A 144,179-nucleotide genomic window follows, 5' to 3' on the forward strand; every position below is an offset into this window, starting at 1 on the left:
ATACTGTCACTCCCTTGCAACCCAGGGCTTTGAACTTCAGTTCTGCGGTTTACACTGAGGATAACTAGGGAAATATTGTGCCTAGCCGTCCCCAGAATCACACTCCTAAGATACCTTCTTCAGTTAGAGTGTCAACTGAGAGAAGCTCAGGATATGTTTCAGGATATGGACAAAATCCTCAGAACGGAAGTATATCTAATAATAATAATACACTTGCTACTAACAGTATTGGATCTTTGCAGGATGCAGGTGTGACATCAGCATTGTCTAGGGAACTTCAGAAGCTAAAGGATATGATATCCAGTGTAACTGGGGTGGTTCAGCCAATTCCTGAAGTGTCCCAGGATAGCCACAGGATATCTCGGTTTGTACATCCTATTTGTGATGCTGAAATCCCAAAAAGATTCCAAACTCCCAACATGAAGCTTTATGATGGAACCACGGATCCTGAGGAGCATATTGCCCAGTATAGGGAAAGAATGGAAATCAATCCTATACCTCCAGATCTTAAAGAAGCATGCTTGTGCAAGGGCTTTGGTTCTACCTTAACAGGATCAGCCTTGAAATGGCTCTTGAATGTTCCTTCACACTCGATTACATCATTTGCTCATTTAGTGAATTTATTTAATAGTCAATTTTCTTGCAGCAGAAGTTTTGAAAAATTAACAAGTGATCTCTATAGGATAACTCAAGGACCTCAAGAATCCCTAAGGGATTATATGAACAAATTCAGCAGGGAATCCTTGGATATCCCACACCTTGATGTTGCTACAGCAGTCCAAGCATTCAAGATAGGACTTCAAAAGGATTCCCAATTTTATTTAGATCTTGTGATGAACCCTTGAAGGAACTTGGATGAAGCTCGGAACAGGGCTTTGAGATATATCAGGCTGGAAGATGATAAGAAAATGCAAGAAAGGTGATGCGTGTTAGTGTGTATATGTTTTAGGTATATATTTTAAGCCCTTTTTACACTTTTAGCCAAGTTTTAAATTTATAAAACACAATATTTACTAACACTAAACACACATATGGGCAAGTGCACCCATCGTGGACGTAATATAGTGTTGGTAAGATACCGAGGTCGTCCATGGACACAAGAGCTTTTAGTACCGGTTTATCCACAACGTCTAATCAAATCAAAATGTGAGCAAAAGATTTCAAACTAAGAAAATAAAGCTAACTAAAATGCTGAAAAATAAAATAAAAATAAAACAGATAGACAAGATAAATCACTTGGATCCGACTCGTGTGTAGTGTAACCTTTGATTATTTTCGCACTTTTGCACTTGTTTAAGATATTATCTTAGTTATTGTAGTAGGCCCCTCTTTTGAAGGTGACGTTACCCTCAACCCAGTAGTTTGAGTCAGCAAGGATACAATCCTAAAGGGTCGGATTATTGAAAGATAATTAATTAAGTTATTAATGCATAATGTGGTAGGCCCCTCTTTTGAAGGCGACGTTACCCTCGGCTAAGTAGTCTGAGTCAGCAGGGATACAGTCCTAAGTAGCCGGGGTTAAATTTTTAATAGTAGTTTAACTTATGAGGGGATCAAAGAGTTTGGATCCCCGCCATCCAATACCTTTGGTTATTCAAGGAGGTCCGACTAAATTTGACCCAGGTCCTTTGCAGGATCTATACACTGAACAATGTCAAGATTCTTACCAAACCGTTCCCTTAACCCCCGACCAGGTAGCCAACATACCTCCATATAGACCGTGGAGATATGAATGGTGAAAATCTTTTATTTTATATAGACAGTAAAATAATGCCAAGACACCACGGACAAACGATAAGGAAGAATCACCTTCAACATAAGAAACTAGTAATTAAAGTCATTAATACAAAACCAATTAAAAAGTTCAAAAGATTAAAAATAAAAAGTATTACACTAAACACTTGTCTTCACCAAGTGATGTAAGAGACTTAGGCAAACATGGCCTTTGATTGTCAAGAACTCTTACGATCAATCTTGGATACCGAGACGACTCACACACTCTATAATGGACAATGGATGATGGTGGTGGATGATGGTGTTGTGATGGTGGTGGGTGAAGTGTGAGAGAAGTGGTGTGCTAAGGGATGAGTTGCAAGAGCTCCAAACACTCATATTTATAGGCTGAATAGAAGCTCGGGCATGGTCCCGTGCCCACTGGGCACGGCCCCGTGTCCATCTGACACTCTCTCTCTTCATTAATTGTAATTCACAATTACAATAAATGCGCCTGCAACAACTTGACCACGCCCCCGTGTCCGCTGGGCACGGCCCCGTGGTGGGCAGTAGAAGCTTCTATAGGTTTGTCTTTTCTGTTGCTTCTTGGGCACGGCCCCGTGCTGGTTGAGCACGGGGCGTGTTCAGTCTTCTGTCTTCTTTGTTTTGCTTGGGAGGATGCTTTCGGGGGGGGTCGGGCATATCACTTTTGTTCCTTTTCTTATATGTATGTTAGATTTTGCTGTCTTTTTGCTTCTTTTGTTATTTTGAGCTAATTTAATCTTGAAAATACAAAAGGAAGACAAAAGCATACTTTTTCCAACATTAGTACTAAAAAAGGTTTAGTTTTAAGCCACAATTGATGTAATTTATATGTTGCATTTTGTGCACATCAAATACCCCCACACTTGAATCTTTGCTTGTCCTCAAGAAAAACTCTTTATAATGTGGCTTTATTCACTCCCAAATGGAATTGGAATGGGTATAAGAGAAGGTTTTTGGGCTTGTCATAGAGTGTCGGGAATTCCAAGATTGTTTAGGTTTTATTTTTATTTATTTACAATCCTATTCGTCATAATTTATTAAAAACGTCTCATAAGATAAATTATTTATTAGGGCATAACATACCTCTTTAAAATTCCATTTATATACAAGTTCGCATACCTCACGGGGGAATCACTCAACACTCGGCCGAAGGTGTATTTTTAGTGAATCACTCGAGAACGGCATGGAACTTACTCCTACCATAAGCTTGCCAAACAATCAATCCTCCTCCTTTTTAACTATATACCCTTGTAAATATCAAGAGGAGTTTTTGGGTGAAGGGTTAGGCTTGGGCTAAAGGTGGGTGGTTGGGTTAGTGGTTAGTAAAAAGGGCAAAAGGCGTAACAAACGTCGGTTTTTGAAAGACTTTTTATTTTTTCACATTTTTATTTTATTTTGATGAACCACTTGTTTCAAACAAAGTTATTTTTGATGAAATTGTTTGTTTGTTTGGTTTCATCAATATATATATATATATATATATATATATATATATATATATATATATATATATATATATATATATATATATATATATATATATATATATATATATATATATATATATATATATTGGATAAGGAAGAGTCATTAGAAAACCGAACGTTGTTACTAAAATAAAGGGTTAAAAATAAAAAAGGTTTAGGTGGGTAAAAAGGGTGATGGTTTTGGGTTAAGAAATGAAAAGGTTTAGGCTCAAAGTGGTTAACTAGGGGGATTTTGGGTAGGTGGTAAAAAATAAAAAATAATGGTGTAGAAAGAAAAAGGGTTAGTCCTAATGCCTCCATCATTTACTTATTCGGGTTTAAGTTGGTAAAGACCGGGAATGTATTGTTGTGGCAAGTTCTAGAGTCGTACGAACCAAGCGGCTATTCACACAAGAAATGAAAAAAATGAACATTTAGTGGAAAGATATATATTTGTGTGCTCATTAAAGGCTCAAAAACTCACTTTTGTGGGAAAGGGTTTTTTTATGTGATCAAGTATATATAATCAAATTTTAACTAAGTTTGTCATGCCTTTTCGTAATTTTCTTATGTTGGTTCTTTTTATCATGGCGCTATCGGTTGTAAACTTGTAAAAATATAACCTTATTAGAACTTGAATTCCCAACTTAAACTTAGACAAGTAAAAAAATGAAAATTTTTTTGTAAAAAATTTTGGGTGATTAGCGGTTCCAATAGAGTTTTGTGTAAGGCTTGTTATTAGGATTTGCAAAATTCAAGGTTTTAGCATCCCCCCCCCCACACTTAAATTACACATTGTCCTCAATGTATCCCAAAAATAAGTTCTTAGGTTGATTGAATGTGTAAAATGGTGTTAAAAGCAAAATTTTATGTTACTGGCATCCTGGACACGGCCCCGTGGGAACCGGGCACGGCCCCGTGTTCAGGTGCTAGCGACAAAAATTAAAGAAAAGAAACAGAAGCCTGGACACGGGGGCGTGTTCAGCGAACACGGCCCGTGTCCAGTTACCTGAACTGGGCAATTTTCTGCTGTAGGATCGTTTTCTGACCCGAACGAATCTATCAGAGGAGTTTTTGTCAGTTATAGGTGCGGAAAACAAGTAACTAATGTAGAAACAGCTAGCAATTCACTTAAATCACCGATTTGATTGATATTACAGCTTGTACAGTCAAATCTCACACCGGCAACACTTCGGTATGGAATATAAGGAACTGTTATCTGATTTCGCTCCTGAACTCCTATTTATAGTACTTGTGATTTCGCTCGAAACGTCCAATAGTCAGTTGGAGCAGAATCAGAACATAGTGATTCCGCTCGAAAATGCAACTTCACCATTTGGAGCGAAGTCAACCCTAGAAGCGAAATCAGCTAGTTAAACTCACAAACTTTCCTATTTTCTCGATCTACAAGCCCTAAACTATACAAACTAATCTAAGACTCGATACAAGACGAAGTCGACAGATGCATGCACTAACAGACTCCCCCTCAGATGTTGACGAGTCTTAAGTGTCGAGTCTTCGCATCTTCAGTCTTGATCTGTCTCTGGGCTTCACTCTCTCAATCTTTTCTTGCAGGTCTTCAGACTTCCCCTTGCGATACACTGGCATTTCTTCAGATCGGTCAGCATCATCAGCTTTATGATCGTTGTCTGACTTTCACAATCTGAGTTCTCAGGTATTGTAATCTTGCTTTCTAAACTATAAGCTTGTCAGGATTGAATGACCTGTCTCTTCAGACTTTCTTTCTGCTCAGGATCATCCCCTAGCTCAAATTTAAACCTGCATAAACTCTACCTCATAGTAAATTTCTCTCACTTACACATTTCAAAAATAAAAACATGCACTAATTCAGACTCTCCTTCAAAATCAAACAAAAATGATTTTTCATATCAAACAGGTGAACCACTTGAAGATTTGATAAAAAATAATCAGTTTTAAAAACAAACTACCCCTCAAATTATACTCATCATGTTTAGCACTCAGAATTTTGAAAATCAGCTTTTCAATACTAGTTGTCAAAAATCTTTTTGAATTTTTGAAACTTTATGCTAAAACATACTGAAAATCTTTTTGGATTTTGAAATAAAGAAAAAAAATAACACAGTAAAGAAATATTTTCAGACAATATTTTTGTGAGTTCATGTAAGCGGATCATATCAGTTTTTGAGACAAATCACCAACACCGTTAAGCTTTATCTCATTTTAAGTTTTAAACAATTCACTTAGATTGTCAGTATACTGGTCCACTTAAATTTTCACACAAATTTCAACTGATCCGAGATATGATATTAATGTCTTAACTTCTTAAACTTATTCGTGTGTCCCACCACTTGAATATACTCTCGTATCCAGATCCCAATATTCACTCTTACAGGTGAATATACCACAGATGATATCTGTAATGGGGTTAAATTGCGAGGGCCGTGAGAGCTCAGGTCGATACTTCCGTATACGCAAAGAGATGATGGCTTTGACTTTTGGTGTGTCCCCTTTAGAGAATCTTTTGTTACTACAGCAGTGACTATCAATTTTATTGTTTCATCAACTTGTTGAGGGCTATGCTTTTACAAGCTTTGCGGAAAGTATTATACGGGGACTAGGTCAGTATTTCCATACAGCAGAAGTCCCGGGATAATACCCCAGATATCACTGAGCATAAAGACCTAGTATCTCAGAATAAGGGACCTTTCAAACAAGATTTCAGGGGTTACCTATATATCCAAGAAGTTGTTACCCACGAAATAAGCAAGTTTGAATTTTTAGGTTTATATCTCGTCACAATCTACTAAATGTGTAAAAACCTACTGGCATATCCTCAGTGAGATTGTTTGTCACATTTAACTTTTCATTTCTTTAGCATGTTGTGACAGTCCACTGATGTACTATCATTTCCTCTTTTTGTCAACAAAACTCATTTTTGTTTTATCATGTTTTTTGGCTTTTTCAAATTTTCTAATGTTTTTGTATTTTCTGAAATTTTCTACTCCCCCTAAAATGCAAACACATTAAAGAAAAATGGAAAACAAACTATATAGAAACATGACAACCGATATCAAATCGCCTCAATTCACCATCCACTTGGCATAAACAATCAGAACTCCCCCTTTCAACAAACTATTTTCTCATTATGATCTCAAAACACTTAAGTTTGTTTTAATCAAAATGATTTTTTTCGAAAAATAAGTTTGTTTTTATCACTTGTAGGTTTACCATTAGGTTCGGGGATATGGTTCATCATTTTATCTTTCAAACCCAAATATGAGGATTACATCAAGTTCAAATTAATGACCATGACGAATTACTTGTACCATTTGTAAAAATAACACTAAACCAATTGTGGGAATATATCGTCTACACAAACCATTTTACCAACTCGGATGCCGATTCCTGCTACGCAATTACCCACCTGGAAGCTCCGGCATAGTCCTTTAACCTGTAAAATTTTGACAATTTCAAACACTTTCAAATCATCCTAATTAAACATGAAAGATGCCGATTCCTGATCCGTGATTACAAACTTGGGATCTCCGGCAGGTCAGATTTTTCAATCAAAGAAAATGTCCACCCAAGCCTGACCAGCCTTGTGTGATTTCAATTCAGATTTAGTTGGGGCATAAGTTGCTTTCTTTTTAGCATAAAAGTCTATAACCCCTTTAACCTTTCCGTCGACCATCTTTCCAAAAATTTTCTTCACATTTCCATTAAAAGTTTTTTCAACATCAAAATTTTCAGTTCTCAATGGTGAAAAGTTGTCACACCCCGATTTCCACACGTTTCATCGGTGGGCCCGGTGCGGGATTACCGTGACGTAGTTGGCAACAATATAGTCAAACCACACAATATTTAAATGCACAGCGGAAGCATAAAGATAGATATATTTCAACCAACAAATGTAATATCCAAGTATCACAAGTAGTCGAAATAATCCACAGGGGATCAAAAATAAAATAGGAAATAATGTTCAACAGATAGTGGCATCCAAACTTGCGAGACTCTAAGGATGCTAAGGAGTAGCCAGCCTATTTCGTGTAGAACCTGCATTTAATCTTTTTGGGGAAAATACATCAGTTTACACTGGTAAATACATTCAACCGACACTTTTAAAAGTTTAATAAAGTTGATTTGAATGCACGAGGCACAAACTTTTATAACTTGGGATAATTAATCAAATCTAATCTTGTAAAAGAATTACATATTCGTTATGCGTTCATTCGCCCGGTTCGTGCCGGGTTTAAGGTTAATTGACACACCACATAGTACAAAACCGCGACGGGAAAACCAACGGTTATACCTTTATAAGTATGGACACATTGTCGTGTGTACGCCTACACCCGCGTGTCAAGGTCGTGGCCATTTCGTAAAATGATGCCAAGGATATCCGGGACCTGGTCATTAAACTCCCAAAGGCATAAATAAAACAAAACCAATTTTCAAGCGGGTCACATTGATAATACCCAACTACTAATGAGTTAGGGTCAATTGCCCGACCAAGCGGTATTTTACATACCGTACCCCAAGCCCGCATAAGGGAAATAAGTTAAAACTATTTACCTGAGCAAGTAATAACCACAACAAGCAAATCCAAGTATCTTTTACTGGTCTCCTATTCTGGAACTAAGGTTTATAACAACCTATTAGAATCCTAACGGGTCTTTAATTTAGCCTAAGCTTAGACCGGTTAGTTTCAAAGGATAAATACGGTTTAATCGCATGAAAGGCGAAAACCAGGAATGGAATGTGGTTTGGACCCAACAAGTTTGGAGACTTGTATATTATGGGTAAACTAAACACATTCTGGATTTGGAGGTAAAAACGACAAGGTTTGACCCGTTTCGGCTAATTTATGTAAACTAGTTACATAAACCGGACCGAACGCGTAAATGGCGTAACGGGTAACAGTAAGAGTCTTACGCAGGTTTCCTAAGTCAATATGCTCTAAAGAGGATGTGGTATCAGTAGGATACCTTCCATTATGCCCATAACGAGTTTAATCCCAATATACGCCCCATAGGGGTAATTTGGTCATTTTAAAGATTAAAAAAGAGATTTCCGGGTTCTACAGAAAATCTGAGTTTTTTGAACAGGTTATAAAGTTCAAAATACTTTATTTATTATATGAAATCAGTAGCAATTGGATTCGGGTCAAAATACCATGTAGAACTCATTTTATGTTCGAAAAGGGTATATTCGGTATTTACCGAATCAATATCATAACCGTAGGTTATGAGCAGGTTAAAAATAATTAAAAATCTTTAAAAATCCCAAAATATTATTTTATATCAGGGTGTAAAAGGTTTGGTGTCGAAATTTGGGTTTAGATAGGCTTTATGCTAATTGCGCCGTTTAATCATTAAAGTTTTCTTAATTGCGCTATTTAGCATAACTCCTATTCTAGACCTCGGATTGACATGAAATTTTAGGGACATGTTTAGAAATCAGTAACTAAGGTTATTGTTCGTTTATATATCCAAAATTCTCGTTTTAAAGTCAAAAGGGCATTATGGTCAACTTTTAAGCATATAACGGAAATGCGCAAACGACTCGGACAAACAACGAACCAGCCACAGAGGGTTATACCATCATGTAACCTGGTCCTAAGAGAGTCCTAAGGCATCTCTAAAACATACCAAATCGGGTCAGAACTGAAGTCAAAGCAAAAGTCAAAGTTTTGCGACTTTCGGCTCCGAACCGGGTCAAAATAGTAAATGGTCGGATCAAACAAGCTTAGACGAGTTATAATACTTATTATCAAGTTATATGAGTGATAAAACAGATTACATGCCATCTACATTATTAATTATGCATTAAATCGAAAATTAGCATTCTGTTGACTTTTTCTAAGCAACTTTGACCCGACATTTGGACTAGTTAGAGTGGGAATCAGAGGGTGCCCTTTTAAGGGTTTAATGCCCACATAATTACCAACATATAACTACCTTTGATTCGACTAATCACTGGACCATTTGTGATTAATCGTTAACTCAATCGTTAATTACGACGGATTGTCTTTTAAGCAATAACTAAGCAAAAACTTAACTAAGAAGAGTGGAGCACACTTACTGAAGTCCTATGCATGACTAGAGATGCTTTTAGAGAACACTTGAACTCCAAAAATGATCAGAAGTGTTGAAATGAGGTGTGGTTACAATGTGTGCACAAGAGGCCTTTATATAGTAAACCAAACACCTTAGATCTTTGACAACTATGTCTATAAGTGCAACTAGATCATCAACAAGTGTCCCTGAGTGCTAGGGGTCGTTTAGGGGGCGCCCATGCCCTTACAATCATGTCTAGAGTCGGTTAAAACACCAAACAATGCTTCTGTCCGCATTTTCTATATCTGGGAGGCTGACGCGGCCCGTGTCAATGATCTTTCAACTCTTACGCGGCCCGCCTGAATCTTCCTATCAGAGCCCATATCTTTTACTGTTAGTGCGGCCAACGTAATGCCCTTGCTAACCTTTACGCGGCCCGCCTGAGACCTGCTGTAAGATTTTTCAAATCTTTTACCATTATTGCAGTTGGCTCTTGGATTTACGGAGGGGTAACTTTGCATTTTGGGCCTTTCTTATTTATGTATAAGGGCCTCGGGACTTTTACCCAACATATTAATCCTCGGTTGGTTTATTACTTCCCGAAAAGTCATAACTTTCAATGTTTGACGCTTTTAACCCTTTATAAACGAATTTGGTCATAACCTTCTCATATTATAACGGAACGTGATGGAATTTATATTGTGCATTCTAGTGAGCATATTTTACCATTACAAAGCCTTGGGTTTGTTAAAGGGTCACTCAAAGGTATAACTTAAACATGTTGACACATTTAACCCCTGTAGCTCGTAATCTCTCACTTTCTTCCACATTTCGTTCCGTATGATCCATGATTCATTCGTTTGAAGGTACGAGCATCATGTAGGGTTACTGTGAAGTATATTTGTCCCTTGTTGATGTTTTGAACTCTTGACTTCACATACTTTCTATGTTTGTCAACTTTAATCCCTTTTTAGTATTCTTTAACACGTCCAAGCTTATGACACGTGTCAATACATTAAAGGACGTAAATTTTCGAGGTGTTACATCCTCACCCCCTTAAAAGAAATCTCGACCTCGAGATTTATTGAAACAAATGAGGGTACTTTTCTTTCATCGTGGACTCTACCTCCCACGTGTACTCGGGACCTCTACGGGCATCCCATTTTACCTTCACAATGGGTATATACTTCCTTCGAAGCTTCTTAACCTGTCGATCCTCGATCGACACCGGTTTTTCAACAAACTTTAAGCTCTCATCGATGTGTACATCTGTATGCGGTATAACTAGCGATTCATCAGCGAAACACTTCTTTAGATTGCAGATGTGGAACACATTGTGGATACCTCTGAGCTCTTCCGGTAAGTTTAACTTATAGGCAACTGATCCGACACGTTCGTTACCTCGAAGGGTCCAATGTATCTCGGGCTTAACTTGCCTTTCTTTCCAAATTGCATCACTCCCTTCCAGGCTGATACTTTAAGCAATACCTTGTCACCTACTTCGAAGTTAAAAGGTTTACGCTTCAAATCTGCGTAGCTTTTCTGCCTATCTCGGGCAGCTTTCAAACGGTCACGAATCTGGACAATCTTGTCCGTCGTTTCAAAAATTATTTCAGGTCCTGTCATCTGGACATCTCCAACTTCCGCCCAACAAACGGGCGTCCTACACTTTCTACCATACAAGGCTTCGAAAGGAGCAGCCTTAATGCTCGTATGGTAGCTATTGTTATATGAGAACTCGACTAATGGTAGGTGGTTATCCCAATTACCACGTAAATCGATCACACATGCACGAAGCATGTCTTCCAACATTTGGATTATACGCTCACTCTGTCCGTCCGTCTGAGGGTGGTAAGCCGTACTGAAGTTTAAGCGCGTGCCCAAAGATTGTTGGAAACTCTTCCAAAAGTGTGACGTGTACCTGGTATCTCTGTCAGAGATAATAGACACATGCACGCCATGAAGGGATACAATCTTATCTACGAACAACTAGGCTAACACATCGGAGCTATAAGTCTCCTTAATGGGTAGGAAATGTGCTAACTTAGTCAGTCAATCAACTATTACCCATATCGTATCGTTTCCCTTCCTTGTCTTTGGCAACTTGATGGTGAAATCCATCGTCACCATTTCCCACTTCCACTCGGGAAGTTCAGGCTGTTGCAGCAAGCCTGACGGCTTTTGATGTTCAGCTTTTACTTGCGCACAAGTCAAACACTTTGCCACATAGGTGGCTATAGACTTCTTCAAGCCTATCCACCAGAAGTTTGCCTTCAAATCCTGGTACATCTTGTCCGCTCCAGGATGAACGGAATATCTGGAACTGTGGGCTTCCTGAAGGATAACGTCCCGAAGACCTCCATAAACAGGAACCCATATCCTTCCATTTAATCTCAGAATTCCGTCTTTGCCATAGGATAACTGTTCTTCAGTTACTCCTAGCTTTTCATTAGGATAGTTAGCTTCTGACACAGCTTCCTTCTGTGCAGCTAACAATCTTTCATTCAGGCTGTTCTTGATTTCAATGCTCTTGGCATTGATCCTTATTGGTTTCACTCTTTCTTTTCTGCTCAAGGCATCTGCGACTACGTTGGCTTTGCCTGGATGGTATCTTATTTCACAGTCATAATCGTTCAGAGTTTCCGTCCAACGTCGCTGCCTCATATTCAAATCTTTCTGATTGAACAGGTGCTGGAGGCTCTTGTGATCAGAATTGTCACACCCCAACCAATGGCGGAAACATCGGGATAAGACGAAGTGTGAAGATTGCTAGAGTCATCATAACGCTATTTGTGACAATATTTAATAAACCAATTTCATTTCATAATTCTTTTGTCAACATTACAAAGAAATCAAATAACATCAAGTTCAAAGGAAATACAATACAACATAATCAACATTGATACAATGATTAAACCTAAAGGTCTATATGTGTATCTAGGCATCAACGCTACTTCATTTCATAGCATCATCATCCTCAACCTGTAACATGTTTAAAATAAAGTTCAATGCAAAAGCAAAGGCGAGTATACAAGTTTGATACGTACATAGCAAAAGATAAGTTTGAACAATTCCTCATAGCAAGCATGTGATTCAAGATAAACATTTAAACATGGCATGTGTCTAACATATCAAACCAAGAAAACGCAATATGCTCATGACATAACCGATGATAAAGGGCGGGTCGTTAATCCTATAGCGCTACATATGTCACGGTTTGGCTCGTACGAAGTTAATGATAAGTTCAACACATAAGAATCACCCAAGTTTAAAGTATCAAGCCATCACGTATACAAGCATGTTATAGGAATGTCCATGTGTTTAAGAAAAATGTTCATGTGTAAGTTTGTTGATAGATAAAACATGTTACACCCCAAAACTAATAAAAGTAAAAGGGAATATAAGTATACTCACAAAGTTTGCATATGTTTTCTGATTATCCAATGTGACAAAGTTGCCGAGGTTGGAAGGTTGAATGCGTAAGAGTTTAAGTTCAAGCATGTTTAGAGTCGAGATTTGGAATGAAAGTGACATGAAAATATTATATCAAAATATTCATCTTCACACATAACACTTGTATGACACTTGGTAACCTCATGGGTTATAATGATTTTATGAGTTGAACACCCATAAGAATCATAACAAGGTTTAGGTCCTTAGATGATAACCTACTACTTTGACAAATGAATATGATTTCAACATCAAAGATTCGAGTGTACATAGATAGTATGTAGGTCGTATATTATACACATATTATTAAGTCCAAATGTTCAAGTATTCAAGTAAGAGGTAGAAGATTACATCTTCATTTAGGTACCTCAAGTTGAGTCATGGGTGTCATGGATGGGGTAGGAAGACAAGGCTTCCATTTAGCTACCCCTTTGATGTTCACCACTACACTTGATGTAAAAACAACCAAGGAGGGTCATGAACTAAGGTCTTTACATGTATGTAAAGTAAACTAACTAATAGAAATCATCAAATCATGTGAGGATTGTATGTTTAGACAACCCAAGTTGTTCCATAATCACTCATGTATCAAAGACTATGTTTGACATGATTTGTGGGTTGAAACCCTAGACAAAACACCAAGTTTATGAGGTTTAATCCTCTGATTTCAAATATCTCAACCTTGTTTTTAAGCTTAACCAACCATGGGATAAGTTGTAAGCATTAGGACATAGGCATGAGATGTGTTAGACACAAGTTGCATAGGTTTAAACAAGTTTTGAAGAACATAAAAATCAAACAGAAAGTTTATGGACTATTTTGGGGCATTTCCAGGTCTGATTTCTCCAAGGAGAAGTCTAGGAATCGAACCCCATGATTATCCAAGCAAGTAGGAAAAAGAATCAAGTGAATCAGAAAAGAATTGAGTGAGTTATGCTCATTTTCGTGAAGGGGTGTCAATCTGCTCGAACCTTTGCTTTCAGCTACGGTTTGGAGGATGTTTTGAGAGTTTTTAGTGTTGCAAAAGTGGTAGGGAGGCTGGTTATAAGTGGTATTTATAGGGGGAAGGATTAGGGTTTCAATGGGTTGGGCTTTGGAAGTGTTTAGAAGGGGTTACACCTTGAAACTAGCCCACAAAACCCAACTATATGGGGCTGAATTTTGCTGAATTGGGGCTGCCATATTTCTTTATTTTTTTTATTTTTTTAATACATTATAATGAGTAATTTTGTTAATTAAGTTGTGTAATAATATGCAAAAATGTTTCCCCTAACTTGTAACAAGGTGAAATATGAAATAAAACATGATTTAACTAGGTAAAAAGTGTAATGTACAAGTATGTAACATGTTTGTAAGTGACAAGTATATGTCACATATTAGATGATTAACCGTTGTATAAATAAGCATATTATTAGGGGTTTTTAGGTATCAACAATATAAGGACAAGCATGGACATGCATCGTGAATAATATAAGTATGAATTACAAATAAGGATTCGATGTACAATGAATTCGAACGTATGAACATGTATGAATATGTAGATGGTGAATTTAAAGAAATACGAATTTAATTTATGATCCAAGTCTCGGATTTTACAACGAAAAGACGACTACAATAATACAAGATTTCCAAAAATAGCATTACAAGGCGAGCTTTCTAATTATGGAAAGTATGGAAAAGCAGGGCGTTACAGTCTCCCCTCCTTTAGGAAATTTCGTCCCGAAATTTATTCAAGAGGAAGACCTTGGAGAAAAAGCATTTTGGCTAAAAGAATCGAGACTTGGGAGTTTTGAAACGTTTAGAAAAGTATGAAATTTTGAAGAACAATAGGATAGGAATTTGTTTGACTAAAATGGGTTGAGGCGTTTAAGCATAGGTAAAACGGGTATGCGTGCGCATATGCAAAGGAGTTTAAATAAGCTTGAATGTGAACGGGGTTCATATGAAAGAAAGGATAATGGAGAATAATAGGAGCATGGGGTGAACAATTGACACTAAATGAATGCAAGTATATGAATGATATAAGTATTAGATAGACGAATGTAGCGTGTTAAAGATGAAGTCTCGGCATAGATAATCAGATATGATGCGTTTGTGAGTTGTTTAAAGCTTGTATTAGGTCCAAAAGGTCTGTAAAACACTGAATTTCTCATGGCACGATTTACGGAAGTTTGGTAACATGGTGAAAACACTTATATATAGGAAGTACCAGCGGCGTATCCACCATGTTTTGACCATGTTATGTCCGTTTCGTCTTCGGTGTCATCTTACGCTCCGTGTATTACCATACGCAGTAGCACACTCTATGGTTCTCATACGCCTATGACTATAATCCCGTGTGCACCCGTGATTATTTTGATCGTCGCATGATCCGCATAGCTTGTACTAGTTGTGTATGAATCGGTGTATACATAAAAAAAATTTAGAATGTGTACGTACAAGAATGTAGTATATAAGCAAGTCCATGTTTAAGTATGTGTGGGACCCACGCAAGCGAATCCCTCGGGTTGAGCTCGCGTATAGGTACGAATGTATGAATCATGAGTAAGGATGAAAGTATGAGCATAAGTTTAAGTATGAATACGCATGTATGTATGAGCATAAACATAAAACGTGTAAGTAGTATGTGTACAAGTAGAAGCGTAAAACGTATAAGTAGTATGCGTATAAGTACAAGCATAAGACGTATGAACATAGGTGTAGGTATGAAAAATAAATATTGCCGTACATAGTGTTTGTTGGTACACCACGGATCTAAGTGTATAAAACATTCAAAAGGTCGAGTATGTAAATACGAATGATATAAATGATGTTATCGCGAGGTATCGACCAAAATGTGTACGATAATATGCATGTATAGTTGTTTAAATGAAACCTTGAGTTTATCGAATCAAAATTAGGTTGACCTTGGTTGAAAGGGTAGAATATAGTTGTGTATGTAAGAGGATATAAAGTACTAATTGGTTAAGCATAATGTATTTTTGTAATGATTGAAATGCTACTTTTGTAAAAAAAAAAAAATTTCATGTAAGTCAAAGATTGTCGGTTCCCACGAAGACTTCTTGCCCGCGTGTTTTGTAAATTGGTGTAGGAAAAAGGTTTTCGTTAAAAAGTAAGTTCGTTTCATCAAATAAGAAATTATGAATTTAGGAGGTCCTTGTGAAAACTAGGATCTTTAGAAGGGAAATTTAGCAAAAGGACTTAGAAATAAAAATAAAATAACAATTGATTTGTTGGTGTTGGAAAGGGTATTTGGTAAAACAATCATATAACTTCTATAAGATCTTATAAGTATACGGGAAAGGTTGGTTGGATTTTGATTAAAAGTAGAAGGTGGGCGTGTTTTAGTGATTAAGTCGAATATGAAGTTCATGGGCAAGAGTTTCATTGAACCGATTAAATTGATAGGTAGCATTTCGTAAGGTTTTGAAGTTCGAGCAATAAAACGTTTTAAGACATGATTATGAATTTCGCGTATATGAGTTGAGTGAAAATAGATTGTAGAATAAAAAGTACGTTTGATAAAACAATGTATTTCGAAATCTGTATGAGTGGGTATTTTTAAATAACATTAAACAATTTGGGTATAAAGTATGATCGAGTTTGCATAATAAGATATTTCGAAAGAGAAGTTTTGGTAACGGTTACCTAAGTAAGGGAATCACCCCTAACTCGTTGGTGAGGTCGTTTTAAGGAAAAGGGAGTGAAGCTAATCGTCAAGGTAAGGAAGTCACTCCCATCTCGATGATAATCCACTTGTCGTTACAAGGAAAACGAATTTAAATTATATGAAATCATGCATACGTATAAATGTATGGAAAAGGTTCAATATGTTGTGTGTGTGAAAAGAGAAATCGGAAGTAAACTCGAGTTTGAAAGATTGCATCGTATAAATAAATAATAGAAACACATGTTTGACCAAAGTTTGGAGTGGTCCAAACGGAACTTTGACTAACCAAAGTGGTCGAAAAGTCTTTTGAATTTGAGGAGCATGCTTTGGCCTAATAGGTAAAATACTCTCGCCGACAAGTCGGTTAACGGTATTTACCCTTCCGGTTACTACATGTCCCAAATCAATCGAAATTTCGAGACTTGGCGGGATTTATGAAAAAAATCAAGGAGTGGAACTAGTCGGCAAGGTGTGGGTTTCACCCCTATCTTGACGATTTCATATCCTAAGTGTGGTTGATACTCATCGGGTCAAAATTTAATTTCAACACTATGACGAGGGTCCACTAGAATTTGAAATTCGAATTTCTCCATCAAGGTGAGGATTTCACTCCTAACTTGGTGGTGAATTCCGTGTAAAAAGAAAGGTAGAAGGATTGAGAGTCATTCACCAAATTGCGGGTTTCACGCCTATTTTGGTGGACTCGTCTCGTTTGTGCAACATGTGTGTTGTCGGATTTAGAATAGTCGAGTAAAACGCGTGAGGAAAAGTGTATATTAAAGATTAAACAAACAAGTATAACATGTCAAGAATATCACAATAAAAGTGAAATGATGAAACGAATATTAATGCATAAAAAGTATGTCAAGAACACACATAAAGGATAACACGATGAAACAGGTATTAACACATAATAAAAATAAGTATAGCATGTTATGTGTTAACGCATAAGTGACACATATGCTTACAAGATCAAGAGAATAAATAAAAGCAAATAAGATAGCATGCAAGTAGTTTTTAGTAAAACGTACGAATAAGGCTCTAGAACTATAGACCAGGTTAAAGCATTCCTACTTTTCCTAATTCCCTATAGTTATGGCTCTGATACCAATCTGTCACACCCCAACCAATGGCGGAAACATCGGGATGAGACGAAGTGTGAAGATTGCTAGAGTCATCATAACGCTATTTGTGACAATATTTAATAAACCGATTTCATTTCATAATTCTTTTGTCAACATTACAAAGAAATCAAATAACATCAAGTTCAAAGGAAATACAATACAACATAATCAACATTGATACAACGATTAAACCTAAACGTCTATATGTGTATCTAGGCATCAACGCTACTTCATTTCATAGCATCATCATCCTCAACCTGTAACATGTTTAAAATAAAGTTCAATGCAAAAGCAAAGGCGAGTATACAAGTTTGATACGTACATAGCAAAAGATAAGTTTGAACAATTCCTCATAGCAAGCATGTGATTCAAGATAAACATTTAAACATGGCATGTGTCTAACATATCAAACCAAGAAAACGCAATATGCTCATGACATAACCGATGATAAAGGGCGGGTCGTTAATCCTATAGCGCTACATATGTCACGGTTTGGCTCGTACGAAGTTAATGATAAGTTCAACACATAAGAATCACCCAAGTTTAAAGTATCAAGTCATCACGTATACAAGCATGTTATAGGAATGTCCATGTGTTTAAGAAAAATGTTCATGTGTAAGTTTGTTGATAGATAAAACATGTTACACCCCAAAAGTAATAAAAGTAAAAGGGGAATATGAGTATACTCACAAAGTTTGCATATGTTTTCTGATTATCCAATGTGACAAAGTTGCCGAGGTTGGAAGGTTGAATGCGTAAGGGTTTAAGTTCAAGCATGTTTAGAGTCGAAATTTGGAATGAAAGTGACATGAAAATATTATATCAAAATATTCATCTTCACACATAACACTTGTATGACACTTGGTAACCTCATGGGTTATAATGATTTTATGAGTTGAACACCCATAAGAATCATAAGAAGGTTTAGGTCCTTAGATGATAACCTACTACTTTGACAAATGAATATGATTTCAACATCAAAGATTCGAGTGTACATAGATAGTATGTAGGTCGTATATTATACACATATTATTAAGTCCAAATGTTCAAGTATTCAAGTAAGAGGTAGAAGATTACATCTTCATTTAGGTACCTCAAGTTGAGTCATGGGTGTCATGGATGGGGTAGGAAGACAAGGCTTCCATTTAGCTACCCCTTTGATGTTCACCACTACACTTGATGTAAAAACAACCAAGGAGGGTCATGAACTAAGGTCTTTACATGTATGTAAAGTAAACTAACTAATAGAAATCATCAAATCATGTGAGGATTGTATGTTTAGACAACCCAAGTTGTTCCATAATCACTCATGTATCAAAGACTATGTTTGACAGGATTTGTGGGTTGAAACCCTAGACAAAACACCAAGTTTATGAGGTTTAATCCTCTGATTTCAAATATCTCAACCTTGTTTTTAAGCTTAACCAACCATAGGATAAGTTGTAAGCATTAGGACATAGGCATGAGATGTGTGAGACACAAGTTGCATAGGTTTAAACAAGTTTTGAAGAACATCAAAATCAAACAGAAAGTTTATGGACTATTTCGGGGCATTTCCAAGTCTAATTTCTCCAAGGAGAAGTCTAGGAATCGAACCCCATGATTATCCAAGCAAGTAGGAAAAAGAATCAAGTGAATCGGATAAGAATTGAGTGAGTTATGCTCATTTTCGTGAAGGGGTGTCAATCTGCTCGAACCTTTGCTTTCAGCTACGGTTTGGAGGATGTTTTGAGAGTTTTTAGTGTTGCAAAAGTGGTAGGGAGGCTGGTTATAAGTGGTATTTATAGGGGGAAGGATTAGGGTTTCAATGGGTTGGGCTTTGGAAGTGTTTAGAAGGGGTTACACCTTGAAACTAGCCCACAAAACCCAACTATATGGGGCAAAATTTTGCTGAATTGGGGCTGCCATATTTCTTTATTTTTTTTTATTTTTTTAATACATTATAATGAGTAATTTTGTTAATTAAGTTGTGTAATAATATGCAAAAATGTTTCCCCTAACTTGTAACAAGGTGAAATATGAAATAAAACATGATTTAACTAGGTAAAAACTGTAATGTACAAGTATGTAACATGTTTGTAAGTGACAAGTATATGTCACATATTAGATGATTAACCGTTGTATAAATAAGCATATTATTAGGGGTTTTTAGGTATCAACAATATAAGGACAAGCATGGACATGCATCGTGAATAAGTATAAGTATGAATTACAAATGAGGATTCGATGTACAATGAATTTGAACGCATGAACATGTATGAATATGTAGATGGTGAATTTAAAGAAATACGAATTTTATTTATGATCCAAGTCTCGGATTTTACAACGAAAAGACGACTACAATAATACAAGATTTCCAAAAATAGCATTACAAGGCGAGCTTTCTAATTATGGAAAGTATGAAAAAGCAGGGCGTTACAAGAATAGATCACGAATTTAATGCCATACAAATAGTGCCTCCATAGCTTTAGTGCAAATACAACGGCACCCAACTCCAAGTCATGGGTGGTGTAGTTCTTTTCATGCTCTTTTTAACTGACGTGAAGCATAGGCAATGACCTTGCCTTTCTGCATAAGCATACATCCCATCCCGGTGTGCGATGCATCACAGTATACTACAAATTCTTCCATTCCGTCTGGCAATGTCAACACAGGAGCATTGCTCAGCTTTTGCATAAGGATATCAAAAGCTTCTTGCTACTTAGGGCCCCAATGAAACTTTATATTCTTTCTAGTTAAAGAAGTTAGGGGTGCAGCAATCCTTGAGAAATTTTCGATGAAGCGCCTGTAGTATCCTGCTAGCCCTAAGAAGCTGCGAATCTCCGTAGGCGTCTTCGGCTCCTGCCAATTCATGACGGATTCAACCTTGGCGGGATCCACTTGGATACCACGCTCACTGACTACATGTCCAAGGAATTGGATTTCTCGTAGCCAAAATTCACATTTGGAGAATTTGGCGTAAAGCTTTTCTTGATGAAGCAATTTAAGAATACATCGAAGATGCTTCTTGTGGTCAGCTTGACTTTTTGAGTATATGAGGATGTCATCGATGAAGACAATGACAAATTTATCCAAATACGGCTTACAAACACGATTCATGAGATCCATGAATGCGGCAGGTGCATTAGTGAGCCCAAAAGGCATCACTAGGAACTCGAAATGACCATAACGAGTCCTAAATGCAGCCTTGTGCACATCTTCGTCCTTGACCTTCAATTGATGGTAGCCTGACCTTAGATCAATCTTGGAAAAGTAGCTTGCTCCTTGCAACTGATCGAACAGATCGTCGATCCTGGGCAAAGGACACCTATTCTTGATAATAACCTTATTAAGCTCACGGTAATCGATGCATAGACGCATCGAACCATCTTTCTTTTTAACGAACAAGATTGGTGCTCCCCATGGAGACGAACTAGGTCTGACAAAACCTTTGGCTAGCAGATCATCTAGCTGCGTTCTCAATTCTTTCATTTCTGTTGGTGCCAATCTATAAGGTGCTCTTGCAATAGGCGCTGCTCCTGGAATGATGTCGATACTGAATTCCACTTGCCAATCCGGTGGCAACCCATGCAGTTCTTCCGGGAAAACTTCAGGGTAGTCAGAGATGACTGGGATGTCTTTAATCTTGGGTTTCTCCTCACCAATGGTCACCTGTGCCATATAAATGACACATCCCTTCTTCAAATATCTGGATGCCTTCAGCATAGACACTTGCGTAGGCAATCCATGCCGAGTATCTCCTTGAATGGTAAGTGGTTCTCCAGACGGAGTCTTGATCACCACTTGTTTCTTGTTGCACACAATCTGAGCTTGGTTATGCGATAACCAATCCATACCCAACACTATGTCGAAACCAACTAGCTTAAAGGGTAACAGGGATAAAAGAAATGAGTGGTTCCTAATGGATATGACACATCCATCTAACACAGTTGAGACTATTTCCATAGTCCCATCAGCTAACTCTACCACATAATTCACACTCAAGGCTTTAACAGGCAATTTTAACAACTCATAAAACTTACTATCCACAAAGGATTTATCTGCTCCAGAATCAAATAATACTCTTGCGAATACATCATTAATGAGAAACGTACCGTTTATGACGTTGTCGTTCTGGATAGCCTCTTGAACATTCATCTGAAAGACCCTGGCATTGGTCTTTTTCCCTTCTTCAGCCTTCTTCACCAGCTTTGGGCAGTTAGTCTTGATGTGCCCTTTTTCATTGCAACTATAACAAGTTGCATCCTTTAGTTTCTTACATTCAAGGGTCCTATGCTCAGAGGACTTGCAAATCCCACATGCCCTCGGCTGGGATTTCTGTTCATACCTGCACCTCCCGAAGTGGTGCTTCTTCCAAACCTTGCACTTGGGCCTATTGCCCGACTGTTGGTCACCCTTCTTGGTCTCAGATCCCTTTTTGTGGTCACGGTTCCCCCTATGCTTCTTGCTTGACCTACGTGAATTGTCATCTTCACGTTTCCTTTTCTCAGTGTCAGCATTTCTTAATGATCTCTGTCTCACTGCATCCAATGTGAGAGACAGGGATACATCTGCTACGGATCTAAATGTAGCGGGCCGAGAGGCCTACACGCTAGCTTTGATTTATGGGGCCAGACCCCCAATGAAGCGCGCGATCCTTTTGGGTTCCGGAGTCACAAGGTACGGAACCAGTCTGGACAGGGTGTTGAAAGTTGTAAGATATGCCTGGCAATCCAAGTTCTTCATGACCAGTGATAGGAAATCAGATTCTATCTTCTCGACCTCGTGTTGAGGGTAGTAGTTTTCTTTGATGAGAGCAACAAATTGCTCCCATGACATGCTGTACAAAGCAACCTTTCCTGAGGCTTGAACCAGTGACCTCCACCACGCTAGGGCTTCACCCTTAAATGACTGGGATACAAACTTTCTCACATCCCTCTCAGCACAACCACTAATGTCCACAACAGTGTCCATTTCGTCCAGCCAGGTCATGCAATCCACAGCGCCTTTTTCCCCAGTAAAATATCGGGGTTTGCAGGAAACAAAATACTTATATGTGCAACCCTTGGCGCGAGGTGCATCATCGAACACTATCTTCTTAGGACGGGCACTATTCTCATTTGCTGAATGCCGGTCATCATCTTTCTTAGGTTTAGACTGGGTAGAGGGTGGTTTGCTATGAGATTCAGAATGGGTTCTTGGTTTAGAGTGTGGTGCAGATCGGGTCCTACTTCGAGACTCGCTATAATCTTCATACTACCGTTCTAAGGCTGTTTTAACAGCGTCGTCTACTAACGCTTTTAATTCAGCACCCGTTATATTAATTTGGGCGTTATCATTCTCATTCCCCTTTGGATAACTGTTCATTTCGTCCGAGTCAGCCATTGAAATCTTGATCTGCTACAAAAGATAATAATAGAAGTCTTATTCGGGAGTTTGTTATGGAATTACCCTTATTGGGTAATTCATCAACCATGGTAAACATAGACCATATCTGGTTAATTTGTTACTCACATTTAGGATTTTAATATAACTTATCCTAATTACAAGAAATATTGTTAGTGGCACAGAAGCCTAGTCACAAGGACATTTTTATATTATAAGCCAGGATTTCAAAGAATCAAGGCATGCAGGTTTGAACATAGTTCCATGCCTTTCTGACAGGGAGTTATAGACTACAGGTGTCCTTTGTCTTATATGACAATGAGTATAGCCCGTAGGCACTACATCATTAATGGATGTTTGATAAGTGATCATCTACTTGATGATTTACACCCAAGATTTATAAATCATTAATTTAGGTTTTGGAATCCTTATTAGGATCCTTGTGTAAAATGACACATGTGATTTTAACGAATCATGTCTGCCAGGAGGGTTAACATGTTTACAGAGGTTAACCAGAGTCTGAATCTTTTAATCAGGTCTTACCATCTTGGTCGGGTCTTATAATGACACCAGGCTAGGTTTCACGATTAAGATTCTTTATTTAACAACTGGTAGGCAGATTAATTTAAAAGATTGATTTTTGATTTATTTATTTCATATAATTATGCATATAATGACAGAGATGAAATTTATAAATTTAACATTCCAATACATATAAAAAGTTACACACTTCCCTAAATGGGATTTTTAAAAGACAAAATACCTACGCAGAGGTTATACAGAAAACAAGTCCTCGCAGGGACCAAATACTAGGATAGATGTCCACGCAGGGACTGAAAGACAAGTCCACGCAGGGACTGAAACAAATAAATGTCCACACAGGGACTTGATTACAATAGGAAATACAATAGTACATATAGAGACTAATGATCTTGCTTCTTCTTCCCTTTTAACAGGTTTGCTAGGCCTTTGAGGAATCCATGATTGTTCTTACGCTCTTGCTCAAAGTCTCGTTCCACTCTGTTTAAACAGTGGAGGATTTCTTCCTGCTCTGGTAGGGAAAAACGCAGCTGTTGCGACAAGTGCTGAGCCAGAGGTCTAACGGGTATTGGGTACCCATGAGTTAAGTATCCCATTCCCCAAGGTGTTTCATAAGGTACTTCAGGATGAAGGGCATGGTAATTTGCCGCCGCTTCTATGTATGGGTCACCACCCATATTGTTGTAGTGAGTGTGAGCAGGCTGCGCAAATGGGTTGTACGCTGTGGAACCGGCGTACGCAGGTATCGGGTTATCATAGCCGAATGGTGGCGGAGGTGGTGCAACTGGTGAAGAATTCACCTCTGCAGGGTGACTCGAAGGTACACCCATTTGGGGTCTTCTAGCAGTGGCGAAAAATGACTGCCACCGGAGTGTCGAGGGGTGCTGAAATGAAAATCCCCTTTTCATGCGGATATCCACGCACCTGATCTCCTACGCCTTGGCGGATCCGGAGGTGCTTGTTGAACTGGTGGCGGTGGAGGCGGTGGCGTAACTGCCACGAAATGCGAATCCTCGAAGGGATCCTGCTGCTGCTGTTGTTGCTACTCATGAGGCGATGAATGGTGAGAGGGTGTAAAGTACCATTCGCACTGGTTGAACCTCGCATGGTAACTGTCTGGACCTGACAGGGTGTTCCATGGAAGGATGACCCATCAGAGATCTCGATAGGATGGTTGGGGGTACCTCTTGCAGGTTCGATGGGATCCGTGTCCTCGTCCATGTCTACCGCACTGTCTTCGGAGAAGTGGTCCTCTGGTCCTAGAGAGTTAAAACCTATTGGTTCTTGGACATAGTCTGTCGGGTTGAATTGACCTTGGAAGAAAGGAGTGGGGTCGCCATAGGAACGGTGCAAAACAGAACGCTGGAGGGGTATGAACGAAGGTTGAGGGTTACCGGGCTCGTTTTTCGAGTTCGGCCCAAAAGAGTGACGGTATGAAGGCGTCGAACTGTGTGAGGTAGACCGTCTAGCGGGCTCAAAGAGGTTCCTCCTACGCCTCTAAGGTTCTTCACTCCTTGTGCTGGAAGGAGCTCGCATGTGTGAAGGTCCGGCCTCGTGATCATTGTGGGTAGCGATCGCCCCTTTGCCTCTTCCTCCTCTTCTGATTGCTGGTGGCATATTTCATGCTTAAAAATTTTAAATCAACAACAAACAATAAAAGACAAACTAGAACAACAATTCGAATTCGTCCTATGTTCTTGTCTAGACTCGAGTAAGTGCAATTGTGTCATTGAGATTAAACACATAGGGATAGTGTTTAATTCCCTCAACGTTGGCTCTGATACCAATCTATTTCCACACGTTTCACCGGTGGGCCCGGTGGGGGATTACTGTGACGTAGTTGGCAACAATATAGTCAGACCACACAATATTTAAATGCACAGTAGAAGCATAAAGATAGATATATTTCAACCAACAAATGTAATATCCAAGTATCACAAGTAGTCGAAATAATCCACAGGGGTAATGTTCAACAGATAGTGGCATCCAAGCTTGCAAGACTCTAAGGATGCTAAGGAGTGGCCAACCTATTTCGTGTAGAACCTGCATTTAATCTTTTTGGGGAAAATACGTCAGTTTACACTGGTAAATACATTCAACCGACACTTTTAAAAGTTCAATAAAGTTGATTTGAATGCACGAGGCACAAACTTTTATAACTTGGGATAATTAATCAAATCTAATCTTGTAAAAGAATTACATGTTCATTATGCCTTCAGTCGCCCAGTTCGTGTCGGGTTTAAGGTTAATTGACACACCACATAGCACAAAACTGCGGCGGGAAAACCAACGGTTATACCTTTATAAGTATGGACACATTGTCGGGTGTACACCTACACCCGCGTGTTAGGGTCGTGGCCATTTCGTAAAATGATGCCAAGGATATCCGGGACATGGTCATTAAACCCCCAAAGGAGTTAAACAAACAAAACCAATTTTCAAGCGGGTCACATTGATAATACCCAACTACTAATGAGTTAGGGTCAATTGCCCGACCAAGCGGTATTTTACATACCGTACCCCAAGCCCGCATAAGGGAAATAAGTTAAAACTATTTACCTGAGCAAGTAATAACCACAACAAGCAAATGCAAGTATCTTATACTGGTCTCCTATTCTAGAACGAAGGTTTATAACAACCTATTAGAATCCTAACGGGTCTTTAATTTAGCCTAAGCTTAGACCGGTTAGTTTCAAATGATAAATACGGTTTAATCGCATGAAAGGTGAAAACCGGGAATGGAATGTGGTTTGGACCCAACATGTTTGGATACTTGTATATTATGGGTAAACTGAACACATTCTGGATTTGGAGGTAAAAACGACAAGGTTTGACCCGTTTCGGCTAATTTATGTAAACTAGTTACATAAACCGGACCGAACGCGTAAATGGCGTAACGGGTAACCGTAAGAGTCTTACGCAGGTTTTGTTAGGCCCTGAAGTGTGAGACTGACGCATCAAATTAATCCAACGGGCTATGGTTACGAACTGGGCTTTACCGGGTTAGTTAGTATTAGGTTTTGGACCTTTACAGGTCACTTGGGCTAAGCTTTAGGCCATGTGGGCCAAGCAAGCCCAAGGGGAGCCCATGTAGGGAAGTGGGCTTGCCTAGGTATATAAACAAGTTTACAACTTGTTTTAGGGTTTGAACTTCATTGTTACAGAATTCCTAGAGAGGCAGAGGATTCGATTGTTGGTGTGTCAACTTGTACCAGACGTTTTGCTTTCATAGTAATAGAACGTGTGCAAGTTGAAAGTGATTCGGTATTGTGTTCTTCGTATTTTCTGTTTCTCGTGTTTAATCTTGAATCATCTTGTGATTGGATTCCGCACTCTCACAAGATTAGGTTTGATATCATTGAAAGATCCGTTTTACGGGACTTACAAGTGGTATCAGAGCCTTTAGAACCTATTTCTAGGCTCGGTGTGATATCAAAGATTCAAGATTTTCGTTAATTTTTGTTCGGTGTTCTTCGTGTTCTTCGTGTTCTTCGCAGTGTTCATCGAAATTTTATAAAAAATCACTACATTTTGGTGTTTTGATTTTGAAAAGGGGCTGTTAAAAGGATTAAAAGTAATCTTTAAAGATTTTGGAAATATCTTAATTTTAAAAAATCTTTACAAAATTTTTGGTAATTCGTTATTTTGATAAATTCTTCCGAAAATCTGGTTACTTTCCAATTCAATTTTTGAAAAAAAAAAGGGGGGGTCTCAATTTGCACACATTCTAGAAGATTGTCAGAAGTTGTCTGTTTCACGGTCTCGAGTCCTACATCTTCACATATCTCGATCTGTTTCAAGGTCTCGACTCAAATCATTATTAGTCGCAATCACGGTTCCGAATTACGGTTTCGAGTTTCACTTCATCTGAGTCGCAACAACGAGAAACACCTCCACTCGCAACCTCCACTCGCAACCAGGTTTCAAGTTCACTACAGATCTCGACTCAATCACAATCTTGGTCTCGAGTTGTTTTGAGTCGCAACCGGGTTACATCACCACCAGAGCTCGCAACCACGGGTTACACCATCACCGTTCCAAGTCATTCATTCAGACTCGCAACCGTTCAGACTCGCAACTACGGTTCCGAGTCGCAACCGACATCTCGACTCATCGTGTTTTGCTTTCGAGTCGCAATCATCAGAGTTCTCGAGTCAGCCGGCCTTGACTCGCAACCTCGATTACGAGTCGCAACCCTCACACGGTCTCTGATCACGTTTCTGGTTGCAAGTCGACACCTTCGTTCACCTTCACCGAACATCACCTGCAACCTCCATTAATAACCTCCACCATCCACCGATCATCATTAACACCGTTCAACCTACAATCAACATCGTCGGCCACCATCTTCGTTCACCATCATCATTAGCTCATCACGTCCGTTCATCTTTTTCTTCTTCTCCGGTTCAAGTTCGACATCAAATTCGGGTTTTCGACACCGCAACACTCATCATATCGTCATCTCCTCTGTCAATCATCATCGTCTGATCCTTCGACCATCGTTCATCTTCGTTTTGGTATCAAGTTCGAGGTCGAATTCATCATCGTCACCAACCACCGGTATCTCCGATCTTCGCCGGTCATTCTTCTCTCCGATTTTCCGGTCCTCCATTCACCGCTTCTCCGCCACCTGCACATTTGATAACCGTTAATTCATCCCCATCTCCGCCGCGATCACCGTTTTATTCACGTCGAACCGTCTATCATCATCATCGTAACCATTGTCATCCACAGCATACTTTCGCAACCACCAGTTAACCACCTCTCGTCAATTGTAAACTACACCACATCGTTCCACGACCACCGTGTTTCACACACACCCACAACCATAGTTTTGTTTATTATTTAATTAAGTAATTAAAAAAAATAAAAAAGGTTTATTTTATAAATTTAAAAAAAAAAAAAAAAAAAAAAAGGAGTTTGTTTGTCGGTGAATTCGGTTTGACAGGTTTCGAGGTGCGTTTAGAAAGCGGGTTCATTCGCGTGCAAAGGGTTTGAGTTAGCGAGTACACGGGTGTTCGTTTGGTTTGTGTTTTGTATCAACCAACCTTTGAAATTATGACATTACGTGAAGAGATGCTTTCTGTCTTTTGCACTCCTGAGTGTAGAGAAAGAGTTGAGGCATATCGGTTACACAACGCTGAACTTATTCAAGATTACCAAGATCTTAAAAATAAAAACTTTACTTTGGCCAAAAATGAAAAGCTTTACAAAGAAAAAATTGAGGCCCAAAGAAAAGATATAGTTCAGCTAAAAGAAGACCTCAGTGCTAAAAACTGTAATTTCTTGGATGCTCTAGCCACAATTAATGACCTGACCAAAGAATTAGAGGACTTGAAAGTCAAATATCAGATAAATGAAATCAATATTAAAAAATTTGACACCTCTAGTAATTTGGTCAAGAACATTTGTGACATACAACTAGAGTATAAAGAAAAGAAAGGGGCTGGTTTGGGATACACAAAAACTCCTCCTCCATACAATCATAACTACACTTATATGCCTTTCACGGAAGAGGAGTTACTCAATGAGGGCAAGATGACTTACGGTCCAAAAACCGATAAGTCATCAATCAACAACAAATCTGTTGATAAACAACCAGGTCATTCAATGAATTTTGTCTCAAAAGGAAATGTTGATCCTAACCAGTCGTTTGCATGTGCAGAAAAAGTTGATGTGAAATGTGAAGAGACACTTGGGGGAGAACAAGTTTTAAATTCTGATTCACAAAAACCTTGTTTTGATGAAAATAATCCTGATCTTATTTTGGGACAAAGTATTTTTAGCATGTTGCTTTCTTTAGCTGGTAATGGGCCTGATGTTTTGGGCAAGACTGATGATGTTTGTGTTGAAACTGTGAACATTAATTCTGGTGATGAATTTTCTTCGGCTAATAATTGTGAATGTGATGGTTCTAATATGTCAGATGATAGTGTTGCAGGTGAGGTCCCTCAGGATACATTCAGTGAAACCACTGAAACTTCTTCTCAAGAAAATCAAGAATATCTTGATTCTTCTTCTGAATCGGTCTCAGTGGGAGTCCCTAATGTTGAATCTAGCGGGACCCCATTGGAAACCGTTGATGCATGTGATGAAGAAACACGTGTTGATGAAACTTCTACATCTTCTGAAATTAAAACTGAACCAGATTTGGAAAAAGAAGAGGTACAGAAGAAATCTGAAAAGGCACATGGAACACAAGCAAAGCAACCTAAGCATGCTAAGCAAGCTCGCTCATCTAGACCCATCAGATCAGCTACTATTGCTGGCTCTCCGAATCTCCATACATTGAAGCAACAGACATGTTTCAACTGTGGAATTCCAGGGCACATTGCTAGAAATTGTGTTCATCGCCCAAACATGCAACAAAATGCAAATATTCACTCTTGTGCCGATGTTTGTGAGCCGGTTCACAACAAGCGGAATGAGCCAAAACGGGCAGATCAAAGTCGGGAGTATACAAAGTCTGCTCATCAAGGACAATCACGATCTCATAAGGCTCATGACAAGGTGATTGAAAGCTCCAATAAGGGAGAAAAGACGAAGAATGGTGCTCAGAGCAACAAGACTTCTGCAAACAACAAATACAAGCACCCAAATTCGTCTTCGTCTAAGAGAAATATGCAGGCGCATCAAGCACAAAAAGGACCGGTTTGTCCTTCAGGACCTGCAAGAGCAAATCCAGCTGATCAGAATGCCTTCTACGTAAAGAGAAAAACATGCTTCAATTGCGGCATTGCTGGTCACATTGCTCGAAATTGCACACATCGTCCCTATGTGCCCTATTATATGCAAAATCAGAGGGTTACATCAAAGGATAACAATCATTCCAAGCCAATGAAGGTATCTTCACCTAAGGCAATGAAGAATGTGAATCCCAAGGTTAAACCTTCTGATGGGGATTGGAATGCTGCTAAAAACAAACGCAAGGCTGTTCAGGAACAAAAACGTGTTTCTAAAACTAACAAACCTGAAACAACTAAAGTTGCTCAACCGAAGGCAACAAACGCGTTTGCTAGACCGAAACAGTTTTGGAAACCCAAATCCAAAGCAGCAACGTCTCCAATCCTTGAAATTAAAGGGGACTTGTGTTTGAAAGAAGTGTCTTACTTTGATGCTTCAGGAAATCCCAGGACCACGATGGCCTGGGTACCCATGTCTTACTAATCTCCTCACTTTTCAGGAACAACTAAGGAGGAGCTGTTGACAATCTCTGGAATGTTGATAGCGGTTGTTCCAGAGATAAAAACGGGTAACATTTCACTGTTGCAAAAAGTTCAAATTTTTTTACAGATGATATGTTTCCTTTGGAGGAGCTTAGAGAAGTAAGAAATGATCAGCAAAAGGTACCGTTTAAATTCAGTACTTTGATTTGAATTTGATTAGTCTTCAATCTGATGATAGAACGGTTAAACAAAAATATTTTCTCTCTTTCTTAGTTTTTATTTGTTTTTGTACATAAAGTGTCCAAGATTTATAGAGTTTAGGGGGAGAAAACTCAGAAAAGAAAAATACAAAAAGAGTTTGCTGTATATATGTATTGCTTTAGGGGGAGAAAATGAGAAAAACACAAAAACATTAGAAAAACGGAAAAAGCCAAAAAGAAAATTGCATGATATGGGAAGTGAAATAAATGTTCGTGTTAAAGGGTTTGACTAACACATGTAAGGTGCCATAGCTGAAAAGACTAGGATCTACTGCGATATGTCGATAGGCTTGACGCTCAACATGATAAAAGATACTAAGTGATATAAACATAACGAACTATGTACCACGTGGGTAACATACCAACGGCGTATGATTTTATGGTCTTAAATCTTGCGTTGATTGATAGCCAACATCTGAGGTTTCGGGTCTTTATATTGTTGAATCATCCGGGGATATCTTGGTTGTTCTTCTGCTTAGAACTAAAATTATACATGACCCCAGGAAAGAAAGTCACTTGGAATTAGCACATTTCTATTTGAATGTCTGTATGTTGTCCCGATACACACAATTTTGATCTGATTCTGAAATCTTCTCTGAAAAAGTCGTGTACCTCCTCTGCTGCATCCAGATACATGCTGACCTGGAGGTGCTAGGCAACGACAGCTTCTGCTGCATCCAGATACATGCTGACCTAGCTGTACGTTGTCGCGCTGTAGATCTAAACACCCGAAAGAGGCCCTCTAGTGCCCAAAAGAAACCCCAAGAAACCTATATCAAATTGAGAAAAACTCATTTGATCTGTATATTATATCATCTCTGCAAAAGATCTATTCTGTTCTCTTCTCAACCTATTCCCAGTTAAGATTTCAGAAATCTGGATTGGACTTGTGAAATATGTGGTAGGGAAGATACTTGCATGATAGAGTGTGCTGTTTATATTTCCGGGATTTGATTAGTATTTATTTGGGTGTTCATTGTTATGAAATCAAAAACATGATAAAACAGATTATATGCAGACCTAGACACAGTCAGGATATCTTAAAGGATGACATCAGTATACTCACCTGCTACGATGAATCGTTGTGCTTACCTTGATCGCGGGGGTATGCCTTGGAATGGGACACACATGTATAATAGCATAATATTACCTTAATCATATCACGAAGTTGAAAATTGAAAGTTAAGCGTTAAAGTTTAAGTGGACAAACATATTGGCAATCGCATAGACCAGTTTGATTAGGCTCGTACTGAAAAGTGTTCCTTAGTCTGCCTGAGAACGAATTTTGATCCCATTTGCAATTGTAATTGTATATTATGGTAGTTGTTTATATTTTGAGTTTTTATTTGTTTTAGTTCTTAAATTTTAAAAATTAAAAAAAAAAATAGAAAAATTCAAAAAATCCAAAAAAATAGAGTGTTTTTTGTTTTCCTTAAAAATAAAAAAATATAACCGTTCTTGAAGATTTGACTGATCATCAAAAGTTAAGAGAATTTAAATTGTGAAATTTGATGTACCTATTGTTCATATGGTACTCTCCCTGTTGCATAAGAAATGTTTGCTTATGAGTTTGTGAGCATGTGCAGAACTTGATTTCATTCAAGAACAGGGATTGATGAAGACTGAGATGCTGTTAGCTGCTGAAGAAGCCAAAAGCATCACAACAACAAGATGTACCTGAGTCAGAAGAACCGGATACGAACGCCGTCTGACAGTGAAAGTACATTCGAAGAAGTACCGTGAACCTGCTTGAAAGACAAAGACTGAAGAAGAAAAGAGCTGTTGAGAATCCTCCTCTCACATTCTTTTTGACAAAGATTTTCAAGCAAAGCTGATCGAGATCCTGATATGAAGCTAACCACAGAATCTGAAGAAAAAGACCCAGTGCTAAGAGTTCAGAAGTCAAGAACTTCCACAACATCTGCAGCATAGTGTCAACCATAGATTTCGTTGAAGACATTGCTGAATTCAAGTTATGAAGACAATTTGATGGCATCAGTCTAGGGGGAGATTGTTAGGCCCTGAAGTGTGAGACTGACGCATCAAATTAATCCAACGGGCTATGGTTACGAACTGGGCTTTACCGGGTTAGTTAGTATTAGGTTTTGGACCTTTACAGGTCACTTGGGCTAAGCTTTAGGCCATGTGGGCCAAGCAAGCCCAAGGGGAGCCCATGTAGGGAAGTGGGCTTGCCTAGGTATATAAACAAGTTTACAACTTGTTTTAGGGTTTGGACTTCATTGTTAAAGAATTCCTAGAGAGGCAGAGGATTCGATTGTTGGTGTGTCAACTTGTACCAGACGTTTTGCTTTCATAGTAATAGAACGTGTGCAAGTTGAAAGTGATTCGGTATTGTGTTCTTCGTATTTTCTGTTTCTCGTGTTTAATCTTGAATCATCTTGTGATTGGATTCCGCACTCTCACAAGATTAGGTTTGATATCATTGAAAGATCCGTTTTACGGGACTTACAGGTTTCCTAAGTCAATATGCTCTAAAGAGGTTGTGGTATCAGTAGAATACCTTCCATTATGCCCATAATGAGTTTAATCCCAATATACGCCCCGTAGGGGTAATTTGGTCATTTTAAAGATTATAAAAGAGATTTCCGGGTTCTACAAGAAATCTGAGTTTTCTGAACAGGTTATAAAGTTCAAAAAACTTTATTTATTATATGAAATCAGTAGCAATTGGATTCGGGTCAAAATACCATGTAGAACTCATTTTATGTTCGACAAGGGTATATTCAGTATTTACCGAATCAACGTCATAACCGTAGGTTATGAGCATGTTAAAAATAATTAAAAATATTTAAAAATCCCAAAATATTATTTTACATCAGGGTGTAAAAGGTTTGGTGTCAAAATTTGGGTTTAGATAGGCTTTATGCTAATTGCGCCGTTTAATCATTAAAGTTTTCTTAATTGCGCTATTTAGCATAACTCCTATTCTAGACCTCGGATTGACATGAATATTTAGGGACATGTTTAGAAATCAGTAACTAAGGTTATTGTCCTTTTATATATCCAAAATTCTCATTTTAAAGTCAAAGGGCATTATGGTCAACTTTTAAGCATATAACGGAAATGAGCAAACGACTTGGACAAACAACGAACCAGCCACAGAGGGTTATACCATCATGTAACCTGGTCTTAAGAGAGTCCTAAGGCATCTCTAAAACATACCAAATCGGGTCAGAACTGAAGTCAAAGCAAAAGTCAAAGTTTTGCGACTTTCGGCTCCGTACCAGGTCAAAACAGTAAATGGTCGGATCAAACAAGCTTAGACCAGTTATAATAATACTTATTATCAAGTTACATGAGTGATAAAACAGATTACATGCCATCTTCATTATTAATTATGCATTAAATCGAAAATTAGCATTCTGTTGACTCTTTCTAAGCAACTTTCACCCGACATTTGGACTAGTTAGAGTGGGAATCAGAGGGTGCCATTTTAAGGGTTTAATGCCCACATAATTACCAACATATAAATACCTTTGATTCGACTAATCACTGGACCATTTGTGATTAATCGTTAAGTCAATCGTTAATTACGACGGATTGACTTTTAAGCAATAACTAAGCAAAAACTTAACTAAGAAGGGTGGAGCACACTTACTGAAGTCCTATGCACGACTAGAGATGCTTAGAGAGAACACTTGAGCTCCAGAAATGATCAGAAGGGTTGAAATGAGGTGTGGTTACAATGTGTGCACAAGAGGCCTTCATATAGTAAACCAAACACCTTAGATCTTTGACAACTATGTCTATAAGTGCAACTAGATCATCAACAAGTGTCCCTGAGTGCTAGGGGTCGTTTAGGGGGCGCCCATGCCCTTACAATCATGTCTAGAGTCGGTTAAAACACCAAACAGTGCTTCTGTCCGCATTTTCTATATCTGGGAGGCTGACGCGGCCCGCGTCAATGATCCTTCAACTCTTACGCGGCCCGCCTGAATCTTCCTGTCAGAGCCCATATCTTTTACTGTCAGCGCGGCCCGCGTAAAGCCCTTGCTAACCTTTACGCGGCCCGCCTGAGACCTGCTGTAAGATTTTTCAAATCTTTTACCATTATTGCAGTTGGCTCTTGGATTTATGGAGGGGTAACTTTGCATTTTTGGCCTTTCTTATTTACGTATAAGGGCCTCGGGACTTTTACCCAACATATTAATCCTCGGTTGGTTTATTACTACCCGAAAAGTCATAACTTTCAATGTTTGACGTTATTAACCCTTTATAAACGAATTTGGTCATAACCTTCTCATATTATAACGGAACATGATGAAATTTATATCGTGCATTCTAATGAGCATATTTTACCGTTACAAAGCCTCGGGTTTGTTAAAGGGTCACTCAGAGGTATAAGTTAAACATGTTGACACATTTAACCCCTGTAGCTCATAATCTCTCACTTTCTTCCACATTTCGTTCCGTATGATCCATGATTCATTCGTTTGAAGGTACGAGCATCATGTATGGTTACTGTGAAGTATATTTATCCCTTGTTGACGTTTTGAACTCTTGAATTCACATACTTTCTATGTTTCTCAACTTTAGTCCCTTTTTAGTATTCTTTAACACGTCTAAGCTTATGACACGTGTCAATACATTATAGGACGTAAATTTTCGAGGTGTTACAAAAGTTCTCATAATCCATTGAAAAAACTGAGTTTTCATCACTCTCATCAAATTGTGGTTCCTCTGATTTTGTGGAATCAGAATCATCACCAGATTTTACTTCAGATTTCTTAACAACCCATTTTTTGATTGTCAAGGTTCACACTTCGCCTGTAAAATCTTTTTGAACATTCACCAACTTCATATTTAGAATTTTTAAACACTTTAAACTTCTATGTTGGTGGTTCTGTTTTTTCAACAACAACTTCTTTCAATTTTCCAGAAACTCGCTGTTTTGTGTTGGTTGTTTTAGGACAATTCCATGCAATGTGACCAACTTCATTGCACCTAAAACAGGTTCTGGTTTCTTTTCTCTGATCTTCATTCTTCCTTTTCTCAGCAAGAAATTCTTGACTTGATTGCTTCCAGAATGAGCTCTTCTTCTCTTCTTCAGCAGACGGACCTGAAACAAATTTTGTATTTTTAGAAATTTTCTCATTTTTATAGTTTTCTGGTGGAATAAAACCTAATCCTTTCTTTTTGAAATTATACTTATGATTTGGTTTCTTTTGAAAATCTAAATCATAACTGTAATTCTTTTTCTTGTTTAGCCGCTGTTGAACTCTTGAAGTGTATTTTTTTAGGTTTTTCTTTAAGATTTATATCTTTTATTTCAGAAATATTAATTTCTGTCATTTTGAAAATCTTTTTGATCATTTCAAATCGAACACTTCTTATTGGAAGCTCTTTATCAAAATATAATTTGTCAGAATAGTTCAAAGTATACACAACTTCAAATGCTTCGTCATTGAAATTAGATTTTGACATCAAAACCTCTTTACTATACACCCGTTTTCCCGACGATTTAGAACTTTTCCCGGACGAACTCGAACTCCCGACTGACAAACATGATCTTTCAGACTCGGACTTAGACTCTGGCTCCTTATCCTTATCCAACACCTGATCAACCATTTTTTTAAATTAATTCGGACTCATGATCTGTGTCGGACGCTGTGAATGTAATATCAATGTTGTCGGGTAATACATCGGTTATCTCGAACTCTAACTTTATATTGACTGCCTTTTTAGTTGTTCCTCGTTCGGTTTTCTAGGCGAGTACCCTTCCCAAATCGGAGGCGGACACTCGTTATAGCTAACACACGGTTTCTTACCAGTATCCTTCTTCTTCTTTGGCTGTTCATCTTTAAATGCCTCAAAACCTGCAACAGTAGGGTACATTCTGTCAATTAAGTAATCAGAACATGTATAGCTTTTCAGTAACCGTCTAATTCTTTCATTTTCAGTCTTTTCAGTATCCAGCTCTTGCTTCCATTTCGCACATTCTTCAATGTAGAAATTTATCTCCTTCTGCTTTGACATCATTGTTGCATTCAACATTTTCTACGCTTTTTCTCTTTCAATGTTTGTCGTTTGCAGACTATTCACTGTTCTGTTTAAAACATCATATGATTCTTTTAAATTTTCACATCAAACAACAACTTTTCTTTCATCTTTTCTGATTCACTAAACCTCTCGTCTTTTACCCCACTCTGTTTGCACGATTCCAAACATGTGAGACATGGTTTTCTAACTTCAACAATCTTCTCGACCTCCACAATCTTTTCAACTTCAACTATCTTTTCCACTTCCACAATCTTCTCAATCACTTTGACTTCTTTCAATTCTTTTGCAGCTTTCCTCTCTTTCAGTTTCTTCAATTTTTCTGCAAAATAAAATTCAAAACTGTCAGAAGATAAATGAGTTTTTCCAAGATTTATCTGTTCAATTTCCTCATCATCATCACTACTTTCCGAAGACACAGATTTTCCATCTTGACTCTCCTCATCATCCGACATCACAGCCATCCATTCCTTCATCAATTCTGGCTTTTGCACAATCTGAGCAATAAAAGCTCGAACATTTGAATCAGCTGGAATATATTTATCCCAGCTAAACCCTTCAGCCATTTTCTCATCTTCTTGATTAATGATGCCATAGTAAGCCTTCTTGTTTGCATCTTCGATCATTTTTCCATGAGCAGTTTGTGACTCCTTTTACTGATGCGGTTGGTAAGTGATTTGTTGATATATGGACTTCTTATAATAATCATCTTTTCCAAACGAATCCTTTGCTCCTCTCGGCTCCTGATTCTTGCACTCTCTTTTAAAATGGCCTTTCTCCATACAACGAAAACAGACAACTTTAGATTTATCAAAACCTAAGTTAGAAAGATTTGCATCCAAGAAATCACTTCTTCCTGTAATCATTCTAAATTTTTCTGCTCTCCTCAAAACACTAGCTAAGGCCCATTTAATGTCCATTAGTTCCAACTCCTATGCATCAATCTGATCATAATCTTCCTTTGTGAGCATTGGATAACCAATTTTTCCGGCAATCAACCCCTCATAAGATTCTAATGCAGTAACCAGTAATCCCATGTGACCTTTCACAACTTCTTCAGAATAATTTTGTCCATTTTGAAGATGTAAAGCCACATTGCACTAAATCAGATGCCTATTTCCAACAGATGCATTTTGAACACTTGAAGGATTCACATTTGAAAATCCACAAGTATTGATTGAGTTTTGACTGCTTGTTCCGGATGAATTTCCTGCACTAAATGTTGTTTGGATTTTTGGACTTGCTTCAACTGTCTGAACATTTCCTTTATAGTACAGTTTGATATCTTGCTGATTGCTTGAATTATTCATTCTTGCAATTTTCTGCTGTTCAAGATCCTGTGCCTCCAGCTTCTCAATAAACTGAGCAATTGATAATCTGCTAAACTGTCTAGAATTTTTCAGAATCATCACATATGTTCCCCATTCCTTTTGTGGTAATGCACCAGTAAGCTTTTCTGCCCATTCTACTAGAGTTTTTGTTATCTTCAACTGTGACATGGTGCGCACAAGATGACAATATCTCTCAATGAGAGTCTTTGTTGTCTCACCAGGCATACAAGTAAACAATTCAAACTCCTTTTTCAACAAAGCTGCTTTACTCTATAGCATTTCTGTACTTCCTTCAAATTTCTTTTTAAGAGCTTCCCAAATAGAATAAGCACTGTCATCATGTTAAAGCAACACAAATATATCCTCTTTAACAGCTTGTTGTAATAGATTGATCATCAATTTCTCTCCTTTATAACTCTCGCTCTCTCTTGCTCTGTGAATTCTGAAATGATTTTACCAACTCCCACTGAGTTTTGTGGCCTCTCATATTCAGTTTCAATGCTTTCCCAAGCTTTTAAATGATTCGCCTGAACCCAATTCTCGAAACGTTTCTTCCATCCATGATAATCTTCAATTCCCATAAGTTTCGAGGGTTTTTGCATTGTTCCAGTTTCATTCTCCATGTTCATGTTCTTAGCAATGTCAGCCGGAGTAGTCGGTGTTGTTGCAAAAGCATTGTAAAATTCAGAATCCATGCTTTGGTAACACTTTTTCTTCAAAGTCTATCACTTTGGAGTGAAATCTGAGAATTCAAGTGAAATCACACTTTTCACTTTTGGAGCGGAATCACCAAGCAGCAACTTGGAGCGGAATTAGAATGTATTTTGGAGCGGAATTAACAATCAGCAACATGGAGAGGAATTAGAATGTATCCTGGAGCGAAATCAGAAGTATAGTTGGAGCGAAATTAACAGTTATGCACCCTGGAGTGGAATCAGTTGATACTTTGGAGCGAAATCACTGATATAACACTTCTGGAGCGAAATCAGATGAATCTTTGGAGCGAAATTAACATGTCTTTTGGAGCGGAATCAACAGTTTGGAGCGAAATCAGATTTAGTCTGTTCGAGCGGAATCAACTCGGGGGTCTATTTTGTCCATTTTTAGTCCGAATTTTAACCTCAAATTTTCAGGGATTTGTTAATAGTCAACTATACACAGTCTGTGAAAGTTTGAATAGGTTTTGACCGCTAAATCTCGTTCTGATGAATAAAGAAGGTGTAGAATTAAGAAATCTCAATAAAATTCAGCTAATCTCTGCAGAACTCCTCCTCCTGTGCTCTGATACAACTTTTAGGATCGTTTTCTGACCCGAACGAATCTATCAGAGGAGTTTTTGTCAGTTCGGAAAACAAGTAACTAATGAAGAAACAACTAGCAATTCACTTAAATCACCGATTTGATTGATATTACAGCTTGTACAGTCAAATCTCACACCGGCAGCACTTCGGTATGGAATACAAGGAACTGTTATCTGATTTTGCTCCTGAACTCCTATTTATAGTACTAGTAATTTCGTTTGAAACGTCCAATAGTCAGTTGGAGCGGAATCAGAACATAGTGATTCCGCTCGAAAATGCAACTTCACCATTTAGAGCGAAATCAACCCTAGGAGCGAAATCAGCTAGTTAAACTCACAAAATTTCCAATTTTCTCGATCTATGAGCTCTGAACTATACAAACTAATCTAAGACTTGATACAAGACGAAGTCGACAGATGCATGCACTAACATCTGCAGAGTGTTCAGCACGGGGCCGTGCTGGGCGGACACGGCCCGTGCTGAGCTTACTGTAATGAAGAAATTGTTGTCGGATGGCCCTGTTTTCGTGCATGGGGCTATGTTTCTCGTTTCCCTTGTTATCCTTCACCATCACGAGTGTGTTTTATTCCTGCAAATTAAAATTAAACTAAAAGATTAAACTAAACTAAGGATAGTTCCGCGGAATGCCTCCGTGGTGCGCCACGTTAATAAGGGTCCTTGGCTAGACCCAAGGTGAGGTTATATGTTTTCCGAGCGGGATGTCTTGCATCCCATGTTGCACCGTCGGAGAGCATCATCCAAACTCGAATCAATAACCTTCATGTAATTGACCGGGTCATCGTCCTCTATTCGCTTCCCAACCCCGAACTTCACTTCCTTATCCCCATATTTTGAAGTGAGTGTTCTGTCATTCATGTCTACCACTGCTTGCGTGGTGGCTAGAAATGGCCTCCCTAGTATGAGGGGGACTTCGGTGTCTTCCTCCATATCTAGTATGACAAAGTCGGCCGGGTAGACGAAATTGTCGACTTTGACCAATAGATTTTCAGCGACACCTTGCGGGTATTTGACGGATCTATCAACAAGTTGTATACTCATCTTGGTAGGGCTCATTTTTCCTAGGCCGAGTCGTTTAAACATTGATGTGGGCATGAGGTTAATGCTAGCCCCAAGGTCGGCTAGTGCATTACGAATGGGGGAATCCCCGATCGAGCAAGGAATTGTGAAGCTTCCGGGATCAATCTTCGTTTGGGGAAGTTTGTTGAGTACGAGGGCGGAGCATTCTTCGCCTAGGTTAACTAATTGCAATGATTCAATTTTCCTTTTATGAGTGAGGAACTCCCTCATGAATTTTGAGTATTTAGGCATTTGAGTTAAGACTTCTATGAAAGGAATATTAACATGCAATTGTTTTAGTAGACTTTCGAATTTTGCGAATTGCTCATTGGTCTTTTGACGAATTAACCTACCGAGGTATGGAACCGGAGGAGCCTTGGTTGGCTATTGAAATAGAGGAGAAGCCTTATCTTGTTGGGGCGGGGTTGTGCTTTCCTCGGTTGGTGGCGGTGGAGCTTCCACGGGACTCACGATACGGTTTCTTAGTGTTATGAGATGAACTTGAGCTTTTGGGTTTGTTTCAGTATTACTCGGTAACGCGCCTTGTGGTCTCTCAGTGAAATTTTGGGATAGTTGATTTAATTGTTTTTCAATGTTTTGTATACTAGCTTGTTGATTTCTAAAATTCGATTCCAATTGTTGAAATCGATCCGAGTTTTTCTTTTCAGTGTCGGAGATGAGGCGAGATACGGTATCTTCAAGCCTCTCTCGTCTACTTTGTTGTTGAAGGAAATTTTGTGACTCGTTTCTTGGTTGTTGAAAGTTTGTTCGTTGGTTTGGGTTTTGGTGGTTACTACTATTGCCGGGTTTTCTCCAACCAAGGTTAGGGTTGTTACGCCATCCTTGGTTGTAGGTACCCGTTGGAGGACCCGACGGCCTAGGTCTATTATCAACGTAGTTTACCGATTCTGGTTGATCGTCTGTTTCTTTCATACAACTCCAATTTTCATGTGGCCCACCACACCCTTCACAGGCCATAATCGAGACCGTTTTTGCCATTTCTAACTTTTTAATTTTTGAATAAAGGGCCTCGATTTGGGCTTGTAAAGAAATGCTTTCATCAACCTTATGGGCGCCCGGGGCAATAGATTTATTACCTCGGGGAGTGTGCCACTGAAAATTGTTTTGAGCAATTTCCTCAATTTGATTGTATATTTCATGTGGGCGGCGGTTACCTAAAAGTCCCCCGGAGCTAGAGTCAAGTGTTTGCCTTTTGTGTGGCAACAACCCATTATAGAAAGTGGATACTTGTTGCCATATCGCAAGACCATGATGAGGAAACTTTCGCAATAGCTCCTTGAACCTTTCCCAAGTTTCATATAAGGATTCCCCATCCTCTTGTGAATATGTATTAATTTCAGTCATTAATTTAGCCGTTTTAGCGGGAGGGAAATACTTACATAGAAATTTTTGGGCTAGTTCTTCTCAGGTGTTTACCGATCCAACTGGGAGGGCGTTAAGCCAAGCTTTTGCTCGGTCTTTTAGTGAAAAAGGAAACATTCGGAGGCGGATGGCGTCATTTGATGCTCCATTGATCCGAAAGGTATCACATATTTCTAAGAAATTAGTAATATGTAGATGGGGATCCTCGTCCGCAAGCCCATGGAAGGTTGCGGAGTTTTGAAGCATTTATATCAAATGTGGCCAAAATTCGAAGTTATTGGCTTCGACATTCGGTGCATTGATAGCGGCACCGAGATTACCTACGGTGGGTCGTAGTTAATCCATGAGGGTACGTTGGTCCGCCATTGGAAGTGGTTCCCCCGAAACTCTCTCTTGGTTTTTAGCTTTAAGTCTTTTTCTGAGAAAGCGTTCGGGTTCTTCTAGGGGTTCTTTTATGTCTTTATTAGAACTGGAGCTCATACACTACGTAGAAGGTTCAGATGTGGCGTTTGATTCCAAGTCCTGCAATTAAAACAGAAAAGAACGTTGGTCAGAAAGTTCACCACGGCCCCGTGCTCAGTGAACATGGCCCGTGGTCGGAGATACAGTGATTGTTTTCCGGATCCCTGTTACTGGAAAGTTGGACACGGCCCCGTGTTGCACCGACACGGCCGCGTGCTCAGCCCTCTGTAACTCGGAAAATAAAAACTGCCAGTGATACTGCTGGGCACGGCCCATGTCCGACCAAGCACGGCCCGTGCTGAGCTCTACAGAAGCTGAAAAATTAAGAAAATCCTAAAAAAATAAAAAGAAAATAGAAAAAATGATTAGGCCGTTGATTCCTAACTTTCTTAAAACCCTTGTGTCCTCGGCAACGACGCCAAAAACTTGATGCGTGTTAGTGTGTATATGTTTTTTGTATATATTTTAAGCCCTTTTTACACTTTTAGCCAAGTTTTAAATTTATGAAACACGATATTTACTAACACTAAACACATATATGGGCAAGTGCACCCATCGTGGACGTAGTATAGTGTTGGTAAGATATCGAGGTCGTCCAAGGACACAAGAGCTTTTAGTACCGGTTTATCCCCAACGTCTAATCAAATGAAAATGTTAGAAAAAGATTTCAAACTAAGAAAATAAAACTAACTAAAATCCTGAAAAATAAAATAAAAATAAAACAGATAGACAAGATGAATCACTTGGATCCGACTCGTGTGTAGTGTAACCTTTGATTATTTTTGCACTTTTGCACTTGTTTAAGAGATTATCTTTGTTATTGTAGTAGGCCCCTCTTTTGAAGGTGACGTTACCCTCAACCTAGTAGTTTGAGTCAGCAAGGATACAATCCTAAAGGGTCGGATTATTGAAAGATAATTAATTAAGTTATTAATGCATAATGTGGTAGGCCCCTCTTTTGAAGGAGACGTTACCCTCGGCTAAGTAGTCCGAGTCAGCAGGGATACAGTCCAAAGTAGCCGGGTTAAAGTTTTAATAGTAGTTTAACTTATGAGGGGATCAAGAGTTTGGACCCCCGCCATCCAATACCTTTGGGTATTGAAGGAGGTCCTACTAAATTTGACCCAGGTCCTTTGCAGGATCTATACACTGAACAATGGCAAGACTCTTACCAAACCGTTCCCTTAACCCCCGACCAGGAAGCCAACATACCTCCATATAGACCGTGGAGATATGAATGGTGAAAATCTTTTATTTTATATAGACAGTAAAATAATGCCAAGACACCACGGACAAACGATAAGGAAGAATCACCTTCAACATAAGAAACTAGTAATTAAAGTCATTAATACAAAACCAATTAAAAAGTGCAAAAGATTAAAAATTAAAAGTATTACACTAAACGCTTGTCTTCACCAAGTGATGTAAGAGACTTAGGCAAACATGGCCTTTGATTGTCAAGAACTCTTACGATCAATCTTGGATCCCGAGACGACTCACACACTCTATGATGGACAATGGATGATGGTGGTGGATGATGGTGGTGGATGATGGTGGTGGGTGGTGGTGGGTGGTGGGTGAAGTGTGAGAGAGGTGGTGTGCCAAGGGATGAGTTGCAAGAGCTCCAAGCACTCCTATCTATAGGCTGAACAGAATCTAGGGCACGGCCCCGTATCCATCTGACACTCTCTCTCTTCATTAATTGTAATTCGCAATTACAATAAATGCGCCTGCAGCAACTTGACCACGCCCCCGTGTCCGCTGGGCACGGCCCGGTGGTGGGCAGTAGAAGCTTCTATAGGTTTGTCTTTTCTGCTGCTACTTGGGCACGGCCCCGTGCTCGCTGAGCACGGGGCGTGTTCAGTCTTCTGTCTTCTTTGTTTTGCTTGGCAGGATGCTGTCGGGGGGGGGGGGGGGGGTCGGGTATATCACTTTTGTTTCTTTTCTTGTATTTATGTTAGATTTTGCTGTCTTTTTGCTTCTTTTGTTATTTTGAGCTCATTTAATCCTGAAAATACAAAATGAAGACAAAAGCATACTTTTTCCAACATTAGTACTAAAAAAGGGTTAGTTTTAAGCCACAATTGATGTAATTTATATGTTGCATTTTGTGCACATCAAAAGGATGAATGCATCCTCAACATACGAATCAACTAACAGGAAGTCAGAATCCTCATACAAACCATATCGCTCCAAGCCATATGGTAGAAATGATAACAAGAAAGTGAATGTTGTTGAAGACGAGGATCCTGAGGAGTATCCTGAGTTATCTGAATATTGTTTTTCGGTTAACATACCTGAACTAATATATGCTATGCAGGGTTTAGGAGACAAAGCTAGGTGGCTTCGGAAGAATCAACAAAAGGCTGATTGGAAGGATAAGTCCAAATGATGTGCCTTCCATGAAGATTTTGGACATATTACAGAGGATCGCATTGCTCTGAGGAAGAAAATAAGCTATCTCTTGAGCAAAGGTTATCTGAAGGATCTCATGGGAAGATAGAAAAACAAGGGTCAGGATACTGAGAAGGATCTTGAACGAGCAGCATCACCTCCTGCGGATGCCAAGATAATTAACTTTATTTCTGGAGGATCCGACATTTGCGGGACTTCATATTCTACGGCAAGAGACATGCAAAGGAGGCTAAAGCCGAAAGAGGGGAAAGACCAAGCAGGATGACGACCCTCACAGCTGACAAAGTGATCACTTTTGATAGTGATGACATGGATACCGTCCAGGATCCTCACCATGATGCTCTGGTAATAACATTATATGTGGCTAACCATTTTGTACACAGGATATTGGTGGACAATGGAAGCTCCGTCAACATAATCCAACTAGAAACGTTGAAAAGGATGAATGTATCTCCAATAGACATAACTTCAAAATCCACTGTACTCGTCGGCTTCAGTGGAGAAGCTAGGAATACCGTGGGAGAGATTAAATTACCAGTATATGTTGAAGGGGTCAATTCAATACAACACTTTTGTGTGATGGACTCCTTATCCTGCTACAATATGATATTGGGCAGGCCATGGATCCATATATGAAAGCTGTGCCGTCAACTTATCATTAGTGCATCAAGATCCCTACACCCTGGGAAGTTGTCAAAGTGGAAAGTGATCAACAAGAAGCTAAGGAGTGTTACTCATCCTCGATGAAATCCTCAACCAAGCCTAATGCAGCATAGCAATTAAAGATACGGGCCCATAATATTGCGAAGGCATCAGAGAAGGGTGTAAAGAAAATTACCCTGGATCAGGATAACCCGGATATCTCGGTGCTCGTGGGAACCAACATCCCTCAGGATATTGAGGACCAATTAACTAATTTTTTGAAATGCAGGATGTCAAAATTCGCGTCGAAGCACGAGGATATGACAGGTATTTCCAAAGATATTATCACACACAAGCTTGGTATTGACAGGTCATTCAAGCCTGTCCAACAGAAAAGAAGGAAATTCGCTCCAGAACGAAATGCAATTATTCAAGAGGAAGTTGAAAGATTGTTGAAGTCCAAAATGATCAGGGAGGTCAAATTTCCGAGGTGGCTAGCAAATGTGGTCATGGTTCTAAAGAAGAATGGGAAATGGAGAGTTTGTGTAGATTACACAGACCTAAACAAAGCTTGTCCAAAAGATCCATTCCCACTTCCTCATATTGACTCAATGGTAGATGCTACTGCCGGCCATGAAATGTTAACCTTCAGCAGATCCAGATGGAACCTTCAGACCAGGAGGATACTGCCTTCATGACACCAACAGGTATTTATTGTTATACTGCTATGCCTTTTGGTTTGAAAAATGCAGGTGCAACATATCAAAGATTGGTAAACATGATGTTCAAAGACAAACTGGGGGACACTATGGAGGTGTACATCGATGACATGGTAGTGAAATCTAAGAAGGCTGAGGATCATCTCTAGGATATTGAAGCAGCATTTGATATCCTGGATCAGTATAACATGAAGCTGAATCCTACTAAGTGCCATTTTGGAGTGGGGGCAGGAAAGTTACTAGGATATATGGTGACAAAAAAGAGGGATAGAAGCGAGCCCAGAACAGATCAGAGCCATCCTGGATATCAAATCACCTTCGAACATGAAGGATGTTCAAAGACTGACAGGACGAGTAGCAGCATTAAACAGATTTATCTCAAGATCCTCAGAAAAATGCAAGGAATTTTATGATATCCTTAAGATGAATAAGAAATTCGAGTGGGGAGAGAAGCATGAAGCAGCCTTACAGGATTTGAAGCAGTATCTTTCAACCGCACCTCTATTAATGAAGCCTGAGGATGGTGAACCATTATCCCTGTATCTTGCAGTATCAGGGAATGCAGTAAGTGATGTCCTTGTAAAGGATCATGAAGGTCAGCAGTATCCTGTTTATTATGTTAGCAAAAGTTTATTAGATGCTGAAACTAGATATTGTCATTTAGAAAAATTAATATTAGCACTAGTTATGGCATCAACAAAGCTTAGACATTACTTTGAGACACATAGGATTCATGTTAAAACCAACTATCCTGTTAAAAATGTGCTTAGGAAACCCGAGATGTCAGGTAGAATGGCTAAATGGTCAGTAAAGTTAAGTGCCTATGATCTAGTGTACGAACCTAGAAATGCCATAAAATCTCAGGCTTTAGCTAACTTTGTGGCTAATTTCAGTAGTGATATTCAAAATGAAGTAGACTTAGAAGTTCAACAACTAGGAGAATCCTCAGAATCCTGGACATTATATACTGATGGTGCCTCTAATGTTAAGAGGAGTAGGATTGGGTATACTACTAAAATCGCCACAGGGGGACATAATACCCCAGGCTATTAGATGTGAATTTCCTGCCACTAATAATGAAGCAGAATATGAGGCTTTGTTTGCAGGATTAGAATTGGCTAAGAACATGAATATTAATAGTTTGCAAGTATATGTTGATTCCTTGTTAATTACTAATCATTTTAATGGCTCCTATGCAGTTAAGGGTGAAAAGTTAATTGAATATCTCGATATTCTCAAAAAGTTAGCAGGATATTTCGATGTTTTTACACTTGAACAGGTACCAAGGGAAGATAATGCTGAAGCAGATGCTTTAGCAAATCTAGGGTCATCAGTCAGGATACCTGAGGGAGTCCAAATACCAATACTTCACATCCTATATCCTTCTGTGGATCTATACAAGACTCAGGATAAGGAGGTAACCAACATTCAAGATCATGGTTATGATCCTGACGAGAATACTGAATCCTGGATGAATCCAATCATAAGATATCTCAAGGAAGGAGACATTCCTGAAGACGAAAATCCTAAGGCATTTAGGATGAAGGTATCACGATTCACCATTATAAATAATATTTTGTATAAGAAATCTCTTGCAGGTCCATACCTAAGATGCTTGAAGGATCCTGAGGCCGTGGAAGTGCTTCAGGATATACATGAAGGGGATTGTGGTAACCACACTGGGGGCAGATCTTTATTCTCAAAAGTGTTGAGAACAGGATACTATTGGCCGACAATGAAGAAAGATGCTGCGGAATACGCTCGAAGATGTGATGCATGTCAGAGGCATAGCAATATATTGCATCAACCAGCTGAACTATTATATCCTATAGCTTCCCCTTGGCCATTCATGAAGTAGGGAATCGACATAGTGGGAAAGTTGCCAAAAGCTCCAGGAGGAAAAGTTTTTATGCTAGCAATGACTGACTATTTTTCTAAATGGGTTGAAGCTGAAGCATTTGTCCAAGTTAGAGACCAAGAAGTAGTATCCTTCATAAAGAGAAATATCCTGACCAGGTTTGGAGTACCAGCTGAGATAATCTGTGACAATGGTTCTCAGTTCATAAGTGTAACATTCCCAAAATTTTTATTTATATAATATCTATATAAAAACTCATGTTATTAAAAGGATGTATCATGGGTAAATTGACCAATGGAAATATGAGGTATTTTGAGCGAGCGTAGGAACCATTTAATAATAAAAATACATTATATTTGAACCTACTTCGTTTTAATGAAACTTGGTTCAAAATGAAGACAAAAATATGCTCGTCCTCATGGCATATTCATTGTTTTATAAAACGTCATATTTTAAAAGCTATAAGCGCCAAATAAGCAAAAGCTGAATAAATAATAATAATAATAATAATGATGATGATGATGATGATGATGATGATGATGATGATGATGATGATGATGATGATGATGATGATGATGATGATGATGATGATGATGATGATGATGATGATGATGATGATGATGATGATGATGATGATGATGATGATGATGATGATGATGATGACGATGACGATGACGATGACGATGACGATGACGATGACGATGACGATGACGATGACGATGACGATGACGATGACGATGACGATGACGATGACGATGACGATGACGATGACGATGACGATGACGATGACGATGACGATGACGATGACGATGACGATGACGATGACGATGACGATGACGATGACGATGACGATGACGATGACGATGACGATGACGATGACGATGACGATGACGATGACGATGACGATGACGATGACGATGACGATGACGATGACGATGACGATGACGATGACGATGACGATGACGATGACGATGACGATGACGATGACGATGACGATGACGATGACGATGACGATGACGATGATGACGATGACGATGACGATGACGATGACGATGACGATGACGATGACGATGACGATGACGATGACGATGACGATGACGACGATGACGATGACGATGACGATGACGATGACGATGACGATGACGATGACGATGACGATGACGATGACGATGACGATGACGATGACGATGACGATGACGATGACGATGACGATGACGATGACGATGACGATGACGATGACGATGACGATGACGATGACGATGACGAGACGATGACGATGACGATGACGATGACGATGACGATGACGATGACGATGACGATGACGATGACGATGACGATGACGATGACGATGACGATGACGATGACGATGACGATGACGATGACGATGACGATGACGATGACGATGACGATGACGATGACGATGACGATGACGATGACGATGACGATGACGATGACGATGACGATGACGATGACGATGACGATGACGATGACGATGACGATGACGATGACGATGACGATGACGATGACGATGACGATGACGATGACGATGACGATGACGATGACGATGACGATGACGATGACGATGATGATGATGATGATGATGATGATGATGATGATGATGATGATGATGATGATGATGATGATAATAATAAGATAATAAAATCAAAAAAGAAAAACTTATTGAAATTGTAAAGTGCACGTGTGTGCATGTGACTAAGTTAATAGAAGTAAGAATAATAATAAATTAAAACCAAACACTCATTAATTGAATGGTGTACGTGTTGCATGCAACTGTTGTAAACGTGGAAATAATTGCGTGAAGTTCAAGTTGTATAGCAACTATAAATAGCCATCTAACTCTTCAAAACAAATGCTCACATCCTTTTTACTCTTTCGCCATCTCTCTAAATCCATTTTTCTTCTTTAAGTATTAGACACCTATAATAATAATAATAAAGCCATGTTAGGTTTTAAGTGTTTTAACCCTTGATCACTGATACCCTGTCCAACTAACGTAGGACCCCGTAACGTATGTCGAGGCTCTGCCTAAAATTCGTTGGGGTTCTGTCTCGTGACGTAGGGATAAAGTGAAATCGGGTTACTATACTTAAAGTGAGTGCACTATATATTTTATTAAATAAACCAGGAGTGGTACCAAGATATATCAACTCTCCAAAAATATTTCCAACACCCCTAATATATTTAGAGTGCCCCTATATGTCTTAAAATACACCCCGTATACGAAAACCGGTCCCGAATACCCTTATTTTTGTAAAAATAAAATAAAAACAAATCTGAAAGCCGCTCGCAGGCCGCGTGAGGCCACACCATTAGTTGACGCGGGCCACGACAAGGCAGGCCACGCGCCCTCCTCCGGAAGCCACCACGTGGCGACACGTGGCGAAGCTAGGGTAGTGACACCTCAAGGCTACGCTGTTGACCGGGTTGACGCGGGCCGCGTAAACCCTGGTCTTCTATTACGCGGGCCGCGAGAACCTGAAGATCAGGCCCTATAAATAGCAACCATCGACAGTTCATTCAAATCGTTCAGAATTCAATTTTCTCTCTCAATTTCTATAGTGTAGGCCCTATACTCGGGTATTATACCCCCTAAATAGCAAAGCTCTGCCTCGTTGTAAGTATCATAACCCCTGGATACGTATTAGATACGTTGCCCGATTGATCTAGGGTTCCCTAACGGCTGTCGTGGTTCTGCCCGACGTAGTCGTTGGAATGCCGTCTCTGGGAGAGTATTACTAATGTTAAAATGGGTTATTATACTAACACGTGTGCATTGTTTATTTAATTAGATTATAACCAGGAAGTCACGAAGGAAAGATCTATAATAGCAATGTGAGTAATCTCCTTTTTGTAAACAGTTTTTACAAAACCTTAACCTTTTTACAATACAATTTAGCAGTGATTGAGTCTTTGTAATTCTACAATTACTGCCGGTATGTTGGGGTTTTGTATACAAAATTTGAGTAATGTTACCATTGGACGAAGAGTTAGCCAATGCGTAATATGACCCACTAGTCAGACTTGACACTACTGAATGAGTAATTGTGTAGATATAAACATTGTAATCGCCCTCAATACTGTTTAATTTGATAACATCTTTCTTGATTAAACTGGGATTCACTCACCAGTATTTCCTGCTGATAAAATGTTTTAAACACATGTTTCAGGTAACTTAGTGTGAAGCCCATAAAAGCCAGCTGGAGAGCACTGAAGGCTTAGAAAAGTGGCAATAAAAGTTACCTAATTAAAAAGGAGAATTATTTTCAATAATTGGGGTTATTCCCTATAAATGTATCAAAATGAAAAATCAGGTTTTGTCCCACTCATAAAAATATTATCAGAAAAACTTGGTTTATCCCATTTCTTTAATTTAAATATGTTGGTGTTTAACTCTGATAAAATATTTCCTAACTACGATCCTGATGAAATTTTCCGCTGCCAAACTAATAAACACCGATACCACTGAAACTGGCTCACGGCCGCCCGCTCCCGGAATAAGGGTCGGGGGTTGTGACAGAAGGTGGTATCAGAGCTATGCCACTGGTTTAAGCCCTTTAGGTTTTCTTCCAATACCTAAACCCTTAACCATTTGTGTTAGGAAATTAATATCTTATGTGTTATCATGTCAACATAAAAATCTTAACGTTATTTTTATGCCATTTAACGAATCTTAAATTCCCAATATGTGTTACCCATATCTGTATTTTACACTTATGCTATGGTATATATATTAAGGATATATATATTAATAATAACATGTCTCAATAAACTTCGTGATATCTTATATATCCATTATATTCATAAGTATATATGAGAATATAATACAATATAATTTTTATAATAATAATAATAGAATATTAATGTAGAAGATAAATGCAATTAAAATATGATACTTTGTAACATCATGATATAAATATTTAGTTAATATATGTTATACCTAAATGATTTTATAAATTCTCCAAATAGGTAACTCCCATTGTATCTTACAAGATGTTAGAGAAATTTATTCATAATATAATATTTAATTATGTATCCACATATTTATGTAAATACAATTCAAAATAAATTAAAATAATATTATGATATTGGCATTAATTACTTAAATGAACGCAGTATATATTTTATAATTTCTGATATAATTTTTCTCGAATTAAAAGATATGTATTTGTCAAAATTTTGATAAAACATACAATTATATTAATTATGTTAAAAGATAATGTTTCAGCATTTTTTTAAACACAATAATTTAAAATACTTTGTAAATCACTTTATGATTCTTTATCGTATTATTGAATATTAAATCTTATTTATCAAAATTTGATAAATTATGTAATATTCAGAAATTATGTATAAAGTCAACATTTATGATATTTAATATATTAAAAAATTTATATAACACGTGCTCTCTAAAGAAAAATCTTTAAGATATGTTGTTATTATCATCATTATTTATATTAAATTTTGTTTTAAATTAAACTAATAATGGTAATAATATTTTTGAAAGAATAAAATAGTTGGCTCTTGAATAAAGTACATTAAAAAGGATTTTATAAAACGTAATTTTATAATAAACAAGAATTATTACAGTCCGATGATTTTAAAATTTAAACACATATACGTATACCACAGAAAATGCAAAATATTTTATAAAACAGTATTTATGAAACCAGAATACATACAACAACTTGATATTGTAATTTTAATACATAATACGTATGTGTCAACAGGAAATAACTTAAAACTTATTTGTAAGTCAAATGTATGTATATTTTATATTTACGATTTATATCAATATTATAACTAATATTTTATCCATGAAGTAAAATATGTACAAAAATATTTAGTATGATATAATAATATGGTTTAAAATATATATACATATATTTCCAAAGAAAACACTTTTTACCATTCGATAAGATCTATTTAAGTCATATATATATATATATATATATACATATATATATATATATATATATATATATATATATACATATATATATATATATATAGGGAGGAGCTCATGCGAGAACCACACTTATTGTGAGAACCTTGAAAACCAATGTGAACACAACCTAAAATAACTAAAAAAACCTAAAAAAACCTAACCCTCACCCCTCCCCCCCCCCCCCAAAAAAAACCTAAACCCCCCCCCCCCCAAAAAAAAAACCCTAAACCCCCCCACCCCCCCCCCCTAAAAAAAAAAACCTAACCCCCCCCCCCAAGGTAAATGCTAAAAAAAACCTAACCCCACCGCCCCCCCCCCCCCCCCAAAAAAAAAAAAAAAAAACCTAAACCCCCTCCCCCACCCCCCCCCCTAAAAAAAAAAAAAACCTAAACCCCCCCCTCCCACAAGCTAAAATGCTAAAAACTAAACCCCCAAAAAACCTAAAAAAATCTAAAAAAAATCTAAAAATTTTTTTTTGAATTTTTTACTATTTTTATGTTAAAATCGCTACTTTTAGAAGCCAAAAAAAAATTTTTTTTTTTGCTTCGAAAAGTAGCGATTTTTTTATAAAAAATATTAAAAAATTCAAAAAAAAAATTTTTGTGTGATTTTTAGCTATTTTTAGGCATTTTTGGTGTGTTCACATTGGTTCTCGCGGTTCTCACAATAAGAGGTGGTTCTCGCATGATCTTCTCCCTATACATATATATATATATATATATATATATATATATATATATATATATATATATATATATATATATATATATATATATATATATATATATATGTATATATATATGTATATATATATATATATGTCGTAATATATTAATGATCGAATTTAGAAACATCAGACTTTTTATTGGTTATTATGAATATTAAAATAAGTAGAATTTGAATTAAGTTATAAATATGTTTTTTTAAGTTAACCTATCCAGATTAAAATTGCTCTAAAAAGAATCCAGAAAATTATATCTCTATTAAATTTATTCCTTCTGGTGAATTCCCTTTTTGTTTTAAAAGTATTATCTTCAATAAATTTGATAGAAATTTATTCGGTTAATATCAAGGAATAAACAAAGTTATGAAAATAAAAAGGATAGCTAATACAATTAATTATGTAACTGGATTTTTATAAAGTTGATATTATAAAGGAAATTTTACAACTGTATACTTATACGTATGTATATACCAGACACAAATTTTCTTGATGCTATATATACAACATAAGAATCAAATGTCTTCTGCAACATGACAAGATTTTATATAACAGAAGAAACAGATCTATATGTTTACTTAAGATCTATTTTGTTACCCAGCTTTAATTCAAAAGATACCTTAAGGATATCTGTATTAGCACCACCTCTTGAAAAACAATAAATGGGTCAATGACAGAAAATCTCAGAATTTCATATAAAACTTTTACCTTTATTTTGAATACCTATCCAGCAATAAGCCCTGGAAATATAAGTAAATTAAGACAATATAAAAGGAAGAAAACATATAAGATTTCATTTTCCTTATATTTTGATAAGACTTATAGTAAAAGAAAATGTTAAGATATAACATATATAGGTTATTTTAATTATCATCGCATAATGCTGATAGCTATGACCATAATAATGCTTAACAAAATATGCCTGTATAAATTGCTTAGTTCTGTGATAATTATATCTGAACATGTTTGTAATTCAGATGTCAAAGGAAATAGCATGTGATCAAGAAATTGAGGCTAGTAATGTAAACTATTTGGATAGAAATACTATAGAAAATATAATAGCTCAAGGAATATCGAATGCCATACCCTCGATCATTGAAGCTATTAAAATTTCTGTGCCTATAAACGAGAATCCTACTATACATTGTAAGCATACCCATCACTTCATACCTAGCCCTAGTATCAACAGAAGTCATGATATTCGTATCAAAACTCCATCTTCCAAACGAAAGAAAACCACAACCTATGGCTACTCCTACAAGGAATTCTACTCTAACAAATCCTCCAAGGACAAAGGAATGAAACCAGAAATTACACAACCTACCAGTAACAGCAAAAAGCACGCAAGAGAACGTTATCTTAAAAAGACCATTCGTTGCAACTACTGCAAGAAAGCTGAACATGTACCAGAGGAATATAGAAGGAAAAGGGAAAATAACGTATGTTACAAATGTGGAGATCCAGGCTACCTCCGTCACTACTGTCCAAAACTATCTAAAGCACCTGATAACGAGGATCGAAACCCCGATGAAGCTAAAGAGAACGCATAAAAATTTATAACACCCGAGCCAACAACAATTTCTAAAATAAAGCACCCTTATATTTTGTATGCACTTAATTTTTAGTTGATTTTTGATTCCGAATAAAACTTCATCAATAAAAGGTCTTTGTTTTTCTTTTATAGAGTCAACTCTTATTTGCCTCATGTCTTGACAAATTCCTATGTTATACATTGCCTGTCATACATGTGAATTCATTTCAAACGCTCAATTATTCGCGAGTTTTAATGCATATTTCGTTAAACTCATTCTGGTAATCTATATGACTGCCTAATATTAACTTTTGTCAACCGATTTCTTGGAAAACTCCTCTTCTTTTCAGAATTTTCAGATTTTCATTGAAACCATTTCTTGTCAATACATATATCCATTGTTGGAATATGTCCAAACCAAGCTCAATTGTTTGAACTTGCTCATATATATTTCAAAATCCCATATGATGAATTGAGATCATCATATTCAAGGTAATTTCGTTATTTGAACTTGTTTAAAATCTTCAATTTCGATATATCATTTGTTAAGACACGACACCTTGCGGTGGCGATTTCTTTGAAACTTGGACTTATTTCATTTTCATACCGAGGTACGAATTATTTACTTATTGATTCACTATCCTAAAACCAGTCTTAATGCAATTTTGTGTTAAGATAAATGCATCTCCAGTAATTCTTTCATTCTTGAATTGATTTCACAATTATTTCTTCAATTGAAATATCCTATCTTTTGAAATATCCAGATTCGCTAAAACTTTCAGTTAATTTCGAACACGGTGAATTGGTTCGGTCACCGTAATTGTTGAATTGTTTCAGTCACTACAACACCTTGCGGTGTCTGTATAAATTTGTAGCCTGTGCTAATAGTAAATCCTAATCATACATCATTCGTTTGACTCATCATTCAGGTATTCTTGATACAATTATGTATTAAGACCATGATACACTAAATTCTATTGTATTGTCCAGTGTATCTTTGCCATTCAAATAAACGTTATTGATTTCTAGTTTAATCATTGACAAATCATTTTTCATACATCTATTCTCATTTGATATTGTTAGACTACCTCAATTGGCAATCAAAGTAAGTTCTCTTTTGACATTGAATCCTATTGTTCCTACAAATTATTGCATTTCAAATTCTATGCCGATCAAATATCTCTTTTGATTTATGTGAAACTTAGTCATTTCGATAATGGTATCATTTCATCAATTCCTGAAACTAAGCTTTGAGATAAGCTAAAATAAAGTGTGATAGGTATTGGTATGCCGTGAGAATGAAGACTAGAACAGTGCGAGTACGACAAATAAGCGATAACACCTGGCCACTGTTATTTCTTGTTTATTAGTACTACTCGGTTCTAGAATATCATCCATCATGAGAATACTAATTCCCTATTAACCGGTAACTAAAAGTATTCATCTATATTTTAGTAAATCTCGAGGACGAGATTTAAAACAAGGTGGGGAGGATGTAACATTCCCAAAATTTTTATTTATATAATATATATAAAAACTCATGTTATTAAAAGGATGTATCATGGGTAAATTGACCAATGGAAATATGAGGTATTTTGAGCGAGCGTAGGAACCATTTAATAATAAAAATACATTATATTTGAACCTACTTCGTTTTAATGAAACTTGGTTCAAAATGAAGATAAAAATATGCTCGTCCTAATGGCACATTCATTGTTTTATAAAACGTCATATTTTAAAAGCTATAAGCGCCAAATAAGCAAAAGCTGAATAAATAATAATAATAATAATAATAATAATAATAATAATAATAATAATAATAATAATAATAATAATAGTACTAATAATAATAGTAATAATAATAATAATAATAATAATAATAATAATAATAATAATAATAATAATAATAATAATAATAATAATAATAATAATAATAACGATGATGATAATAATAAGATAATAAAATCAAAAAAGAAAAACTTATTGAAATTGTAAAGTGCACGTGTGTGCATGTGACTAAGATAATAGAAGTAAGAATAATAATAAATTAAAACCAAACACTCATTAATTGAATGGTGTACGTGTTGCATGCAACTGTTGTGAACGTGGAAATAATTGCGTGAAGTTCAAGTTGTATAGCAACTATAAATAGCCATCTAACTCTTCAAAACAAATGCTCACATCCTTTTTACTCTTTCGCCATCTCTCTAAATCCATTTTTCTTCTTTAAGTATTAGACACCTATAATAATAATAATAAAGCCCTGTTTGGTTTTAAGTCTTTTAACCCTTGATCACTGATACCCTGTCCAACTGACGTAGGACCCCGTAACGTATGTCAAGGCTCTTCCTAAAATTCGTTGGGGTTCTGTCTCGTGACGTAGGGAACTAGGGATAAAGTGAAATCGGGTTACTATACTTAAAGTGAGTATACTATATATTTTATTAAATAAACCAGGAGTGGTACCAAGATATATCAACTCTCCAAAAATATTTCCAACACCCCTAATATATTTAGAGTGCCCCTATATGTCTTAAAATACACCCCGTATACGAAAACCGGTCCCGAATACCCTTATTTTTGTAAAAATAAAATAAAAACAAATCTGAAAGCCGCTCGCGGGCCGCGTGAGGCCACACCACTAGTTGACGCGGGCCGCGACAAGGCAGGCCACCCGCCCTCCTCCGGAAGCCACCACGTGGCGACACGTGGCGAAGCTAGGGTAGTGACACCTCAAGGCTACGCTGTTGACCGGGTTGACGCGGGCCGCATAAACCCTGGTCTTGTATTACGCGGGCCGCGAGAACCTGAAGATCAGGCCCTATAAATAGCAACCATCGGCAGTTCATTCAAATCGTTCAGAATTCAATGTTCTCTCTCAATTTCTATAGTCTAGGCCCTATACTCGGGTATTATACCCCCTAAATAGCGAAGCTCTGCCTCGTTGTAAGTATCATAACCCCTGGATACGTATTAGATACGCTGCCCGATTGATCTAGGGTTCCGTAACGGCTGTCGTGGTTCTGCCCGACGTAGTCGTTGGAATGCCGTCTCGGGGAGAGTATTACTAATGTTAAAATGAGTTATTATACTAACACGTGTGCATTGTTTATTTAATTAGATGATAACCAGGAAGTCACGAATGAAAGATCTATAATAGCAATGTGAGTAATCTCCTTTTTGTAAACAGTTTTTACAAAACCTTAACCTTTTTACAATGCAATTTAGCAGTGATTGAGTCTTTGTAATTCTACAATTACTGCCGGTATGTTGGGGTTTTGTATACAAAATTTGAGTAATGTTACCATTGGACGAAGAGTTAGCCAATGCGTAATATGACCCTCTAGTCAGACTTGACACTACTGAATGAGTAATTGTGTAGATCTAAACATTGTAATCGCCCTCAATTATGTTTAAATTGATAACATCTTTCTTGATTAAACTGGGATTCACTCACCAGTATTTCCTGCTGATAAAATGTTTTAAACACGTGTTTCAGGTAACTTAGTGTGAAGCCCATAAAAGCCAGCTGGAGAGCACTGAAGGCTTAGAAAAGTGGCAATAAAAGTTACCTAATTAAAAAGGAGAATTATTTTCAATAATTGGGGTTATTCCCTATAAATGTACAAAATGAAAAATCAGGTTTTGTCCCACTCATAAAAATATTATCAGAAAAACTTGGTTTATCCCATTTCTTTATTTTAAATATTTTGGTGTTTAACTCTGATAAAATATTTCCTAACTACGATCCTGATGAAATTTTCCGCTGCCAAATTAATAAACACCGATACCACTGAAACTGACTCACGGCCGCCCGCTCCCGGAATAGGGGTCGGGGGTTGTGACAATAAGTAAGAGGACTATTGACTTTTGCAAGAGTTGGGGAATCAAAATGATCACATCTACTCCGGTACATCCTCAAGCAAATGGGCAAGCAGAATCCTCAAACAAGAAAATAGTCAACAACCTGAAAAAGAGACTAGGAGCTAAAAAAGGAAGATGGGCAGAAGAACTACCCTTTGTTTTATGGGCTGACAGGACAAGAATAAAGAATGCAACTGGCCAAACTCCTTTCTCCTTAGATTTGGAGCAGAAGCGGTGATCCCAACAAAAATGGTGATACCTACGGCAAGATCCAATCTCCGGGATCCTGAGCAGAATCCTGAAGCTATGTGCCAAGAATTAGATACTGTGGATGAAACGAGAGATGCAGCAAAGCTAAGGATGGCAGCATATCAACAGAGGATATCTAGAGCATACAACAAGAATATAAGGACTAGGAGGTTTCAAGTTGGGGATTGGGTGTTAAGAAAAGCTTTTCAGAATACTACTAATCCTGCCGATGGAAAATTAGCTCCAAAGTGGGAAGGACCATATGAGATAAAATCGGAAGCAGGAAAAGGAGTATATCGACTCAAGAATGTGGAAGGGGATATGCTACCAAGATCCTGGAATGCTATACATCTAAAGCTTTATTTCAAGTGAGTTTAGAATTTAATTTCTAACTCATAATGGTATGAATTCCATCTCTTTTCAATATATTTGAGTTTATTCTTTCGAACCCAATACTGAATTAAGCATCGGAGGGGTGTTAGCCAAGCTAGCACCCACCTTAGTTTAAGGTTGTTTTGCAGGATATGCTCCAAGATATACACTCATGATAACTCGAAAGATTAGAGGATTGGTCCCCTCTCTCACGTTTAAGGGATCCTAATCCCTTCACAGGTTTAAAGGTATTCACCTTTCTCTCGAATTGGGTTTAAACACCCCGCCTGGAGCGCAAGTTATCTAGGGATAGTTCAAGGTAGCGGGACCAGTTCATGTAAAAGTGGCTGACAATTTCATTGCTATTGGCTATATCCTGGACCCTAAAGGTATATGAGGATTGATCACCCTCTGTCACGAAAGGGTATTTTCATACTCTCTAAGGTTTAAAGGTTTTCACGTTTCTAAGTCTTGGAGTTTGTACACTCTCGCCTGTAACGCATGAAAATCAGGGTTTATCCCCAGGATATTAAGGGTTTATCCCAGGATATTCAGGATTTATTTAGTAAAGCTAAAAGTACGACTGTTCTTGCATTCTTAAGTCTTCAAATATATTGAACACAGGGGACATATGTGTTATGGGTGAAATTCTGAGCCCATATCCTGAGAATTATCTTGAATTATATTTTGTTTATATGATACCTGTTCACATCCGGGATGCTGATTCAGGACATTGGTAACATCCTGAATAGTATTCTCAGGGTTATTAACAGATTATGTGCAGGCACGTGGGTTAGAAGCTGGCAACGTTCATGAAGACCTTTTCTACTAAAGACTCGGTCCAAGTCGTTCACAGGAAGCCGTTGAAGCCGCTTTACTCGGTCTACAACGTTCACTTTGGAATATTCGGAGCATCCCATGTTTATAGGAATTTTAGTTTACATTTCGTTACTATAAATAGATGGGTATACCAGATCGAATAGGACATCACAACTACTGTTTTGGTCAAATATCACACAAGGATAATGCATCCAAACTCTTTGTAAACGGGGAATGATGCTTGGTATGATGAACAAAGTAAAGGATCACTTAAATGTAGACTGCACAAGTGACACAAAGATTTATACGAGGAAAAAGCCCTTGATCAATGAATGACCTCCGGCATAAAAAACCTCGGGTGATGGAAACTACCGATCACCAAACTTCAATATATCAAACAATGTTTACAACTTCGGATGGTAACGAGCTAGGTACAAGGATCACTATAGTATCGTATGCTAAAGTGTGTGAGAAATGTGTTGTGTCTTCCAAATGCTTAAGAGTGCCCTTTATATAGGTGTGTGTGGTCGTATTTTAGGCAAATCACCTAACTACTAGCTCGTTACCCCTTTAGGAATAGAGGTAAATTTAGCCTAACTAAATGCCCGTAATTTGTGCTAAGTTTCCATATTCTCTATAACATCTATCTTTGGTTATGTATGTGCGAAATCAGCGTGACAGATTCCTTGTTAACGTTGCTAAGACTGGATCCAACTCATAATTCCTGCAAAACAACATTAAATTCAAAGAGAGTAATCGTTAGTATGAGGATCCTTAAGATGATCCATGATCCTGATCCTGAAGCTCTTCTGAGGATCACTATCTGCCAAAGAAACAAGGATCACTTGTTAGGATATCATGTAAGGATCACATGTCATTAAAATCCTGCCCTAACAATTGCCCCTAAAATATAAGGAGTAATTATGTAATATTAACGAGTTATATTTTGCCGAATCTTATCTATAACTAACTCAACGGATATATAGCCGTTAAGAATGAACTATCCGTTGCGATCTGACGTCATGGAGATGACAGCCCTGCACAAATCATCATTATAAATAGAAATAGGGATAGGATCGTTTGCATTTAAATTCAAGAACTCTTCTCTTTATAACCGCGATCAGAGGATTGAACAGGTATTCCCCTTCTCCTTCTCTCTTGCTTACTCTGTTTTTCTTTCTTTTTCCATCGCCTTGTAGAAAATGTTGCTCCGGAATTCTCCCGGCAAGGATCCTAAGAATAATAGCCCCTTGAAGGGTCAAGGGATCATCAAGGATTCCCCCACCGAGAGGTGTTGTTTTACTGATTCTCAGATTGACAAAATCCGTCATTGTTTTCCGGTGAACACCTTCTTTAAATCTTTCAAACCTACCGCTTTGAGCGATTATATCTCTGAGACTTGGGTAGCTTTCCCGGTTACTCCTTTCATGATAGGATACTCGTATCCTTTCCCTTAGTTCACCGAGTCTTTTTTCTCCCTTACCGGCATCTGCTATATCCAAGCTATGCCGATGATCTGGAGGGTTTTATACACCCTCGAAAGGATCATCGAACAAGAAGGGATTGATCTAGGTATGGCGGAGTTGGGTGAGATGTATGATCTTACAACTTTTGGATCCCACCGGTGCTTGTTCAAACGAAAAGCTAGAGAGGAGCACCCTGTTCTTAAGGTTACTAAAAATGATGTGAACTGGATGCGGCGGTTCTTTTTTGTGAAGAGAGATACCATCCCTGATGGGAAGGATCTGCCCAAGAAGTGGGCTACCCATGGTAGGGTAGAGGATCCTGGAAGGATCACCATAGAACTTATTCCTTAGCATAAGGATTACTGATGTTCTGTTATTTCCTTGTTGTGCAGCTATCTCCGTTTCACATCTGAGGTTGACACCTGCTGCAAAAGAGAGGCTCCTTGCCTTTAAGAAGCTTGATCCTGAGATAAGAACTTTCCAGGTTACCACCCAGGATTCTCAGGAAGTATCCTCTGCCTCTGTCACAATGTCAAGTAAGTATCCTTATTTGAGGAGTAGTTATATAATGAAAGTCAAATAATATTAAGATACTTATCTTGTTCTGGTTGTGTAGGTGCTGGAAAATCCTCTAAGTCTGCTTCAAAGTTCGGCATCGATGATCTTACAAATGTCAAATCCTCAAGGAAGAAGACTCCTGCTGCTAGCCCAAATGCTTCAGCCCCTAAAGCACCTATCAGGGTTAAAGGAAAGAAGAGAAAGGCCTCTGAGGATTTACAAGGTCTGCGCTTGCTCCGCCAACAGTTTCTGGACTACTTCAACGAGGTAAGGATCACTGCCCCTGTTTGTGTATCCTGACAGTTCTGAGGATCACTTGTTTTTGATGTTATACCTTGTTTTCCTTGCAGAAATTTGCTGAGATAGAGACGTATGTTGGCCACGTCGAGGATCAGGACCGCCAGATTGCCGACCTCCAACAAGTTGCTGTGTTGAAGGATCTCAAGATAGCTGATCTTGAGAAGGAGCTCCGAGCCACCAAGGATGATGCTGCCAAAATGCTGATCAACTTTGACTATGAGAAGCATGAGATCACCCAAGATGCCAAGGTCTCTGCTGCAATAGCAATGTACAAGATCCAGCTACAAATGGCTATGGAGGCTCAGGATCCTACCTTCGACAGGAGCACATGGGACGTAGATGACTGGAAGGCGAGGCTGGCAGAGCTTGATGATGATGAAGAGGCTGAGGAGATCCCGATGCTTGAGGGTGGAGATGCTGGCAAGGATCAAGGTGGAGAGGCAAGTGGAGCCGGTGGTGATGGTGCAGCGAAGGATTGAGCTGCAGGATTGGGCAATGATGAAAATTTCGAGACTTAGCCGGAGCCCAATTTTTTTTTGTTTAATGGTTGTGATGTTTTAAAACAATTATGGTTTGTATTTGAACAATAGGTTTAGGGTTGAGGATCTAGGATCCTGTGAACAATAGGTAGGATTATATATGGTGGAGGGATCCTCTGTTTGGGGGATGAAGCCATTGTGATCCTGCCGCTTTTAATTTCCTGCACTTGCTATGACCGCGTGAACAATGGACACCCTTTGCCAACCCATGTGGACGGGCCATGTTTTGCTGGTAGAAACGTGGGTTGGCAATTTTGACAACTTTGAAGGGTTTTAAACCTTTGTTAATAAAATAACTCTAATTTTTGGCTTATCTTGTGTTGTTATCCTTTTAATTTCCAAATGTTTTGATATATATTTGTCTGAGTGAGTAAAGTTAAGCAAATTATGTTTAAGAAATTTAGGATATGATCCTGGATCAAATATCCTATAATCGAAAATTTTCAAAGTAGTTTATTTTAAGGATCATAGGTTCAGTTGTCAAAGTATATGGGTTATTCAAATAAATAATGAATAGAACCAAAACAGTTAAGGATCATACCTGAGAATCCAAGTTAGGATCCTAACCTCTATCACTGTAATCAGGATAACCATAAGAAAAACTTTTAATGGGTAATAAGGATTGAGGATCCTTAATTGTTTAACTTCGAAAACCTGAAAACAAAATATAACTTGGGACTAAGCCAATATAAGAGATAAGTTAGTAACTGGGGACAAGCCCAAAGGATAACTAGGGACAAGCCCAAAGGATAACTGGGGACAAGCCCAAGGATAACTGGGGACAAGCCCAAGGATCGTATGTAAACTGGAGTATGGCCCTTACTGGCGACTATCCAAACTTAGTGACATGAAAATGCCAAAACCTTAGATAACGTGAAAACGTTAGAAACCTTAGGAACGGATGTATGGTACGTCTACCATTATACGTAGGATCCTAGGTATAGCCAGTACGATGGAATTATCAGCCCCTAAAGCGAGTACTGGTCCCAAAGACGTGAACTATACCAGGATCATCGTGCGCTACAGGCGAAAACTGGGGACAAGCCCAAGGATAACTGGGGACAAGCCCAAATAACTGGGGTTGAACCCAAGGATCTGAGTTGCTTCTGAAGATTGTCGACATTATGCTAAGGATACCTGGACTTATCAGAACTCAAAATCTCGTGAGAGAAGGATGAAGGATACATGATCCTTATCCTTAAATAAGAAGATATGTAAATAAGAGTTCAAGCTTAGGACATTACCAGAGTAAGGATCATTGATGCTTCAGGGATCCTTGAAGGATACTTCCAATGTAAGGATCATACATGCCAGAAGGATCCTGCTCACATGAATTACTTTTTCAAGTGGACAGCATTCCAGGCTCTTGGTAACAGATTACCTTCCATGGTAAGCAATCTATATGCCCCCTTTCCTGCTTCAGCTTGGATCAAATAAGGGCCTTCCCATTTTGGTGCCAATTTCCCATCAGCAGGATCGGTGGTATTTTGGAATGCTTTTCTCAATACCATATCCCCAACTTGGAATTTCCTTATCCTGACATTTTTGTTGTAAGCACCAGCCATTCTTTATTGGTAGCTAGCCATCCTTATCTTAGTCAGATCCCTGATTTCTTCTATAGTATCCAAGTCTTGAGCCAGGTTTGCATCATTCTCCTCAGGATCACGGGTACTTGTTCTAGCAGTTGGAACCACTATTTCTGTTGGGATCACTGATTCTGCCCCAAACACCAAAGAGAAGGGTGTTTGACCAGTAGCATTCTTGGGGGATGTCCTATCAGCCCAAAGCACATAAGGCAATTCCTCTGCCCATTTCCCCTTCTTGAATCCAAGTTTCTTCTTCAGATTGTTGATGATGATCTTGTTGGATGATTCTGCTTGACCATTGGCTTGTGGGTGGACTGGTGTTGATGTTATCATCTTAATCCCCCAACTGTCACAAAAGTTAGTAGTCCTGCTCCCAATAAATTGGGAACCATTATCACATACAATTTCGGAAGGAACGCCAAATCTAGTTATAATATTTCTCTTAATAAAGGATATAACTTCCTTCTCTCTGACTTGGGCAAAAGCTTCAGCCTCTATCCACTTGGAGAAGTAGTCAGTCATAGCAAGCATGAATACTTTTCCACCAGGTGCCTTAGGGAGCTTGCCAACTATATCCATCCCCCATCTCATAAATGGCCAAGAGGATGGTATAGGATGTAGAAATTCAGCCGGCTGATGAAGGATATTGCTGTGTCTTTGACAAGGATCACACTTCTTAGCATACTCCACAACATCCCTTTTCATAGTTGGCCAGTAGTATCCTGTCCTTAAGATCCTTGAGAACAATGCCCTGCCCCTAGTGTGGTTTCCACAATCTCCTTCATGGAAATCTTTTAACACTTCTTGAACTTCAGGATCCTCGATACATCATAAATATGGTCCTGTAAGAGATCGCTTATACAACATATTATTTAAGATTGTGAATTGAGATACCTTAATTCTGAAAGCCCTAGGATTTTCTCCCATAGGAATCTCTCCGTGTTATAAGTATCTCGTGATTGGTGAGATCCATGATCCTGAACCAGATTGAGTATCCTTAGTTGGGATCATTGCAGAATCCTCTTCTATTTCCATGGCCACCTGATTTTCAATAGCAGGAGCCAGGATATGGATGATGGGGATACTTATATCCTCTGGGATCTTCAAAGATGATCCTAGATTGGCCAAAGCATCAGCTTCTGTATTTTCCTCCCTTGGTACCTGTGTCAAACTGAAGGAAACAAAGGAGAGTGCCAATTCTTTAACTATCTCTAAATATTTAGTTAGTTTTTCACCTTTAACAGCATAAGATCCATTAAAGTGATTAGTGATTAACAATGAATCCACGTATACCTAAAGATACCTGATCCCCATATGCTTAGCAATTTGCAAACCAGTGATTAAGGCTTCATATTCAGCCTCATTATTAGTGGCTTGGAACTCACAAGCTATGGAATGGGGTATTATGTCCCCCTGTGGCGATTTTAGTAGTATACCAAGCCCCGTGCCTTTAACATTTGAGGATCCGTCAGTATGTAGTATCCAAGGATCCTTGGTTTCATCCAGCTGCTGGACTTCCAATTCGGCTTCCTTTTGTAATTTACTACTGAAATCAGCCACAAAGTCGGCTAATGCTTGGGATTTGATGGCTGTTCTAGGCTCATATCTTATATCATGGGCACTAAGCTTTACTGCCCATTTAGCCATTCTTCCGGACATCTCTGGTTTCCTGAGGACATTCTTAATTGGAAAATTAGTTCCAACATCAATAACATGGGTTTCAAAATAATGTCTTAGTTTAGTAGATGCCATAATCAGTGCAAGAATAAGTTTGTCAAGGTGTGAATACCTGGATTCAGCATCAAGTAAACTCTTACTTACATAATAGACAGGATATTGGGTACCTTCATGATCCTTAACAAGGACTGCACTTACTGCTTTTGAGGATACAGCAAGGTATAAGGATAACACATCTCCTTTTTCTGGTTTCATCAATGCTGGGGCTGAGGACATGTATTCTTTTAAGGCTTGTAAAGCATTCTCATGCTTTTCTGTCCATTCGAATTTCTTGTTCTTTCTTAGGATATCATAGAATTCTTTACACTTTTCTGAGGCTTTGGATATGAATCTGTTTAGAGCTGCTATCCTGCCTGTTAGCCTTTGCACATCCTTAGCGTTGGCAGGGGATTTGATATTCACTAATGCTTTGATTTGTTCTGGGCTTGCTTCAATGCCCCTCTGGGTTACCATATATCCTAAGAATTTACCTGCCTTAACACCAAAGTGACATTTTGAAGGATTAAGCTTCATGTTATAATTATCAAGGATATCAAACGCTTCCTCCAAGTCCCTTAGGTGATCCTCAGCTTTTTTGGATTTCACCACCATATCGTCTATGTACACTTCCATAGTTTGTCCAATTTGATCTTTGAACATCATATTCACCAGCCTTTGATATGTTGCACCTGCATTTCTTAATCCAAAAGGCATAGCAATATGACAATATAAACCGGTTGGGGTCATAAAACCCGTATCCTCTTGGTCAGATGGTTCCATCTGAATTTGTTGGAATCCAGATGATGCATCCATAAAGGTTAACAGTTCATGACCCGCCGTTGCATCCACCATGGAGTCAATGTGGGGTAATGGGAAAGGATCCTTGGGACATGCCTTATTCAAATCAGTGAAATTGACACATACCCTCCACTTTCCATTTTTCTTTTGAACAACAACCACATTAGACAGCCAATTTGGATACTTCACTTCTCTAATCATACCTGCTCGTAGTAATCTTTCTACCTCTTCATGGATAATGGCATTTCTTTCTGGTGCAAACTTCCTCCTTTTTTGATGGATTGGTGATGTGTGTAAAATGCAACATATAAATCACATCAATTAAGGCATAAAACTAACCCTTTTTAAGTACGAATGTTGGAAAAAGAGTGTTATTGTCTTTCTTCTGTATTTTCAGGATGAAATGAGCTCAAAATCACAAAAGAAGAAAAAAGACGACTAATTCTAGCATAAATACAAGAAAAGGAATAAAAGTAGACTGCCCGGACCCTCAACGGCACCCCCAAGGCAAAGAAGAGAAAACAGAAGACTGAACACGCCCCGTGTCCAGCGAACACGGGGCCGTGCCCAAGAAGCAGCAGAAAAGACAAACTAGTAGAAGCTTCCATTGCCCACCACGGGGCCGTGTCCAGCGGCCATGGGGGCGTAGTGAAAGTACAGCAGGCGCATTAATTATAATTGCGAATTACAATTAATGAAGAGAGAGAGTGTCAGACGGGCACGGGGGCGTGTCCAGCGGACACGGGGCCGTGCCCAGCCTTCTGTTCAGCCTATAAATAGGGGTGCTTGGTTTCATTTCATCTCATCCCTTGGCACACTACCTCTCTCACACTTCATCCACCACCCACCACCACCATAACACCATCATCCACCACCATCATCCATTGTCCATCGTAGAGTGTGTGAGTCGTCTCGGGATCCAAGATTGATCTTAAGAGTTCTTGACAATCAAGGCCATGTTTGCCTATGTCTCTTACATCACTTGGTGAAGACAAGTGTTTAGTATAATACTTTTTATTTTTAATCTTTTGCACTTTTTATTTGGTTTTGTATTAATGACTTTAATAACTAGTTACTTATGTTGAAGGTGATCTTTCCTTATCGTTTATCCGTGGTGTCTTGACATTATTTTTCTGTCTATATAAAATAAAAGATTTTCACCATTCATATCTCCACGGTCTATATGGAGGTATGTTGGCTACCTGGTCAGGGGTTAAGGGAACGGTTTGGTAAGGGTCTTGCCCTTGTTCAGCGTTTAGAGGTCCTGCTTGGGACCTGGGTCAAATTTAGTAGGATCTCCTTCAATGCCCATAGGTATTGGATGGCGGGGATCCAAACTCTTTGACCCCCTCATAAGTTAACTACTATTAATACTATAACCCGGCTATTTAGGACTGTATCCCTGCTGACTCAGACTACTTAGCCGAGGGTAACATCACCGCCGAAAGCGGGGCCTACCACAATTTGCATTAATAACTTAATTCATTATCTTTCAATAATCCGACCCTTTAGGATTGTATCCTTGCTGACTCAAACTACTGGGTTGAGGGTAACGTCGCCTTCAAAAGAGGGGCCTACTACAATAACTAAGATAATCTCTTAAACAAGTGCAAAAGTGCGAAAATAATCAAAGGTTATACTAATACACGTGTCGGATCCAAGTGATTCATCTTGTCTATCTGTTTTTATTTTATTTTATTTTTCAGCATTTAGTTAGTTTTTATTTTTCTTAGTTTAAAACATTTTCTCTCACTTTTTGATTTGATTAGACGTTGAGGATAAACCGGTATTAAAAGCTCTTGTGTCCTTGGACGACCTCGGTATCTTACCAACACTATACTACATCCACGATGGGTGCACTTGCCCATATGTGTGTTTAGTGTTAGTAAATATCGTGTTTTATAAATTTAAAACTTGGCTAAAAGAGTAAAAAGGGCTTAAATATACATCTAAATTATATACACACCGACACACATCAAGTTTTTGGCGCCGTTGCTGGGGACACAAGGATTTTAAGAAAGCTTAAAATCGACGGCCTAATCAGTTTTTCAAAACCTTTTTAAAAACGCGCGCAAATTTTTTTGCATTTTAGTTTAGTTTGCATTTACAGTAGCCTGAACACAGGGTCGTGCTCGCTGAACATGCCCCCGTGCTGCATATTTTAGAGTAGATACCCAGATACAGAGTCTGAACACGGGGCCGTGCTCACTGAACACGCCCCCGTGCTCAACGTGACCAGTAACTTTAATTAAAACGCCCAGATACAGACCCTGAACACGGGGCCGTGTTCACCCAACACGGGGCCGTGTCCAGCTTCTGTTTCCGTCTTTATTTTAGTTTTCTAGTCCCGAGACTCAGTTGTGGTCTGTTGAGTGATTCTTATGGATCAATACTCAAGAGGGTACAACTACACCTATGACGAGGATGATTATAGAGGTAATTATTGCACTAATTGTCGTAGCGCACGGTCGGTTCAATATAATAACTCATATCAACCATCCAATTCATACAACCATTATGAGGAGCCCAGGTATGAGCCATCAACTTCATACACATACTATGAAGACCAAAGGTATGAACCTCCTCCCTCATATTCATATTTTGAGGAACCAAGGTATGAGCCTTCATACTCATACTTTGAAGACTCAAGATATGAGCCACCACCTTCATATACTTATTATGAGGAACAATAGCGTGAACAACCCACCTCATATGAGTACTATGAAGAACAAAATTTTGACCCTTATCCATCATATACTTACAATGAAGAACAATGGTGTGAACCATCTACTTCATATGAGAATTATGAGGAGCCAAGGATCGAACAACCGGATTCAAGCTTTGAGGATCCAAATTCTTTTTCTCTCACCGAAGTGACCAATAGGATATTAGAACACATTAAAACTATCGAACGTTACATGAAAGAATCTCGCGCAAGGGAAGAGGAATCCCGCGCAAGAGAAGAGTTAAATAGTAATAATAACGTAGGGATAGTTGAAAATGTAAAAATGGAAGAACAAGAAAGTGAAAAACCGACACACGAGTTAAACAACGAAAAAGGTGAGTCCGATAATGTTAAAATTCATGAAGAGTCTAATTTTGAAGAAATTATTCTCTTGTCACCTACTTTCGAAAATCATTGTTTAATAACCCCTCATGCCAAGTTTTTAAAAGAGTTAAACACTAGTACTAAAATCAAAGAAATGGTAAGTGTTAAGTTAACTAATGATCAAACCTCACTAATAAAAGAAGACCCTTTTGAAATTAACATTACACCGGTTCCATGTTTTTTTCAAAATTCATTTATTAGTAATATCACCATTGATAAAGATCTTTGTGTTAACATAATGCCTAACTACATTTTTGAAAAATTAAGTATTAGTGATTTTACTCCACTTCAAATTCCCATTTTTCTATCCGATCGAAAAGTGATAAAATTAATCGGTGTAGTTGAAGACATTTTGGTTCAAACAAATCAATTGATAATCCCAACCGACTTCGTCATCCTTGATGACGCCCCACTAGTCTTGGGAAAACCTTTTGTACAAACTCATAAAGCTTTGAAAAACCGGAAATTCAACAATCTACCTCTTCAATTAGGGGCATTCAAAAGGAGCATAGATCTTGAGCGTTCAATGAAATATCCTTTTGGCAATAATGACCCCCTAATTGAAGATGAAGCTGAACCACCTGATACGACTAATGAAGAAGACCACTTTGTCGAAGAAGAGATAGCCATAGAACAAACCTTTAAGGTTCTTAATCTAAACGAGCCACAAAATAAGGTGTCTTCTAAAGACCCACCCATTGAGCTCAAAGAGCTTCCTAAAGGTTTGGAATATGCTTTTCTAGGCAAAGACGGTAGTTTACCCGTAATTATTTCATCTAAATTAAGTAGCGTAGAAAAAGAGAAACTAATTAGCCTACTCAAAAAACAAAAAAAACGCGATCGCTTGGAAGCTTGTAGATATTAAAGGAATAAGCCCTTCCATGTGCACGCACAAAATTTTAATGAATGATGACTACAAAACGGTAATTCAACCACAACGAAGAGTGAACCCCAATGTTCAAGAAGTGGTTAAGAATGAAGTCATCAAACTGCTTGACGCCGGACTAATCTACCCTATCTCCGATAGCCCGTGGGTAAGTCCCGTTCAAGTAGTCCCAAAGAAAGGAGGTATGACGGTAATAACTAATGAGAAAAATGAATTAATACCAACGAGAACCGTCACAGGATGGAGAGTTTGTATAGATTATAGGCGATTAAATGAAGCAACAAGGAAAGACCACTTTCCTTTACCCTTCATTGATCAAATGTTAGAAAGATTATCCGGTCATAAATTTTATTGTTTTTTAGATGGTTTTTCAGGTTACTTTCAAATACCGATAGCACCAGAAGACCAAGAGAAAACAACTTTCACATGTCCATACGGAACTTTCGCATATCGACGCATGCCATTCGGTCTATGTAATGCGCCTGCAACATTCCAACGTTGTATGGTGGCCATTTTCCATGATATGATAGAAAAGACAATGGAAGTCTTCATGGACGACTTCTCCATCTTTGGAGACTCATATGACCAAGGCCTCCATAATCTTGAACGAATGCTATCCCGATGTGAGGAAACTAACCTCGCCCTTAACTGGGAAAAATGCCATTTCATGGTAACGGAGGGAATAGTACTCGGTCACAAAATCTCAAGCGAAGGAATGGAAGTTGATCGAGCAAAAATAGAAACTATTTCTCGATTACCTCCTCCATCCTCCGTACGAGCAATCAGAAGTTTCCTAGGACATGCCGGATTTTATAGAAGGTTTATCAAGGACTTTTCAAAAATTTCAAGGCCTCTAACAAAGTTACTTGAAAAAGATGCACCTTTCATCTTTGACAAGGAATGCAATCAAGCATTTCTAACCCTCAAGGAAATGCTAGTCAATGCACCCATCATGATAGCGCCAGATTGGAAATTTCCTTTCGAAATCATGTGTGATGCAAGTGACTTTGCTGTTGGAGCAGTCTTGGGACAAAGAAAAGAAAAGCATTTCCACCCAATTTATGATGCTAGTAAAACTCTTAATGATGCGCAAGAAAATTATACAACTACAGAAAAAAATTACTAGCAGTGGTATTTGCTTTTGATAAATTTCGTTCTTATTTTGTTCTTTCTAAAACAGTAGTCTATACAGACCATGCAGCCATCAGGTACCTCTTCAAGAAACAAGACGCAAAACCCCGTTTGATCAGATGGATTTTACTCCTCCAAGAATTCGACATCGAAATCAAGGACAAAAGAGGAGCAGAAAACACTGCTGCAGATCATCTCTCACGCTTAGAAGACCCAGCTTTGGAAACAACCAGAGACGAGCAAATCAACGAAAAATTTCCCACGGAATCCTTGGAAATGATGGAGGGTGGACAAGAACCATGGTATGCCGACTACGCTAATTTCCTAGCTAGCGGTATAGTCACCAAAGGATGGCCACATCATCAAAGAAAGAAATTCTTTGCTGATGTAAAGCATTACTTTTGGGAAGACCCCTATCTTTTCAAAATGTGTGCCGACCAACTCATCCGAAGGTGTGTCCATGCTAACGAAGCACGAAGAATTCTCCGTCATTGTCATGAAGGTCCATACGGAGGACATCATGGTGCCGCTAATACCGCACGAAAGGTATTTGATTCAGGATTTTACTGGCCAACCATTTACAAGGATGCACAAAACCTTGTAAAGACATGTGATGCCTGCCAGAGATCAGGTAACATTTCTTCCAAAAACGAAATGCCTCAAAATGGCATTCTCGTCTGTGAGATCTTTGATGTGTGGGGACTCGATTTCATGGGGCCTTTCCCACCTTCAAAGGGAAACAAATATATACTTGTGGCAGTCGATTACTTGTCTAAATGGGCAGAGGCCGAGGCTCTTCCAACAAATGATGGAAGAGTAGTGGTAAAATTTTTGAAAAAAACTGTTTTCTCGTTTCGGGACACCAAAGGCTTTAATAAGTGATAGAAGTACCCATTTTTGCAATCATCAACTCGAAAAAATATTAACAAGGTATGGGGTCTATCACCGGGTCTCGACAGCATATCACCCTCAAACAAATGGGCAAGCCGAAGTGACTAATCGAGGTTTAAAATGAATACTTGAAAAAACCGTAGGAATAAATAAAAAAGAATGGGCCGACAAATTAGACGACGCTTTATGGGCTTTTCGAACTGCTTATAAAACCACTATTGGCACAACCCCATATAAACTTGTCTATGGAAAAAGTTGTCACTTGCCAGTAGAAATAGCTCACAAAGCCTATTGGGCAATAAGAAACGTGAACTTAGATTTAGAAAATGCAGGTAAAAATCGATTTTGTCAAATAAATGAATTAGACGAGCTAAGGAATTACGCATACTCTAACTCCGAAATTTATAAAGATAGAATGAAAAATTTACACGATAAATATATTAAATCTAATGAATTTCGGGAAGGAGATCAGGTTCTATTGTTTAATTCACGACTTCGATTATTTCCTGGTAAGCTAAAATCTAGGTGGTCAGGACCTTTTTCCGTCACCCATGTCTTTCCACACGGTGCAGTAAAAATTAAAGCTCGAAATGGGATACCATTTAAAGTCAATGGCCAACGGCTAAAACTCTACCGAGGATCCATTGAGGATGAGGAAGAGGAGATCTCACTTCAAACGGTTAACGAATAAACTCATACCTGACATGTTACAGGTAAGTGTACGTTTAAAAACCGGTAAGTCTTCTAGTCATTTTCGGGGATAAGGGGCATGCACACGAAAAAAAAAAAATTTCCAAAACTTTGTTCGGCACGGGGGCCGTGTCCACTGGACACGGGGCCGTGTCGAGGCAACTGTCGGGATAAAACCTTCTTTTCCTATCAGTTACATCATTCCACACGCCCCGTATAGCCGAAAACGCTCTGGTTCCAGGCGATTTTCCGCAGTTTCCCGACGTCACTACCGAGTTTAACAACGTCAAGGTATGATTCTATCATCTCTAGTAGTTAGATTAGTTACTTGCATGTAGTTAAAGCATCAAAACATTGGGAAAAATCTAGGGGTCTTCATGTTCATCCGAATCGAACTCAAAATTTTTGATGAAATCTGTTAGTAGTAGTTTAGATTAGTATAGTAGGAAGTAAATAAACATGTATTGTTGATAGATTCGTTCGATTTCCAACTAAAACCCCAAACCCTTGTTCTTGAACCGAAAAACACGAAATTGAAGGGGTAAATGGTTTGTTTTGGGAAAAACGACACTTAGGGTTTCATTTTCGGGGGAAACCGCTACTATTGGGCTAAAAATTTTCAGGTTTTCGAAACCGGGACGAAAAATGGAGTTTTTGGGTTACAGACGCCTGGACACGGGGCCGTGTCCGCTGAACACGGGGCCGTGTCCAGCCCACTGTTTGCAGTTTCACTTAAAATATCCTTGTTTCGTACTAACTTTTGATGTATTCTTTCAGATGTCAAGGTTTACAAGGTTCAACGCAAGCGAACTTGATGCTAGGGCACGATACGAAACACTCCAAACAAGACCCGAGGAGTACCCTAGGCGGGCGTGTACCGACTTGTTAACCATGGTGAATCAACTTGACCGATTCAACAACATCGTGAGAGGGCCACTTGCAGTTGCATTGAACACCCGGCTTCGGTCGGTGCATCAATGCACAATGGAGTTTTAAAGTACTTTCATTTTCAACTCAAGGTGTGAACCGTTTGACAATGAAGGGGTCACATTTCGATGTGGAGGGACAACGTACTCAATCTCCATGGCACAGTTTGGGTCTATCATAGGGCTATATGGTGAAGAAGAATCGGGGAATGAAGAGAATACCGGGGGATTACGAGACTTGGATGCAACTGAACGACAAGCCGCATGGGCTCAGATCGGTGAAGGAATCTACAACCCTAGCAGCACCAAGAGTACCAAACTGAGGGACCCGCTTTAACGCTACATTCACAGGCTCCTCACCTACTCGCTGAACCAACGTCACGACAGTAGTGGCGTTGTAGGGTTGAAAGATTTGGTTGTCCTTCACTGCATCCACAACCAGAAGCCTCTCGATGTTCCATATCTCTTGTTGCGAAACATGCACCTAAATCGCCTTGCTCACGCTCCTACACCTATCTTCTTCGGGGGATGGGTGTACCGTCTTTTCAAGCATTTCACGAATATCCCAAGGTCCTTTGAAAGGAGTCCATGGTCGAGACGAGTTGACTACCACATTTTCCGAGCCATGAACTTACTTTATGAGGCGGAAGACGGAACGGTGAGCTTTCAAAGGACGCAAGGTTTTGCATGGAAACCGCAGGAGGCCCTAGTTCTTCACGCACCACCTCCCCACTACCAGTACTAACCCCATGGTGATGCGGGTCAATCCTCCTCTCAAGGAGGCGGTTTTCCTAACTTTCAAAGTTTACATGATCTTTTGCAGGAAAACCTCATGTGCACCAGGAACACCTACAATCTCGCCAACAACACATACCACCGGGTTGGAGCTATCGAGCGCAACATTAACGATATACAAGATGATATCGGTAGCATCCGGGAGTACATGGCGGGGCATGGGGATGGAGGTGATAGCGGTGAAGATATGGATGTTTGAAGGAACAAGGGGCAGGTTGGTGATGAGCCCACAGGTTTAAGTACCCTTCTCTATCGAACAATTTAAGGCCTGCGTGCCGCTTGTTGAACAATTAACTTTCTCTTTTATTTTCATTTTATTTTCACTTTATGCTTGAGACAATTAACGTTGGTAAAATTAGGATGGTTTATGTTTGTTTGGTGTGGTATTGAGTGATTAAACAGGTACAATGCAAGGGTTAGAGTGCTAAACATTAGCACTTGCAGCCCCAAATGGAGAAACCGGGAGACAAAACCTGTTTTTCAGGCTCACAGACTGTCCACACGAGGACGTGTCCAGCCGACACGCCCCCGTGTTCAACTCTTAGACCTGCTGTTTGGTTACTGACCTGTAATTATTTGCCAGACACGAGGCCGTGTCCACCCAACACGCCCCCGTGTTCATCTTCTGTAAGTTTTCAATACTGGCAGTTCGCCACGTGGCCGTGTCCAATGGACACGTGGCCGTGTCCAGACTGCCAGTAACATAAATCTTTGCTTTTTAACCTACTTTTACACATTCTAATCAACCAAAAACCTTATTTTTGGACACATTGAGGACAATGTGTAATTTGAGTGTGGGGGGGGGGGATGCTAAAACCTTGAATTTTGCAAATCCTAAATACAAGCCTTACACAAAACTCTATTGGAACCGCTAAACACCCCAAATTTTTTCATTTTTTTTTTCATTTACTTGTCTTATGTTTAATTTGGGAATAACAAGTTCTAAAAAGGTTATATTTTTACAAATTTACAACCGATAGCGTCGTGATAACAAAGAACCAACATAAGAAAATTACGAAAAGGCATAACAAGTCTAGTTAAAAATTCGATTATATATACTTGATCACATTAAAAAAAACCCATTCCCACAAAAGTGAGTTTTGAGCCTTTATTGAGCATAAAAATATACATATTTAGACTAAATGCTCATTTTTCGTTTCTTGTGTGAATAGCCGCTTGTTTCTTACAACTCTAGAACTTGCCACGACGATACATTCCCGGTCCTTACCAACTTAAACCTAAGTAAGTAAGTGATGGAGGCATTAGGACTAACCATATTTTTCTTTCAAAACCATTACTTTTTTATTTTTTTTACCACCTACCCAAAATCCCCCTAGATAGCCCCTTTGAGCCTAAACCTTTCATTTCATTACCCCAAAACCCTTTTTACCTAAAACCTTTTTATTTTTTGACCCTTTATTTTAGTAACAAGCTCGGTTTTTCGTAAACTCGCCTTTTTATGTGATGACAAAAAAAAATGATTAAGTCAAAAACAAACAGAAGCTATATAAAAGCTTGTTTGGAGAAATACTTCAAAATAAAAAGTCACTAAAAACAAGGTATGTCACGAAAACCGACGCTTTTTACGATTTTCGCCCTTTTACTAACCACTAACCAAACCACCCACCTTTAACCCAAGCCTAACCCTTCACCCCAAAAAGTCCTCTTGATATTTACAAAGGTAAAAAGTTAAAAAGGAGGAGGATTGATTGCTTGGCAAGCCTATGGAAGGCGTAAGTTCCATGCCGCTCTCGAGTGATTCACTAAAAATTACACCTTCGGCCGAGTGTTGAGTGATCTCCCGCGAGGTATGTGAACTTGTATATAAATGGAATTTTAATAAGGCATGCTATGCCCGAATAAGTAAATTATCTTATGAAACGTTCAAAATAAATCATAATGAATAGGATTGTAAATAAATAAAAATAAAACTTACAAGGACCTTGGATTCCCGACACTCTATGAGAAGTTAAAAACTTTCTCTTCTACCTATTCCATTTGGGAGTGTAAGCCACATTTAAAGAGTTTTGCTTGAGGACAAGCAAAAGTTCAAGTGTGGGGGTATTTGATGTGTGTAAAATGCAACATATAAATCACATCAATTAAGGCATAAAACTAACCCTTTTTAAGTACTAATATTGGAAAAAGAGTGTTTTTGTCTTTCTTTTGTATTTTCAGGATGAAATGAGCTCAAAATCACAAAAGAAGAAAAAAGACGACTAATTCTAGCATAAATACAAGAAAAGGAATAAAAGTAGACTGCCCGGACCCTCAACGGCACCCCCAAGGCAAAGAAGAGAAAACAGAAGACTGAACACGCCCCGTGTCCAGCAAACACGGGGCCGTGCCCAAGAAGCAGCAGAAAAGACAAACTAGTAGAAGCTTCCATTGCCCACCACGGGGCCGTGTCCAGCGGGCACGGGGGCGTAGTGAAAGTACAGCAGGCGCATTAATTGTAATTGCGAATTACAATTAATGAAGAGAGAGAGTGTCAGACGGGCACGGGGGCGTGTCCAGCGGACACGGGGCCGTGCCCAGCCTTCTGTTCAGCCTATAAATAGGGGTGCTTGGTTTCATTTCATCGCATCCCTTGGCACACCACCTCTCTCACACTTCATCCACAACCCACCACCACCATAACACCATCATCCACCACCATCATCCATTGTCCATCGTAGAGTGTGTGAGTCGTCTCGGGATCCAAGATTGATCGTAAGAGTTCTTGACAATCAAGGCCATGTTTGCGTAAGTCTCTTACATCACTTGGTGAAGACAAGTGTTTAGTATAATACTTTTTATTTTTAATCTTTTGCACTTTTTATTTGGTTTTGTATTAATGACTTTAATAACTAGTTACTTATGTTGAAGGTGATCTTTCCTTATCGTTTGTCCGTGGTGTCTTGGCATTATTTTACTGTCTATATAAAATAAAAGATTTTCACCATTCATATCTCCACGGTCTATATGGAGGTATGTTGGCTACCTGGTCGGGGGTTAAGGGAACGGTTTGGTAAGGGTCTTGCCCTTGTTCAGCGTTTAGAGGTCCTGCTTGGGACCTGGGTCAAATTTAGTAGGATCTCCTTCAATGCCCATAGGTATTGGATGGCGGGGATCCAAACTCTTTGACCCCCTCATAAGTTAACTACTATTAATACTATAATCCGGCTATTTAGGACTGTATCCCTGCTGACTCAGACTACTTAGCTGAGGGTAACGTCACCGCCGAAAGCGGGGCCTACCACAATTTGCATTAATAACTTAATTCATTATCTTTCAATAATCCGACCCTTTAGGATTCCTTGCTGACTTAAACTACTGGGTTGAGGGTAACGTCGCCTTCAAAAGAGGGGCCTACTACAATAACTAAGATAATCTCTTAAACAAGTGCAAAAGTGCGAAAATATTCAAAGGTTATACTAATACACGTGTCGGATCCAAGTGATTCATCTTGTCTATCTGTTTTTATTTTATTTTATTTTTCAGCATTTAGTTAGTTTTTTTTTCTTAGTTTAAAACATTTTCTCTCGCTTTTTGATTTGATTAGACGTTGAGGATAAACCGGTATTAAAAGCTCTTGTGTCCTTGGACGACCTCGGTATCTTACCAACACTATACTACGTCCACGATGGGTGCACTTGCCCATATGTGTGTTTAGTGTTAGTAAATATCGTGTTTTATAAATTTAAAACTTGGCTAAAAGTGTAAAAAGGGCTTAAATATACATCTAAATTATATACACACCGACACACATCAATTGGTTTAACTGACCTGTCAATGCCAAGTTTATGAGTGATAATATCCTTAGATATACCTGTCATATCCTCATGTTTCCATGCAAAGGTAGATTTTCTTCTTTTAAGGAAGGATTCTATGTCTTCTTTCATTTTATCAGGGATCCCTGATCCGATGTAGATTTTGGATTCAGGATCATCAGGATCCAAGAGGATTTCGTCCACATCCTGCTCTCTTGCCTCCAAGAAACCCCTTGGAGGATACTTTAATTGCTATTGCTCCCTTGATTTCGAGGCTGGTTTCATTGATGAGGTGTAACAATCCTTAGCCTCCTGCTGATCACTGTCGATCTTGATTATTCCCCAAGGGCTAGGGAGCTTCACACATTGATGGTAGGTGGATGGGACTGCCTTCATTTCGTGTATCCAGGGCCTGCCAAGGATAACATTACAACAAGACGTCTGATCCTCTAGAAATAAATTGATCACTTGTGCATCTGCCGGAGGAGCTGGAGCTCTTTCAGGGATCCTTTCAGGATCCAGAGTCCTTTGCTTTTTTCTTCCCAACAATTCTTTCAAATGCCCCTTGCTCAGCAGATATCCAATTTCCTTTCGTAATGCGATGCATTCCTCTGTCAAATGCCCAAAATCCTCATGGTATGCACACTACTTTGATTTATCTTTAGCTGCGGCTGGTTTGTCATTTTTTCTGGGCCATCTGGCCTTTTCTCCTAGATTCTGCATTGCAAGGATTAGTTCATGGTTATCAACGGAAAAACAGTATTCAGAAATCGAAGGATAATCTTCATCATCCTCTTCTTGGTCAACAGCATGCACATTCTGGTTGTCAGTTCTGATATAGGATTTGAATTTGTTGCTTTTGAAAGAGGATCCTTGCTTTTCTTGTTTTGAGGATCCTACTTGTCTCTCCTGGATCCTCTTGTCATCCTCTAGCCGGATGAACCTGAGTGCCCGAGTTCTTACTTCGTCTAGGTTCCTGCATGGTGTCATAACAAGATCATCATAGAACAATGAATCCTTAAGCAATCCCATTTTGAAGGCCTCAACAGCTGTGGCCACATCCAAGTTAGGAATGTCCAAGGATTCTTTACTAAATTTGGTTATATAATCCCTTAATGATTCATTATGACCCTGAGTTATCCTATATAAATCGCTAGTCAATCGTTCAAATTTTCTACTTCAAGAAAATTTATTATTAAATAAGTTAACTGAATTAGCAAACGAAGTAATAGCGTAAGGGGGAAGACTTAGCAGCCATTTAAGAGCTGATCCAGTAAGAGTGGATCCAAATCCCTTGCACAGGCATGCTTCCTTTAACCTTTCTGGAATTGGATTGATCTCCATCCTCTCCCTGTATTGTGCTATGTGTTCCTCAGGATCCGTCGTACCATCATACAGCTTCATAGTTGGGATATGGAATCTGTTTTGGTCAAAAATCACACAAGGATAATGCAACCAAACTCTTTGTAAACGGGGAATGATGTTTGGTATGATGAACAAAGACAAGGATCACTATAATGAAAATTGCACAAGTGACACAAGGATTTATACGAGGAAAAAGCCCTTGATCAATGAATGATCTCCGGCATAAAAAACCTCGGGTGATGGAAACTACCGATCACCAAACTTCAATATATCAAACAATGTTTACAACTTCGGATGGTAACGAGCTAGGTACAAGGATCACTATAGTATCGTATGCTAAAGCGTGTGAGAAATGTGTCGTCGTGTCTTTCGAATGTTGAAGAGTGCAATTTATACAAGTGTGTGTGGTTATATTTTAGGCAAATCACCTAACTACTAGCTCGTTATCCCTTTAGAAATAGAAGTAAATTTAGCCTAAATAATCGCCCTTGAATTGTGCTGAGTTTCCATATTCTTTATAATGTCCATCTTTGATTATGCATGTGCGAGATTAGCGTGACAGATTCCTTGTTTACGTTGCTAAGACCAGATCCAACTCGTAATTCCTGCAAGATAACATTAAGTCCAAAGAGAACAATCGTTAGTATGAGGGTCCTTAGGATGATCCGTGATCCTGATCCTGGAGCTCCTCTGAGGATCACTATCTGCCAAAAAAGCAAGGATCACTTGTTAGGATCACATGTAAGGATCATAGGTCATAAAAATCCAGCCCTAACAATTGCCCCCAAAGTAGAAGGAGTATTTATCTAATATAAGCGAGTTATATTTTGCCGGTCTTATCCATAACTAACTCAACGGATATATAGTCGTTAAGATGGAACTATCCGTTGCGATCTGACGTCATAGAAGTGACAGCCCTGCACAAATCATCATTATAAATAGGGATAGGATCGAATGCATTTAAATTCAAAGCAACTCCCTTTATAACCGTATTCAGAAGATCAACCAGGTATTCTCCTTTTCATCTTCTTCTCTCTTGCTCTGTTTTTCTTCTTCTTTCCATTCTTCTGTAAAAGATGTTGCTCCGGAGTTCTCCCTGCAAGGATCCCAAAAAGAACAGCCCCTTGAAGGGTCAAGGGATCATCAAGGATTCTTCCACTGAGAGGTGTTGTTTTACCGACCCTCAAATCGACAAAATCCGTCATTGCTTTCCGGCGAATACTCTTTTTAAGTCCTCTAGTCCTACCGCTTTGAGTGATTTCATCTCTGAGACTTGGGTAGCTTTCCCGGTCACCCCTTTCTTGATAGGATATTCGTATCCTTTTCCTCAATTCACCCAATCTTTTTTCTCCCTTACCGGCATCTGCTATATCCAGGCTATGCCGATGATCTGGAGGGTGTTATATACCCTTGAAAGGATCATTGAGCAAGAGGGGATTGACCTTGGTATGGCGGATTTGGGTGAGATGTATGATCTTACAACTTTTGGATCCCACTGATATTTCTTCAAGCGAAAAGCTGGAGAGGATCACCCTGTTTTCAAAGTGACCAAAAATGACACGAACTGGAAGCGACGATTCTTTTTTGTTAGGAGAGATTCCATCCCTAATGGGAAGGATTTGCCCAAGGAGTGGGCTACCCATGGTAGGATAGAGGATCCTGGAAGGATCACCATAGAACTTGTTCCTTAGGACAAGGATCACTAACATTTTCTTGTTTATTGTGCAGCTATATCCGTTGCTCATCGTAGGTTGACTCCTGCTGCAAAAGAGAGACTCTTGGTCTTTAAGAAGCTTGATCCAGAGATAAGAACTTTCCAGGTTGCCATCCAGGATTCTCAAGAAGTATCCTCTGCCCCTTTCACAATGTCAAGTAAATATCCTCATTTAAAAAGTAATTCTATGTAGGATTTTCAAGTTTAATTAAAATACTTATCTTATTTTGGTTTTGTAGGTGCTGGGAAATCCTCTAAGTCTGCTTCAAAGTTTGGCATCGATGATCTTACAAATGTCAAATCCTCTAAGTCTGCTTCAAAGTTTGGCATCGATGATCTTAAAGAAGTGCCTATCAGATGAAAACCTCATCATTCCTTTTAAGGAACTTACTATCGACGAGCGGTTGCAGTTTGTTGAGGAACCAGTAGAAATCACGGACCGGGATGTGAAGGTCCTCAAACACAAGAGAATCCCTCTTGTTCGAGTTCGTTGGAACTCCAAACGTGGCCCAGAGTACACCTGGGAACGCGAAGACAGAATGACAGAAAAGTACCCCCAGTTATTCGAAACCAATGCAACCACTACTGAGGCTGAAGCTACTACTTCGGAATTTCGGGACGAAATTCCAGATCAACGGGGGGAGGATGTGACACCCCAGGAAAACCAGTGAATGCTATAACTTACCTAGCTTCCTCAGTGAGTGCATACTAAATTTCGGGACGAAATTTCCAATTAGTAGGGGATAATGTGACAACTCGTACTTTACCGTCTCGTACATTACGTGTAACCATTGTACTAATGTGAATTATGTGATTAAGTTGTGTGATCGAATGTTATGTGCTATATAATTTCATAAGAGTGTGTACGTTACTATTTGAACCGAATGCTCAACCGAACACAAACCCACTCGGTCCATGTAATGGATCCGAGATCATAAACCGGCCCAAGTGAGGCTTCGGCCCACTTCCCATATACGTAATTACATACACACAACTAGGGTTTTAGTTTTCAATCTTGGCAACCAAGAAACACACACAAACTCTCTCTCTCTCTCGTTGCTTGGAAACCGAAGGCACAAGAACATCCGATCATTCTCTTGTTCGGATCACCCTTCTTTACTCGTAATCGGTTAGTGTTTTGTTTATGTTTTTGTGATAAGTGATGTTATGATTTCATGTTTAGATGAAACCGATTAGAATCCGCATGATTATGAACTAGGGCCGGTTAGATTATGTTGTTTATGATTGGTCTTCGGATTGATTTCATGATGATAGATATAATCAGGTTCTGTATGAATGATAATCGGATAGGTTGCATGCTAGTTCGATGATATGTTTATGACCCGGTTTAGATTTGTGTGATAATCCGATTTTTGATTTGATGCTGTTATGATCATGCTAAATGGTGATGATTTGAAGATATTATGAATATGATTGAATGTTGAGTAATCATTGTTTGATCTGATTTCCGAAACTGCCTAAGTTGTTTGCTAGAATCACGGAAAGATTGTTACAGGAATTATGGAAACCAGTTACACACACGGTTGCGACTCGGAACCACTCATTGCGAGTCGGAACCCCACTCGAGACCACAACAGCACAAGCCGAGACCATGGTTGCGAGTCCCGTTGCGACTCGTAACCGGACCATGACGAACCGAGATCTCCTGTTGCGACTCGTAATCTCCGGCTGTGACTCGAAACCGGGCCATGATGAACCGAAACCACCTGTTGCGACTCGTAACCACCGGTTGCGACTCGAGATCGTTGGTTGCGACTCGAGACCTTCTTTGCACGTACACTGTTTTGGGCCTACGCTGTCACGGGCCCAATCTTATGACTGTTATGTTATTGGACTTGTTTACATAGTTGCTAATTGGACTGCTTATGTTAATTGGGCTGACTACTTGGACTCGTTACTTGATATGAACTGCTGATACGTTTATGTGAATTGCCATGATCATACTTGATACCATACGTGATACAAACGTGCTACATACGAACCTAACTTGCAAAGTAACCATGATAGGACGTGGTTGATTCTTTACTTGTATACTTGAGCATTATACTGTCTGCCGAGCAAACCCAGGTGAGTTCACACTCCTACTAAGGCATGGGATTCCCGGGTCGTGGGAATGGGTTAAAGGTTTCAATTGACTTAGAACGTACAAATGCTTTTCCTAGACTATCACCTACCATGATCCTCGGATGTCAGGACGGTTCCGTAGGTTAGGATAACACCTACGTGGTCATATGCCAATTACTGCCTCGGATGTCAGGCACGCACGTAAAACCTACGTGTACGCATTACTTCTATCCTCGGTACAAAGGATACGTACGTGAAACCCACGTACACCCCCGCGTCTCCTATCCTCGGTTATGAAGGATACGTACGTAAGACCTACGTACACCCCATACGCGCTACTGTTCTCGGAAGAAGAACAGGGATAATACGAGTAGTTGATACGAATAGTCTAGTGGTCACATAACATGGGAAGCCCCCACCTATATAACTTACTATCGGCCCAGTAGTGCCACCCGTTACTTACTGTTACGCACTTGCTTACTGTGAACTCGCTCAACTAGTTTGTTGATCATTCTGTTACATGCCTTGCAGATCGTTAGGTACATGGAGCTTGCACAAAGAAGAGCCGGTCGTTGTGGACAAGGATCGTATAACTTTGATTAGACACTTATGACATTTCAGTATTTTAACTTGGGTTTATAACAATGCTTCCGCTACTTAAACAATGCTTGGTTTTGAAACATCGATCATGTCTTGATGAATTACTTTAATGACTTTTATTATTAAATGCTATGTTTGATATGATTGATGGCTTGATCCTGGTCACGTCACGCTCCCAAGCGGTGGTACTCCGCGTGTGGATTTTGGGGGTGTGACAGATTGGCATCAGAGCCATTGGTTATAGAGAACTTGGTTTTAATATGGGAAAACGTTTTTATTAAAACCGGACTATAACCAGAACAGTGCTCTCAAAGATCCACAACGACGCTTCGCTCCACGTGCAAGACTCGACATTTTAGGTAATAAGGTTTATGTTTATTGCCTACTTGCTAGAATTACTTAGAAGTTTGCTCGTGGTATGCTTAGACTACAATGCTCACTATTTGCTATTACTTAAGAACCCTTACGTGTTTACGCTTTTCTGTCATCGCACTATTCGCGAACTTTTCTCACCTATTTCGCCTTTGACATGAAGATCAATGGCTGGAAGAATTAACATGACACAAGCCCAGTTAGAGGCTCTTGTTCAAGCCCAAGTTGCTGCGGCAGTTGCAGCAGCTCAAGCAGGTAGTATATCCTGCAGTATAGGCACACACTAGGATCTCTAGATCCTACATTCACTCTTGTATTTAACTTGTCCTATTCGTACACAATAGGTCAACACGCGCAGCAGCCTGTCTGCACTTTCAAGAACTTCATGGACTGTCGTCCAAACTCTTTCAGCGGCACAGAAGGAGCGGTTGGACTCCTCCACTGGTTCGAGAAGCTAGAATCAGTATTTGAGATGTGCGAGTGCCCTGAGGCTCGCAAGGTCAAGTTTGCTACTGGCACCTTGGAAGGAATCGCGCTAACCTGGTGGAACGCGCAGGTGTAGATTCTTGGGTTGGCAGCTGCTAACGCCACCCCATGGAACGATTTTAAGGAACTCATCAAGCGTGAGTATTGCACGCGTGAAGATATTCACAAGCTAGAAGACGAGCTGTACAATCTGAAAATGGTTGGATCAGAGATCGAAGCGTATACTAAGCGGTCGAACGAGCTGGCCGTTCTGTGTCCTACTATGGTAGACCCTCCATACAAGCGCATTGAGTTGTATCTCAAGGGATTGGCGCCAGAAATTCAGAGCCACGTGACGTCGGCTAACCTCGAAAACATCCAGGAAATTCAACGCCTCGCTCATCGCATCACCGATCAGGCAGTGGAACAGAATAAACTGCCTAAGCGTGTCAGCGCTACTACTACAGTCACTCCTTCAGCTACTCCCGTTACCCTCAGTGACAACAAGAGGAAATGGGAGGGGGATTCAAGCAAAGCATCAGTTTCGGTTCAGTCCCAGAATCAGCAGCGAAAGACTGACAACTATCAAAGCCCTAACCAGCAGTCGTCCGGTAGCCACAGGCAGGGTGGATATCGCGGAAATCTTCCAAAGTGTAACAACTGCAACAAGCACCACAACGGTCAGTGTAACAAGGGTCGTTGTCAAAGATGCCTCAAGATGGGTCACGAGGCCAAAGACTGTAGAAGCCTTCGTCCTGCGAACCAAAATCAGCAGCAGCCTCACGCTCAGCCTAACCAACAACAGGGCAACAAGGGATGCTACAATTGTGGTGCTGAAGGCCACATCAAGAGACACTGCCCACAGCTCAACAGGAACCAGAACAACAACAACAACAATCAGGGCAATGGCAACAACAACAATGGGGGAAACAACAACGGCAACGAGGCAAGGGGCCGTGCATTCGTACTAGGTCGTGGCGACGCAGTGAACGATCCCAACGTTGTTATGGGTAAGTTTCTCCTCGACAATATTTACGTTACTGTTTTGTTTGATTCGGGTGCGGATACAAGCTATATGTCTGTGAAAATGTGTCAACTGCTAAAACGTGCACCAACACTTTTACCCACCAAACATGTAGTAGAGTTAGCTAACGGTAAAAGTTTAGAAGCCACGCACGTAGTTCAGGGTTGTAACCTTATTCTAGCTGGTCAAGCCTTTTCTATTGATCTCATCCCCATAGTTTTGGGAAGTTTCGACATCGTGATTGGGATGGATTGGTTATCCCAACACCAGGCAGAAATCCTATGCAGCGAGAAGATTATTCGCATTCCTCGTTCGGGTCAGGAACCTCTTGAAGTTCAAGGCGACAAGAGTGGTGCAGTGGTTGGCATCATCTCATTCTTGAAGGCTCAGAAGTGCTTACGTAAAGGTCACACAGCCATTTTGGCTCTTGTTTCAGATGCATCAGTAAAGGAAAAGAAATTGGAGGATATTCCAATTGTACGCGATTACCCTCAGGTGTTTCCTGAAGATTTACCTGGCTTACCGCCTCATCGTCAGGTTGAATTTCAAATCGAGCTCGCTCCAGGAGCAGCACCCATAGCTCGCGCACCATATCGTCTAGCTCCATCAGAATTGGAAGAATTGTCAAAGCAGCTGCAAGAACTCTTGGAAAAGGGTTTCATTCATCCAAGTTCTTCGCCTTGGGGAGCTCCAGTGCTTTTCGTGAAAAAGAAAGACGGTACGTTCAGGATGTGTATAGACTACAGGGAACTGAACAAGGTGACGGTGAAGAACCGTTATCCTCTTCCACGCATAGACGACTTATTTGACCAGTTGCAAGGGTCGTGTTACTACTCCAAGATCGACCTACGGTCAGGTTACCATCAACTGAGAGTCCGCGAGGAGGACGTCTCTAAGACAGCATTCAGGACTCGCTATGGTCACTACGAGTTCTTGGTTATGCCGTTCGGACTTACAAACGCGCCTGCTGTATTTATGGATCTTATGAACAGGGTGTGCAAACCCTACCTCGACAAGTTTGTCATTGTTTTCATCGACGACATCCTGATTTACTCCAAGAGTCAGGAGGAACACGAGCAGCATCTTCGTCGGATATTGGAACTCCTTCGGAAGGAACAGCTGTACGCTAAGCTTTCTAAATGCGACTTCTGGCTTCGTGAAGTCCACTTCTTAGGCCACGTGGTAAACAAGGATGGGATTCACGTCGATCCATCCAAGGTAGATTCGATCAGAAACTGGCCTGCACCGCGTACACCGACAGAAATACGTCAATTCTTGGGTTTGGCAGGATACTACAGACGGTTTATTAAAGACTTTTCAAAGATCGCGCAACCACTTACGTTACTGACACAGAAGGGTGTCACCTACCGTTGGGGCAACACGCAGGAAACTGCTTTTCAGTACCTAAAGGATAGGCTCTGCAGCGCACCTATTCTTTCATTGCCAGAGGGCACAGATGACTTCGTGGTATACTGTGACGCATCAATACAGGGTCTGGGTTGTGTATTGATGCAACGTGATAAAGTGATAGCTTACGCTTCTCGTCAACTAAAGGTTCATGAACGCAACTACACGACGCACGATTTAGAGCTGGGAGCTGTTGTTTTCGCGCTTAAGATATGGCGACACTACCTGTACGGTACCAGGTGCACGGTTTACACCGATCACAGGAGTCTCGAGCATATCCTTAAGCAGAAGGATTTGAACATGCGTCAACTGTTGGTGCATGTTTGTGACAACAGCTTAGATTTGGTCTTTGGATATCTTGTAATTAGTTAAACGATAAACAGTTAGCGGGTTTAGCTTTGTAATAGTTAGTTGTTATGTTTGGGCTAACTAAACCCAAGGAATTGGGTGATGGGGGCGAATTGGGCCTGTCCAATTCGCAGCCCAGGAGTGTAAACCTAGCCCACTTGTAAACCTTGTGTTATATAAACAAGGTTAGACATTAGGGTTTAGGTTAATCAGCCAAAACAGTGTTTGTGAGAGGATTTTCGTGAGAGTTCTAGCAATTTCGTGTAAGGGTTAGAGCTTGGACGAATTAGGGTTTGATTGATTGTAATACGTTTGTTTGATAATCAATAGAAACCCGGTTGAAAGTGATTTGCTGTTCTACACGTTTTCTGCTACAATCTGATCTAGAGGATTCCGCACTCTAGGTTAGATAGACGATTCTGTGAAAGATCCATACATCAAGGGGACCTACAATTGGTATCAGAGCGTTAGGCTCTTGATTGCTCGGTTCAGAATTGTTTGCTGCAGAAACAAGGAAGAATTTTCGAAAATTTGAAACCTGAAAAATTAGGGTTTTGAGATTTTCGAAATTTTTGTGTGTTTTGATTCTGATTTTTGATTTTTGTTGGCTGTTTTGATCTTCTGGTTTGTTTGTTTGGTGGTTTGTAGGTTTTTTTCTGGAAAGATTTGGCTGATTCTGGAAAAGTTTGTGGCTGATAGACTTGAAGATTCGAAGACTGTTCTTCGTGTTCTTGAGTTTATTCAATCTGTTCTTGATAAATTTTCGAAATTTTTTGCTGATTTGCTGCTTTAATTTTGCAGGAAGTTGTTAGAGAATCAGAAAAATCTTCAAATTTTCGAACAGATCAAGTTTCCAGATTTATCCGGCGAATTTGACCAATTTTGCTGACTGACCAGCGAATTTAAAAGTTCCAGCAAAGTTACCGGCGAAGCTAAATCCAAAGGCGACTTTGGTGACCGTGTAAATTTTCCACAGCGAAATTAACACGGTTTCTCGGCGAATTTACTGGTCGTCGTAATAGCGAAATTGACCAGCGAATTTGACGATTTTGGAGCGAAGTTGTCAGCGAATTTGACCTGCGAACTTGACCTGATTTTCCAGCGAAATTGAACTTGGACTGACCTAGCGAAATTAACTTAAAACCAGCGAAATTAAGAGAGAACCAAGTGGTGGAATTTCAGTTGGCAAGCGTCGGAAATTTTTCGGTGTTTTGCAAATAGAAATTGATCCGTAACTCGTTAGACAGAACCGTTTGCACCGTTGAACTCGTGTGATTTTTAGGACAAAAAAAAAAAAAGAAAAAGAAAAAGATGTATGAGGCTGGAAAATCCCGAATTCGGTTTTTGACATTATATATCATTGGATTCGTCTTTTCGAGACGATTCTAATGGTGTAATTTGATAACCACTGTTTTCGGAAAAATTTTGTACGGTTTTCTCAGTCTGTTAACGTTAAAATGTCGAACATGTCTAGTTTGAACGAGTTGTTGAGAATGGAGCATGAGGTTGGTACTACCAACAAACCACCTAAGATGATGAAGGTGGAGAACTATTTGACATGGAAGGATCGTTTTCAGTCCTTCATTGAATATCAGGATACGCGCATGTGGATATGCATCGAAGATGGATACGTGAATCCAACACACGACTTTGAGGGCAGACCACGTCGAACAGAATATGTGAACATGCAAGACAATGATAAAAAGATGTATGAGGCTGAAAAGAGAGCCTTGGCTGCAATCAAAATGTCGTTGCCTGATAACATCAAACATACCTTCAAAAAGTACACTAACTCAAAGGATATGTGGGATGCTTTGGAGAAAAGATACGCTGGTAATGCTGATGTCAAGAAGAACAAGATTGATCTACTGAAGAAGCAGTTTGCTGTTTTCAAGTACATGAAGCATGAGTCACTTGAAGACGTCATCACACGTTACTACCATCTGATGTCAGAAATGGACAATTATGAGATCGATTGCTATTCTGATGTAGAGAAGAATGACAAGCTGCTAGATGCTTTGCCTACTAAGTGGGATATCTACACTTTAATGATCAAGGGTGAAGCAGATTATGAAACAAAAGAGCTTGAAGAGGTCGTAGGAAAGTTGAGAGCTTATGAGCTCAGCATGAAGAAGAAAGATACTGGATATGATCAGGTTCAAGATCCGGCAGTGTACAATGGGCTTACATCTTCTTCATCTCACAACGCTTCTAGCGACTCTGCTACTGCGTTTTTATCATGTGAGAATGAGCAGGTTATGGTGAATCAGGATGGTGATGTGTGTTTTGTTGCTGCTTCAGGAGGTTCATCAGGAGTTAAGAAATCGTCAGCTTCTAAGCAGAGTACTACTGCTAAGTCAATGCCAATGAGTGTGAAGTCTGCTGAAGAGCATCTGGCTCTCCTTGCTTCGTTTGTTGCCTCCTATGAAAACTATATTCAGGGAAAGATTTCTGATCCTGCTACTTTAGATGAAGGCTATGATCAGATTGACCCTGATGATCTTGAAGAGATGGATTTGCAATGGCAAATGGCCATGATTTCTAGGCGTGTGAAGAGGTTTATGAATAGAACTGGGAGGAAATTTGTTGGAAGGAGCGTTGGTTTCGACAAGACCAAAGTGAGGTGCTTTAATTGTCAAAATTATGGGCATTTTGCTAGGGAATGTCAGAAACAAAAGCAAGATAATTCGAGCCAGAGTTCAAACAACAGAAATGCATCAAACAACTCTAGCTCAAAGGCGTTGATCTCTACTGCAAGAGAGGGTTCATATGATTGGAGCATTCACTTAGAAAATGATGGGGATGTCTCTCAAGCATTCATGGCAGAGATTACTCCAATCGATGATGGTGAAGCCAAAGTAGATGATGCAGAAGTGAAAGTGGATGCTGAGGTGAAGGTAGAGAATAGAGCTGAAGAAAAGAAAGTTGATCAGACAACAGGTGCTGAAGATGAAAAACAAAAGTCAGAATATGAAAGAGAAGCTGAGGAAAAGGATGCTAAGTATAAACAATTGGAAGCTCAGCTTGCTGCTCTAATGGCCAACCTTGACAAACAAACAGGAGAGGTAAAATCTAATTCTGTGTGTTTAAAATGTCGTGAACTGCAGGGTGAGGTTGACAGGTTGTCTGCACAAAACAAAAGTTTGGTAAGCGAAATGTCTAACATTAAAGAATCAAACTTTTTTGCTAAAAGAAACGAAACGTCATACTTGAAGAAAATAAAAGGTTATGAAAGTGAACTTGAAGCCGTAACCTGCAAATTAAATGAAAAACTTCAAGTCATTGACTTAGCTCATGACATGATGGCTGAAAAAACAAAAGAGATTTCTGATAAAAACAAAGAGTTGTCAGATGCTCAACTCAAAATTGTTGAACTTGAAAAGAAATTGGGTCAATTCAGGGATTCTGCTTTTGTTATGAAACACATGATGGGTGGGTTAAAGAAGAGTAATGACAAGACGAGTGTGGGATTCCAAGGCTTTAATGAAGTCCCACCTCCTCTTAGTCATGATTATTCATTCCTACCTGATGAAGATGAGCTAACCAAATTCATGTCAACAGCACCGAGTAGTTCCACAGCAGGTCGAGGAGAGGAGTCTGAGAGAGATGAGGCCAAGAAGGATAATAACAGCAAACCTGTTTTGAAAACGAAAACCTCACAACCTAGGAATAAAAACTCAACTTCTGTTAAAAAGATTAGTTTTGTTCAAGGAAGTGACATGAAAAACGAAACAGCTGTTATTGAAAATGAATCGAACATAGAGTTTGCTAAAAACAAAGAAACTTCTGAAATTAAGCAAACTGAACCAAATCCTTCTGTGCCATCATCATCAAAACCTGAATCTAGTTCAAAGGCTTCAGATAAGAAGTCTTCGAAAAGGATGTCATGCTTCAAATGTCACACCAAAGGACATGTAGCTAGCTGCTGTCCTAACAAAACGAATGAAGCACAGGTGAATGAGAGGAAGAGAGAGAAGTCACCAGAGAAAAATGGTGATAAGCAGGAGAGAGAGTCCAACTCTCCAAAGAAATCTGCTCCTAAGCAACCAGAGCCAGTTGCTGTTGGTGAGGATAAGGCTGAAAAAGGAACTTCACAAGTTCCTCGTTTTCAAAGAAATCAATCTAGATTTCAGCCTAGATCTCCACCAGGCAGATTTGAGAGACCTAGAAGCAGTTCACCAAGAATGAACAATCAAAATACAAATAATTTCAGAAGTCAAGGTCAATATCAAAATCGATACCAAAATAATGGTAGTCGAAATTTTTATAACAATGGCTTTAGAAATTATAACTATAATGCTTCTTGGAATCAAAATCCAAATTTTCAAAGGTCAAATAGTCCAAACACACATAGGAACCCTCAGGACCAAAGACCTAGTGGAAGTCAAAATAAATTTCCAACAGGTCTAAGATCCAAGACTCCAGTTAGGAGTAATGGATATTGGATGGATGTTCCGGTGGTTGGTGAATTTGGACGACCCAAGACCATTAAGGCTTGGGTCCCCCAATCTAACTAATCTTTTGGTTGGTGTGTGCAGGAGCTGCTAAGGAGGATTATCAACTTGTGGTATGTTGATAGTGGCTGCTCTAGGCACATGACGGGGGATGCGAGGTTGTTGACTGAATTTGAAGAATATGATGGAGGACAAGTGAATTTTGCGGGTGCAAAAGGTGGTAGAATTACTGGACGAGGAAAGGTGACCAACGGGAAGATCACACTGGACAAAGTGAACTATGTTGAGCAACTTAAACACAATCTTATGAGCGTGTCACAAGTCTGCGACAAGGGTCACTCGGTCCATTTTACCAAGAATGAAGCTTTAGTGTTGAAACCAGGTTTGAAGATACCGGACGATTGGATAATGATGCGCGCGCCAAGGAGAAATGACACTTATGTCATGGACATGGGTGCTAAGGATCCAACTGCAGTGGTGGCGTGTTTACTATCAAAAGCATCTGAAGCTGAATCGATGTTGTGGCACAGACGCATGGCCCATATTCACTATCGCAAAATGAACTATCTTGTTAAAAATGAGCTAGTGAAAGGGGTTCCATTGCGGAGGTTTCAAGTGGAAGACAAATGTCTTCCATGTCAAAAGGGAAAACAACACAAGAAACCTCATAAATCTAAAACAGTAAATTCCATAGATGCCCCTTACGAACTACTTCACATGGATTTATTCGGTCCAGTGAACGTGAGGAGCATAGGTGGAAAGTACTATTGTTTAGTTGTCACTGATGATTACTCACGTTATTCATGGGTTTTCTTTTTAGGTACAAAAGATGAGACAGCAGAGATGTTGATAGATCTTTTTACAAAATTGGAAAACGTCCATGATGCAAAGATCAAGAGGATAAGGAGTGATAATGGCACGGAGTTCAAGAATCGTATTCTGGATCTCTACTGTCTTCGCAAGGGAATTGAACATCAATATTCTGCTCCTTATACGCCTCAACAGAATGGAGTTGCTGAGAGGAAAAACAGGACGTTGATTGAAGCCGCTAGGACAATGCTTTCAGATTCTAAGCTACCAGTTCTTTTCTGGGGAGAAGCTGTGAATACAGCTTGCTACGTCCTAAACAAAGTGTTGACTGTTAAACGTTTTAACAAGACTTGTCATGAATTAATGTTTAACAAGAAACCAAACTTAGAAGGCTTTGAACCATTTGGATTACCCTGCACCATTGTGCGAAATAAAGATAAACAAAAATTCGGTGAGGTGGCTGACGAGGGCTACTTTCTAGGTTACGTACCTGGCGCACCGAATAAAAGGGTTTTTAATCTAAAAACTGGTAAAATTGAGGTTGTATTTAATGTTGAAATCACTTCTTACAAACCTCAACAGTCAACGAGTGGACCAGCTATATTATATGATTATGAAAGTGTTTTTAAATCATTTAATATTCTTGAGTTTTCCAATGCAGATGAGTCTCAGCTAATTCAAACAGTGATTGGTGATGATGAAGGCGAGTTCATGCCTAGATCAAATGTTGATACAACAGATGCTCCGGGACCTTCTCAAGATGCTGCTGATACTGATTCAAGTGACGATGAACCCGAACCCAATCAGGGAGAGGATTTCATTAATCCGTTTGCGGATCAGCATATTCAGGGGGAGGTTGGATCAAACCTTGGTGACAATGTGGAAGTTGATGCTGTTGCTACTACACGAGCAAATAGAGATCATCCAGTTGACATGATACTGGGAGATCCTGCTGCAGGTGTTCAAACGAGAAGAAGCATAGCAGTGAATACAGGTTTATTTGTGTCAATTGAGAAGACTGGGATAGTGAACGAGTGCTTGTATAGTTGCTTTATTTCCCAAGAGGAGCCGAAGAACATTCATATGGCTCTTAAAGACAATTCATGGGTTGAAGCTATGCAAGAGGAATTGGCCCAGTTTGCAAAATTGAAGGTTTGGGAGTTGGTTGATCTTCCTAAAGGTGAAAGAGAGATTGGCACCAAATGTGTATTTAGGTGCAAGAAGGATGAAAGAGGTATAGTCACGCGAAACAAGGCTCGATTGGTGGTCAAAGGGTTCAATCAGCAAGAAGGAATAGATTACAATGAGGTGTTTGCACCAGTGGCGAGGTTGGAGGCAATTCGTTTGTTTCTAGCTTTTGCTTCTTTCAAGGGCTTCAAAGTTTTCCAACTAGACGTGAAGAGTGCGTTTCTTTACGGGAAAGTCCAAGAAGTGGTGTATGTCTCACAACCAGATGGGTTCGTTGATCCAGATTATCCAGATCGAGTGTACAAACTTGATAAGGCGTTATATGGGTTACATCAAGCTCCCAGGGCGTGGTACGAGACACTGTCTACACATCTGATCAAGAATGGTTTTGAAAGAGGTCAGATTGACAGTACACTGTTCATCAAGAGGAAGAAGGAAGATTTTCTGCTGGTACAGGTGTACGTGGATGACATCATCTTTGGGTCATCTGATGAAAGCATGTGTAAAGAGTTCGAGCAGGTGATGAAGAGCAAGTTCGAAATGAGTGCTATGGGTGAGCTGTCCTACTTTCTGGGATTACAAGTTGAACAGAAGGCGGATGGGATGTTTATTCATCAAACAAAGTATGTGTATGACATTTTGAGTCGGTTCAAAATGAATGATTGCACTACTTCCAACACACCCATATGTGAAAATCACAATCTTGGCCCAGATCATGAAAGTACTGAAGATGTTGATCCTACTCAATACAGGGCAATGATTGGTTCTCTAATGTACTTGACTGCTTCAAGACCCGACATCATGTTTGCTGTATGCTTGTGTGCCAGATATCAGGCGAATCCTAAAGAGTCACACATGAAAGCAGTGAAGCGAATTATTCGTTACTTGAAGGGGAAACCTAAACTTGGGTTGTGGTATCCAGCTGATAGTGATCTGACGTTTGTTGCTTACACTGACTCAGACTTTGGAGGATGCAAGTCGAACAGAAAGTCTACAACAGGTGGTTGTCAGTTCTTAGGAGGCAGGATCGTGTCTTGGCAATGCAAGAAGCAATCCTGTGTGTCTACCTCTACATGTGAAGCTGAATATATTGCTGCTGGAAGCTGCTGCTCTCAGGTTCTCTGGATACAACAGCAAATGCGCGATTACGGTTTGGATTTCACTCGTACTCCTATTATGATAGACAATAATGCCACTATTTCAATAACTAATAATCCCGTGAATCACAGTCGCACAAAACATATTGACATACGTCATCATTTTATACGGGATTGTGCTGAAAAGCGACTGATTGAACTTCATCGAGTCGACACAGAGGATAACCTGGCAGATCTTTATACTAAAGCATTTGACAGGGCTCGCTTTGAACACTTAGTCGAACTCAACGGGATGAGGAATCCTGAATAACTGGTTTTTCATAAGAATTTTTGTAAATAATTTATTGCTTTTCTTAAAAATCAAAAACACAAAAAAAAAAAAATTGAAAAATCAAAAACATAAAAAAAAAATTAGAAAATCAAAAATGAGTTATCACTGTGTGAAAAGAAGAAATGATAGTACATCAGCAAGTTAGACTGTCACACTAAAATTGAACCTAAATTGCTTAAGTGTGATAGCAGCTTCATCATATGATGTACCAGTAGGCAAAAAGCATGAAATAATCAACTTACCAATGTGATATAAACTTAAATGAATTGAATATGAGTGGGGAACACATTAGTGGTGTATGGTTTAATGACCTTAATTCTTGCGTTGATAGATTGCCAAAATCTGAAGTTTTGGGTCTTTATACTGTTATTTCAACTAGGGATATCTTGGCTGTCTGTCTGTTAGAACTAAAATTGTACATGACCCCAGGAAAGATAGTCACTTGGAATTAGCTCATTTCTATTTGAATGTCTGTATATTTCCCGATACACACAATTTTGATCTGATTCTGAAATCTTCTCTGAAAAAAGTCATGTACCTCCTCTGCTGCATCCAGATATATGCTGACCTGGAGGTGCTAGGCAACGACAGCTTCTGCTGCATCCAGATACATGCTGACCTAGCTGTACGTTGTCGCGCTATAGATCTAATACACCCGAAAGAGGCCCTCAAGTGCCCAAAAGAAACCCAAGAAACCTATATCAAACTGAGAAAATCTCATTTGATCTGTATATTATACCATCTCTACTAAAGATCTATTCTGTTCTCTTCTCAACCTATTCCCAGTTAAGATTTCAGAAATCTGGATTGGACTTGTGAAATATGTGGTAGGGAAGATACTTGCATGATAGAGTGTGCTGTTTATATTTCCAGGATTTGATTAATATTTATTTGGGTGTTCGTTGTTAAGCAATTAAAACATGATAAAACAGATTTTATGCAGATCTATACACAGTCATGATATCTTAAAGGATGAATTCAGTATACTCACCTACTACGATGAATCTTTGTGCATACCTTGATGGTGGGGGTATATCCTGAAGTGGGACACGCTCGTAATTCAGAAAATAAAATTACTTTAACGTATCATATGGTAATGGTACTTGAAATGTTCATGCATTTTGTTTAAGAGGACAAACATACTGGTAATCGTCTTGAACTGCTTTTCATGAAAAATTACATAAAGAAGTATCTAATTGTGTGAAACAGTTTGATTGTGCTGATATGATCTTCTTACCAGTGATTCTCACAAAAATAGAGTGTTTATTGTTTTTGTTATTTACTTGCTTTCAGAAAAATATAAAAATCCAAAAATAGTGTCTTTTTCTGTTTAAAAATTCTTAATGTACGGAAAACTGTTATTCTTGGAGGAATTGTTACTGATAGGGGGAGACGGTGTTAGTAAGTGAGTTCAAAAAATTTTCAATCAGGCAGGTTCTTGTGTGTTGAAAAGTTTTGCGTGTTGGTGATAAGTTGAAAAAGCTTAATCTGTGATACAGTTTAACTAATCTCCTGAAAAATAATAATTTATTTAACTTTTGTTGAAAAATTCTTATGGTTTCTCGAGATGTTTGTTTTATAGTATACAGATTGAAGCAGTTTGTTGCTGAGAAGTTGCTGTGAAGTGTGAAGATGAGAGTTTGATTGGATGCATGGTAGAACCTCCTTTCTATATTGCAGACAAGATTGATGAGTTTGAAGATTGCTTTGCAAATGCTGAACTGGAGTTTGCTCAAACGCTAACGTGTTGAAGATTTGGTGATTGGATGCATCAGCTTAGGGGGAGTCTGTTGCTGACAGAAGCTGTTGAAGCTGAAGCTATCCAAAGACCAAAGACAGTGCAACATTACTTGAAGATTGCAAGAAAGACCGAAGACAAAGTTTTGACTCAAGACAAAGTTTTTATGAAGCTATTGTCAAGGGGGAGTTTGTTGGTGCATGTTTGTGACAACAGCTTAGATTTGGTCTTTGGATATCTTGTAATTAGTTAAACGATAAACAGTTAGCGGGTTTAGCTTTGTAATAGTTAGTTGTTATGTTTGGGCTAACTAAACCCAAGGAATTGGGTGATGGGGGCGAATTGGGCCTGTCCAATTCGCAGCCCAGGAGTGTAAACCTAGCCCACTTGTAAACCTTGTGTTATATAAACAAGGTTAGACATTAGGGTTTAGGTTAATCAGCCAAAACAGTGTTTGTGAGAGGATTTTCGTGAGAGTTCTAGCAATTTCGTGTAAGGGTTAGAGCTTGGACGAATTAGGGTTTGATTGATTGTAATACGTTTGTTTGATAATCAATAGAAACCCGGTTGAAAGTGATTTGCTGTTCTACACGTTTTCTGCTACAATCTGATCTAGAGGATTCCGCACTCTAGGTTAGATAGACGATTCTGTGAAAGATCCATACATCAAGGGGACCTACATCAACGACGATGGGTTGAGTTACTTAACGACTACGAATGCGCCATCAAGTACCATCCAGGCAAAGCCAATGTGGTGGCTGACGCCCTCAGTCGGAAAGACACTTTACCCCGGCGCGTGCGAGCGCTACAGCTTACGATTCAGTCTAGCCTTCCAGCACAGATACGAAATGCTCAGGTAGAAGCATTGAAGCCCGAAAATGTTAAGGCTGAAGCCTTACGCGGCTCACGACAGCAAATGGAACAGAAGGCAGACGGCGCCTACTATGTAACGGGCCGGATATGGGTCCCTCTTTATGGCGGACTACGCGAACTTGTAATGGATGAAGCTCACAAGTCTCGCTACTCGGTACATCCAGGGTCGGATAAAATGTACCACGACATCAGCACTACTTATTGGTGGCCTAGCATGAAGGCCCACATCGCTATGTACGTTGGAAAATGCTTGACCTGTGCGAGAGTCAAGGTTGAATATCAGAAACCGGCTGGTCTACTTCAGCAGCCTAAGATACCTCAATGGAAATGGGAAGAAATTTCCATGGATTTCGTTACAGGCCTACCTAGATCCCAGCGTGGGAACGATACGATATGGGTCATAGTTGATCGACTCACCAAGTCTGCACATTTCCTGGCTATAAAGGAAACAGATAAGTTCTCCACTCTCGCAGACGTCTATCTTAAAGAAGTTGTTTCGAGGCACGGAGTGCCCACCTCTATTATTTCGGATCGCGACGCACGATTCACGTCAGAGCTATGGCAGGCAATGCATAAATCTTTCGGCTCACGATTAGACATGAGCACAGCATATCACCCTCAGACGGATGGGCAGTCTGAACGAACGATCCAAACTCTTGAAGACATGCTTCGGGCATGCGTTATCGATTTCGGCAACGGCTGGGAAAAGCACCTTCCTTTGGTGGAGTTTTCGTACAATAACAGTTACCATACCAACATTCAAGCCGCTCCATTCGAGGCATTGTATGGACGTAAATGCCGGTCACCTCTCTGTTGGGCAGAGGTGGGGGATAGTCAGATTACGGTTCCAGAGATAGTAGTGGACGCCACAGAAAAGATCGCACAGATACGACAACGCATGGCGGCAGCACGCGACCGTCAGAAAGCCTACGCGGACAAGCGTAGAAAGCCTTTGGAATTTGAGGTCGGAGACCGGGTTTTATTGAAAGTTTCACCCTGGAAGGGTGTGGTACGTTTTGGAAAACGGGGTAAACTGAATCCGCGGTACGTCGGACCATTCGAAATCTTAGAAAAGATTGGCAGGGTAGCCTACAAGTTGAACCTACCAGCTGAACTCGGAGCAGTTCACAATGTCTTTCACGTATCGAACTTAAAGAAGTGCCTATCAGATGAAAACCTCATCATTCCTTTTAAGGAACTCACTATCGACGAGCGGTTGCAGTTTGTTGAGGAACCAGTAGAAATCACGGACCGGGATGTGAAGGTCCTCAAACACAAGAGAATCCCTCTTGTTCGAGTTCGTTGGAACTCCAAACGTGGCCCAGAGTACACCTGGGAACGCGAAGACAGAATGACAGAAAAGTACCCCCAGTTATTCGAAACCAATGCAACCACTACTGAGGCTGAAGCTACTACTTCGGAATTTCGGGACGAAATTCCAGATCAACGGGGGGAGGATGTGACACCCCAGGAAAACCAGTGAATGCTATAACTTACCTAGCTTCCTCAGTGAGTGCATACCAAATTTCGGGACGAAATTTCCAATTAGTAGGGGATAATGTGACAACTCGTACTTTACCGTCTCGTACATTACGTGTAACCATTGTACTAATGTGAATTATGTGATTAAGTTGTGTGATCGAATGTTATGTGCTATATAATTTCATAAGAGTGTGTACGTTACTATTTGAACCGAATGCTCAACCGAACACAAACCCACTCGGTCCATGTAATGGATCCGAGATCATAAACCGGCCCAAGTGAGGCTTCGGCCCACTTCCCATATACGTAATTACATACACACAACTAGGGTTTTAGTTTTCAATCTTGGCAACCAAGAAACACACACAAACTCTCTCTCTCTCTCGTTGCTTGGAAACCGAAGGCACAAGAACATCCGATCATTCTCTTGTTCGGATCACCCTTCTTTACTCGTAATCGGTTAGTGTTTTGTTTATGTTTTTGTGATAAGTGATGTTATGATTTCATGTTTAGATGAAACCGATTAGAATCCGCATGATTATGAACTAGGGCCGGTTAGATTATGTTGTTTATGATTGGTCTTCGGATTGATTTCATGATGATAGATATAATCAGGTTCTGTATGAATGATAATCGGATAGGTTGCATGCTAGTTCGATGATATGTTTATGACCCGGTTTAGATTTGTGTGATAATCCGATTTTTGATTTGATGCTGTTATGATCATGCTAAATGGTGATGATTTGAAGATATTATGAATATGATTGAATGTTGAGTAATCATTGTTTGATCTGATTTCCGAAACTGCCTAAGTTGTTTGCTAGAATCACGGAAAGATTGTTACAGGAATTATGGAAACCAGTTACACACACGGTTGCGACTCGGAACCACTCATTGCGAGTCGGAACCCCACTCGAGACCACAACAGCACAAGCCGAGACCATGGTTGCGAGTCCCGTTGCGACTCGTAACCGGACCATGACGAACCGAGATCTCCTGTTGCGACTCGTAATCTCCGGCTGTGACTCGAAACCGGGCCATGATGAACCGAAACCACCTGTTGCGACTCGTAACCACCGGTTGCGACTCGAGATCGTTGGTTGCGACTCGAGACCTTCTTTGCACGTACACTGTTTTGGGCCTACGCTGTCACGGGCCCAATCTTATGACTGTTATGTTATTGGACTTGTTTACATAGTTGCTAATTGGACTGCTTATGTTAATTGGGCTGACTACTTGGACTCGTTACTTGATATGAACTGCTGATACGTTTATGTGAATTGCCATGATCATACTTGATACCATACGTGATACAAACGTGCTACATACGAACCTAACTTGCAAAGTAACCATGATAGGACGTGGTTGATTCTTTACTTGTATACTTGAGCATTATACTGTCTGCCGAGCAAACCCAGGTGAGTTCACACTCCTACTAAGGCATGGGATTCCCGGGTCGTGGGAATGGGTTAAAGGTTTCAATTGACTTAGAACGTACAAATGCTTTTCCTAGACTATCACCTACCATGATCCTCGGATGTCAGGACGGTTCCGTAGGTTAGGATAACACCTACGTGGTCATATGCCAATTACTGCCTCGGATGTCAGGCACGCACGTAAAACCTACGTGTACGCATTACTTCTATCCTCGGTACAAAGGATACGTACGTGAAACCCACGTACACCCCCGCGTCTCCTATCCTCGGTTATGAAGGATACGTACGTAAGACCTACGTACACCCCATACGCGCTACTGTTCTCGGAAGAAGAACAGGGATAATACGAGTAGTTGATACGAATAGTCTAGTGGTCACATAACATGGGAAGCCCCCACCTATATAACTTACTATCGGCCCAGTAGTGCCACCCGTTACTTACTGTTACGCACTTGCTTACTGTGAACTCGCTCAACTAGTTTGTTGATCATTCTGTTACATGCCTTGCAGATCGTTAGGTACATGGAGCTTGCACAAAGAAGAGCCGGTCGTTGTGGACAAGGATCGTATAACTTTGATTAGACACTTATGACATTTCAGTATTTTAACTTGGGTTTATAACAATGCTTCCGCTACTTAAACAATGCTTGGTTTTGAAACATCGATCATGTCTTGATGAATTACTTTAATGACTTTTATTATTAAATGCTATGTTTGATATGATTGATGGCTTGATCCTGGTCACGTCACGCTCCCAAGCGGTGGTACTCCGCGTGTGGATTTTGGGGGTGTGACACAGGATGCCAAGGTCTCTGTTGTGATAGCCATGTATAAGATCCAGCTGCAGATGGCTACGGAGGCTCAGGATCCTGCCTTCGATAAGAGCACATGGGACGTAGAGGGCTGGAAGGCGAGGCTGGCAGAGCTTGATGATGATGAAGAGGCTGAGGAGATCCCGATGCTTGAGGGTGGAGAGGCTCGCAAGGATCATGCTGGAGAGGCAAGTGGAGCTGGTGGTGATGGTGCAGCGAAGGATTGAGCTGCAGGATTGGGCGATGAAGGAAACTTCTTGACATAGCCGGAGCCCAATCTTTTTTGTTTGTTTGGTGGTTGTAATGTTTTAAAACAATTATGGTCTGTATTTGAACAATAGGTTTAGGGTTGAGGATCTAGGATCCTGTGAACAATAGGTAGGATTACATATGGTGGAGGGATCCTCTGTTTGGGGGATGAAGCCGTTGTGATCCTGCCGCCTTTCGTTTCCTGCACTTGCTATGACCGAATGAACAATGGACACCCTTTGCCAACCCATGTGGACGGGCCACGTTTTGCTGGTAGAAACGTGGGTTGGCAATTTTGACAACTTTGAAGGGTTTAAACTTTTGTTAATAAAATAACTCTAATCTTTTTGGCTTATCTTGTGTTGTTATCCTTGTTTATCCTTTTAATTTCCAATTGTTTTGGTATATATTTGTCTGAGTAAGAAAAGTTAAGCAGATTATGTTTAAGAAATTTAGGATACGATCCAGGAACAAGTATCCTGTAGTTGAAAACTTCCAAAAAGTGGCTCTTTTTAAGGATCATAGGTTCAGTTGTCAAGGTCTAAGGGTTATTCAAATGAATAATGAATGAAATTAAAAATAGTTAAGGATCATACCAAAGGATCCAAGTTAGGATCCTAACCTTTAATCAGGATAACCATAAGTAAAACTTTAATGGATAATAAGGATTGAGGATCCTTAATTGTTTATCTTTGAAAACCTGAAAATAGAATATAACTTGGGACTCAGCCAATATCATAGATAAGTTAGTAACTGGGGACAAGCCCAAAGGATAACTGGGGACAAGCCCAAAGGATAACTGGGGACAAGCCCAAGGATAACTGGGGACAAGCCCAAGGATCGTGTGTAAACTGGAGTATGGCCCTCACTGGCGACTATCCAAACTTGGTGACATGAAAATGCCAAAACCTTAGCTAACGTGAAAACGTTAGAAACCTTAGGAACGGATGTATGGTACGTCTACCATTATGCGTAGGATCCTAGGTATAGCCAGTACGATGGGGTTATCAGCCCCTAAAGCGAGTACTGGTCCCAAAGACGTGAACTATACCAGGATCATCGTGGGCTACAGGCGAAAATTGGGGACAAGCCCAAGGATAACTGGGGACAAGCCCAAATAACTGGGGTTGAACCCAAGGATCTGAGTTGCTTCTGAAGATTGTCGACATTATGCTAAGGATACCTGGACTTATCAGAACTCAAAATCTCATGAGAGAAGGATGAAGGATACATGATCTTTATCCTTAAATAAGAAGATATGTAAATAAGAGTTCAAGCTTAGGACATTACCAGAGTAAGGATCATTGATGCTTCAGGGATCCTTGAAGGATACTTCCAATGTAAGGATTATTCATGCCAGAAGGATCCTGCTCACATGAGATATTTTTTCAAGTGGACAGCATTCCAGACTCTTAGTAACAGATTACCTTCCATGGTAAGCAATCTATATGCCCCCTTTCCTGCTTCAGCTTCAATCAAATAAGGGCCTTCCCATTTTGGTGCCAATTTCCCATCAGCAGGATTGGTGGTATTTTGGAATGCTTTTCTCAAGACCATATCCCCAACTTGGAATTTCCTTATCCTGACATTTTTGTTATAAGCACCATCCATTCTTTGATGGTAGCTAGCCATCCTTATCCTAGCCAGATCCCTGATTTCTTCAATGGTATCCAAGTCTTGAGCTAGGTTTGCATCATTCTTCTCAGGATCACGGGTACTTGTTCTAGCAGTTGGAACCAACATTTCTATTGGGATCACGGATTCTGCCCCAAACACAAAAGAGAAGGGTGTTTGACCAGTAGCATTCTTGGGTGTTGTCCTATCAGCCCAAAGCTCATAAGGCAATTCCTCTGCCCATTTCCCCTTCTTGGATCCAAGTTTCTTCTTCAGATTGTTGATGATGATCTTGTTGGATGATTCTGCTTGACCATTGGCTTGTGGGTGGACTGGTGTTGATGTTATCATCTTAATCCCCCAACTGTCACAAAAGTTAGTAGTCCTGCTCCCAATAAATTGGGAACCATTATCACATACAATTTCAGAAGGAATGCCAAATCTAGTTATAATGTTTCTCTTAATAAAGGATATAACTTCCTTCTCTCTAACTTGGGCAAAAGCTTCAGCCTCTATCCACTTGGAGAAGTAGTCAGTCATAGCAAGCATGAACACTTTCCCACCAGGTGCTTTAGGGAGCTTGCCAACTATATCCATCCCCCATCTCATAAATGGCCAAGAGGATGATATAGGATGTAGAAATTCAGCCGGCTGATGAAGGATATTGCTGTGTCTTTGACAAGGATCACACTTCTTAGCATACTCCACAGCATCCCTTTTCATAGTTGGCAAGTAGTATCCTGTCCTTAAGATCCTTGAGAACAATGCCCTGCCCCCAGTGTGGTTTCCACAATCTCCTTCATGGAAGTCTTTTAACACTTCTTGAACTTCAGGATCCTCAATACATCTTAAATATGGTCCTGCAAGAGATCGCTTATATAGCATATTATTTAAGATTGTGAATTGAGATACCTTAATTCTGAAAGCCCTAGGATTTTCTCCCATAGGAATCTCTCCGTGTTGTAAGTATCTCATGATTGGTGAGATCCATGATCCTGAACCAGACTGAGTATCCTCACTAGGGATCATTGCAGAATTCTCTTCTATTTCCATGGCCACCTGATTTTCAATAGCAGGAGCCAGGATATGGATGATGGGGATACTTATATCCTCTGGGATCTTCAAAGATGATCCTAGATTGGCCAATGCATCAGCTTCTGTATTTTCCCCCGTTGGTACCTGTGTCAAACTGAAGGAAACAAAGGAGAGTGCCAATTCTTTGACTATCTCTAAATATTTTGTTAGTTTTTCACCTTTAACAGCATAGGATCCATTAAAGTGATTGGTGATTAACAATGAATCCACGTATACCTCAAGATACCTGATCCTCATATGCTTAGCGATTTGCAAACCAGCGATTAAGGCTTCATATTCAGCCTCATTATTAGTGGCTTGGAACTCACAAGCTATGGAATGGGGTATTATGTCCCCCTGTGGCGATTTTAGTAGTATACCAAGCCCCGTGCCTTTAACATTTGAGGATCCGTCAGTATGCAGTATCCAAGGATCCTTAGTTTCATCCAGCTGCTGGACTTCCAATTCGGCTTCCTTTTGTAAATCACAACTGAAATCAACCACAAAGTCTGCTAATGCTTGGGATTTGATGGCTGTTCTAGGCTCATATCTTATATCATGGGCACTAAGTTTTACTGCCCACTTAGCCATTTTTCCGGACATCTCTGGTTTCCTGAGGACATTCTTAATTGGAAAACCAATAACATGGGTTTCAAAATAATGTCTTAGTTTAGTAGATGCCATAATTAGTGCAAGAATAAGTTTTTCAAGGTGTGAATACCGGGATTCAGCATCAAGTAAACTCTTCCTTACATAATAGACAAGATATTGTGTACCTTCATGATCCTTAACAAGGACTGCACTTACTGCTTTTGAGGATACCGCAAGGTATAAGGATAACACATCTCCTTTTTCTGGTTTTATCAATGCTGGGGCTGAGGACATGTATTCTTTTAGGGCTTGTAAAGCATTCTCATGCTTTTCAGTCCACTCGAATTTCTTGTTCTTTCTTAGGATATCGTAGAATTCTTTACACTTTTCTGAGGATTTGGATATGAATCTGTTTAGAGCTGCTATCCTGCCTGTTAGCCTTTGCACATCCTTAGCGTTGGCAGGGGATTTGATATTCACCAATGCTTTGATTTGTTTCGGGCTTGCTTCAATGCCCCTCTGGGCTACCATATATCCTAAGAATTTACCTGCTTTAACACCAAAGTGACATTTTGAAGGATTAAGCTTCATGTTATAATTATCAAGGATATCAAATGCTTCCTCCAAGTCCCTTAGGTGATCCTCAGCTTTTTTGGATTTCACCACCATATCGTCTATGTACACTTCCATAGTTTGTCTAATTTGATCTTTGAACATCATATTCACCAGCCTTTGATATGTTGCACCTGCATTTCTTAATCCAAAAGGCATAGCAATATAACAATATAAACCGGTTGGGGTCATAAATGCCGTATCCTCTTGGTCAGATGGTTCCATCTGAATTTGTTGGAATCCAGATGATGCATCCATAAAGGTTAACAGTTCATGACCCGCCGTTGCATCCACCATGGAGTCAATGTGGGGTAATGGGAAAGGATCCTTGGGACATGCCTTATTCAAATCAGTGAAATCGACATATACCCTCCACTTTCCATTTTTCTTTTGAACAACAACCACATTGGCAAGCCATTTAGGATACTTCACTTCTCTGATCATACCTGATCGTAGTAATCTTTCTACCTCTTCCTGGATAATGGCATTTCTTTCTGGTGCAAACTTCCTCCTTTTTTGATGGATTGGTTTAACTGACCTGTCAATGCCAAGTTTATGAGTGATAATATCCTTAGATATACATGTCATATCCTCATGTTTCCATGCAAAGGTAGATTTTCTCCTTTTGAGGAAGGATACTATGTCTTCTTTCATTTTATCAAGGATCCCTGATCCAATGTAGATTTTGGATTCAGGATCATCAGGATCCAAGAAGATTTCGTCCACATCCTGCTCTCTTGCCTCCAAGACACCCCTTGGAGGATACTTTAATTGCTATTGCTCCCTTGATTTCGAGGCTGGTTTCATTGATGAGGTGTAACAATCCTTAGCCTTCTGTTGATCACTATCGATCTTGATTATTCCCCATGGGCTAGGGAGCTTCACACACTGATGGTAGGTGGATGGGACTCCCTTCATATCGTGTATCCAGGGCCTGCCAAGGATAACATTACAACAGGACAAACAGTCAATAACACAAAATTTTTGATAATTATGTAATCCTTCCACGTAAATTGGGAGTTTGATGTCCCCCAGGGTTTTCTTAGTTTCGCCACTAAATCCCACAAGCATGGAGGATCTTGGTGTGATATCTGATTCAGGGATACCCATTTTCTTCAGAACATCAAGCTGGATAATGTTTACTGAGCTTCCTCCGTCAATAAGGATCATGCGGACAAAGTGGTTAGAAATAAAGAGAGTAATAACTAAACTATCAGGATGAGGATCCTGGATGTCAACTCGATCATCCTCATCAAAGGTTATCACTTTTCCTTCCGAGACACTTGATGTTCGTATAAGTCTTTCTCCGTTATCCATTTTAGCTTCCTTTGCTTGCCTTTTAGCTGCTGAGAAGGATGTACCACATGTTAGGCCTGGATTTTTGTAACATATGATCCTTACATGTGATCCTAACCAGTGATCCTTATTTCTTTGGCAGATAGTGATCCTCAGAAGAGTTCCAGGAACAGGATCACGGACCATCATAGGGATCCTCATGCTAACAGTTGTTTTCATTGTATTTAATATTATCTTGCAGGAATGTCTAGCAGGATCCGCTCTTAGCAACGTAATCAAGGGACTCGTCTTTACAACTTTGGCATATGCTTAATCAGAGATGAACGTTGTAGAGGATATGGAAACTCCGCATGATTTAAGGGCGATAATTTAGGCTAGATTTACTTTTATTCCTAAAGGGGTAATGAGCTGGTAGTTAGTCTATTTACCTAAAATAGGGCCACCCACACTTGTATATATAGCACTCTTCCACATTCGGAAGACGGACAACACATTTTTTCACACACTTAGACAAACGATACTATAGTGATCCTTGTACTCAGCTCGTTACCATCCGAAGTTGTAACCATTATTTGTTATATTGAAGTTTGGTGATCGGTAGTTGCCATCACCCGAGGTTTTTTATGCCGGAGATCATTCACTGATCAAGGGCTTTTTCCTCGTATAAATCCTTGTGTCACCTGCATATTTCATACTAAAGTGATCCTTTACTTCTTCATCAAACCAAGCATTATTCCCCATTTACATAGAGTTTGGTTGCATTATCTTTGTGTGATTTTTGACCAAAGCAGTTTGGCCCCACCGTGGGGAAATTGGTGCTTCATTCATAAGAAAACTTTCTGTTGGTGATCATTTCGATGTGCTACATGGCTTCATCATTGAAGAGTACATCCACAGCGATGTCTGCAGTCACCTCGTCTCAGAACACTCTGCCTTTGCCTCCACCACCGGCAGGACCTCAGAAAAATACTGAGAAGAGACCAACTCCTACTTTCTCTAAACCTCCGTCTTCTTCTGCTTTAAATTCTTCTGCTCCCAGTACTAGTGATGTATTTACTTTGATTTTGCAGATAAAGGATCGTATGCAGCGGCAGGATGAAACTAATGACAGGATCCTCAGGGAAATCGGAGATATCAAAAAACAAAAGAAAGCGGCAGAGGATCATTCCCCACTGATGCCCAAATCTTTAAGTTTTGATACTCCGATGATCACTTCTCAGCCATCAGGAGTCCCAGACGTTCAAATTGTGGGAGGATCAAAAGGATTGCACCTCGGATCGGCGATAATGACTCAGGCATCAGGCTCACATTTCCAGCCGGCAGGATCCTATCCTCAGCATATGGGATCCTTCGCGAATTCAGGAGCCTATCCAGGAGCACAGCAATTTCAAGGATCCTACTTTGTTCCAGGATCATCCCAGGTTCAAGGATCCTCCTTTGTTCCAGGATCATCCCAGGTTCAAGGATCCTTCTTTGTTCCAGGATCATCCCAGATTCAAGGATCCTCCTTCGTTCCGGGATCATCCCAGATACCGGGATCCTTCCAGATGCCAGGATCCCTAAAGAGTTTGCAAACAGGAAGTCCAGATGTCCATCAAGGAGATTTTATTCCAATGCAGACCATTGCTTCCACTGGTCCATCCATTATCCCAGAATCCCAGCAATATGGATTCACACCCAATGTTCCTAACTTGAACCCGATGGGAGGTAACACTTTTAATAATTCTCTTACCCCTAACCATGGATTCGTGCAGGATACAGGTATTAACCATGCTATGGCCAGAAAACTACAGAAGCTGAAGGATATGATCTCAAGTGTTCCAGGGGTAATCAAGCCTATCCCGGAGATTGCAGATGGAAGCCATAAGGTATCTCGTTTTGCACCACCAATTTGTGATGCAGAGGTACCCAAAAGGTTCCATATCCCTACTATGAAGCTGTATGATGGTACAACGGATCCTGAGGAGCACATAGCACAATACAGGGAGAGGATGGAGATCAATCCAATCCCAGAAAAGTTAAAGGAAGCATGCCTATGTAAAGGATTTGGATCCACTCTTACTGGATCAGCTCTTAAATGGCTGCTAAGTCTTCCCCCTTTCTCTATTACTTCATTCGCTAATTTAGTTAATTTATTCATTAATCAATTCTCTTGTAGTAGGAAGTTTGAAAGATTGACTAGTGATTTATATAGGGTAACTCAGGGTCATAACGAATCATTAAGGGATTACATAACCAAATTTAGTAAAGAATCCTTAGATATTCCTAACTTGGATATGGCCACAGCTGTTGAGGCCTTCAAGATGGGATTGCTTAAGGATTCATTGTTCTATGATGATCTTGTTATGACACCATGCAGGAACCTAGATGAAGTAAGAACTCGGGCACTCAGGTTCATCCGGCTAGAGGATGACAAGAGGATCCAGGAAAGACAAGCAGGATCCTCAAAGCAAGAAAAGCAAGGATCCTCTTTCAAAAGCAACAAATTCAAATCCTACCATAGAAATGACAACCAGAACGTGCATGCTGTTGACCAAGAAGAGGATGATGAGGATTATCCTCCGATTTCTGAATATTGCTTTTCCGTTGACAATCATGAACTAATCCTTGCAATGCAGAATCTAGGAGAAAAAGCCAGGTGGCCCAGAAAGAATGACAAACCAACTGGAACTAAAGACAAATCGAAGTGGTGTGCATACCACGAGGATTTTGGGCATTTAACTGAAGAATGTATCGCATTAAGAAAGGAAATTGGATATCTGCTAAGCAAGGGGCATCTAAAAGAGTTGTTGGGAAGAAAAAAGCAAAGGACTCAGGATCCTGAAAGGATCCCTGAAAAAGCTCCAGCCCCTCCGACGAACGCACAAGTGATCAACTTTATTTCTGGAGGATCAGACATCTGTGGTACATCCTTCTCGGTAGCTAAAAGGCATGCAAAGGAAGCTAAAATGGATAACGGAGAAAGACCTATTCGAACATCAAGCGTCTCGGAAGGAAAAATTATAACCTTCGATGAGGATGATAGAATTAACATCCAGGATCCTCATCATGATAGTCTAGTCATCACTCTCTTTATCTCTAACCATTTTGACCGCAGGATCCTTATCGACGGAGGAAGCTCAGTAAACATTATCCAGCTTGATGTTCTGAAGAAGATGGGTATCCCAGAATCAGACATCACACCAAGATCCTCCGTGCTTGTGGGATTCAGTGGAGAAACCAAGAAAACCCTGGGGGACATCAAATTCCCAATCTACGTGGAAGGATTACATAATTATCAAAAATTTTGTGTTATTGACTGTTTATCTTGTTGTAATGTTATCCTTGGCAGACCCTAGATACATGATATGAAAGCTGTCCCATCCACCTACCATCAATGTATGAAACTCCCTAGCCCATGGGGAATAATCCGGATCGACAGTGATCAGCAGGAGGCTAAGGATTGTTATACCTCATCCATGAAACCAACCTCGAAGCCAAGGGAACAATAGCAATTACAGTATCCTCCAAGGAATGTCTTGGAGGCAAGGGAATAGGATGTGGACGAAATCCTTTTGGATCCTAATGATCCTGAATCAAAAATCTATATAGGATCAGGGATCCTTGGCAAGATGAAAGAGGACATGATGTCCTTCCTCAAAAGAAGAAAATCTACCTTTGCATGGAAAACGAAGATATGACAGGTATATCTAAGGATATTATCACTCATAAACTTGGCATTGACAGGTCAATCAAACCAATCCATCAAAAAAGGAGGAAGTTTGCACCAGAAAGGAATGCCATTATCCAGGAAGAAGTAGAAAGACTATTTCGAGCAGGTATTGTTTTGGTCAAAAATCACACAAGGATAATGCAACCAAAGTCTAAGTAAATGGGGAATGATGCTTGGTTTATTGAAAAAGTAAAGGATCACTTCAGTATGAAATATGCAAAGACACAATGATTTATACGAGGAAAAAGCCCTTGATCAATGTATGATCTCCGGCATAAAAAACCTCGGGTGATGGCAACTACCGATCACCAAACTTTAATATAAGAAAAATGGTTACAACTTCGGATGATAATGAGCTGAGTACAAGGATCACTATCGTAATGTGTGTCTAAGCGTGTGAGAATTGTGTTGTGTGTCTTCCGAATGGGGAAGAGTGTTATATATACAAGTGTGAGTGACCTATTTTAGGTAAAAAGACTAATAATCAACTCATTACCCCTTTAGAAATAAAAGTAAATCTAGCCTAAATTGTCGCCCTTAAATCATGCCAAGTTTCCATATCCTTTGCAACGTTCATCTCTGATTGAGCGTGTGCCAAAATTGTAAAGACGCGTCCCTTGATTGTGATGCTAAGAGCGGATCCTGCTAGTCCTTCCTGCAAAACAACATTAAAGTTAATGAAAGCAACTGTTAGCATGAGGATCCTATGATGGTCCGTGATCCTGATCCTGGAACTCTGCTGAGGATCACTATCTGCCAAAGAAACAAGGATCACTGGTTAGGATCACATGTAAGGATCATGTATTATAAAAATCCAGCCCTAACAATTGCCCCCAAAATATAAGGAGTTTATTGTTAATTAACGAGTTATATTTTGCTTTGATCTTATCTGCAACGGGCAACTCGGATAACTAGCCGTTATAATCGGACTAGCCGTTGCAACCCTTACGTCATTGAAGTGACAACTCTGCAGATCATGATTATAAATAGGAGATAGAGTTAGGATCAATTTGCATTTAAATTCAAGATATACTCCCTTTATAATATCATCCGAAGATCGATCAGGTATTCTCCTCTTTTCTTTCTTCCTCCTTTTACTCTGTTTTTCTGCTCCTCTGTTTACATTCTTCTGTTAGTATGTTGCTCCGAAATTCCCCTCACAAGGATCACAATAAGAGCAGCCCCCCGAAAAGCCAAGGGATCATTAAAGACTCTCCTACTGAGAGATGCTGCTTCACCGATGCTCACGTCGATAGGATCCGTCACTGTTTTCCGGCGGATGCTATCTTCAAGTCATTCACTTCCACCGCTTTTAAGCGATTTTATCTCAAACACATGGGTGGCCTTTCCTGTAACTCCGTTCACCATAGGATATTCATATCCTTTTCCAACTTTCACCTAATCTTTCTTTTCTCTGACCGGCATGTCTTATATTCAAGCCATGCCAATGATCTGGAGGGTTTTGTATACCCTGGAAAGGATCATTGAGCAAGAAGGGATTGATTTAGGAATGGCGGAGCTGGCTGAGATGTATGATCTCACAACGTTTGGATCCTGTCGATATTTGTTGAAACGGAAAGCTGGGGAGGATCACCCTGTTCTTAAGGTTACCAAAAATGACACGAATTGGAAGCGGCGATTCTTCTTTGTTAGGAGGGATACCATCCCTAATAGGGAGGATCTGCCCAAGGAGTGGGCTACTCATGGTAGGATAGAGGATCCTGGAAGGAACACTATCAGACTTGTTCCTTAAGGCGAGGATTACTAATATTCTGTTTTTTGTGCAACCATATCTATTGCTCATCTCAAGTTAACTCCTGCTGCAAGAGAGAGAGTTCTAGCCTTCAAAAAGCTTGATCCTGAGACCAGAAGTTTTCAAGTTGCTACCCAGGATTCACAGGAAGTATCCTCTGCATCTGCCACTATGTCAAGTAAGTATCTTTATTTAAAAAGCAGTTCTACGTAAGATTTTAAATTAGTTAGGGTACTTATCTTGTTTTGATTGTGTAGGCGCTGGGAAATCTGTCAAGTCTGCCTCCAAGTTTGGTATTGACGAGCTTGCCAATGTCAAGTCCACAAGGAAGAAGACCCTTGCTGCTAGCCCCTCTGCTTCAGCCCCTAAAGCTCCTATTAGGGGTAAGGGAAAAAAGAGAAAGGCTTCTGAGGATCTTCAAGGATTTCCCCTGCTCCGCCAGCAGTTTCTTGATTATGTTAATGAAGTAAGGATCATTGCCCCTGTTGGTTATCTTGCTTGAATATCCTGCTTTAATATCCTGCATGTATATCCTGCCTGTATATCCTGCCTGTATATCCTGCTTCTTTGAGGATCACCTGGTCCTGAACTTACCTTTTTCCCTTTCTGTAGAAACTTGCTGAAATAGAAACCTACCTTGGCCACGTCGAGGATCAGGATCGCCAAATCGCCGACCTCCAACAAATGGGCGTGTTGAAGGATCTCAAGATAGCTGATCTTGAGAAGGACCTCCGGGCTACAAAGGATGAAGCTGCTCAAATGCTGGTCAACAGGGATGGTGAGAAGCAGGAGATCACCCAGGATGCCAAGGTTTCTGCCGCAATAGCTATGTATAAGATACAACTGCAGATGGCTGCGGAGGCTCAGGATCCTGCCTTTGATAAAAGCTCATGGGACGTGGAGGGTTGGAAGGCAAGATTGGCAGAGCTGGAGGACGAGGACGAAGCTGAGGAGATCCCAATGCTGGAAGGTGGTGAGGCTGGCAAGGATCAGGGTGGAGATGGAGCAGCAAAGGTTTGAGCTGCAGGATTGGGCGATGATGGATATTTCGAGACTAGGCCGGAGCCCAATTTTTTAAGTTTGGTAGTGGTTTTTGTGGTTGTTGATGTTTTGAAACAATTTATGGTCTGTAACTTAAACAATAGTTTTTAGGGTGAAGGATCATGGATCCTTTGAACAATAGGTAGGATCGCAAGTGGTGGAGTGATCCTCTGTTTGGGGGATGAAGCCTTTGTGATCCTGCCGCTTTTAATTACCTGCACCTGCTATGACCGCATAGACAATGGACACCCTTTGCCAACCCATGTGGACGGGCCACGTTTTGCTGGTGGGTTGGCAATTTTGACAACTTTTTTGAAAGGGTTTAAGATCCTTTGTTAATAAAATAACTTCAATCTTTCTGGCTTACCTTGTTTCGTTATCCTTCATTTATCCTCTTGTTGTCCAATTACTTTGGAAATATATTTGTTAGAATAACAGAAGTTGAGCAAATCATGTTTCATAAATTTAGGATATGATCCTAGATCAAATACCCTATCATTGAAAATTTTCAAGGCAGTTTATTTCAAGGATCATAGGTTTAGCTGTCAAAGTGCAAGGGTTGTTCAGAATAATGAGTATAATCAAAATAGCCAAGGATCATACCTGAGGATCCAAGTTAGGATCCTAACCTTTCATCAAGATAACCGTAGATGAGATTTTAATAGATAATAAGGATTAAGGATCCTTATTTGTTTAACTTCGAAAACCTGAAAAATGGAACATAACTTGGGACTAAGCCAATATAAAGGATAAATTAGTAGCTGGGGACATGCCCGAAGGATAACTGGGGACAAGCCCAAAGGATCACTGGGGACAAGCCCAAAGGATAACTGGGGACAATCCCAAAGGATAACTGGGGACAAGCCCAAGGATCGTATGTAAACTGGAATATGGCCCTTACTGGCGACTATCCAAGCTTGGTGACATGAAAATGTCAAAACCTTAGCTAACGTGAAAATGTTAGAAACCTTAGGAACGGATGTATGGTACGTCTACCATTATACGTAGGATCCTAGGTATAGCCAGTACGATGAGGTTGTCAGCCCCGAAAGTGGGTACTGGTCCCAAAGATGTGAACTATACCAGGATCATCGTGCGCTACAGGCGAAACTGGGGACAGGCCCAAACTGGGGACACGCCCAAAACTTTGGAGGGTTGGCCAACCACTTTGATCTTCTGTAAAATGATAACAACTCTGCAAAAGCTTAAACTTTGTGAAAATAGATGTTAACTGATTAACATCTTTGACTTATGATAAGTAATAAGTGTAAAATGAGTGAAAATGAAAATGAAAGTAATGTGTTACCAAATGTAGAATCATATATCCTTTGAGGATCCTGGATCCTTAATCAGAATACCGGTATCGCTGAGGATCCCTGATCCTTCTTACTTAAAGTATTTTTTGAAATGAACAGCATTCCAAGCTCTTGGTAGGAGATCACCATCCATTGTTATCAAATGATATCCCCCCTTTCCTGATTCAGCTTCAATTAGATAGGGGTCTTACCACTTTGGTGCTAGCTCGCCATCAGAAGGATTTGTAGTGTTCTGGAATGCTTTTCTTAGTACAAAATCACCAACTTGAAATCTTCTAATCCTGATATTCTTGTTGTACGCTCCAACCATTCTTTGTTGATAACTGGCAATTTCCTTTTTTCTGTCTTTGAGCGAAAGCTTCTTCTTAGGATGCAGATGTTATGTTGGTTGGTGTAGAATATTACTGTGTCTTTGACAAGCATCACACTTCTTTGTGTATTCCACAGCATACGTCTTCATGGTAGGCCAATAGTATCCTGTTTTAAGGATCCTTGAGAATAGTGCTTTGCCCCCAGTGTGGTTTCCACAGTCTCCTTGACTTTGAAAGCTTTAGGATTTTGTCTTGTAGAGATCTCTCCATGTTGTATATATCTTAGGATTGGAGGAATCCAGGATCCTGAATTCGACTGTGCAGGATCACCAGGTATGATTACAGAATCCTTCACTATCTCCATGGCTATGTGATCCTCAATTGCAGGAGTTAAAACATGGGTAATGGGTATTTTTCACATCTTCTGGCATCTTTAGGAATGATCCAAGGTTAGTTATTTTCTTCCCTGGGTACCTGTGGTAGACTGAAAAAGCAAAAGAATCTGCCAGTTTCCTGACTATTTCTAAGTACTTGATTAGCTTTTCACATTTAACAGTGTAAGAACTATTATAATGATTAGTAATTGATAGAGAATCTACATATACTTGAAGATACCTGATCCTCATATTATTAGCTAATTGTAAACCTGTTATCAAGGCCTCATACTCTGCCTCATGATTAGTGGTTTGGAATTCACATGCAATGGATTGGGGTATAATGTTCCCCTGTGGCGATTTTAGTAGTGTGCTTTGTCCAGTTCCTTTAACATTTGAAGCTCCATCCATGAAGAGTGTCCAAGGATCCCTGGTCTTCTCAAGTTGTTGAACTTCTAATTCAGCTTCCCTTTGTAGATCACTACTGAAATCAGCCACAAAGTCAGCTAAAGCTTCAGTCTTGATGATGGTCCTAGGTTCATACTTAATGTCATATACATTAAGCTTGACTATCCATTTTGCCATTCTACCTGCTATTTCAGTTTTCCTGAGAACATTCTTGATAGAAATGTTAGTTTTCACAATAATGGTGTGAGTCTCAAAATAATGTCCACGTTTAGCAGAAGCCATAATTAAATCAAGAATTAATTTCTTCAAATGAGAATACCTGGCCTCAGCATCAAGTAGAATTTTACTTACATAGTATACCGGATGTTGAGAGCCTTCATGATCCTTAACTAGGATCACACTCACTACTTTAGCTAAAATAGCTAAGTATAAGGATAACGATTCTCCATTTTCTGGTTTCATCAGGGCTGGTGCTGAGGATAGATGATCCTTAAGAACGTTAAGTGCAGCTTCATGCCTATCAGTCCACTCAAAGTTGTCTTTGAGCATTTGTCTACCTCTTTTTGGATAATGGCATTCCTTTCAAGTGTAAACTTTCTCCTTTTTTGGTGGATTGGTTTGAATGACCTGTCAATGCCAAGTTTATGAGTGATACTATCCTTAGATATACCTGTCATATCTTCATGTTTCCAAGCGAAGGTAGATTTTCTTCTTTCCAAGAAGGATATTAAATCCTGCTAAATACTGTCTAGGATCCAGATCCTATAAAAATTTTGGATTCAGGATCCTCTGAGTTCAACATAATATCCTTGACGTCTTGCTCTCTTGCCTCCATGATGTCTTGCTCCTTGGAGGCTGGCTTCTTTGAAGAAGTGTAATAGTTTTTTGCCTCCTGCTGATCACTTTCTATCTTCACCGTATCTCATAGAGTTGGGACCTTGACACATTGATGATATGTTGAGAGGGATTGCCTTCATATCGTGTATCCATGGCCTGCCAAAGATAACGTTACAGCAAGATAAGCAAACAATAACATAGAATTTTTTTTTAACATAATTTACTCCCTCTATGTAGATAGGAAGTTTGGTGTCCCCCAATGTAATCTTTATCTCTCCAAGGATAGATGATCTTTGGACAATATCGGATTCAAGGATGTCCATTCTATCTGTTAGGGCTGGATTTTTATGATATATGATCCTTACATGTGATCCTAACCAGTGATCCTTGTTTCTTTAGCAGATAGTGATCCTCAGCAGGACTTCAGGATCAGGATCATGGACTATTATAGGATCCTCATGCTAACAGTTACCTTCATTGAATTAAATGTTATTTTTGCAGGAACATCTAGCAGGATCCGCTCTTAGCATCACAATCAAAGGACGCGTCTTTACAATTATAGCATGTGCTTAATCGGAGAAGGACGTTGCAAAGGATATGGAAACTTGGCATGATTTAAGGGCAACAATTTAGGCTAGAATTACTTTTATTTCTAAAGGGGTAATGAGCTGATTATTAGTCTTTTTACCTAAAATAGGTCACCTACACTTGTATATATAACACTCTTCCCCATTCGGAAGAACACACAACACAATTCTCACACGCTTAGACACACATTACGATAGTGATCCTTGTACTCAGCTCATTATCATCCAAAGTTGTAACCATATTTTGATATATTGAAGTTGGTGATCGGTAGTTGCCATCACCCGAGGTTTTTTATGCCGGAGATCATACATTGATCAAGGGCTTTTTCCTCGTTTAAATCATTGTGTCTTTGCATATTTCATATTGAAGTGATCCTTTACTTTCTCAATTAACCAAGCATCATTCCCCATTTACTTAGAGTTTGGTTGCATTATCCTTGTGTGATTTTTGACCAAAACAGTTTGGCGCCCACCGTGGGGCAATTGGTGCTTCATTCATAAGAAAACCTTTTGTTCGAAATCATTTCAAAGAGTTACATGGCTTCATCATTGAAGAATACGTCCACGGCGATGTCTGCAGTCACCTCGTCCCAGAACACTCTGCCTCCACCACCGGCAGGATCCCAGAAAAATGCTGAGAAGAGACCAAATCCTACCTTCTCTAAACCTCCGTCTTCTTCTGCTATGAATTCTTCTGTTCCTAGTACTAGTGATGTGTTTGCTTTAATTTTGCAGATGAAGGATCGTATGCAGCGGCAGGATGAAACTAATGACAGGATCCTCAGGGAAATTGGAGACCTCAAAAGGCAAAAGATAGCGGCAGAGGATCATTCCCCACTGATGCCCAAATCCCTGAGCTTTGATACTCCAATGATCACTTCTCAGCCATCGGGAGTCCCAGACGTGCAAATTATGGGAGAATCAAGAGGATTGCACCTCGGATCGGCAGCAATGACTCAGGCATCGGGCTCACACTTTCAGCCGGCAGGATCCTATCCCCAGCATATGGGATCCTTCATGAATTCAGGAGCCTATCCGGGAGCACAACAGTTTCAAGGATCCTTCTTTGTTCCAGGATCGTCCCAGGTTCAAGGATCCTCCTTTGTTCCAGGATCATCCCAGGTTCAAGGATCCTTCTTTGTTCCAGGATCGTCCCAGGTTCAAGGATCCTCCTCCGTTCCAGAATCATCCCAGATACCAGGATCCTTCCAGATGCCAGGATCCCTAAAAAGTTTGCAAACTGGAAGTCTAGATGTCCATCAAGGGGACTTCATTCCAATGCAGACCAGAATCCCAGCAATATGGATTCACAACCAATGTTCCTAACTTGAACTCAATAGGAGGTAACACTTTAAATAATTATCTTACCACTAACCATGGATTCATGCAGGATACAAGTATCAATCATGCTATGGCCAGGGAGTTGCAGAAGCTAAAGGATATGATCTCAAGTGTTCCAGGGGTAGTCAAGCCTATCCCAGAGATTGCAGATGGGAGCCACAAGGTATCTCGCTTTGCACCACCAATTTGTGATGCAGAGGTACCCAAAAGGTTCCATATCCCTACTATGAAGTTGTATGATGGTACAACGGATCCTGAGGAGCACATAGCACAATACAGGGAGAGGATGGAGATCAATCCAATCCCGGAAAAGTTAAAAGAAGCATGCCTATGTAAAGGATTTGGATCCACTCTTACTGGATCAGCTCTTAAATGGCTGCTAAGTCTTCCCCCTTACTCTATTACTTCATTTGCTAATTTAGTTAATTTATTCAATAACCAATTCTCTTGTAGTAGAAAATTTGAAAGATTAACTAGTGATTTATATCGGGTAACTCAAAGTCATAATGAATCATTAAGGGATTATATAACTAAATTCAGTAAAGAATCCTTGGACATTCCCAACTTGGATATGGCTACGGCTGTTGAAGCCTTCAAAATGGGACTGCTTAAGGATTCATTATTCTATAACGATCTTGTTATGACACCATGCAGAAATCTAGATGAAGTAAGAACTCGGGCACTCAGGTTCATCCGGCTAGAGGATGACAAGAGGATCCAGGAGAGACAAGTAGGATCCTCAAAACAGGAGAAGCAAGGATCCTCCTTCAAGAACAATAAATTCAAATCCTACCATAGAAATGACAACCAGAATGTGCATGCTGTTGACCAAGAAGAGGATGATGAAGATTATCCTCCGATCTCCGAATATTGTTTTTCCGTTGATAATCATGAACTAATCCTTGCAACGCAGAATCTAGGAGAAAAAGCTAGGTGGCCCAGGAAGAATGATAAACCATCCGGGACTAAAGACAAGTCAAAATGGTGTGCATACCATGAGGATTTCGGGCATCTAACTGAAGAATGCATAGCTTTAAGAAAAGAAATTGGATATCTATTAAGCAAGGGGCATCTAAAAGAATTGTTGGGAAGAAAAAAGCAAAGGACTCAGGATCCTGAAAGGATCCCTGAAAAGGCTCCAGCCCCTCCGGCAAATGCACAAGTGATCAACTTTATTTCCGGAGGATCAGACATCTGTGGTACATCCTTCTCGGCGGCCAAAAGGCATGCAAAGGAAGCAAAAATGGATAATGAAGAGAGACCTATTCGAACATCAAGTGTCTCAGAAGGAAAGACGATAACATTTGATGAGGATGATCGCATTAACATCCAGGATCCTCATCATGACAGTTTAGTTATTACTCTCTTTATCTCTAACCATTTTGTCCGCAGGATCCTTATCGACGGAGGAAGCTCAGTGAACATTATCCAGCTTGATGTTCTGAAGAAAATGGGTATCCCAGAATCAGACATCACACCAAGATCCTCCGTGCTTGTCGGATTCAGTGGAGAAACGAAGAAAACTCTGGGGGACATCAAACTCCCAATCTACGTGGAAGGATTACATAATTATCAAAAATTTTGTGTTATTGACTGTTTATCTTGTTGCAATGTTATCCTTGGCAGGCCCTGGATACATGATATGAAAGCAGTCCCATCCACCTATCATCAATGTGTGAAACTCCCTAGCCCATGGGGGATAATCAAGATCGACAGTGATCAGCAGGAGGCTAAGGATTGTTATACCTCATCCATGAAGCCAACCTCAAAGCCAAGGGAGCAATAGCAATTACAGTATCCTCCGAGGAATGTCTTGGAGGCAAGGGAACAAGATGTGGACGAAATCCTCTCGGATCCTAGTGATCCTGAATCAAAAATCTATATCGGATCAGGGATCCTTGGCAAGATGAAAGAAGACATGATATCCTTCCTCAAAAGAAGAAAATCTACCTTTGCTTGGAAACATGAAGACATGACAGGTATATCTAAGGATATTATCACTCACAAACTTGGCATTGACAGGTCTATCAAACCAATCCATCAAAAAAGGAGGAAGTTTGCACCAGAAAGGAATGCCATTATCCAAGAAGAAGTAGAGAGATTACTTCGAGCAGGTATGATCAGAGAGGTAAAATATCCAAAATGGTTAGCCAATGTGGTTGTTGTCCAAAAGAAGAACGGAAAGTGGAGGGTATGTGTCGATTTCACTGATCTGAATAAGGCATGTCCCAAGGATCCTTTCCCATTACCCCACATTGACTCCATGGTGGATGCAACGGCGGGGCATGAACTGTTGACCTTTATGGATGCATCATCTGGATTCCAACAAATTCAGATGGAGCCATCTGACCAAGAGGATACAGCCTTTATGACCCCAACCGGTTTGTATTGTTATATTGCCATGCCTTTTGGATTAAGAAATGCAGGTGCAACATATCAAAGGCTGGTGAATATGATGTTCAAAGATCAAATTGGACAAACTATGGAGGTATACATAGATGATATGGCAGTCAAGTCAAAGAAAGCTGAGGATCACCTAAGGGATTTGGAAGAAGCATTTGATATCCTCGATAATTATAACATGAAGCTTAATCCTTCAAAATGCCACTTTGGTGTTAAGGCAGGTAAATTCCTAGGATATATGGTAACTCAGAGGGGCATTGAAGCAAGTCCAGAGCAAATTAAAGCACTGGTGAATATCAAATCCCCTGCCAATGCTAAGGATGTGCAAAGGCTAACAGGCAGGATAGCAGCTTTAAACAGGTTCATATCAAAATCCTCAGAAAAATGTAAAGAATTTTACGATATCCTAAGGAAGAACAAGAAGTTTGAATGGACTGAGAAACATGAGAATGCTTTACAAGCCCTTAAAGAATATATGTCCTCAGCACCAGCATTAACAAAACCCGAAAAAGGAGATGTGTTATCCTTATATCTGGCGGTATCCTCAACCGCTGTAAGTGCTGTCCTTGTTAAGGATCACGAAGGTACACAATATCCTATCTACTATGTAAGTAAGAGTTTACTTGATGCCGAATCCAGGTACTCACACCTCGAAAAACTTATTCTTGCATTAATCATGGCATCAACTAAGTTAAGGCATTATTTTGAAACCCATACTATTGTTGTTAGAACTAATTTTCCAATCAAGAATGTCCTCAGGAAACCAGAGATGTCCGGAAGAATGGCTAAGTGGGCAGTAAAGCTTAGTGCCCATGATATAAGATACGAGCCTAGAACAGCAATCAAATCCCAAGCACTAGCTGACTTTGTGGCTGATTTCAGTAGTGATCTACAAAAGGAAGCAGAATTGGAAGTCCAGCAGCTGGATGAGACCAAGGATCCTTGGATACTACACACCGACGAATCCTCAAATGTCAAGGGCACAGGGCTCAGCATACTACTAAAATCGCCACAGGGGGACATAATACCCCACTCCATAGCCTGTGAGTTCCAAGCAACTAACAATGAGGCTGAATATGAAGCCTTAATTGCTGGCTTACAAATTGCTAAGGATATGGGGGTGAAGTATCTTAAAGTATATGTAGACTCATTATTGATCACCAATCACTTTAATGGATCCTATGCTGTTAAAGGTGAAAAACTAACCAAATATTTAGAGATAGTCAAGGAATTGGCACTCTCTTTTGTCTCTTTCAGCTTAACACAGGTACCAAGGGAGGAGAACACAGAAGCTGATGCATTGGCCAACCTAGGATCATCCTTGAAGATTCCAGAAGATATAAGTATCCCTATCATCCATATCCTGGCTCCTGCTATTGAAAATCAGGTGGCCATGGAAATAGAAGAGGATACTGCAATGATCCCTAGTGAAGAAGCTCAATCTTATTTAGGATCATGGATCTCACCAATCATGAGATACTTGCAACACGGGGAGATTCCGATGGGAGAAAATCCTAGAGCTTTCAGGATTAAGGTATCTCAATTCACAATTTTGAAAAATGTATTATATAAGCGATCTCTTGCAGGACCATATTTGAGATGTATCGAGGATCCTGAAATTGAAGAAGTGTTGAGAGACTTCCATGAAGGAGATTGTGGAAACCACACTGGGGGCAGAGCATTATTCTCAAGGATCCTTAGAACAGGATACTACTGGCCAACTATGAAAAGGGATGCTGTAGAATATGCTAAAAAGTGTGATCCTTGTCAAAGACACAGCAATATCCTCCATCAGCCAGCCGAATTGCTACATCCTATACCATCCTCTTGGCCATTCATGAGATGGGGGATGGATATAGTTGGCAAGCTCCCTAAAGCACCTGGTGGAAAAGTATTTATGCTTGCCATGACTGACTACTTCTCTAAGTGGATAGAAGCTGAAGCTTTTGCTCAAGTCAGAGAAAAGGAAGTTATATTCTTTATCAAAAGAAACATTATAACTAGATTTGGCATTCCCTCTGAAATTGTATGTGATAATGGTTCCCAATTCATTGGGAGCAGAACCACTAACTTTTGTGACAGTTGGGGAATTAAGATGATAACATCAACACCAGTTCATCCACAAGCCAATGGTCAAGCAGAATCATCCAACAAGACCATCATCAACAATCTGAAGAAGAAGCTAGGATCCAAGAAGGGGAAATGGGCAGAGGAGTTACCTTATGTGCTATGGGCTGATAGGACAACTCCCAAGAATGCCACTGGTCAAACACCTTTCTCTTTAGTATTTGGGGCAGAAGCAGTGATCCCAACAGAGATGGTGATCCCAACTGCTAGAACAAGTGCTCGTGATCCTGAAGAGAATGCTACAATCCTAGCTCAGGATTTGGATACTATTGAGGAAATCAGGGATCTGGCTAGGATAAGGATGGCAAGCTACCAACAAAGAATGGCTGGTGCTTACAACAAAAATGTTAGGATAAGGAAGTTCCAAGTCGGAGATATGGTGTTGAGAAAAGCATTCCAAAACACTATCAATCCTGCTGACGGGAAGTTAGCACCAAAGTGGGAAGGCCCTTACTTGATTGAAGCTGAAGCAGGAAAGGGGGCATACAGATTGCTAACCATGGAAGGAAATTTGTTACCAAGAGCCTGGAATGCTGTTCACTTAAAGAAATACTTTATGTGAACATGATCCTTCAAGCATATGATCCTTACATTGAAGTATCTTCGAAGGATCCAGGTGATGTCAGCGATCCTTACTCTGGTAATGTCCTTATCTTAAAACTATTACATTTCCTTACTTTTTACCTAAGGATAAGGGTCATGTATCCTTCATCCTCTTCTCACGAACCATTTGAGTTATGATAGTTCAGGTATCTTCAGCATATCGTCGAAGATCTTCAAAAGCAACGCAGATCCTTGGATTCAACCCCAGTTATCCTTGGGATTATCCCCAGTTTCCGCCAGCAGCGCACGATGATCCTGATATAGTTCACGTCTTTGGGACCAGTACCCACTTCCGGGGCTGACAACCTCATCGTACTGGCTATATCTAGGATCCTACGTATAATGGTAGACGTACCATACATCCGTTCCTAAGGTTTCTAACGTTTTCACGTTAGCTAAGGTTTTGACATTTTCATGTCACTAAGCTTGGATAGTTGCCAGTAAGGGCCATACTCCAGTTTACATACGATCCTTTGGGCTTGTCCCCAGTTATCCTTTAGGCTTGTCCCCAGTTATCCTTTGGGCTTGTCCCCAGTGATCCTTTGGGATCATCCCCAGTTACCCTTTGGGCACATCCCCAGCTACTAACTTATCTTTTACATTGGCTTAGTCCCAAGTTATGTTTCATTTTTCAGGTTTTCAAAGTTAAACACATAAGGATCCTTAATCCTTATTATCCATTAAAATCTCATCTACGGCTATCTTGATTAAAGGTTAGGATCCTAACTTGGATCCTCAGGTATGATCCTTGACTATTCTGATTATACTGAACAACCCTTACACTTTGACAACTAAACCTATGATCCTTGAAATTGATTGCTTCAAAAATCCTCAGTGTCAGGATATTTGATCTGGTATCATATCCTAAATTTATTAAACATGGTTTGCTCAAACTCTTGTTACTCTAACAAATATATTTCTAAAAACAACTGGAAAATAAGAGGATAAATAAAGGATAACAACACGAGATAAGCCAGAAAAATTAAAGTTATATTATTAACAAAAGGATCTTAAACCCTTTCAAAAAGTTGTCAAAATTGCCAACCCACATTTCTACCAGCAAAACGTGGCCCGTCCACATGGGTTGGCAAAGGGTGTCCATTGTCTATGCGGTCTTAGCAGGTGCAGGAAATTAAAGGCGGCAGGATCACAAAGGCTTCATCCCCCAAACAGAGGATCCCTCCACCATTTGCGATCCTACCTATTGTCCAAAGGATCCAGGATCCTTAACCCTAAAAACTATTGCTTAAGTACAGACCATAAATTGTTTCAAACATCAACAACCACAAAAAACCACTACCAAATTTTAAAAAAATTGGGCTCCGGCTATGTCTAGAAATTTCCATCATTGCCCAATCCTGCAGCTCAAACCTTCGCTGCACCTTCACCACCAGCTCCACTTGCTTCCCCCTGATCCTTACCAGCGTCACCACCTTCAAGCATAGGGATCTCCTCGGCCTCATCATCATCCTCCAACTCTGCCAGCCTTGCCTTCCAGCCTTCCACGTCCCATGTGCCTCTGTCGAAGGAAGGATCCTGAGCCTCCGCAGCCATCTGCAGTTGGATCTTATACATGGTTATCGCAGCAGAGACCTTAGCATCCTGGGTGATATCACGCTTCTCGTAGTCGAAGTGGATCAGTGCTTTGACAGCTTCATCATTGGTAGCCCGGAGCTCCTTCTCAAGATCAGCTATCTTGAGGTCCTTCAGCACACCCATCTGGTGAAGGTCGGCAATTTGGCGATCTTGATCTTCAACGTGGTTGACATAAGTCTCTATTTCGGTAAATTTCTTCAAGAAAAACAAGATATGACGTCAGATACGAGTGATCCTCAAACAGGCAGGATATACAGGCATGATATTCGAGCAGGATATTCAACAGGGGCAATGACCCTTACTTCATTAACGAAATCAAGAAACTGCTGGCGGAGCAGGGGAAATCCTTGAAGATCCTCAGGAGCCTTTCTCTTCTTTCCCTTACACCTAATAGGAGCTTTAGGGGCTGAAGCAGAGGGACTGGCAGCAGGAGCCTTCTTCCTTGCAGATTTAACGTTTGCAAGATCATCAATACCAAACTTGGAGGCAGACTTGACAGATTTCCCAGCGCCTACACAATCAAAATAAGATAAGTACTTTAATTAATTCAAAAAATCCTACATAGAACTACTTTTTAATGAGGATACTTACTTGACATTGTGGCAGATGCGGAGGATACTTCCTGTGAATCTTGAATGGCAACTTGAAAACTTCTTGTCTCCGGATCAAGCTTCTTGAAGGCCAAAAGCCTCTCTTTTGCCGCAGGTGTCAGCTTCAGATAAGAGATGGAGATAGCTGCACAATAAACAAATAACAAAGAAAGACATTAGTGATCCTCATCATAAGAGACAAGTCTGAAGGCGATCCTTCCAGGATCCTCTATCCTACCATGAGTAGCCCACTCCTTGGGCAGATCCTTCCCATTAGGGACGGTATCCCTCCTAACAAAGAAGAATCGTCGCTTCCAATTTGTATCATTCTTGGTGACCTTAAAAACAGGGTGATCCTCCCCGGCTTTCCGTTTCAGCAAGTATCGACAAGAACCAAACGTGGTAAGATCATATAGCTCAGCCAGCTCCGACATCCCTAAGTCAATCCCCTCCTGCTCGATGATCCTCTCAAGGGTATACAGAACCCTCCAGATCATTGGCATGGCTTGGATATAAGACATGCCGGTCAGGGAAAAGAAGGATTGGGTGAAAGCTGGAAAAGGATACGAATATCCTATGGTAAACGGAGTTGCAGGAAAGGCCACCCAGGTGTCGGAAACAAAATCGCTCAAAGCGGTGGAAGTGAATGACTTGAAGATAGCATCCGCCGGAAAACAGTGACGGATCCTATCAACATGAGCATCGGTGAAGCAGCACCTCTCAGTAGGAGAGTCTTTAATGATCCCTTGGCTTTTAAGGGGACTGCTCTTCTTGTGATCCTTGTGAGGGGAATTTCAGAGCAACATACTCATGGCAGAATAAAAACAGGGAGCAGAAAAGAAGAGCAAAGGAAGAAAGAGAAGAGAAGAGAATACCTGATCGGTCTTCGGCAGAGATTATAAAGGGAGAATATCTTAAATTTAAATGCAGATTGATCCTAACCCTATCTCCTATTTATAATCATGATTTGCAGGGATGTCACTTCAATGACGTAAAGGTTGCAACGGCTAGTCCGGATATAACGGCTAGTTATCCGAGTCGCCCGTTGCAGATAAGATCAAAGCAAAATATAACTCGTTAATTTACAATAAACTCCTTATATTTTGGGGGCAATTGTTAGGGCTGGATTTTTATGATATATGATCCTTACATGTGATCCTAACCAGTGATCCTTGTTTCTTTAGCAGATAGTGATCCTCAGCAGGACTTCAGGATCAGGATCATGGACTATTATAGGATCCTCATGCTAACAGTTACCTTCATTGAATTAAATGTTATTTTTGCAGGAACATCTAGCAGGATCCGCTCTTAGCATCACAATCAAAGGACGCGTCTTTACAATTATAGCATGTGCTTAATCGGAGAAGGACGTTGCAAAGGATATGGAAACTTGGCATGATTTAAGGGCAACAATTTAGGCTAGATTTACTTTTATTTCTAAAGGGGTAATGAGCTGATTATTAGTCTTTTTACCTAAAATAGGTCACCTACACTTGTAAATATAACACTCTTCCCCATTCGGAAGAACACACAACACAATTCTCACACGCTTAGACACACATTACGATAGTGATCCTTGTACTCAGCTCATTATCATCCAAAGTTGTAACCATATTTTGATATATTGAAGTTGGTGATCGGTAGTTGCCATCACCCGAGGTTTTTTATGCCGGAGATCATACATTGATCAAGGGCTTTTTCCTCGTATAAATCATTGTGTCTTTGCATATTTCATACTAAAGTGATCCTTTACTTTCTCAATTAACCAAGCATCATTCCCCATTTACTTAGAGTTTGGTTGCATTATCCTTGCGTGATTTTTGACCAAAACACTATCGAGGACATCCAACTGGATTATGTTCACTGAGCTTTTCCCATCAATGAGAATCCTGCGAACAAAATGGTTAGATATAAATAATGTAATAACTACACCGTCGTGATGAGGATCCTAAATCTCCGCACAGTTATCCTCATCATGTGATATCACTTTCTTCTGGGTAAGGATGGAGGTCCGAACAGGTTTGCCCCCATTCTCCATCTTTGTTTCCTTTGCACGTCTCTTAGCTGCTGAGAACCTCCGGAGATGAAATGGATGATTCAAGCATCGGATGGTGGAGGAGGAGCTTTTTCAGGAATTTTCTCAGGATACTTGATCCTTGACTTTTTCCTTCCAAGCAATTCCTTCAAGTATCCTTTGCTCTAAAGATAACCTATATCCTTCCTAAATGCTATGCACTCATCTATGAGATGACTAGAATACCCATGGTAAGCACACCATTTCGATTCGTCTTCGGTGGCAGACGGTTTGTCATTCTTCCTTGGCCACCTAACCTTGTCACCTAAACTCTGGAAGGAGGAACCTTGAACCTGCGAGGATCCTTGAACCTGCGAGGATCCTTGAACCTGCGAGGATCCTTGAACCTGAGAGGATCCTTGAACCTGCGAGGACCCTTGAATCTGAGACATTGCCGATGATCCAAAACGTATTCCTGTTGATCCACCCTGGTATTGGACATGTGGAGCTGCAAAGTTCTGGGAAGTTATGACCGGAGTGTCGAAATTCAGCGACCACGACATCAAAGAGGAGTGATCCTCTGCTGATTTTATCAATTTCGCGAAGGATCCTGCCATTAGTTTTGACCTGCTGCATGTGATCCTTCATCTACACAATCAAAGCATAAAAATCGCTGTTAGTAAGTGTAGAGGAAGAAACAACAGTTGGTTTTGTGAAAACGGGGGTTGTCTTTTTCGAAGAATTCTCAGCATTTTTCTGGAATGCAATGGGGAGATGATGCAAAGGTGGAATGCCCTGTGAAAAAGTGACCGCCGACATAGAGCTTGGAGTGTTCTTCGCTGGAGAAGCCATGTGGTTGAAGGTAATGAACCGAAATAAATGAAATGAACAAAATTTCTCAGAATTGAAGCACCAATTGCCCCACGGTGGGCGCCAAACTGTTTTGGTCAAAAATCACACAAGGATAATGCAACCAAACTCTAAGTAAATGGGGAATGATGCTTGGTTTATTGAAAAAGTAAAGGATCACTTCAGTATGAAATATGCAAAGACACAATGATTTATACGAGGAAAAAGCCCTTGATCAATGTATGATCTCCGGCATAAAAAACCTCGGGTGATGGCAACTACCGATCACCAAACTTTAATATAAGAAAAATGGTTACAACTTCGGATGATAATGAGCTGAGTACAAGGATCACTATCGTAATGTGTGTCTAAGCGTGTGAGAATTGTGTTGTGTGTCTTCCGAATGGGGAAGAGTGTTATATATACAAGTGTGAGTGACCTATTTTAGGTAAAAAGACTAATAATCAGCTCATTACCCCTTTAGAAATAAAAGTAAATCTAGCCTAAATTGTTGCCCTTAAATCATGCCAAGTTTCCATATCCTTTGCAACGTTCATCTCTGATTGAGCGTGTGCCAAAATTGTAAAGACGCGTCCCTTGATTGTGATGCTAAGAGCAGATCCTGCTAGTCATTCCTGCAAAACAACATTAAAGTTAATGAAAGCAACTGTTAGCATGAGGATCCTATGATGGTCCGTGATCCTGATCCTGGAACTCTGCTGAGGATCACTATCTGCCAAAGAAACAAGGATCACTGGTTAGGATCACATGTAAGGATCATGTATTATAAAAATCTAGCCCTAACAGGTATGATCAGAGAGGTAAAATATCTAAAATGGTTAGCCAATGTGGTCGTTGTCTAAAAGAAAAACGGAAAGTGGAGGGTATGTGTCGATTTCACTGATCTGAATAAGGCATGTCCCAAGGATCCTTTCCCATTACCCCACACTGACTCCATGGTGGATGCAACGGCGGGGCATGAACTGTTAACTTTTATGGATGCATCATCTGGATTCCAACAAATTCAGATGGAGCCATCTGACCAAGAGGATACGGCTTTTATGACCCCAACCGGTTTATATTGTTATATTGCCATGCCTTTTGGATTAAGAAATGCAGGTGCAACATATCAAAGGCTGGTGAATATGATGTTCAAAGATCAAATTGGACAGACTATGGAAGTGTACATAGATGATATGGTAGTAAAGTCAAAGAAAGCTGAGGATCACCTAAGGGACTTGGAGGAAGCATTTGATATCCTTGATAATTATAACATGAAGCTTAATCCTTCAAAATGTCACTTTGGTGTTAAAGCAGGTAAATTTCTAGGATATATGGTAACTCATAGGGGCATTGAAGCAAGCCCGAAACAAATTAAAGCGTTGGTGAATATCAAATCCCCTGCCAATGCTAAGGATGTGCAAAGGCTAACAGGCAGGATAGCATCTCTAAAAAGGTTCATATCAAAATCCTCAGAAAGATGTAAAGAATTTTATGATATCCTAAGAAAAAACAAGAAATTTGAGTGGACTGAAAAGCACGAGAATGCTTTACAAGCCCTCAAAGAGTATATGTCCTCAGCTCCAGCATTAATGACACCCGGAAAAGGAGATGTGTTATCCTTATACCTGGCGGTATCCTCAACAGCTGTAAGTGCAGTCCTTGTTAAGGATCATGAAGGTACACAATATCCTATCTATTATTTAAGTAAGAGTTTACTTGATGCTGAATCCAGGTACTCACACCTTGAAAAACTTATTCTTGCATTAATTATGGCATCTACTAAGCTAAGACATAATTTTGAAACCCATACTATTGTTGTTAGAACTAATTTTCCAATCAAGAATGTCCTCAGGAAACCAGAGATGTCCGGAAGGATGGCTAAGTGGGCAGTAAAGCTTAGTGCCCACGATATAAGATACGAGCCTAGAACAGCCATCAAATCTCAAGCATTAGCAGACTTTGTGGCTGATTTCAGTAGTGATCTACAAAAGGAAGCTGAATTGGAGGTCCAGCAGCTGGATAAGACCAAGGATCCTTGGATACTACACACTGATGGATTCTCAAATCTCAAAGGCACAGGGCTCGGCATACTACTAAAATCGCCACAAGGGGACATAATACCCCACTCCATAGCCTGTGAATTCCAAGCAACTAACAATGAGGCTGAATATGAAGCCTTAATTGCTGGTTTGCAAATTGCTAAGCATATGGGGGTCAGGTATCTTGAAGTATACGTAGACTCATTGCTGATCACTAATCACTTTAATGGATCTTACGTTGTTAAAGGTGAAAAACTAACCAAATATTTAGAGATAGTCAAAGAATTGGCACTCTCCTTTGTTTCTTTCAGTTTAACACAGGTACCAAGGGAGGAAAATACAGAAGCTGATGCATTGGCCAATCTAGGATCATCTTTGAAGATCCCAGAGGATATAAGTATCCCCATCATCCATATCCTGGCTCCTGCTATTGAGAATCAGGTGGCCATGGAAATAGAAGAGGATACTGCAATGATCCCTAGTGAGGAAACTCAATCTTATTCAGGATCATGGATCTCACCAATCATGAGACACTTACAACACGGGGAGATTCCTATGGGTGAAAATCCTAGGGCTTTCAGGATTAAGGTATCTCAATTCACAATTTTGAATAATGTGCTATATAAGCGATCTCTCGCAGGACCATATTTAAGATGTATCGAGGATCCTGAAATTCAAGAAGTATTAAAAGACTTCCATGAAGGAGATTGTGGAAACCACACTGGGGGCAGGGCATTGTTCTCAAGGATCCTTAGGACAGGATACTACTGGCCAACTATGAAGAGGGATGCTGTGGAGTATGCTAAGAAGTGTGATCCTTGTCAAAGACACAGCAATATCCTTCATCAGCCGGCTGAATTTCTACATCCTATACCATCCTCTTGGCCATTCATGAGATGGGGAATGGATATAGTTGGCAAGCTCCCTAAAGCACCTGGTGGAAAAGTATTTATGCTTGCCATGACTGACTACTTCTCCAAGTGGATAGAGGCTAAAGCTTTTGCCCAAGTCAGAGAGAAGGAAGTTATATCCTTTATTAAAAGAAACATTATAACTAGATTTGGCATCCCTTCTGAAATTGTATGTGATAATGGTTCCCAATTTATTGGGAGCAGGACTACTAACTTTAGTGACAGTTGGGGGATTAAGATGATAACATCAACACCAGTCCACCCACAAGCCAATGGCCAAGCAGAATCATCCAACAAGATCATCATCAACAATCTGAAGAAGAAACTTGGATCCAAGAAGGGGAAATGGGCAGAAGAATTGCCTTATGTGCTTTGGGTTGATAGGACAACTCCTAAGAATGCTACTGGTCAAACACCCTTCTCTTTTGTGTTTGGGGCAGAAGCAGTGATCCCAACAGAAATGGTGGTTCCAACTGCTAGAACAAGTACCCGTGATCCTGAAGAGAATGCTGCAAACTTGGCTCAGGATTTGGATACTATTGAAGAAATCAGGGATCTGGCTAGGATAAGGATGGCTAGCTACCAACAAAGAATGGCTAGTGCTTACAACAAAAATGTCAGAATAAGGAAATTCCAAGTGGGGAATATGGTATTGAGAAAAGCATTCCAAAATACCATCAATCCTGCTGACGGGAAGTTAGCACCAAAGTGGGAAGGCCCTTACTTGATTGAAGCTGAAGCAGGAAAAGGGGCATATAGATTGCTAACCATGGAAGGAAATTTGTTACCTAGAGCCTGGAATGCTGTTCACTTAAAGAAATATTTCATGTGAACAGAATCCTCCTAGCACATATGATCCTTACATTGAAAGCATCCTCGAAGGATCCCAGCGATGTCAATGATCTTTACCCTGGTAAAATACTGATCCTAAACTATTTCATTTTCTTATTTTTACCTAAGGATAAGGATCATGCATCCTTCATCCTCTTCTCACGAGAATTTAAGTTCTGATAGTCCAGGTATCCTCAGCATATCATTAAGAATCTTCAAAAGCATCTCAGATCCTTGGGTTCAACCCCAGTTATCTTTGGGCTTGTCCCCAGTTTCTGCCTGTAGCGCACGATGATCCTGGTATAGTTCACGTCTTTGGGACCAGTACCCACTTTCGGGGCTGACAACCTCATCGTACTGGCTATACCTAGGATCCTACGTGTAATGGTAGACGTACCATACATCCGTTCATATGGTTTCTAACGTTTTCACGTTAGCTAAGGTTTTGGCATTTTCATGTCACTAAGTTTGGATAGTCGCCAGTGAGGGCCATACTCCAGTTTACATACGATCCTTGGGCTTGTCCCCAGTTATCCTTTGGGCTTGTCCCCAGTGATACTTTGGGCTTGTCCCCAGTTATCCTTTGGGCTTGTCCCCAGTGATCCTTTGGGCTTGTCCCCAGTTATCCTTTGGGCATGTCCCCAGTTACTAACTTATCCCTTATATTGGCTTAGTCCCAAGTTATATCCGATTTTTTCAGGTTTTCGAAGTTAAACAATTAAGGATCCTTAATCCTTATTATTCATTAAAGTTTTTACTTATGGTTATCCTGATTAAAGGTTACGATCCTAACTTGGATCCTCAGGTATGATCCTTAACTATTTTTAATTTCATTATTCATTTGAATAACCCTTAGACCTTAACAACTGAACCTATGATCCTTAGAATAAGCTACTTTGAAAATTTTCGATTATCTGATATTTGATCCAGGATCATATCCTAAATCTCTTAAACATAATTTGCTCAAACAAACATGTATCAAAACAATTGGAAATAAAAAGTATAACAACACGAGATAAGCCAAAAAGATTAGAGTTATTTTATTAACAAAGGATTTTAAACCCTTCAAAGTTGTCAAAATTGCCAACCCACGTTTCTGCCAGCAAAACGTGGCCCGTCCACATGGGTTGGCAAAGGGTGTCCATTGTTTGTGCGGTCAAAGCATGCAGGTAAATAAAAGCGGCAGGATCACAAAGGCTTCATCCCCCAAACAGAGGATCCCTCCACCGTTTGCAATCCTACCTATTGTCTGAAGGATCCTGGATCCTTAATCCTAAAACTATTGTTCAAGTTACAGACCATCAAATTGTTCGAAACAAACTACCATCAAACAAAAAAAAATTGGGCTCCGGCTATGTCTAGAAATTTCCATCATTGCCCAATCCTGCAGCTCAATCCTTGGCTGCACCACCACCATCAGCTCCACTTGCTTCTCCACCATGATCCTTGCCAGCATCACCACCTTCTAGCATTAGGATCTCCTCAGCCTCCTCATCATCCTCCAACTCTGCCAGCCTTGCCTTCCAGCCTTCCACGTCCCATGTGCTCTTGTCGAAGGAAGGATCCTGAGCCTCCGTAGCCATCTGCAGCTGGATCTTGTACATGGTTATCGCAGCAGAAACCTTGGCATCCTGAGTGATACCATGCTTCTCATAATCAAAGTTGATCAGCGCTTTGACGGCTTCATCCTTGGTAAGCCGGAGCTCCTTCTCAAGATCAGCTATCTTGAGATCCTTCAGCACACCCATTTGTTGGAGATCGGCGATTTGGCGGTCCTGATCCTCAACGTGGCCAACATAAGTTTCAATCTCAGCAAATTTCTGCAAAAAAAGGAGAAAGGGTAAGTTTAGGGTCAGGTGATCCTTAAACAAGCAGGGGCAGTGATCCTTACCTCGTTGAAGTAATCAAGAAACTGTTGGCGGAGCAGGGGGAATCCTTGAAGATCCTCAGAGGCCTTTCTCTTCTTGCCTCCCTTGCCTCTCACAGGTGCCTTGGGGACAGAGGTACTCGGGCTGGCAGGATTCTTCTTCCTTGCAGATTTGACATTAGCAAGATCATCAATGCCAAACTTGGAGGCAGATTTAGCAGATTTTCCAGCACCTACACAACCAAAATCAGATAAGTATTCTAACTAATTTAAAAAATCCTACATGAAACTACTTTTTAATCAGGATACTTACTTGACATTGTGGCAGATGCGGAGGATACTTCCTGAGAATCTTGGGTGGCAACTTGAAAAGTTCTTGTCTCCGGATCAAGCTTCTTGAAGGCCAAAAGCCACTCTTTTGCAGCAGGTGTCAACTTCAGATGAGAGATGGAGATAGCTGCACAATAAACAGAAAACAAAGAAAATATTAGCGATCCTCATCCTAAGGAACAAATCTGATGGTGATCCTTCCAGGATCCTCTATCCTACCATGAGTAGCCCACTCCTTGGGCAGATCCTTTCCATCAGGGATGGTATCCCTCCTAACAAAGAAGAACCGTCGCTTCCAATTCGTGTCATTCTTGGTGACCTTGAGAACAGGGTGATCCTCTCCGGCTTTCCGTTTAAACAAATATCGACAGGATCCAAACATTGTGAGATCATACATCTCAGCCAGCTCCGCCATTCCTAAATCAATCCCTTCCTGCTCAATGATCCTTTCAAGGGTATATAAAACCCTCCAGATCATTGGCATGGCCTGGATGTAGGAGATGCCGGTGAGGGAAAAGAAGGACTGGGTGAATTGAGGGAAAGGATATGAATACCCTATCAGGAACGGAGTAACAGGAAAGGCTACCCAAGTATCAGAGATAATGTCACTCAAAGCAGTGGTAGTGAAGGACTTGAAGATGGTGTTCGCCGGAAAACAGTGACGGATTCTATCAACCTGAGGATCAATAAAACAGCACCTCTCGGTGGGAGAGTCTTTGATGATCCCTTGACCTTTCAAGGGGCTGTTCTTCTTAGGATCCTTGTGAGGGGAATTCCGGAGCAACATATTTGCAGAAGAATGGAAAGAGACAGAGAAACAGAGTAAGAGAAGGAAGAAAAGAGGAGAATACCTGATCGATCTTCGGACGAGATTATAAAGGGAGCTTCTCTTGAATTTAAATGCAAATTGATCCTATCTCTATCTCCTATTTATAATGATGATCTGCAGGGCTGTCACTTCTGTGACGTAAGAATTGCAACGGCTAGTTCGACTTTAACGGCTAGTTATCCGATTAACTTGTTGCGGATAAGATCAAGCAAAATATAACTCATTTATTTACAATATTACTGTTAGGGCTGGATTTTTTACAATACATGATCCTCACATGTGATCCTAACCAGTGATCCTTGTATCTTTGGCAGATAGTGATCCTCAGCAGAGTTCCAGGATCAGGATCACGGACCATCATAGGATCCTCTTGCTAACAGTTGCTTTCGGTGAATTTAATGTTGTTTTGCAGGACATCTAGCAGGATCCGCTCTTAAGCATCACAATTAAAGGACACGTCTTTACAACTATGGCATGTGCTTAATCGGAGATGGACGTTGTGAAGGATATCGAAACTTGGCATGATTTAAGGGCGATAATTTAGGCTAGATTTACTTTTATTTCTAAAGGGGTAATGAGCTGATTATTAGTCTTTTTACCTAAAATAGGTCACCTACACTTGTATATATAACACTCTTCCTCATTCGGAAGAACACACGACACAACTCTCACACGCTTAGACACTCGAAAACTATAGTGATCCTTGTACTCAGCTCATTATCATCCAAAGTTGTAACTATTTTTCTTATATTGAAGTTCGGTGATCGGTAGTTGCCATCACCCGAGGTTTTTTATGCCGGAGATCATACATTGATCAAGGGCTTTTTCCTCATATAAATCATTGTGTCTTTGCATATTTCACATTGAAGTGATCCTTTACTTTTTCTACAAACCAAGCATCATACCCCATTTACATAAAGTTTGGTTGCATTATCCTTGTGTGATTTTTGACCAAAACAGTTTGGCGCCCACCTTGGGGCAATTGGTGCTTCATTCATAAGAAAACCTTTTGTTCGAAATCATTTCAAAGAATTACATGGCTTCATCATTGAAAAACATGTCCACGGCAATGTCTGCAGTTACCTCATCTCAGAACACTCTGCCTCCTCCACCGGCAGGATCCCAGAAGAATGCTGAGAAGAGACAAACTCCTACTAACTCTAAAACTCCATCTCCTTCTGCTATGAATTCTTATATTCCCAGTACTAGTGACGTATTTACTTTGATTTTGCAGATGAAGGATCGTATGCAGCGGCAGGATGAAACTAATGAAAGGATCCTCAGGGAAATTGGAGATCTCAAAAGACAAAAGAAAATGGCAGAGGATCATTCCCCACTGATGCCCAAATCCTTGAGCTTTGATACTCCAATGATCACTTCTCAGCCATCGGGAATTCCAGACGTGCAAATTATGGGAGAATCAAGAGGATTGCACCTCGGATCAACAGCAATGACTCAGGCATCAGGCTCACACTTTCAGCCGGCAGGATCCTATCCCCAGCATATGGGATCCTTCATGAATTCGGGAGCTTATCCGGGAGCACAGCAGTTTCAAGGATCCTACTTTATTCCAGGATCATCCCAGGGTCAAGGATCCTCCTTCGTTCCAGGATCATCCCAGGTTCAAGGATCCTCCTTCGTTCCAGGATCATCCCAGGTTCAAGGATCCTCCTTCGTTCCAGGATCATCCCAGATACCAGGATCCTTCCAAATACCAGGATCCTTCCAGATGCCAGGATCCCTAAAAAGTTTGCAAACAGGAAGTCTAGATGTCCGTCAAGGGGACTTCATTCCAATGCAAACCATTGCTTCCACTGGTCCCTCCGTCATCCCCGAATCCCAGCAATATGGATTCACTAACTTGAACTCAATGGGAGGTAACACTATATAATTATCTTACCACTAACCATGGGTTCATGCAGGATACAGGTGTCAATCATGCTATGGCCAGGGAATTGCAGAAGCTAAAAGATATGATCTCAAGTGTTCCAGGGGTAGTCAAGCCTATCCCAGAGATTGCAGATGGAAGCCACAAGATATCTCGCTTTGCACCACCAATTTGTGATGCAGAGGAATCTAGATGAAGTAAGAACTCGGGCACTCAGGTTCATCCGGCTAGAGGATGACAAGAGGATCCAGGAGAGACAAGTAGGATCCTCAAAACAGGAGAAGCAAGGATCCTCCTTCAAGAACAACAAATTCAAATCCTACCATAGAAATGAGAACCAGAATGTGCATGTTGTTGACCAAGAAGAGGATGATGAAGATTATCCTCCAATCTCAGAATATTGTTTTTCCGTTGATAATCATGAACTAATCCTTGCAATGCAGAATCTAGGTGAAAAAGCTAGGTGGCCCAGGAAGAATGATAAACCATCCGGGACTAAAGACAAGTCAAAATGGTGTGCATACCATGAGGATTTCGGGCACCTAACTGAAGAATGCATAGCTTTAAGAAAAGAGATTGGATATCTGTTAAGCAAGGGGCACCTAAAAGAACTGTTGGGAAGAAAAAAGCAAAGGACTCAGGATCCTGAAAGGATCCCTAAAAAGGCTCCAGCATCTCCGGCAAATGCACAAGTGATCAACTTTATTTCCGGAGGATCAGACATCTGTGGTACATCCTTCTCGGCGGCCAAAAGGCATGCAAAGGAGTCAAAAATGGATAATGGAGAAAGACCTATTAGAACATCAAGTGTCTCAGAGGGGAAGATGATAACGTTCGATGAGGATGATCGCATTAACATTCAGGATCCTCATCATGATAGTTTGGTTATCACTCTCTTTATCTCTAACCATTTTGTCCGCAGGATCCTTACGATGGAGGAAGCTCAGTGAACATTATCCAGCTTGATGTTCTAAAGAAAATGGGTATTCCAGAATCAGACATCACACCAAGATCCTCCGTGCTTGTAGGATTCAGTGGAGAAACGAAGAAAACTCTGGGGGACATCAAACTCCTAATCTACGTGGAAGGATTACATAATTATCAAAAATTTTGTGTTATTGACTGTTTATCTTGTTGCAATGTTATCCTTGGCAGGCCCTGGATACATGATATGAAAGCAGTCCCATCCACCTACCATCAATGTGTGAAGCTCCCTAGCCCATGGGGAATAATCAAGATCGACAGTGATCAGCAGGAGGCTAAGGATTGTTATACCTCATCCATGAAGCCAACCTCGAAGCCAAGGGAGCAATAGCAATTACAGTATCCTCCGAGGAATGTCTTGGAGGCAAGGGAACAAGATGTGGACGAAATCCTCTTGGATCCTAGTGATCCTGAATCAAAAATCTATATCGGATCAGGGATCCTTGGCAAGATGAAAGAAGACCTAATATCCTTCCTCAAAAGAAGAAAATCTACCTTTTCTTGGAAACATGAAGATATGACAGGTATATCTAAGGATATTTTTACTCACAAACTTGGCATTGACAGGTCTATCAAACCAATCCATCAAAAAAGGAGGAAGTTTGCACCAGAAAGGAATGCCATTATCCAAGAAGAAGTAGAGAGACTACTTCGAGCAGGTATTGTTAGGGCTGGATTTAATTGTAGGTGATCCTTACACATGATCCTAAGCAGTGATCCTTGTTTCTTTGGCAGACAGTGATCCTCAGCAGAACTTCAGGATCAGGATCATGGGACATTATGGTGATCCTCATGCTAACGGCCACTTCCGCTCAATACAATATTGTTTTGCAGGAACATCTAGCAGGATATGCTCTAGGTATCATGATCCAGGGACGCGTCTTCACAATTATGGCAAGAGCTTAATTGAAGATAGACGTTGCACAAGATATGGAAACATGGCTTGATCCATGGGCAGCAATTTAGGCTAGATTGTCTTTATTTCTAAAGGGGTAATGAGCTGATAATTAGTTATTTTACCTAAAATAGGTCACCTACACATGTATAAATACCACTCTTCTTCATTCGGAAGAACACACACGACATACGACACAACTCTCGAACACTTAGACACTCAGTGATCCTTGTACTCAGCTCATTATCATCCAAAGTTGTAATCATATTTTTGTTATATTAAAGTTGGTGATCGGTAGTTGCCATCACCCGAGGTTTTTTATGCCGGAGATCATTCATTGATCAAGGGCTTTTTCCTCGTATAAATCATCGTGTCTTTGCATCTTTATCACAGAAGTGATCCTTTACTTTCATAATTAACCAAGCATCATACCCCGTTTTCATAAAGTTTGGTTACATTATCCTTGTGTGATTTTTGACCAAAACAGTTTGGCGCCCACCGTGGGGCAATTGGTGCTTCATTCATAAGAAATTCTTTTGTTCGAAATCATTTCAAAGAATTACATGGCTTCATCATTAAAGAACACGTCCACGGCGATGTCTGCGGTCACCTCATCACAGACCACCTTGCCTCCTCCACCGGCAGGATCTCAGAAAAATACTGAGAAGAGATCAACTCCCACTTTCTCTAAGCCTCTATCTTCTTCTGCTATAAATTCTTCTATTCCCAGTACTAGTGATGTATTTGCTTTAATTTTGCAGATGAAGGATCGTATGCAGCGGCAAGATGAAACTAACGAAAGGATCCTCAGGGAAATTGGAGATCTCAAAAGACAAAAGAAAGCGGCAGAGGATCATTCTCCACTGATGCCCAAATCCTTGAGCTTTGATACTCCAATGATCACTTCCCAGCCATCAGGGATTCCGGACGTGCAAATCATAGGGGAGTCAAGAGGATCACATCTCAACTCGGCAGCAATGACTCAGACATCAGACTCACATTTCCAGCCAATAGGATCCTATCCTCAATACATGGGACCCTTCATGAATCCGGGAGCCTATCCAGGGGCACAGCAGTTTCAAGGATCCTACTTTGTTCCAGGATCATTCCAGGGCCAAGGATCCTCCTGTGTTCCAGGATCATCCCAGGTTCACGGATCACCCTTCGTTCCAGGATCATCCCAGATACCAGGATCCTTACAGATGCCAGGATCCCTAAAAAGTTTGCAAACAGGAAGTCTAGATGTCCATCAAGGGGACTTCATTCCAATGCAGACCATTGCTTCCACTGGTCCCTCCGTTGTTCCAGAATCCCAGCAATATGGATTCCCTAACTTGAACCCAATGGGAGGTAACACTTTAAATAATTATCCTACCACTAACCATGGATTCATGCAGGATACAGGTACCAATCATGCTATGGCCAGGGAGTTACAGAAGCTAAGAGATATGATCTCAAGTGTTCCAGGGGTAGTCAAGCCTATCCCGGAGATTGCAGATGGAAGCCACAAGGTATCTCGCTTTGCACCACCAATTTGTGATGCAGAGGTACCCAAAAGGTTCCATATCCCAACTATGAAGCTGTATGATGGCACAACGGATCCAGAGGAGCATATAGCACAATACAGGGAGAGGATGGAGATCAATCCTATCCCAGAAAAATTGAAGGAAGCATGCCTATGTAAAGGATTTGGATCCACTCTTACTGGATCAGCTCTTAAGTGGCTGCTAAGTCTTCCCCCTTACTCTATTACTTCATTTGCCAATTTAGTTAATTTATTCAATAACCAATTTTCTTGTAGTAGAAAATTTGAAAAATTAACTAGTGATTTGTACAGGATAACTCAAAATCATAATGAATCATTAAGAGATTATATAACTAAATTTAGTAATGAATCCTTGGACATTCCCAACTTGGATATGGCTACGGCTATTGAAGCCTTCAAAATGGGACTGCTTAAGGATTCATTATTCTATGATGATCTTGTTATGACACCATGCAGGAATTTAGATGAAGTAAGAACTCGAGCACTCAGGTTCATCCGGCTAGAGGATGACAAGAGGATCCAGGAAAGACAAGTAGGATCCTCAAAACAAGATAAGCAAGGATCCTCCTTCAAAAGCAACAAGTTCAAATCCTACCATAGAAACGAGAACAAGAATGTGCATGCTGTTGACCAAGAAGAGGATGATGAAGAATATCCTCCAATCTCAGAATATTGTTTTTCCGTTGATAATCATGAACTAATCCTTGCAATGCAGAATCTAGGTGAAAAGGCTAGGTGGCCCAGGAAGAATGATAAACCATCCGGGACTAAAGACAAATCCAAATGGTGTGCATACCATGAGGATTTCGGGCATCTAACTGAAGATTGCATAGCCTTAAGAAAAGAAATTGGATACCTGCTAAGCAAGGGGCATCTAAAAGAATTGTTGGGGAGAAAAAAGCAAAGGACCCAGGATCCTGAAAGGATCCCTGAAAAGGCTCCAGCACCTCCGGCAAACGCACAAGTGATTAACTTTATATCCGGAGGATCAGACATTTGTGGTACATCCTTTTCAGCGGCCAAAAGACATGCAAAAGAATCAAAAATGGATAATGGAGAGAGGCCTATTAGAACCTCAAGTGTCTCAGAAGGGAAGATGATAACATTTGATGAGGATGATCGCATTAACATTCAGGATCCTCACCATGATAGTTTAGTTATCACTCTCTTTATCTCTAACCATTTTGTCCGCAGGATCCTTATTGACGGAGGGAGCTCAGTGAACATTATCCAGCTTGATGTCTTAAAGAAGATGGGAATCCCAGAATCAGACATCACACCAAGATCCTCCGTGCTTGTAGGATTCAGTGGGGAGACGAAGAAAACTCTGGGGGACATCAAACTCCCAATCTACGTGGAAGGATTACATAATTACCAAAAATTTTGTGTTATTGACTGTTTATCTTGTTGCAACGTTATCCTTGGCAGGCCTTGGATACATGATATGAAAGCA

At 40.0% G+C, this 144,179-nt stretch overlaps 1 non-coding gene across 1 annotated transcript; it reads left to right on the forward strand.

Moving 5' to 3' along the window:
• The first annotated feature begins 41,824 nt into the window (after positions 1-41,824).
• LOC118488496 lies at positions 41,825-41,931 on the forward strand. The gene has a single exon (XR_004885035.1). It is a non-coding gene; the product is annotated as a small nucleolar RNA R71 (small nucleolar RNA).
• The last annotated feature ends 102,248 nt before the right edge of the window (positions 41,932-144,179 follow it).

The sequence above is a fragment of the Helianthus annuus genome, chromosome 16 (assembly GCF_002127325.2).
Source record: "Helianthus annuus cultivar XRQ/B chromosome 16, HanXRQr2.0-SUNRISE, whole genome shotgun sequence".
Classification (NCBI taxonomy): domain Eukaryota; kingdom Viridiplantae; phylum Streptophyta; class Magnoliopsida; order Asterales; family Asteraceae; genus Helianthus; species Helianthus annuus.